Source organism: Plectrocnemia conspersa, unplaced genomic scaffold (genome assembly GCF_051122295.1).
Source record: "Plectrocnemia conspersa isolate PC_06_02 unplaced genomic scaffold, ASM5112229v1 ptg000009l, whole genome shotgun sequence".
Classification (NCBI taxonomy): domain Eukaryota; kingdom Metazoa; phylum Arthropoda; class Insecta; order Trichoptera; family Polycentropodidae; genus Plectrocnemia; species Plectrocnemia conspersa.
This window is the reverse complement of record NW_028277173.1, coordinates 22992354-23136532: the sequence shown is the minus strand read 5'-3', so window position 1 is coordinate 23136532 and position 144179 is coordinate 22992354. Positions and strand designations below refer to the sequence as shown.

General features: G+C 31.9%; 13 protein-coding genes and 5 long non-coding RNA genes across 45 annotated transcripts in view; 9 read left to right on the top strand and 9 right to left on the bottom strand.

Annotated features, from left to right (window-relative positions):
• The window catches only part of Mocs2B (Molybdenum cofactor synthesis 2B), a 2019-nt gene extending 856 nt beyond the window's left edge, over nucleotides 1–1163 (bottom strand). The window contains exons 1-4 of the mRNA XM_088192785.1: nucleotides 1033–1163; nucleotides 841–956; nucleotides 552–658; nucleotides 1–30 (exon numbers count right to left, since the gene is read on the bottom strand). The exon at nucleotides 1–30 is cut by the window's left edge and continues 246 nt beyond it. Of these exons, the coding sequence (XP_088048911.1) occupies nucleotides 1–30; nucleotides 552–658; nucleotides 841–956; nucleotides 1033–1161 (382 nt within the window). The 5' untranslated portion in view covers nucleotides 1162–1163. The remainder of the gene's footprint in view (nucleotides 31–551; nucleotides 659–840; nucleotides 957–1032) is intronic.
• On the bottom strand, nucleotides 1030–1712 carry Mocs2A (Molybdenum cofactor synthesis 2A). Its single transcript, XM_088192786.1, has 2 exons — nucleotides 1600–1712; nucleotides 1030–1466 (listed from the first exon to the last, which is right to left on the bottom strand). Exons 1-2 carry the CDS (start codon nucleotides 1600–1602, stop codon nucleotides 1194–1196), a joined length of 276 nt encoding a protein of 91 aa, XP_088048912.1. The 5' UTR covers nucleotides 1603–1712; the 3' UTR covers nucleotides 1030–1193.
• Nucleotides 1713–3203: 1491 nt separating this feature from the next.
• On the top strand, nucleotides 3204–6232 carry Smug (Single-strand-selective monofunctional uracil-DNA glycosylase). Its single transcript, XM_088192521.1, has 6 exons — nucleotides 3204–3267; nucleotides 3554–3918; nucleotides 3996–4115; nucleotides 4221–4364; nucleotides 5349–5501; nucleotides 5565–6232. Exons 2-6 carry the CDS (start codon nucleotides 3568–3570, stop codon nucleotides 5673–5675), a joined length of 879 nt encoding a protein of 292 aa, XP_088048647.1. The 5' UTR covers nucleotides 3204–3267; nucleotides 3554–3567; the 3' UTR covers nucleotides 5676–6232.
• LOC148232290 (tRNA-specific adenosine-34 deaminase catalytic subunit ADAT2) lies at nucleotides 5680–27567 on the top strand. Its single transcript, XM_088192522.1, has 2 exons — nucleotides 5680–6183; nucleotides 27429–27567. Exon 1 carries the CDS (start codon nucleotides 5680–5682, stop codon nucleotides 6181–6183), a length of 504 nt encoding a protein of 167 aa, XP_088048648.1. The 3' UTR covers nucleotides 27429–27567.
• Hexim (Hexamethylene bisacetamide inducible) lies at nucleotides 12723–14530 on the bottom strand. Its single transcript, XM_088192520.1, has one exon. The coding sequence runs from the start codon at nucleotides 14449–14451 to the stop codon at nucleotides 13609–13611; it is 843 nt and encodes a 280-aa protein (XP_088048646.1). The 5' UTR covers nucleotides 14452–14530; the 3' UTR covers nucleotides 12723–13608.
• On the top strand, nucleotides 27474–33641 carry Yif1 (Yip1d-interacting factor 1). Its single transcript, XM_088192519.1, has 6 exons — nucleotides 27474–27680; nucleotides 27778–27978; nucleotides 32481–32755; nucleotides 32821–32944; nucleotides 33006–33268; nucleotides 33340–33641. The coding sequence occupies exons 1-6, from the start codon at nucleotides 27647–27649 to the stop codon at nucleotides 33523–33525; spliced, it is 1083 nt and encodes a 360-aa protein (XP_088048645.1). The 5' UTR covers nucleotides 27474–27646; the 3' UTR covers nucleotides 33526–33641.
• A 9648-nt stretch (nucleotides 33642–43289) lies between these two features.
• On the top strand, nucleotides 43290–90323 carry ps (RNA-binding protein Nova-1-like protein passilla). Of its 25 annotated transcripts, none has more exons than XR_015810699.1 (9): nucleotides 43290–43440; nucleotides 83646–83792; nucleotides 83868–84173; nucleotides 84286–84443; nucleotides 84514–84693; nucleotides 84801–85008; nucleotides 87252–87368; nucleotides 88166–88396; nucleotides 88462–90323. XR_015810699.1 is itself a non-coding variant. In XM_088192510.1 (9 exons), the coding sequence occupies exons 2-9, from the start codon at nucleotides 83402–83404 to the stop codon at nucleotides 88680–88682; spliced, it is 1485 nt and encodes a 494-aa protein (XP_088048636.1). In that variant the 5' UTR covers nucleotides 75473–75711; nucleotides 83314–83401; the 3' UTR covers nucleotides 88683–90323. The 25 variants fall into 25 exon arrangements, 17 of the variants coding, with proteins under 17 accessions (XP_088048629.1, XP_088048626.1, XP_088048627.1 ...); XR_015810698.1 differs by having other exon boundaries at nucleotides 87247–87368; XR_015810697.1 differs by having other exon boundaries at nucleotides 87247–87368; nucleotides 88148–88396.
• LOC148232288 (uncharacterized) lies at nucleotides 50369–56422 on the bottom strand. The gene is made up of 2 exons (XR_015810705.1): nucleotides 53278–56422; nucleotides 50369–52989 (listed from the first exon to the last, which is right to left on the bottom strand). It is a non-coding gene; the product is annotated as an uncharacterized LOC148232288 (long non-coding RNA).
• LOC148232287 (uncharacterized) lies at nucleotides 53578–59012 on the top strand. The gene is made up of 2 exons (XR_015810704.1): nucleotides 53578–58214; nucleotides 58405–59012. It is a non-coding gene; the product is annotated as an uncharacterized LOC148232287 (long non-coding RNA).
• LOC148232286 (uncharacterized) lies at nucleotides 58900–62238 on the bottom strand. Its single transcript, XR_015810702.1, has 2 exons — nucleotides 60728–62238; nucleotides 58900–60664 (listed from the first exon to the last, which is right to left on the bottom strand). It is a non-coding gene; the product is annotated as an uncharacterized LOC148232286 (long non-coding RNA).
• On the top strand, nucleotides 75141–79485 carry LOC148232285 (uncharacterized). The gene is made up of 2 exons (XR_015810701.1): nucleotides 75141–76691; nucleotides 77017–79485. It is a non-coding gene; the product is annotated as an uncharacterized LOC148232285 (long non-coding RNA).
• A 7396-nt stretch (nucleotides 90324–97719) lies between the features above and the next one.
• On the bottom strand, nucleotides 97720–100252 carry Wsck (tyrosine-protein kinase Wsck). The gene has a single exon (XM_088192498.1). It carries the CDS (start codon nucleotides 100107–100109, stop codon nucleotides 98172–98174), a length of 1938 nt encoding a protein of 645 aa, XP_088048624.1. The 5' UTR covers nucleotides 100110–100252; the 3' UTR covers nucleotides 97720–98171.
• A 674-nt stretch (nucleotides 100253–100926) lies between these two features.
• On the top strand, nucleotides 100927–103279 carry Etfb (Electron transfer flavoprotein beta subunit). The gene is made up of 6 exons (XM_088192031.1): nucleotides 100927–101047; nucleotides 101220–101378; nucleotides 101447–101605; nucleotides 102340–102420; nucleotides 102661–102801; nucleotides 102861–103279. The coding sequence occupies exons 1-6, from the start codon at nucleotides 100997–100999 to the stop codon at nucleotides 103029–103031; spliced, it is 762 nt and encodes a 253-aa protein (XP_088048157.1). The 5' UTR covers nucleotides 100927–100996; the 3' UTR covers nucleotides 103032–103279.
• A 1273-nt stretch (nucleotides 103280–104552) lies between these two features.
• Nucleotides 104553–110170, bottom strand: LOC148232281 (DDB1- and CUL4-associated factor 10 homolog). 2 transcript variants are annotated; one of them, XM_088192046.1, is made up of 9 exons: nucleotides 110005–110170; nucleotides 109517–109725; nucleotides 109345–109458; nucleotides 106649–107174; nucleotides 106526–106585; nucleotides 106212–106433; nucleotides 106030–106115; nucleotides 105579–105701; nucleotides 104553–105519 (listed from the first exon to the last, which is right to left on the bottom strand). In XM_088192046.1, the coding sequence occupies exons 2-9, from the start codon at nucleotides 109723–109725 to the stop codon at nucleotides 105102–105104; spliced, it is 1758 nt and encodes a 585-aa protein (XP_088048172.1). In that variant the 5' UTR covers nucleotides 110005–110170; the 3' UTR covers nucleotides 104553–105101. The 2 variants fall into 2 exon arrangements, with proteins under 2 accessions (XP_088048172.1, XP_088048173.1); XM_088192047.1 differs by lacking the exon at nucleotides 105579–105701.
• A 2154-nt stretch (nucleotides 110171–112324) lies between these two features.
• On the bottom strand, nucleotides 112325–118836 carry LOC148232280 (uncharacterized). Of its 2 annotated transcripts, XM_088191920.1 has the most exons (5): nucleotides 118770–118836; nucleotides 118592–118653; nucleotides 118447–118519; nucleotides 118290–118375; nucleotides 112325–113954 (listed from the first exon to the last, which is right to left on the bottom strand). In XM_088191920.1, exons 1-5 carry the CDS (start codon nucleotides 118795–118797, stop codon nucleotides 113286–113288), a joined length of 918 nt encoding a protein of 305 aa, XP_088048046.1. In that variant the 5' UTR covers nucleotides 118798–118836; the 3' UTR covers nucleotides 112325–113285. The 2 variants fall into 2 exon arrangements, with proteins under 2 accessions (XP_088048046.1, XP_088048045.1); XM_088191919.1 differs by having other exon boundaries at nucleotides 118592–118830.
• A 1389-nt stretch (nucleotides 118837–120225) lies between these two features.
• Nucleotides 120226–131635, top strand: Gcn2 (eukaryotic translation initiation factor 2 alpha kinase Gcn2). The gene is made up of 28 exons (XM_088191847.1): nucleotides 120226–120386; nucleotides 120603–120772; nucleotides 120844–120979; nucleotides 121037–121156; nucleotides 121218–121390; nucleotides 121499–121617; nucleotides 121677–122244; nucleotides 122303–122434; nucleotides 122496–122625; nucleotides 122687–122824; nucleotides 123459–123731; nucleotides 124339–124511; nucleotides 124578–124784; nucleotides 124849–125081; nucleotides 125156–125208; nucleotides 125270–125502; nucleotides 127762–127933; nucleotides 128010–128114; nucleotides 128181–128326; nucleotides 128394–128542; nucleotides 128612–128790; nucleotides 129347–129735; nucleotides 129805–129982; nucleotides 130268–130431; nucleotides 130492–130607; nucleotides 130677–130801; nucleotides 130877–131043; nucleotides 131272–131635. Exons 1-28 carry the CDS (start codon nucleotides 120333–120335, stop codon nucleotides 131396–131398), a joined length of 4929 nt encoding a protein of 1642 aa, XP_088047973.1. The 5' UTR covers nucleotides 120226–120332; the 3' UTR covers nucleotides 131399–131635.
• LOC148232278 (uncharacterized) lies at nucleotides 131156–132521 on the bottom strand. The gene is made up of 2 exons (XR_015810617.1): nucleotides 131964–132521; nucleotides 131156–131897 (listed from the first exon to the last, which is right to left on the bottom strand). It is a non-coding gene; the product is annotated as an uncharacterized LOC148232278 (long non-coding RNA).
• Nucleotides 132522–136038: 3517 nt separating this feature from the next.
• On the top strand, nucleotides 136039–143697 carry LOC148232277 (eIF-2-alpha kinase GCN2-like). Of its 2 annotated transcripts, XM_088193169.1 has the most exons (21): nucleotides 136039–136156; nucleotides 138147–138294; nucleotides 138358–138495; nucleotides 138556–138816; nucleotides 139100–139224; nucleotides 139293–139475; nucleotides 139548–139771; nucleotides 139838–139890; nucleotides 139953–140185; nucleotides 140462–140627; nucleotides 140702–140800; nucleotides 140868–141013; nucleotides 141077–141225; nucleotides 141295–141464; nucleotides 141536–141927; nucleotides 141996–142173; nucleotides 142399–142562; nucleotides 142623–142738; nucleotides 142800–142921; nucleotides 143002–143168; nucleotides 143394–143697. In XM_088193169.1, the coding sequence occupies exons 2-21, from the start codon at nucleotides 138265–138267 to the stop codon at nucleotides 143518–143520; spliced, it is 3243 nt and encodes a 1080-aa protein (XP_088049295.1). In that variant the 5' UTR covers nucleotides 136039–136156; nucleotides 138147–138264; the 3' UTR covers nucleotides 143521–143697. The 2 variants fall into 2 exon arrangements, 1 of the variants encoding a protein (XP_088049295.1); XR_015810796.1 differs by lacking the exons at nucleotides 141295–141464; nucleotides 141536–141927; nucleotides 141996–142173; ... (3 more) ...; nucleotides 143002–143168; nucleotides 143394–143697 and having other exon boundaries at nucleotides 140849–141013; nucleotides 141077–141213.
• Nucleotides 143698–144179: the final 482 nt, after the last annotated feature.

Sequence of the window (144179 nt, the reverse complement as noted above, 5' to 3'; positions counted from 1 at the left end):
TATCGATAATATTTTCAAAGGATTTGAGTGCTGTAAAAATAAAATAAAAAAAGATTTGAATCAATCAAAACCAATTTATTAAAAAATAGAAATTACCAAGTTCTACAAAATAATTGAACTGCAGAACTAAAATAATACACTTACACAAGAAAAATCTTTCTAAAAATATATAATATACATTAATTTATTGCACATACTTGTTTTAAAAATAATTGGCAAGAATATACTATCGAGATTATTAATTGTGATTTTTTAATCGTGACTAATAAAACATAAACATTTGTGATTTTTATAAAATATATTCTGATGATAATATAAAATGATCGATTTAATAAAATTTGATAACTTAAAAGTATATAAATTTGAATTTTATCATCGCCTATATATTAAAATATTTTTAGTAAGCTTCATTTAGGCAATGACATCATCATATATTAAAAATTATTTTGTAGGATTTTTACTAGACCAAGAACATTCCGCATTCTCTTTCCATTGCCCACTCAAAACTCCATCATCACTGTATATCTCTTTTTTCCATATAGGAACATTACCTTTTAAATTTTCGATACAGTATTGAACGGCCAAAATTGAATCCTTTCTATGAGGACTACTAATAGCAATCACCACACTAGCCTCTTTAACCGGAACAGTGCTCAACCTAAAAAAACATATATTCAATTGAAATGCGTGTGTTGTAGGTTGTTAGCCTCAAGGTTATCTAAGGCTCATTGTGTAACTTGTTTCTCTTAATGAACAACAATTTGAGATAATCATCTAACATGTGACCTTCATCAGCACTAATACATGATATTTGAAACGAGATAATAATAGCCTTATTACCTATGATATATAGCAATATGATGTACATCTTCCCATTTACTTCTAATTGTAGAGCATATATTTTTCATAACTTTATATGCCATGGGTTCATATGCTTCATATTCTAGATTTTTTACCTATATAAATAAAATATCCATTAACTAACAAATATATAAAAAATATAATAAAATAATACATATAATAAAATAATACCTCTCGTCCTTCAAAATTGTCTCTCGTAGTTCCGACGAACATCGATACAGCACCACATTTCTCCGAAGATACTAAATTCAATATTTCATCCACAGACAGATGGTCATCAGTAAGTTTTAAAAAATCCATCTTATATGTTTTTTATTATATATTAAAATTATTTATCCTCCACTCAAGGGCGGTATCACAGCTAATTCATCACCGCATTCAAAAGTAATTATATTATCATGATTCTGACAAATTTCCTCGTTTCTTGATAAGATTATATTGTCACGAAGTGATTGCAAATCAAATTGCGAAACAATATATTCGGTCAATTCCGTGTAAGTAATATTTTTAGGAAGATTAACAATGCACTCTTTCTTTCCAACGATATCTTTAGCCTTAGCGAAAAATAAAACTTTAACACTAACGTGTTCGTTTTCTTTTATGTCCTGGAATTTAGAAATATGTCTTTAAAATTACAATAGAAATGAGGTTATGTTCAAAATTTGACAATCGATGACTTTGATAAATTGAAATTACTTTCCAAATGCATAAAAAATAATATAAATAAGATAAACTTACCATTTAAAATATTATATGAGCAATTTCATAGCAATACCAACTCCAATTCGAGCCGTCGGAAAGACAATGTTTACGGCTAGTAAAATCTTGGTGTTGCCATTATAGAGAATCTCATCCAGTGGGGTTATTCTAAATGCGATTAAAATAACGAGACGAATTATAAAACATATTGAAAACAGATTTTTATTATAATTACTATTGTTTTTTAAATGTATTAAATATTATAAAAAATATGTTAAATATTAAAAAATATACAAAAAGAAGTTTTACATTAGTAGTATTTAATATTCTATTTCAGCTTAATATCTTAATTAAAATATATTGAATGTTTCATGCAATAAGCATTACTAACTGGATTTTACCTTTCACTTTTGAAAAATACGAATTACAAATGACAAAATAAGAAATGTAATTACAATATATTAGGAAATTCACATATATTTTAAGTTTTATATAATAATCATAAATAAATTTTATATAATAATTTGATCGTTTCCCCTGCAAATTATATGAATGATCAACACTATATTTTCAAATTATATTTTTTCTTAAGTAAAAGAGATAACAAGATTTAGCAAACGGGTGAAGACGAGAGGCAATTACAATTACATAGATTGGACCGCTACAGTATTGTTTATTGAAAGTAGTATACAATTTAGTTACATGTTTAACCCTTATTTTTAAATGTAGCGGGAAATGCTAACTTTTATAATCATTTTTATTAAAAAAATATTGTAATATATTTTGAAATACTAATTTTCTTATTAATCGTTCATTATATTAAAAAAAATAAAGTTACACGAAGTAAAAACGTAATCTAATAACATCTGGTGTTTGATTGTATACTTTCTTTTTCTCGATTATTTACATATGTATATGTGAAAGAGCGAGTGAGATGTATAGCACGTGCATGTCATAAATTATAATGCGTCTGTATTTTATTATTAGCAGTTATTGAAAGCATTTGGTAATATTATTTTATTTGCATTTAATTACACCAGCTTTATTTATTAGTTATTTTTCAATTATTGAATTTATGTTTTACCATGTAAAATGCGAGAATGATTGTGAAATAGTGTCACCTCGTTGAAGAATCAGCAGCTCTACCAATTCTGACAGTGAATTTATAGATAACGATCCTAAGTAATAATGATAAGTGATGATTCTGGCTCTGATGCTAGTGAACCCGAAATCAAAGAAGCATTTACTGAAATATTTTTGAATCAAGATATTGCCGAAACTTTTTTAGTTTTGCTTACAATAAATAAATAAATAGCCCCCTACATAGGTATTTATAACTCTTATTTAAAATAAAACCTTTTTATTTTTTTACTGTACAGAAATGTATTTTTTCTTTTACTTTTAAAATAAATTTCTGAATACATATGCCGTGTTTCTGCATTTATGATGCAAATAAACAGCATAATTTCTATATTTTAATTTTATATCAAAAAACATTAATCTCTTAAAAATTGCAAAATTGTTTACTAAATTTAATAAAGTGTCAATTTTTTTACTGTTGATTTAACTACGAATTAGTATTTATAATATCAAATATAATATTATGCAAAAAAAACTTCAATTAGGGATTATATTTTGTATCTTTTGGCCAAATATCACAATGGCGGCATTTACTACTGCGTGACAGCCCCATCCGATTTCTTAAACGTAAATGACTGAAAATATTCCGTATAATTTGCAATTTGGTTGTATTAATTAGACCCTTGGATATGACTGCCATAATTAACACTAAACTGCGCCCGATATTGCCGTTTAGCTATTGATATTGACACGTGCCTATATTGTTACGACAAAATGCTTAAAATTGGCTTTAAAACAATATAATAATATAAATAAATATTTTAATAATACATATATATTGCAACCTCAATTTGTACTGTATTAAAATCTCCTATATCCATTTTAGTAGTAATTTGTGTTTTATATATTTTAGACTTCTTTCTAAATATGAGCAACTTAAGAAAACGGAAAGTAATTAAAAAGAACGATGACCAATCTAAAAAGCAAATTGTTGAAGAAGTTGTTTCGAAGTTTTTCACTCCGGAAGATAGTGGCAGCGATTTAGAATCAACAATATTGCACTCAGACGATGTTCCTATTCAGCTTTTGTCGAGCTTCAAAGATTTAAATAATAAAATTAATAGCATATCATTTTCCAAACCTGTAAAATACATATATAACCCTACAGATTATGCTTATGACACTTTTAAAAAATACATATCCACCTATGGTAACGGACGCAAAGATATATTATTCCTTGGGATAAATCCCGGTCCTTGGGGAATGTCTCAGACTGGTGTAAGTTAATTTGGGACGCTAATATTAACAACCAATAGTCGAATTATCATATTAGTTCTAAAATAATATTATTTTAGGTGCCTTTTGGAGAGATAAATGCTGTTCGAGATTGGCTAAAAATTACAGGAAAAGTTGGAAAACCAACTATCGAATCGCCCGATAGACCTATTCAAGGTTTTGCTTGTCCTCGATCTGAGGTAACCTTTTCATTAAATAATACAGTTGGCTTGCCATTTACATGTATAATTACTTTTACATGCAAATGTTAATTTAGTGATAAATCTATGTAAAATATTTTTTAGGTAAGCGGTAAACGATTCTGGGCTTTGGCGAAACATTTGTGTGATACGCCTGAAAATTTCTTCAAGCATAGCTTTGTTTATAACTATTGCCCGTTACAATTCATCGGTGATGGAGGAAAAAATGTGACTCCTGACGATCTCAAGGTATGTTTAAAAACTAATAGAGGTAATACTGGAGGTAGAACTGATGGATGTGTATTTCAAAAAAAAAAAAATTTTTTTTAATACATATGCAGACAGCTGACAATCGATAAGTGATGATAGATATCAATTTTTCCGTTTTCTTTTGTATAAAATGCATTGACACATGATATGCCCCACTCAGATGACACAACTCCTTATTTGCGATTTTGCTTTCCTAGAAATAGTTTCGTATCCTACCTATTATTTAATTTTGAAATTATTTTTTGTCTATAAAATTCTATGTTTTTGTCTTTTTTGAGTATAATTTGAAAATATATAGTCGCAGCTTAATGGTTAAAAAGAAAAGTTGTACGTGGACATATATATTCTTAATAGTTCACCAATGATGAATACCTCTGTGGGGGAAACGACACAGGATTCACAAACGTAATGGTTTTCGTTACGATTTTTGTATGCTATAAAAAAAATCTGGTACTTCTAGAATTTTTTTATTAAATATTTTTGTAGTTTATGTGGTTCTTCACAGATGTCAATAATAAAATTTTAATTGAGACTTAAAAAAGAAAACGGAAAATTCTGTGATTTGTGTTTCTTTATGCGCCGTTTCAATGTTGATAGCTAGTGAATAAATAATGATAGCGATGACCTCAGCCTTGTATTCCATAAAGCTAACAAATTTACATACGTGATAAACTAAAATTAATTAGTGGCGAAGATTTAGGTATGCTGAAAAATACCTATAAGAACTAACTAAATAGCTAAAAGAGAACAATAAGAATTCATAAAAGCCAAAAATGATTTTACTGGTAGTTAAATTATGATAAATCATAACCATTCACTTCAGCTACACAAATTTAGTTAATAAAAATTAAAAGTTAATTATAACGTTCAAAATGAAAATAATATTAGATTTATATCTCTTGGTCTATAATGTTTGTCTATCAAATATTTTTAATATCATGATTGTTTTTAACTTATTTTAAGATAAACGAACGAGAATCTTTAAGTGAAATATGTGATGTAACGCTATTGGAAACTATGAAAATATTAAACACTAAAATAGCAATCGGTATTGGATTATACGCCGAGAAGAGGATTAACATAGTTTTGAAAAAACACAACGTTGAAAATATCCAGGTAATGAATTATAAATAATGAAAATTGTATTATAATTTCTCACACGATTTTAATACATTTTAGGTATATTCCATTCCACATCCAAGCCCTAGGGCTAGTGGAAATACCAATTGGCAAGAAAAAGCGTTGACTCGCTTGAACACATTGAAACTTCTCAAATACTTTACCAAATAATAAAATGAACAAGGAAGAGCTGATGCGTCGCGCTTTGTTTCAAGCTCAAGTAGCTCTCGACCATCAAGAAGTCGCCGTCGGATGCGTATTCGTTCACAATTCTCAAATAATCGCCGAGGGTCGGAACACTGTTAACGAAACCAAAAATCCAACTAGACATGCCGAGCTCAACTGCATAGATCAAGTGCTACAATATTGTGAACGTAGTGGATTAGATTCTAAGAACGTTTTTAAGTCAATAAGTGTCGTTGTTACTGTTGAACCGTGTGTGATGTGTGCTGAAGCTCTTCACAGCGTCAGAGTCTCAGAAGTGATTTATGGCTGTAAAAACGATCGATTCGGAGGATCGACCGTTTTCGACTTAGCGAGTGTGCGTCCGTCGTCTTATTCTCAAGAAGGCGGTTTATTAGCTGACGAGGCAATGTCGTTACTGAAGAAGTTTTACGCTGGATCGAATCCAGCGGCTCCGGCGCACAAGAGAGCTAAACCAAAGAAAGGCGACACTTGAGTAAAACCATTTTTTATATTTATATATAATAAATAACATATGCAAATTATTTAAGTTATTTTATTATTTACATATTTTCATTTTTAACTACAAGATCAATTAATTAATTGTCGACAACATAAATTATTTAGTTTAATTTTAATAATGCCATTAACATAACATGTATAGTATATTTTTAAAAAACAAATCTAATCATTCAATTGACAACTTATCTACTGAATTTGTACCATAAGTTGTAGGTGACTTGATATAGTAAGTTATGTAACACTAGTCATACTATAGAATGGATTACAGAATATTAATCATTTCCAATTTTGTCCTTACTACAGAAATAATGAATATTTGATTGTAGAAATAGATATGTATTTAATGTTTTAAATATTGATATACTAAACAAAATAAAATAAATAAGTCAGAAGTACAGTCGCTCAACGTGAAACAGGAATTTACTTGAGAGTTGAATGCTTGATAAATGCTTCTCTCGTAAAATTGATTTTGCAGTGTTACGAGTTAAGCATCCAAACATGTGCTGAAAATAATTCAATATTCATTGTTGTGTTCCTAAATACCAGTACATGTCAATGACTATTACTTGAAAGACCTGGGTTCGAATCCCATATGTATCCTAGTATTTTTCAATTTCTATTGCGTCTGGAATTAGTGATAAATATATAATTTAAATTCCGACCAAACATTACAGATTAGGTTTTCATAGATTTTCCTAATCTCACGGATTAATAATTAAAATAAAATCGATATAATTTATGCATAGTGAAATATATTAATAGCTTATAATAAAATAGATGTCACTGATTTACAGACTTTGATTTCAATCTAGTGTCTTAATTTACTCAGTAGTTGTAACGCATTAGGCTAATGCCTGTCATAGGTCAATGGAAAATTTACAATTAAATTAAAATAAATATTTTAATTCTTTAGCGTTTCTATTTTCTAATTATTTATTCACGCTAATTCTTTATTTTTAACCAAATCTGTCCGTAATTCAAACAAGAACTAAATGTGTAGAACCTCGCTTCAGATTATATTTTTATTTGCTTTATTAAATATTAAACCATATATTATGTTTTTTTCCAACAATGATTTTAAGTCTGTTTTTTATCTAGTGTACTATAAATTAAAAATACATATTATTTGTATTCACAAACTATACACGTCAACCGAGCGTTTCCTATACAGATAAACCTACAATAGAAGTTTCATTATAGTATACATATTTTTCAAATTATAACACAATCACTCTGTGAAATTCAAGATTATGTCGTGCTTTAAAATGATAATATACTTTTGCTATTTAATTTCCTGCATTTCTATTCAGTCTATAATTTTTAACAAAGCATCTTTAGGAGCACAGCTTTTAACAGTTTCTAAAACCATACCCATCCATTGTCAACATTTCAAGGACATGTTATGTTTAAACAAGCGTAACTAAACCATTAACTTAAATTACTCTGCCTGCAGTGTCATTTGAAGACCAATTTAGCTTATGTATATTTTCTAATCCTAATTTGATTCTGTATTAGCAGATTTACATTTGACTGATCATTAGTTCCATTGATAAACATAGAATGGCTACTTAAAGCCGTAAATATATTTGGTAATGAGTCTAATTATTTGTTTGTTTATAATTCATTATACAAACATGATTTTTGCCTCAATGACAAGGTGAATAATATATACTCTAATTTTTGGTGTATTGTAAGGTTTTTCTATAAGAATAATTTTTAATATCAATAATTATATTTTAACACTTAACACAAAAAATGTGTTCTATTATGTTATATATATTATAGTTCAGTTAATTTAAAGCTGAATTTCAGCTTAAATTTAAACATAACTCTAAGTGCTAAATTATTTTCATAAAAAGTCACATAATTAGTCAATTCTTCAGTAAAACATATATTTAATGATTTAATTACGATTTTTTTTATATGTTTATATTCATTCTACATCTATATTCACCTTCAGGATTAAATCTTTAATATTTTACTGTATAATTGATCATATGACTTTTTATAGAAATTAATTCAGCACTAAAAAAAATCCGCTTCCTGCGAGAATTTATTAGATTTCAGGATGTAAAAGTGTAAAAAATATATTAATTTTTTAATATCTATTATAAAACATTTTTACCATCTTTGCTTTCCTAAAAAACATTTTATTTAAAATTATAATTTAAAATGTTCTTTTACCTCTACTTTTTATTCACTACTACAAAGATTTTTCTCAAATGAGTTTTCAATTTTTTTTGAATAGCCGCTATTTTGAAATAAGATGCGTATCTGTTAAAAAATCGTAGATAAAAAATGAAAAGGCTCAAAAATAATTTATAATAAAAATTAAAATAAAATTTAGTAGTTGTTAATAAGATTTTTATAAAACTTTTAAAAAAATATTCTTACAAATATCTAAAAAAAATCATTAACCTTGAGGCTCTTCTGGTAAATCAGCAATTTCACATTAAAGGGATCTACAATTAAACTGAGATCAGAGAACCTTTCTTTGAGTATGTTAAGATGCCTTATAACTGTCCTTAATGTCGTCAAAAGTAATATTTTTACAATCTTCCAAAAACATAGATAACTTTGCAAAAACAGTTTGTTTTGTTCTGTTTTCTGTCTCCAATATATGTAACAGCTTTGTACCAAACGCTGAAATTATACTGCTGTTTTTTTCTTTGCTATTCTTTATTTAGTGCGTTTACTTACTCAAATATATTAGCTAAATATTCAAGAGGTGCAACTCACATATTGTTCATAAACTTAATGTGCGAGAACATTTTTTGATCAACGAGAAAAAATTCAAGTTCAGTTTTGAAAGCCCACACTCGGTTTCTGAACATTTCCATTTCCACATAAAAGCCACCTCACTTCTGTATGATAAAGTAGTCTGTATAGTCAGCCTCACCATCTGTAGATAACTCACGAATAAGTCGCGTGTTTAATGCATGTCCTTTGACAACTTTGATAACATCATGCATGTCAACTTCCAGTGAAGGTTCCAAATGTTTCACAAGCAATGCCTGGCGATGAATCATACAGTGATTAATTTAAATTTTTGGATTATTCTCTCGCCAAAGCCGAAAATCTACTAACATGACCCAACAGATACAGCAATGCAGTCTTTCCACCTTAAATTAACGTTATTAAAGAATTCATTAACTTTATTATAGACATCAATGCCACGAAATCGCAACTCAAGAGGATGTAAACCTTTGTAGCGAACAAATACCATTCGAGTATAACTACTTTAGTATCCGTTGCATGCGCCACTGTCGTTACCAGTACTTGCCCCCCCCCCCCCGTAGTACTACATATTTTATGAAGTTTCATTAGTATTTCTCCCGAGCGACAAATACCATCAGCTGGGAATTACTACTGACGTCTAGTCTCATCAAGCTGAATAGCAAAATATTTATTTTCTTTTATTGAAGAAATATCTTATTCCCTCACATTTTCTGCTAAAATATAAATTCTTTTTTTCACAACTTTTACAGTTTTATGGCTTCTTTCAGACCACACGTTAACTCTACCATTTTAAATATTGCTGGTTTAACCAAATCGTCACCAATAGTATATGGTTTCTTGTTTCAGACAGCCACTTCAAGCTAGCTTTTAATGCTGAACGTTGATCGATTGTACCTCTCATGTTGTTGTCCAGTTTTTGTCTTTTGACAGAAATTTCCAAATTCACAAAGTATTCCTTAAAGAAAATGTTTAATTACTCCGGAAAATGTTTAATTACCGCTAAAGAAAATGTTTAATTACTCCGGAAATTACATAGTCCTAATAAAGAAATGCTCTTAGCTTTTGCAACGTCGAAAGAAATAAGGAACAATTAATCAATATATCTTACTGTATTGAGAATTTTCTTGCTTTCAACTTTTCCATTAGTTGTGTTTCTACATCCTAAGGCATCTTGACTTTTCTCTTACTAACAGTGGCAATTCTTTCATATCTTTGCTATCTTTTTCTAGAACTTTTTTTGAGTAAAACTGATATTGCTGGCTTTACCAGACAAAAACTTTTTTTTATTGAATCCACTGGGGTCCACTTTATTTAATCACAAAATTTAAACTACTTATATATTTATAAATCATTTATTTAGAGTAAACCCTGTATGCATTGCAGATGTTGGGACAAATACCTGAAAGAACCCACCCAAGAATGCAATGACAAAAGAAAGGATGTTTCACTCTATCCTTGTAAATAGTATTTAGTTAATGGTTCACTATTGTAATTTACACAACACCAATGGTTCATTGTTTTGTGGTTTATTGTTTTTTTAATTATTAATTTGTTATAAATATATTTATGGATGTACATTACAATTACTTACATACTTTATACTTGGTGCATGATTATATTTGTCCATCGTATGATATTTCTCGAAACAATCTTTCATATGAAGATTTTATTGTTTTTGACGTGAATTTTTGACTTCTGAGAAGTGATAATTGTTTTTGCGTCCCCTTATTGACCAAAATTCAGTTTGAATATACGATGACCAACACTTATATAAAAATTCTAGTAATATCAGCAAGGATGACTATCATATTTTTAAAACATTAAAAAGTACAGACTAACTATAGAGCAATATGCGAGATACGACGTCTATCTGTACTTCTTCTTCTGCTTATTTTATTGAGAGATAAGTTGGTTTAAGTTGCCCTAATGAAAGTTCTGAAATGAATTATAATTTTAGAACTTTTATAAGCTTAGATTTGCGTTTAAACAGAAAATGGACGTTTCGCAACTGGCAAATTGAGATTCATATACATTTTAGAGCAGCATATTAGTGTCTATCAGCTAAATTATATTTTCACTATAAAATGTATTTGTATTTCATTAGTGAAAATATAACTTCACTGAAAAATACAGAGGCGGCCATTTAATTTATATTATTAGTCATAATTAATGGAAACTGAAGTTGGATTTCCCTTTATATATGCCATCCTTTAGCATGAACAATGTATCGCAAAAATCTATAATACAATTGAAGGACTACTCTCGATTATAATAAAACATTCAGCCTAATTAATCCTCCCGACTATAGATTTATAATAGGAATTTAATACTCCCAAAATATATTGTCTAAATATTGAGTTGAATTAGAAACAGTAATTTAATTTATTTAATGAAAATGTGTACGTAAATGTAAAAACAAAACTTTTTAAATTGAGAACCATAGATAGCAAATCACGTCTAGATTTTAAGCGGTTGGCACAGACTGGTCAAAAAATTGTTTCTAAAATCAATCGATGGTTAAACAGATTTTACAACGAATTTTCGTAATTTGATAATTCCAGGTAAAATGCTTCGGAATTACTGTAGACCCCTCAATAACACGATAAATTGGGAACGTGATATTTGGGTGCCTGTTATTGTATGTGTAAACGAGCCAAAGGCAAGATATCTCACCACACGCGCCTGATTCGTACGTACATATTAAAGAAATTGTATGAGTATTTTCTAGTCCCCCAACTACACGCACCCAAATAGCACGTCCCCAATTTACCGTGTTATTGGGGGGTCTACTGTACTAAATCTTGTTACCGTAATGTATCTCTGAATAACTAATGAAATAAAATATTGGAAATTTTATCATCAAATCATATAAAATAGTTGCAGAAAATATATTGATCGTGACATATATGCATTTGGACTTCTAAAGGTTAATTAATTCCTCCCCTATAGTATGATTTGTTCCAATTCATAACTAGCATCAAGAGTACGACTTTTATTAGCATTTCGTCCAGAGGATAATGAATTTATATTCTTAAATTAGTTTAAATCATAGTTCAAACAAATGCTATGTTATGCCTTCAAATTTGGTTCAAGACGACCTTTTTACAGGTTTGATGAGTAGCTGGTATAAAACCGAAATTGAAATAATCATCTGAATACTGTCGAACTATAATTGAAATAAGTTTATAGACTAATAGGGACATCCACAAACATAACCATATCCTCAAATGCGCCATGTCGACATTTGCGCTAGTGCTATTATATTTTTCTATGAAAGTCAGGGTTGCAATATCAAAAAATATTCTCGACAAATGTAATAAATATTAATGATTTGCGCATTGCCCCCCCCCCCCCCCCCCCGCGTTGGGGCGTACGCCCTCGCGTTGAGAAACTGGTCTAGATTAGATGGGCGTGCTCTTAATGTTTTATTATTTTTTATCATCAAAAATAATATTTATTTTCTAAAACACTATCCTATACTTTTATTTTTTAAATAATAAATAATATAACACCTATAAAAAACCCTCGGTGTATTTGTCTACATTTATAAACATAGAATGATTTAAAAACGCTACATCAATAAAATTTAGTATATATCCTCACGGTGAAACGGATACGGTAATAAGTCCGGACTAGGTAATTTTATTTATAATTCAAGTTATCTAATTTTGCGGCGGGCAAAAAATTATCAAATTGTACCTACTTGTTATTGTTTGCATTGAGATAAGTAATATATATATGTATATATATATATATAAAGAAAAACATAGTACGTAATGTATTGAAACAGTTTTATTATACAACTTATAAAATAACACTCGCATACAAAAATCATACTCAAGAGTAAATAATACATGTAGGATACGACGACGTCGTCGTAAATCGTTAAAAACAGATGTCAATTATTAAATAATATCATAATGCTTACGTTTTTAATGTTTATATAAAATTAAAAGTACATTCTCATAAATCTACACACTATCTATACATTAATGCAATAATCAACAAAACGTAAAATACAAATAACAATATATAAAACACTTTGTGATATTTGATCTTAAACTATTTTGTGTATTGTTTTATTCGCAACGACATGTAGTTTTAAACGGATATTGCTCGATTTTGTTTCGTACGGTACAAAAACTAAAAATGCGTTAAAACGTTAAAAGCTAGAGTATTGCAGATTTTAAAAATAATTAGAAATGAAAAAAATAAGACTTAAATAAAGGAATGATGCACTCTCTCGTGTGGCAGTATTTTCAATTAACGAAAACTACTCATTACGACAAGTCAGTTTTTTACAATTCCAAATTAATAAATTACATTTCGCGGGTTTCGTATAATTATATATGAATTGATCGTTCTCATCGCCATAATTACAATAATATACAATTTCATTTCATCAAAAATAAAATGTATATATACATATTTATATGAAACACAATGAAACCTGCATCGATTATTCTATGCGACGGGTTCCCAACCGGGTGTTTGTTGTAATTGTAAATATTTTGGAAGAAATGCATGAAATGCATCCACCGTTCAATGTTCATGCAGTTAACGGTTGGGAAACACCGGTCTATAAATAAATATAAATGCGCAACGAGCGTACGATAATAAAATTTACATATCACAATGGAGACGACGGCGGGGCGACGTCTTAGCCGTCGTCGCCGTTGGGACGGTCGTTATAGCGGTGTCCGTTAACGAGGGGTCGTTCGGGGGACGCGTGATAGCCGTTGGTCATGGGAGCGTCCCCGTCCTCGTCGCGGCTCGCGTCGCTACAGCTCGAAGACGAGCTGTCGCTCTCGGAGTCGACGCTGGACGAGGACGAAGAGCGAGGGCGCTGCGTCTGCTCCAGCTGCACTTTCAAGGACTGGTTGGCGCTGCGCAGCTCTCGGATGATCTCCTCTTGCTCCTTGATCTTGCCGAGGGCGTCGCTCGCCGGGGAGGCGTCTTGCCGTATGCGCTTGGTCAGCTCTTCGCAGCGGCTCTTGAGAGACAGGTACTCTTGCATGAGATCGGCTTTGGACATGCTCATGAGGCGCTCGCTCTGGGCGTCTTCGTACACGGACGAGAACTCCTTGGTGAGGAAGTCCTCTTCGTCTTCCGGCAGCGGATAAAAGTAGTTGTCGTCGGAGTCGACGCTGAAGCTGGAGTCGCGGGTGCGCGGAAGCAGAAAATCCTGCTCGGCCGGCACGTGCTCCTCCATCAGGAACTGGTTGTTGTTGTAGGGCGCGTGCGTCTCCGGCTTGTCGTCCTTGCGCCCCTGTCGGCGCCGCCACTGCGGCCTCAGCATGAGCGTGCGCTTCGACTTGCCGCGCCGCGTCTTCCTCTTTTTGAACTTAGCTTCCGGCCCGCGTCCGCCAGGCGGCGCCACTGGGCTCGTTGTTTGTTGTCGGCCGCCATCTTGGACTGCGGCCTCGTCTTCTGGGGACTCCATTTTGAACGAAGACTTCTCTAGTTCTTCGCACGGGGACTCGAGCGTCGCAAGACCTTCCATAGTGGCGCTGATCGATCGCCGTTTTTTTCGCCGGAGCGTCGCGGAGAGACCAGCTCCGTGCCGCGTCTCACACACAACTGCCGCCATTTGCCCCGCGAGCTCGCAGGGACTCTCAACCTGCATGCCCTGTACGAAAAGTGACACGTACGCCGGTCGCATAATCGCTGCATAATAAAACTTACTTGCACAACGTTTATTTTTTTACGCGCCGTACGCCTAAAACGCTGCACGTGCAAGATCAAGCTGGTCAATTTTCAAACTTTTTGAAAAACCAAAAAAGGATTTTATGTATTTAATTAATTATGAAAAATAATATCAATTAAATGGTAACCGATCCTTTCGATGACTTTTTCGTCCTGTCGACGTTTTGGAGCGTAATGTTGTTATTACACATTATTATGATTAATATTGTAATGAGATTCATATGTATGTGCAACAATCATGATATCACCTTAACCTATTATCCACGCTTTAAGTCATAAAATCTACTTTTAGATTCGGGGCGCGATGTATCATGAAAGTGCAACTCGCGATAAAATTTTATACCACACTATCGTGGTTTTTGCATGCAACACTCACGACAGAAAATCGGAATGTATGCTTAATTAAGTGTGCCTTAACTCCATGATCTTGGCGGCCAGTTGACCTCATCAAAACGTAAAATAATGTGACTTGGGAACTTTTCACGCAAAACATCCAACGTTGCACCTGATGCGTGGCAAGTTACACCGTTTTCCACATCAATATTTTCGATTTTGTGCTAAAAATAATCGCCTATAGCATTCACCGTTGACTGTTATAATCCGACCATCATCCTTTTCAAAAAAGTAGGACTCAATGACCCCGCCTGTATACAATTCGGACCAAACAATCACTTTTTGGGCATGTAATGCTCTCTCGTGAATCACATGAGGATTTTCCTCGTTTGCGCAATTGCGACAATTTTGTTTATTAACATACTCAGAGAGGTGAAAATATGCCTCAACAGAGAAGAAGATTTTCTTTGAGAAATCAGCATCAACTTTCTGCTGTTCTGATACTCAATCTGCGTAAAAATTTCACTGCCCATGCTCTCTAGGCTTCATTTATGCAAGTCCAGATGCGAAATGGGCCAAAGCCATAAGAAAGCCTAAAAGTTGAGAACGCCGACGAATCGACAATTCCGGGTTTTCAGCCACACTAGCAATATATCTCAACTGAACTGGCGCCACGATGGTAGACAGGCCATACCGTCTCCAACGCTTCCAGCCTCTTAAAAAAATTACACTACGTTGCGAATTGTCCATTCAGTAAAACGATGAAATTGCTCATAATCTTCCCATATATTTCGATACACACTTCGTACAGAATTATTATTTTTGTAGAATAATTGCACAATTTTAACGTATTGAGTGGTGGTTAAAAGATTCATTTCGTAAATGTGTTGTTGCAAACTTTTAACACTTTCAACGTGCGTGATTATTGACAGTGCTGCCAACATAAGAAAAAAGTGGAGCACCATGTATAAATAAAACGTATATCGTATAAGCGAAAAAATTGGAAAATCCACAGAAAAGAACCGATGAAAATTAAAGAAACAACTAGAATTAAAAATCGAAAAGGTTTAATGGACATTTCTAAATATACTGGTTTAATATGTAGTACATCAGCTGTATCACAACCTTTCTTAACACATTAATTATAAATATAAACTGTTTGCGTTGAATATTTTCAACACCATCTAGCATTTTTAAACGTTCAGTTGAATCTAAAAAATTATATTATTTTATATAAAGTTGCATTTGTTTTCTTAATCCTTATATTATTCTTTTTTCCTGTATACCTACGTTAATAGTGTCGAACGTTTATCATATTTGCAACGAACGGGTAAGTTGCTAATTAATATTATTAAGTCAACTTCGTTCGACTTACTCCACTCCTTCCTTTCCTCAGTGTAGTCGCGGGCTTTTGTAGAAATGTTTACCTATCAAATTTATGTTTTGTGTAACATACATATTTTAAAGTCACATTTGGTTAGGTATGAGATCATTTTAAAATATTTATAATTTATGTTACTATTTCGTTTTAGGCACGATAGACTAATCGATATTTTGTTATCCCCAACCATAAAATATTTTGGATAATCAGAAGTGTGATCTTGATATTTCTTATATTACAAATTTGACTAGGGTTTTTCATTCATTGCGCAATTTTAACATATCCCACTTAGGAAACGAATATCTTATCTTAAACGTAGAATACCTATAAAATAAAAATTATTCCGAGCAACGAACCTTATATTATATTCTGCGACACAATACATTCCATTTTGCATAATGTAAACGCACAGAAATTCCACCTCCATATACATACGCCTCCGATCGCGTCGCGCTAGTTGGATACCCCTGGCGCTTTGTTATCATTACGCACGGTGCATTATATGTGAAATACATTTGTTTATAGACCCAAAGGGAGTACTTTTAGTTACAAAAAATACGGCCATCTTCCGAGGCCGTCGACCGTAGTCTCAAATGCAACTTTTACAGAAGGCGACAGGCGACTCTGTTTGACCCTGTTTTAGCATATGTCGGATGCTAGCTAATCTGGGTGTGTAAAAGTGTTCGTAGTTCGTAACGTCGCTGCTACTGCTGCTGCTCCTCACTTTCGTTTTTTTCCTTCCCGACGACTATTTCCAAGCTTATGAAACGATTATAGAAAAGCGCCGTTGCGTTGGCGAAAAGCGTATAAATCCGGAAATTCTCAATTTGGTGCATCTCTATTTTAAGCGACACCCCTACCATTTTTAATTGTGACACCCCTGTCGCACCGAAACTTTTATTTTTTTTAAATTGTTTTTCATGTGTTCGTCTTAATAATGCAAATGTTGACCTTAACCGAATGCGTATTGAATTAAATTTTCCCTTTTACGCATCGTTGATTTTAAACGACGATGGATGGTTGTTTTTTATTATCTATTCTAATACGCCGTGGTTAGATACGCATATATGAATACTTGAGCAGAAGGCACTATGTCAAAAAAATAAAACGACTCTTTGTACGGTAAATATTTAACGCGATAAAGACGAAAATTAGAAGCCGTCCGATGCAACGCATAGAGAAAATATCGTATTAAAAATGCGAAAGTAGTGCACTCATGCTTTTTAATCTCTCGTAAAAATAATATCAATAGAGATGGCGTCAAATTAAATAATAGTCCTATATTTGATACAAATGAAGATTTTATAAGTAAATTAGAAATTAGCTAAAAAAATGAATAAAGTAGAGTTTGCCAATTATTTATTGATAAGATTTTTTAAATTAAAAAAAGTAAATTATAAATAATTGTATATAATTTTTAGTGCCTAATTAACGCATGTCATATCTTCAACTATAAATAACGTTTTATTAGTAAGTCATCCCAAATTTAAGCTAGGGACGTCATTTCACCTTTTTCATGGCGGAGAGGACAAAAATTGGTCAGACAGTGGTCGTTTATTTAATATTTCAATTTCATAAGATTCGTGGTATTCCATTCATCTGCGACGGCACCGACACGATTTTATTGCCGTTGACGTGAATTTTTGACTTTTGAGAAGTGATAATTGTTTTTGCGCTCTCCTATTGACCAAAATTTGGTTTGAAAACACGGACTAATACTCATAACTCCGTAATAATATCGGTAAGGATAGCTATCATATTTTTAAAACATAGTAAAATATCGAAATACAGACAAACTATGAAGCAATTTGTAAGATGCGAAGTCTGTTTGTACTTCTTCCGTTTATTTTCCCTGAGAGATGAGTTGGCTTAGTTTGTATTTTAGACTTGACCTAATGAAAGGTATAAAACTATAATTCGTTTCAGAACTTTCATTAGGTCAAGTTGGGTTTGGTTAATTCATATAATAAAAGGTTAGGTTTGGGTTTGAAAAGCGAATAGACGTTTCGCAATTGTCAAATTGAGTTTTATTTACATTTTAGATCACCATATAGTTTCACTAGCTATTTAAATTATATTTTCGCTGGTAGTAATGTATATCTACTTGTGAAAATGTATTTGGGCTTCACTGAAAAATATACATTCACTGTAACATTTAAAATAAATAATGATAAGTATATATGATATTACTACGTATGGAAAAATTGAGATTATATGATTTTACTAGCACCTGTAAAATAAATTATATTATCACTAAAAAAATATATATCTACCGGTGACATGTATTCCGATAAGAATTCACAAAATTAACATATTTTAAAGAATATTTTCGGGTAGATTCGGAGACTGTTTTTGTTTAGATTTTCTTTGAGAGATAACCCGAGAATTTCTGGTTTAGAATCAGGGACGTCTTATTCCAAGGGTGGGCAAAGGATGACCTGTTAGATTTTTTTAATTCATTTTTTTGTTCAAATTCAAGGGGGACAAATATCCCTCCTCTCTCCCCCCCCCAAATAACGTCCAGTGACGAGAGACAAAAGCCTCGTCGTTTATTTTAAGAGAAATATCAGTTTATGAGTAGTCTCCTAAATGTTTAACGCTGCAAAGGTAATTGTATCTCGATACTTGTACCTTTATTGAAAATAATATAGAACCTTATATATTCACATAAATTAAAATATGTTTTCAAGCGATTTTAACGATAAAATGTTGGGGGCAGAGGGGAGATTTAATATCAATTAAACCGCAATCCCCAAAGGGTTGACCAACCATGATATATAAATTAATATAATTGTTCCCGCGATTGCTCAAAAACTTTACAACTCTATATTTTGTATGTAACAGATTTAATATGTGTTCGATCAGGACGGGATTAACTATTAAACAAAATACACGTGTCTAAGGCAAGGGTTAGGGGACTTTTTCAACTATTACCCCAAAATATATATTTTCAGACCGATACTACCACTTCGAGTTAAAAAAGTAGATTATTTCATTTATATGGAGTTTATCGTAACAAAACTTTCACTTCTGGAGTCTGGTTCTGTCTCGAATCATCGACGTTTGTCAAAGGACTGGAAGGGGCGCTAGACTTTCCCTCAATTTTCAGGAACTTCATTCAGAACTACTTTTTACTTCAGTCAAACTCGCATCAGGCGATGCCACGCCGAATTAAACGAGATACGACTCATAGAAGCCAATTTTCCCTTTGATCATTCGACCAAGTTCAGATCACAGTCACCTGAATTCCCAAGAGCTCAACCCCATCTTTGATACGACTTGGAGACTACGTGACGCATTACTTACTGCAAGAACAGACACGTATTCACATGTATTATTGCACAAATCGGTCAATATTAAAACTGTAGTGTGTAGTATGACATTATATCTATAAAAAGTAACAGTTTATTGATAATATATTCTATATTTTTTGCTACGCGGCAAAATAAAATCATTTTATTTTTAATTATAATCTAACTACAATTGCCGCCATGAGAAATTACCTATATCTGCTTGTATATGTGTATTAAGGATTATATTTAGATACATATGTTTAATACAGATTGTGTTATGTAAAATAATAAAAATTATATTTTATATATATATATTTTTAATGAGTTTACGGAACTAGCTAGATTAAGTATAAACGTTAATTTTACATATGAGCGAATGTTTCAGAATTTCACATCAATTGCGTCTTAACTAGAGCCAACACGTGTCCTATTTCGAACTCCTTTCTCCTGTGATGGGGAGTGGGTGTCCTCCGTCCTTGTTGATACGCTCTGAAACACCCCACGACAGGACAATGAATTTTACATCAAATTCATATTCACTTTCAAACGATATTTCATATCGCACATCAACTTTAATAAAAATAAATATAACCTTACCTTATCTAATCTCAAGAAAAAATATTACTCAATAGAATTTTTATTGCAAATATTTTTAAATATCAATTAACATTTTCTAAATTATGAGTTAAAATACCACCTGTCATAGGGTGTGGCCAGATAATAAAGGAATTAGGAAAAGTTTTATAAAAAAATGGTTATTATGTTGAGGGGTTCGTGCACACCTTGATACCTGGTTTCTCTATCAAGCCTATACAAATAAGAGCACTAGATGAAAATGATTATATTAAAAAAATATACATGTATGTATGTGTATTTATAAAATATTCCAAAAAATAAACGATATCTCGTATACCGTCATTAAAACAGGGCTCAATTTAATGGCTTTCTGATAGTCTTCTTTATTCGTATATTAGTTTACAGAACCAGCAAATCTGGTACTTAATGCTTTTAAGGTTTATAAATACATGTTTTAAACAAAGAATAAAGGATCAAAGCACTCAACAGAGCTACTTGCATATGCATTTATAATCAAGGGGCCGTGTCGTAAGAAAATTGGATACAATTCAAGACGTTCAGACATATTTCTATTTATAATCATATGTTATTATTATTGAAATGGTATATTTATAACAATAATACAGTTGCTATAGGCACGACAATCACTAAGCTATTTAAAAAATCATAACAAGATTTAGGAATATTGCGAATTGTTTTTGTACGTTTTATCACACAAAGCATTACGAAAAATTACCAGTAAATCAGTAAAATTTAATACAAAATAAGAATTAAAGCGAATCTTTAAAAGTCACATGTTTAATATGTGCAAGTTTGATCTAATTTTAGTGCAAATAACTCATGTTGAAGAGAAAGCTTTCTCTGATACTACACTACAATTGTCACAAAATAATTATTGTAAATATTTCTTATTGTGCCTAATCGTTCGTTATGTTATTAGTAGGTGAATTTTTATTACTTCTTTTTTGTATATAATTTTCTGTAGTTTGTACTTTATTGAAACTAAAGCAACTGACGATGTATCTGGACTAATAACTCGTACGTTTTCATTTAGATTTAAATCAACCATATCTATCTTTATTAGCCTATCGATTTATCAGCTTGCCAATTTATTTTTTTATCAGTTACAGCACCGTAACATTCATACTTCTGTGTCACGTATATCAGTCACAACAGATGGCCTTTCACTCCTTTCTTTCCCGCGAGTGCCATTTCTTTCTACTTTAACTTCACGAAACCATTATGCTGACTTATAAAGTCATTATCATAAAAATAAATAAGTCACTGAATAAGAATTGCTACGGGCATTTTAAACACGAACGCAAGCACAACGTTGCTACCACAACGTCGCCAAATAAATACAATTTGCCATAACCTAGCATATGCAGAAAATAAATTATATAAATATTTTTTTTAATTACTGGCAAAACGTGTAATATTAAAATTTATGTTTTAACGTTTATTGGATTATTTATTTTGTAATTTATCGCGTGTAGTTTATTTTTATTAATCATTAGCTTGATAGAGTTATTTTCGTTATCATTATTATTATGCATAAGTTCATTGTCTCTGTGTTTGTGTCGTTCCAAAAATACCATGCACCACAAACGTATCTTAGCAATGCGGTAATTGGTTTACAGGCCGACAGAATGTCGTTCCTGTTCAATAAATAAATAATTATATATATACATAAATACATATACTTTATAAAAATATCAAATAGCTAAGATTTACATAAGTATTTACATTTATATATCGTAACAAAAATTAAAGGAGCTTCACATTATTTATTCGAGTATTGACAGAACGACAAATAAGCTTGAATTATTTATTCATTATTACAACAATTCGATTCGGCATTAAATTAATTATTTGATAAACATTTTTATAAGTTATCGTTATCAGTGAGAATGAATGCAATAGTGACCTAAATCCATCATGCGATATATTATAAGAACAATGCAAAGACAAATAAATTGCAGAATTGCTTAGCTCGTTATTAAGAAAGTTATTTTCTTAAATGACAAGCAAAATAATTACCTGCGACTAAAAATAAGCTAATGTATTAAATATATATATATATACAATATATATTTATTTAAATGAGATTAGAGTGAAAGATTAATTATGTCTAAATTAGATTTTCCCCATTATTTCATTTGGAAAATGTCAATATATTTATTGTATATAGAAATTTTATAATTAAACATTTTTTTATAATTACTTTCCCCTTTGAAAAGTAATGAATAGGAAATTTTAACGGGAAAATAGGTCACTGTTGTGTTAATTATTTCTTTATATAGTAAGCAAATATGATTTAAATGTGTAAATTGTAAAAGATTTAATTATAATTAATATTAAACCACAAAAGACCAGTAATTGAATTTCATTACAAAGTTATACATAATAAATGCTTATCGATATAGCCGTGTGCGGTTAAAATTTAGTATAACGTATTTGAACCAGATATATGTACGTATAATTCTACTTTTATAGAGAAAGGTAGATTTTTTTATTCTCTTAATACGTATTTCTATTGAACTTTATCTATTTTTTTCAATTTCCCATTTTTCATTTTCGAATTATATGTACTAAATTCCAAGCATATGTTCCGTTTTATTGACAGTAAAATATTATATATATTTATTGTAAATCTTCCGTCGCAATATTAGAGGCGCTAGCCCAATGCGTTACAACTAAATAATCAGTGATTATTATTTATGAACATTATTACTTCTTACAACCAATAGATGTCAAGCTCGACTATTCATCACGATATTTATCCATTAATATAGTAAAAATCGAGAAAAACCTAATCTGTGATGATCGATCGGATTTGTTATTATTTTAATAATCGATAATTCCAATCTCCCGGACGCGAAATAAATTGAAAAACAATAAGGTCCACTATGGGATTCGAACCTTGATCTTTCATGTATGAATCGTCGTCTTATTCCACTGGTCTTATTCCACCCCACCTCTGTCACAAAATTTCATTGAATCAAACTCTTGTTTGTTTCACACTGTCACAATAAAATTCACTCCCTTAAACCTGTAACATAATTTATGAAAGCTACCTTAATCAAAATTTAAGACTGTTTGACTTTACAATGCATTAATTATTATTACAATTATAATATAAAACGCTCAATTCCATTCCAATTTATTTATATAATATTAACCGAATATCTCGCTGTTTGTTGATATTTACCTGGCAGTTATCTTCACTGTTATTAAAACGGAAAAGAAACACCAATTCATCAACATTTTCATTTTCATTTTTTTTAACTTGTCTTTAAATGTCTGATATTCTAATCAAACGCCATCTCTATTGCATCAGCATTTGCCAAAACATACATTTTCTATATTTAAAAAAATATTTGTAGCTATTTTTAAAACTTCTAATGCAGTCGTAAGGTCAATAGTAAAAATGACGCTACGTTTATTTTTGATTAACAAATTTAGTTACAAATTTCATAAAAATATTTTTTCAAAATAATTTTTACCATTTTAAATTTTAAATACATATTATCGTGTTATTTAATTTTTATTTTAGAGTATTTTTGCTACAGCGTTGAATTTTCCACGTAGCGTATATTAAATGAAAAAAATTTTGCTTCATTTAATAGTTTCTGAAGAGGCGGTATCGACAATTCGTCGATATTCGGCTATTTTTAGATACGGATTGTGGTGTTCTAGAAAGTCACGATTGCGTCCCTTATTTTTGGCGGTTACGTCAAGACTTTAGCGCTCGAGCACGCTCTCCTTTAATAAGCCATCCAACATTTCAACGGCCTTGCCAGACACAAGAATGTTTTCGGAGATAGTTCCGAGGAGCTGGAACAATTTATGTAAAAGTGTTTCTTTTACGTGCTCGCCATAATCATTTTTAAAATATTTGTTGTATACATAATTAAACATTTCGTGTATATTATTAATAATAATACGCGTGAAAAAGCGTGTATGTATATATATATATATATATATACGGCTGCATATTTTAGCTGATGTATAGTATATGAAATATTACATAAAACTAATTAATATAAAGGCGAACATGACGCATTGGGGAAACATGTCAAGTCATTATGGGCAGATTTGTAATAAATAAATGAATATTATCTAAAATCGAATTTTGTAAACCAACAGTGGAATATATCGCTATGATACTATTATAGAATCACGAACTAACATTCAATCTATATGTATAATATTTCGACGAGTCAAACTACATAGAATTTATTCAAAAAATAAAAATCTACGTACATATTTCATATTAATATCGAATTTTGTGGCTCTAGTTTGTAATAAATATTGTATAAGCTTTGTATTAAAATTAGTTCTTTGATTTGCCTTAAGGTGTAGTCTAGTGAAACGACAAGAAACACGCACCGAGGAGATTTCAGCATTCAAATCCGAATATACGAAAATTTGTCTTTTTTTACCTTGACTTATTCCAATATAATTCACTTTTAATCGTGCAGTGAGTTCCACGGAGCTTCGAAAACATGAAATTAAAACACTCAGTTTACTTCAGTAGGAGTATTTATCTTGTATTTCTCGCCTTTGAAAAGTACTTCCTATTAGGCACCCACCTAATCCGCATATCACTCAGAAGCGGATCTGTTTCATTAATAATATACGAGTACTATGTGTTGCAACATTGCTCATAGCTGACTCTTCGTACAAAACAATCACCGATTTTAATGCTTTTGCGATGCTCTATTAAATTACCTACCACAAATAGTTAGTTAAATTGATGCACACATAAATGCGCTCGATTGTAAATTGTAACAGATGGCGAGTAATCGATTATAAACAGTAACATATATGTATGTATACCATACTATTCTACTTATACAGAGGATTTACGAATTATAAAAAAACACATTCAAGTGTATAGAAAGAAATGTACGTTGTTCCAATCATGTGGGCGATTCAGAGCCTGTGGGCTCATATTACAATTCTGAATAAGATGATAATATTATTACATAATATGTATTTTCAGATCTCAAAATATAAGTGAAATTTATTTTTAGTTATTTTGTTGTAATATTATTAATTAATAAAAATCTTTTCCTCTTGCGCAGTAATTAAAAATGAAAAAAAGGGAGTTATTGTACAATTTTTCTCGTCAAATATTTTAATATTATTAATTAAATGTGATTTTAAATGAGCACTCTGCATATTTTAATCTACAATATTATCAAGATTTTTATTTGATTAAAAGATTAAAATAAATAAATAAGATATAGAATACATTGATAATAAAAAAATACTAATGTTAGACCCCAGACAACATAATTTGCTGATATATGCTGATGAAATAATAATATTTGTAATGTGGAATTGATTGATACATTTCGATACATTACCTGACGGACAAAGCTTACACGTTGTATTGAATTGACTTGTTTTTATTCGATTTATTTAATTGAAAATGACGATGTGTCAGTTCCTGGCCGTATAGAACGTTGTAGATGTAGTTGACCCAAACTCGGGATGATTTGACGTCTCAAGTAGCCGGGGTGAACTTGAGTTAAACATTGAGCTTGTCTGAATGACGGATTCCAACTAGGAACCTGAATACAAAGTGATTAATCTGCATTGGAAATAAATATTTTATTTAAAAACTCCTCACGCTCGGTGTCCTAAGCTTACACTTAATTAACCTATATGTTAATTTAACTCTGTTCGCATGAGTCAATGGCTAATATACTTCGTCAAGTAGAATTTGTATGCATGAAAGACAAAATATCCCCATACTGTTTGCCTTGCCTTTATAAATTTATTAAATTCCTATCTGTCCCTACCGAATGGTAGATCAATTTTAAAACAAAATAAATTCATGTTCGAAAAATAGTTGACATAAAATAGTGACAAATAACCAAAAAAGCCACTGCATACCATACTGAAAACGTAGCAAAAATGTTTTCTTATGCATGGAAAAAATAGTTCATGGTCGAAGTCATATTTCCGAAAATCCATGCAAATGCACGGCTTTTGTCTTCATTGGATGCAGAAATATTATTAGTTCGTAAAACGCCAGTTGAAACTTGTTGATTATATCTTACTCCGTCATAAATTTAGTATTACATTACTAAATTTATGAGAATAGAAACATGAGCATTCAAAAGATATTTTTTCCTCAATGTTAACTCTAAAAAAAAATATTAACAGCTAGGAGCGTTGATTATAAAATGCTCCAAAAAATTTACGTGAAATAAAAATATTAGCGAAACGTTTTAATAAGAGTCGTAGCCACAATAAAATGATTAGCTAGTTCGGGCTTGGCATTTCGGGGACATGACGAAGATGTGAACTCTCATAGAAAGGGTGATTTATGACACGTATAGAAAGGTTAGCTAAATTTTATGAATGCCTAAAAAATCATTTAAAAAATATAATAATATCGGATCTGGATATGTAAATTATTTATCTCACTCAACTTATGACGAAGTTATTAATTTAATGGGCAATAAAGTTAAAGAAAAAAAGAATTTGAGAGCTTCAGGAAATTTTTTATTATTCATTAATTCAAGATTCATCGCAGGATGTAAGCAATACAGATTAATTAATGTTTATTTTAAGATATGTTAACGTTCAAGGATATATAATGGAACGGTTTTAGGATTTTTTAAATTGAAAGTCACAGTGCTGAATATTTAAAGAAACGTCTTATACGTGAAAAAAATCAACGTGGAGTTCAAAATAATTAGTGGGACAATAGGAATCATGCACACAGTCAGTGCAATTTCCCACCCAGATGATATTAATATCAATGGCCGCTATTGATGGGCATATAATTAGTCAAAAATATTTTGATATGAAATATATAGATGACAATAAAATTAATTGTACAAAAAAATGTATTAGTTAATTTATAGCAAATTGCTGAAAAAATAGTATACATACTAATCGATGATGTTTATCTAAATAATCACGAAACAAATACATATAAGGAGTCTAGAAACTGCCATAAAAACATATCAGCTTCTGTTATAATATGATCACTCACTGTAATTCACCGCAATAATTATGTGTTTATTCTTTCTATTATTATATTTAAAAAATATTATTGTCATATGTAAGAAATGATTATTATATGTTAATATATATTTTTTAAGAATTTATCTAAATTAAGGAGCAATTTATTATATTGATTTGATTTTTTCCCTCCCCACTTTCCAGACACAAGTGTGTATAGCAGTGTATGGTTTTGCTGTTGGCAACACTGTTCATCAATGGACGTCATAAGGTTAATTTTCGACCAAGTCTAGTTGACGTGTTGTGAGTGTTTGTCAAATGTTCATGCGGGAGCTTTCCATCGAAGGCTCGCACGCTCGATTCATTGACATCACAACAAATTTATAATATTCACAACACACGTGTCGACGTAACACGTCAAAATGAACTACAATCCGAACAATCCACCCAGAGCCGGTAACTATGACTTTCAACTCGTATCTTTTGCGATTTTAATTAGTTCATTGCTATGACTCGTACAATGTATTGATACATTTGATATATTAACTCGAAGGTGGTATAGGCCGCAAAGTGAAGAGGGTAAGTGACGTCGCTGCTTTGGGTATGACGCCGTCTCCCGCTCCATACCAACCACCACCGTTTGACCAGTCTCAGATGAACACTTTCAATCAAAATGTGGCTCCAGTATATAACGAGAACGGATTTGATTCGCCCAACTATGGATACAATCCCAGCAATTCTCCGCCACCCGCAGGTATAATCATTTAATGGGTTCATTTTAATTAGCGTAGCAAGTATTAAATACTAATGCTGACAAAATATTACGTTAATGGCATGCATGTTCTGCTAGAGTTACTGAATTATTTGAGGTTTGTTGGCATACAACAGCCGCTTCTAGTAATACCACAAAAATAATTCGAGGGCCATCAAATCTATATTAGATACAAATAAATCTGAACAGGTTTTTACCACATTGTATAACGAAACTTATTATGACAATTAGAACATGAACAGTTTTTTTAAATAATCGTTTTTTGTATTCACAATAAATATTTTTTTGTTTTAAATAAGGTTACAGACCTACTTTAAGTTGAGACTATTTCAGGACCAAAAATTCGGAACACGGTTAGTTAGGGATTGATGAATGATGATGGAACTTAAGTAAAAAAAGGGACTCGAAATGTATTAGTGACATTTATCTATAGGCCTAAATGAATTTGTCACAGTAAATACGCATTTTAACATCTGTTTTTCTTTTGTATGTGGTTGAAATCCACCAATTGTGTACATGGTATTCAACATGTTTATTTTAAAAAAGGTGCTTAAAATTAAATCTTGTTCTAAATTGCTATAACAATTATTTATTTCTATACATACATGGTAAAACATAAGATATTATTACTTATTTAAAAGATTATTGATTTTTTATTCTTTTTATTTACAAGAAAAAATATGTCAGTTTTAATTAATACTAGTAGAAAAGTTGAGTGGCACTTAAATTTATAATGATAAAGTTAATTTTGTTCTGCAAATTTCAACTTTCTGATTTCTATAGTTTAGTTTAACCAATGGGTTATATAAGTATTATAAATTATAAACAAATTATTAGGAAAAAAATACACTTTCTCTACTACAAAATTTTGTTAATAAAATAAAATAGAAAAAAATCATGTTTTTTCAACTCTTGCCTTGATAAAATATTTAAAAATCAATTTTAATTGCATTTTTATTATCTATTATGATGGCACACGGTTCATATTTTATTAATTTGAAGTTAACTTTTGTGCTTACTATTATAATTTTAAAGAAGAAAATTTTATTGTTATAAGTCACTATATAAAAGGAGCTTAGTAATTGTTTTACGGAATTATTATATCATATAGTTAGGGTAGAAACATAGAAAGTCTCTCCCCAGGAATCAGGTAAATTTCTCCGCGTGAAAGGTTATTTTAGGTTTTTTAAATTCATCGTGTAATTTTACAAAATAATTAAATTATATCGTCTACATAGCGAAAACTTATAATTATACTTCAATGTTGTCTTTTATGTAATTCATTCGTAAAAATGTTTGTTCTGCAAATACATTTTCTGGTGAATATTGTTAACATTTCAGCTGATATTTTTTTCAGAGAAGGAAATTAGAAACTAATAATATAATTATGAACATATTTTTAATATTTTATTACCTATCTTTTGAATAATATTTCTAATTGTAATAATGAAATGTGTAAATAATAATAGTTTGATCAACACCTTACAGACTAATGATTTAATTATCACTTGTAATACTATAATTAAAAGCAAATGGCGCAAATGCGTCATTTGTAAAATTATCGGTAAGAGCTACTGATGCACTTATGCATATTTAAATATTGAGAATTTTACATGTATTCTGGTGCCATCAACTTATTTATATAATATATCTATACTCTTGGTAGAAAACTTTAGATGCCTAAAAAACACATGTCTGTATTATTTACCTTAAAAATAATGACGATCCTCACATTTTATTTAAAAAAAACGTTGATTTTCTAAACATTAAAAGTTGAAACATCTCCCTATTTTGTTTTGTTCACAGTGAAAATCTTAAATTTAGATTGATATCTTCAAAAGTTATAGTAGCAATCTTGCAACAGAGTTAAAATATATTTTCATTAAAACAAACAGCGACCAATCATGCAGTAACTCTTGAATTTTCACCGACCTATATAATGTTAATAGTCAGTGCTTTCAACCGTATTTACTGTTCCTTTTATTAAATGTATTCTGATCTTTCTTATATGCTTATTGCAATTTTCATGAACATAAAAAATTACAAATCATTACTTTCTATTATACATACATGATTTATGTTTCCGATGTTCACCAAAATAAGTAGAGTATTAATTTATTTTTCTGTGGGATTTGTTCAGTTTCAGTGAGTTATAATTTTCTCCTTGCTCACGCATGTATGAAAAATATCACAACTAGCTTTTCTATCTAATCTGTGAAGTGTTATTTTAACATTTAATCCACATGCCTATTGTGTACAAGCTCTGTTACATTAAACTAGCGATTTTTTGCGCATATAAAATTTTTAATAATGCCGCTAGAATATCATATTTCCAGCGTCTTCAATTTAAATTAGTTTTAAATTACTATTTTTTTTATTCACCATATACTCCTGATTCTGTAGATGTAGAGATCTACTCTAAAATTTACAACTTATAAAACCAAACTTGAATTTTTATTATAATTTTTTACACACTTCGTTGAGAAAAAAGTCTCCATACTATATAAATATGGTTAACCAATGAATACTACCTCCTAAAACTAGTACCTTTTGGGAGGGGAACGACTGTTTTGTGTGCCACAGTGATCCATTTATAAAAAAATCTATGACATTCATAGATTTTTTTAATAAATAATTTTATAGTATATGTGTTCCTCAACAGATGTCACTAAAAATATTTAAATTTTTTCGCATGGACTGATGTTGATGCATAGATTTAAAAAAAAATTCGGGGCCAATAGATAAAGCAGTAAATACTTTAAATACGTTATTCTTGCGCATTTCAGAGGCACGTTTCTTTAAATTTATACTTTCCTTACATTCCAAATTTCTTTAATTTTTGTATATATAATACTTCGTCTCAAGACAAGAATCACATTGCTCCTTTTTTGTTAGCTTTTACTTAAAATCATGACATGAAATTGCTGGCAACACAGACTGTCATAAACGATATATATCGATTAATATACGAGTTGTAGCTTACAACTCTACAATATAAAAATATTGACCATTTTCTGTTGCTTCGCATACAAATCTCAAAAATGACCATTTAATGAGGTTTCTATCAAACTGACGATACAGTATGATACTGTGAAAACTAATAAAACTTGAAGCTAGGTATAAAAATTAAAATCAGCTATTAAATATTTTTATAAAATAATTCAAATAATTTTGTTTTATTCTTTCTGAGATAAATTTGTGAGTCAATAAATGTTTTTAACCCTTTGTACTCCTATTTCGAAGTAGATTCGTCATCGGTTGTTTTACCAGCAACTCTAATATCGAGGTGGGCTCAAGTTTTTTTTCAAGCTATTTCTTAAATAATTTAAATCTATTTTATTTTATTTTTTATTTCGGAAACGTAAGCTTATTGTTTAAAAAGAGTGAATTTTTTTATTCTACTCCCAAATATCTATTCATTCAACATCTGGAATTAATAAAAAATGGTCTGCCTAAGATCGCTCGGTAGATGCAACGGGTGCTTGATACAATAGTCTGTGTTGCGACGTATCACTGTGAACATCTTGTGCATTTTTGCAGTAATTCATTCCTATTTGAACTGTACTTACATTTTATTGATTTTATCATTTATTAGTTAATTATATATTGAAGGATGTTTTCAACTATCAAAAATGAAAGTACTGAATATGATGACTATTATATAAATATTTTAGATAAAGTTTCAGAACAATTAGATTTAGCATAAAAATTACATTTCCTAGGATAATCATAAATATAGAAATTATTTATGTTCCGAATATGGAAGCCATTTGGTTACGGGCTTTCTGTTACAGATTGTATTTTTTGGTAAAATATTTTATTACTGTGAAGTATTACTTTTTAAATATTCAGGGTATTTTATTTAGAATATATATTTAAAAAATCATAATCAGAATTTGAGAACCAGAACCCCAAAATCGCCAGGGAAGATAAGAAACGACCTAATATTGCACAACTTGTGAAAAAATATCAAGGGATTGCTTTAAAAAAGTATCACACTTCATTTTAAAAATTTGTCAAATAAATGTTCAATATACATATTGAAGAATTATCGTAATTTAAACCCCCTTTTATTTTTTCATCTATGGCGTGCCATCCATAGATGCGGTAGATTCAAAACGCCACCAGCGTGAACGGTTGATGGCGAGCGACTCAGCTGATCACGTGATCGTGTTTATAGTCGATCAACCGTGCATGCTGGTGACGTTTTGAATCGACTGCATGTATGGATGGCACGCCACTAATATACATATATATTAAAATCAGATTTTTTCCCCTTCAAAAATAATTATTGACAAATTCACTGAAAATGACTTGGACTTGCTGAAAAACTTTTGAAAATGTCTTAGGAATGCAAAAGGTTAACATAATCTTGGAGTGGAAACAATTATTTAGCTGTACAGTGCTATTTTTTATTTCAAAACAACGTTGAGATTAATTAAGCCAGGAATTATTCAAAAAAATCATATGCTTTTTTCTTATAGATTTTAGTCAATATCAGATGGGTAGCAATCCTCAATCGACTGCGGTGTCGTCGTTCATCCAAAATAAAAATCAAATCGGAATGATGCTTCAACAGCCAATGGTACAAGACATGGCTGTAGAATTCGGACAGCATTTAGCCAGTCAAGGAAAAGATATTGTAAATAAGAAGATAGAGAAATACGTGTCTGTTTCGGAGTTGAAATATTACTTTGCTGTCGACTCAAAATATGTTATAAAGAAGTTATTTTTGATATTGTTTCCATTCACACAGAAGGTTGAGTTTATATTAAATCAAATAAAATAATAATAAAAAAATGCTTATTATGAAGATTTTTTCAGGAATGGACAGTCAAGTACGATCAAGACCATCCGGTTCAACCAAGATATGACGCAAACGCACCAGATCTATATATACCTATTATGGCATATGTTACATACGTTGTCTTGGCTGGAATAGTTTTTGGTAAATTGAATAGTAATATAAATAATTTGTATCAGGACTTAAAATTTTTATATATTTTTAGGAATGCAACAAAGATTTTCTCCTGAGCAAATTGGTATACAAGCATCCAGTGCTCTCGCATATAACATCTTCGAGCTACTTATTTACTCGATAACTAAATATGTAACTAATATACAGACTAAGTTGGGAGTGTATGATTTACTGGCTTTTTCTGGATATAAATTTGTTATTATTATTTGTTGCATTTTGGCTAGTGTGATATTCCAAACACTAGGTTACTATTGTGTTTTGATTTATTGTAGTATTACAATATCAATCTTTCTGGTGAGTATCAAATTTATCTATATTATTTTCTTATACTGCCTTTTATTTATTTTGATTTTATATTATTTCAGGTGAAGACACTGCGGATGAAAGTTCTGTTAGATCCGATGCAACAAGATTATTCTCATGATAATTACGTTCAACCTAGGCATACAGGATCTAAGAGAAAAATATATTTTATATTTTTCATTGTTGCGATGCAACCTATCTTAACGTGGTGGCTTTCGTATCATCTAATTTCCTCTTCAGCTGTTTAGAAACCTTCGTAAAAATGGAGATTAGTAATCTTACTGAAGTTTCACTTTTATCTAATATTTGTAAATAATAAATTTATATAATTTATATAAAAAATAAACATACATACATTTTTAAAGTGCATGTTTTATTTCACATATTTTTATATGTATCAATATTTCGATATGAAAAATGAGTACTTGTATGTTACTTAGTCGCTTCTTTTTACCTTTTGCTTATATTTTTTTTGTGATATTTATGATAATTAATTTTTCTCATATAAGCGTTTATTTCCTATACTCATATACTTCATGTGTAAGTTGATATTATATTTGTTTTGTGTGCATTTAATTTACTGCGAACTGTATTGCCTTTATGTTTTTTTAATAAATTTTTTATTACAATAATTTGAAATTTCTGAGAATTTTATTATAATATTTTAATACCTTATTGCCAAATATGCAATTAATTAATATTTGTTACCATCATATTAATAACTGCATATTGGTACTTTTATTAAAATTAAAATAATTTATTGCATATATCGGTTTGTTACAGAACATTTTTTGGAGGTATTGCTATTTACTGCTAGTAATTCTTTTTTACTTTGTTTTGAATTATTCACCATCTGATAACTTTTACATATGTGCATCTGCAATTTTTTAATTGGTAAAAATAGATTTTCTTATTGAAAATAAATAACATATTTTTATTTCAATTAATAAAAAAATAAGATCTTCATTGTTAGGAGTGAAAAGATACATGATAAATAAAACAGATCAGAGAGATATTAGATTGAAAGTCATAACAATCTTGTAAGGCTACAAAATTTGCTGCAGCATCTTTCAATATGAGGAAATTTATCAGTTCTGTCATTTTTTAGGATACCTTAGCCCATAATGTAATATATTACTATTATTTATATAAAAGTAGTTAAATAATTATATTATGGAATGAGTATTTTAAAGTTAAAATTGTACATACGTATATGTTCAGAATATTCTATCCATATAAATATGTATGTCATACTTGGAACTAAATATTAAACATATAGTACTATGATGAATAATTAATGAAGTTCACAAAGCTGGACGATTAAATGAAAGGAATGGAATAATAATAAAATAGCTTTATAGGTAGTAAAAACATAGTGGTATGAGAATAATATTGGTATACTAAAACACGAACCCATAGAAATATAAAAAGCTGTAAAGAAATAAATCAAATTTAAAAATAAAGAAGCTTTAATTTTATGGCAAAATTTTAAATGATAAAGAGATAATGGAAAAATTTTAATTTTATTGATAATGTTGTAAGAAAATAATAGAATCCTAATAAATTTAATTATGACGCAAATATTAAAAAATAACATAACTGAATTTCAAAAGAAATAGGTAGCAGATGAGCTGAAGATAAGTACTGATAAAATATAATAATAATACTTGAAGGAAAAATTGCAAGCCTATTTACTAGTAGAAACTCCAATCCGAATATTCGAATACATACTGTATATATTTGCCTGTCCTTGAACTATTCGTTATTCAAATATTTGTTTAACTATTAGTAAAGTGTTCATTCATATTTGTAGGAATATTTTGAAAAAATTAATTTCATAAAACACAGTTGTATTATTTCTCAAGTCTTTGTGTGTTATAACGGCGCAAATAGTAAATTTTTATTCAACGTACCACTGTATTACCTACAAATTGTGCATTTTTGTTTTGCGAAATTAACCTTTTCATCTTTACGTTATGCATAACAACCATAATATAGTATTTTATCTAATTACACAGAATAATTTTTAAAAGGGCACATAAAACAATATATAAAATGAGACTGCTAGAAAATTTGAAAGTATCACAGTAGGTAGTACCGCAGGGATTTAAGTGTGTGTTTTATTTGTGTTGTATAAAAATGCTATTTAAAAGTTAAAAAGTGTAAAATTACCTATTTACAGATTATATATTACTTTATTATGTGGTTGAAAGTACGAAAGAAGTAGTGGAAGTTACTGAATTATGAATTGGATATGATATAAATAGTTGGTTAGAAAATAAATTAAAACTACACTTTATTTTTTCTCAAGAATCAGTGCAAAAAAACAACAACACACAGAATGTGATCTCTGAGAATGGGATTGATTTAGTACAAATAAAACTTATTTTTACAATAAATAACAGTATCCATTTAGACTCGATATAAGGTACTCATAAAACTAATTAATGTATTTGTTTCCCTTGAGTGTTCTAAGAAACAATATTTTTTCCTCATCGGAATAAGCAAGCATTATTGCGTATAAGATAGGACATCCAATTACAGTTTCAAAGCATCTTTTCGAATAAGTGCACTAATTGGTCAGTACATATATTCAATTATCCACCGAATAGGTATCAAAGGCAGCATCCCTGCATTATACATTTTATAGAATGGCGCCAATTTTTCCGATTTAGATTACACTTACAGCTCAAATCTTTGCAAGAATGACCAGGACTACATGAAAAAGCTTAATATCCTCGCCAAACAGGTACTGAACCCTCGGAGTTAATTAATTATCAAATTACATCATTGCCGATTTTACAGATTTTATATTGAGAACCATACGATTAAGAGAAGACGTAGAACTATCGCATTATTCTCACGGGTATATGAGGCTGAACACGGCCGTAATGAAATAACTTACACCAGAAATATACTTCCTTCAGGAACTACGTCCAGAACTATCACTTCGCTTCTGACTTGGAATAAACGAGACTTCCGGCGCGGTTTATCTGAATTTCAAGAATTCAACCTGATCTACGAGATACTTGGAGACTATGTGCCAGTGCTACTACATGAACAAATACGTATACATCTTCATTATTGCGCAAATTTCTGAACTGTTATGATTTAAAAATAATTTATAATTAAAAACTTTATACGTGCGCCTATAGATGTCACACTACTATATAAGTACTACGCAATATTGCGAAGTATTTCAACATATTCTTGGACGCGAAGTTGCGATGGAGCGAGCACGTGATAACCATACGTAAAACTAAATTACCGCTACGGAAAATTGTACTGACTTTTCGGATGTATCCATAAACAAATTTTAGATCGAAGTTTTGCATTGTGGAGTCAAGACGCTGCGACACTAGAACAAATAAACTCCAGCTTAAGCATATAAATACTGAGGCAGCAATATTGATAAATTTTCTGAGTATGACTCAACCATCCGACCTTGTCCAGTGAGATAAGACTCATTAAGTCTGCATGTGATTTAAAGTCATCTATGTATGACATTTTAATAATAATTAGCTAACATTTATGAGAAAAGTTATGATCGTACACATATTTCTATAATAAATATATGTAATTATAATCTATGTATATATTCAATTAATGTAGCGATTTTTATTTGTCTGACTTTAAATAATGTATATCTTTAGTTTATTATTAGTATATTTGATTTATCGAAAGTCAGACAAATTAAAGCTGTGTTTTATATCATATATTAGAAGGCCATTATCTTGTTAATAATAAATTAAATACAGGTGAAAACACTATTGAAAACGACCTGATTAGTTTTTTTATTGGAATATTGGAAAGCAATATAAGTATTTAATTAGTGATAATATTAATAATATCGTGATGTAAATATATCCTTGTTATAATTAAATACACACACGCATTTCCTTCGTAACGATTTTCTAAAAATGTAAAAGATATTTTTATCCCTAAAATTTTTATTACTAAAAAAAGTGATTAAATACAAATCGAATCATTTTAGAAGAGTTACTAATTGTATTTATATTCACCCTAATAGTTATCAAACGAGAAAAATATTAACTGCTATAAATCGTACGATACATAAAAAAAGATAACGATTATCTGTTTACTATTCTATATCATTTGGTTTATCAGCTTACTAGTCGACATTATTTGATTTAAGCCATAGTACACACATAATCGTCTTTATAAAATTATTTTATTTTTTGATGTAGGTATTACTTATTCATTTGTTATTTTATACATATCATATTTGTGTAATTTGACTTGACTCAAATCGAACATTAAAAATACATTATACTTACAGTTAGGATCACAGAATATTTTATAAATTTTAAATTCAGTGGTCAAAGCATATTTTAAGATCGTATGCCTCAATCTAAGCGAAGGCGGATTGAGTCCGGGTAATTCCGTGAAAATTGGTGCATTCGCGCGCAGCTGAAAATAATGATTTATTATGCAGTACAGCACTTCATAATGCATTTTCCTAATTTCTTTTTTAACGAAAATATATATACTAATAATAAACTATAATAATCGTTATAGAAAAGACAGATTTTTTTCTACGAAATATGAAGACATTTTAATTTAAAAAATGCTATTATCTTAGGAATGTTTGTAAAACACTTTTTAATAAAATAATAATAGCTATTTTAATAAAAGAATATCAACATTTGAATTTTTTTTTAATATGATTCAGGTAGTGATTTTTGCGTGACATCCTTATTAATGAAAAATATGTATTTTAGCTATAATAATACAAACAAGTATGATAAGTTTGGTTACTTTGGCCAAATCTATATTTTTCGAAGAGAAATTTTATTTAGAAATCAAAACTCCTGTAGTTGAAAGTTTTTAGAAAATAATATAGCAATAGCTTACATAATAGTGTAAATGGTGAACTAAATTGAGCGTTATTTTAATGACAATGTAAATCGCATATATATAAGATTAATTAAAATTAAAACGAGAATGTTTCTATAATATATTCTCTACATAGTCACCATCAGACTATTAATAAAAAAAAACCCGCAACCGCTTGATTTATATAATGCATTACAGTCTTTATAGGTTTTCCTCGCTTTAAAGTGTATTTAACTTACTTTGTTGAAAATACAATATAATAAATATAAAATAAAATGGCTTGATTTATAATTAAAATTCATTCGATATTGTTTTAAAAAATATAAATATACCATTTGCGTATATACACCTATATACATATATACGAAATAGCTAAAGGTGCGTTTTGTGGAGTAAAGCTTATTGTTCTGGTTTAAAGAATAAGCATTCAGATTTTAAGCCTCTCAGCTACAAAGACTTCTAGAGAGCTTTTGTTAATTTTAATTATTGTTTGATTTTCGTGGCTAAACGTTTACATTTACTGTTGTTTGCAATTTAAATATCGTATGATTGGTACTTATATTAGCTTGCGAACGTTCTTTGCTTTTAATCGAGCCAAATATTAGGCTTCGATTAAAACTATTATTTTAGTGCTGATTTGGATATTAATATTATATACATATCATAGACAGTTATATACCGGCTATAAATGCCTAAATAAGGCATACATGTTTAAAATGACACATAAACATATTTATTTATATATATATACATATATGCCTACCAAAAAATATTTTTCAAACCGAGACAAGATAAAATAAAATATATAATTAGAACAAGCTTGAAAGGATTTTTCGGGATTATCCGTTAAGCGTGAGATTAAAATATGTTATAATCGTTCGTTAAAAGTAGTTGCGTGCGTATTTGCAAAACAAGTTTATTAGTAACGCCGACGTTATACAAGCGCGCGTGATGATTGGAGACTTGGACGGTTTACGACCACCTGAAAATTAATCTAAACAAAGGACAGTCGAAGTCTACAAATACATAGGTGCTAAAGCACGTGCTAATGGTGCCAATCTATTTAAGGTTAATATTACTTTTATCTTAATTTTTACTGCAATTGACTTCTAATAAAAACATTACAAGAATTTTCGTTGTTGCTTTGTTAATTCTTCAAAGTTAAAAATATTCATTTATAAAAGTTTACTATTTATAAATATCTGTAAAAACAAAACAATTTCAATATTTTCGTGACCGGGTTATTCTTTTTTCATCCATGGTTGTACATTTAAAGAAATGATTCTTATTTCCAAAATTCACAATCGTAACTGGGATTGACCGGTTGGGAACCTTGTTATAGAATATGAATAATTTATAATATAAATAACTTTGTATTGTATAAAAATAATCGCGCGACCGCAATGTTCGCAGTCTAATTATTAGTCAAATATTAATCATTTGATTTTGACCGCTGATATTTGTTGCTGTTTACATTTAATTATTATTTGCAATTATGTAAATTAAAATACGTAAACATACAATAAACCAGAAACTTCCAGCTGCGATTCAGATAGTTTGGAGATTAGACTGCATAAATCGACGAATATTTAGTATTGAATGTTTTCATCCTCAAAATTCTTGAAGAGTTGAATCTATTATTCTTTACATTTTTTATGTTCGATGACTAGAATTCCTTCACATACAATAAATAGTTCAACATTTCATAACAACATTTACAAATGCTTGATTATTTTATGATGTAGCTATTTCAATTGCAGGGTACGTAACATATCTACCAGGCGCGTATGGTGAGATATATTCCATTTCGCTAGCTCACGTGTTAAGTGACGAGAGTGAGTGAGAAGAAGTGGGTGTGCGGAACGCATGTAATGCACGCCCTACAGAATCTTCAATTTCCAGACAATACCTGCAATTTCACAGAATTCTTGCAATGAGGTCATTTTAAAAATATTTGTATATTTTGACTTAAATAGCTTATATTTTAATAAACATCAACTTTGATTTTAATGCTTTGTTTTATTATTTAGTCCTATGCATTTTACACCTTTAAAATTAATCTTACAGTTATCGCCACAAAACCCAATATTTTTTAGTTACAACAAAATATTTGTTGTTAAAATTTCTGTGATTTCGCCAAGAACTAATTGAAACTCCAAAATTTCAACTTTAATTCTTTCATTTGGTATTATTAGTAACCAAATTGTTTTTACCATTGTTAATTTGGTGAATAGGTGGTCGCCGGTTGGTAATGAGACGCAGATTATCTCAATTTATATGGAAAATTTACGTAAACTTAAGCTTCAGGATATAATTCCTAAAAAAATGTTAAATTCATTAATGACAATAAAAATATAAACTATTACCATCAATTAATAGTAAATATATCATGTTTACTAACTTCATACATGTATAATGTTATAAATCCCACATGCGGTTACACGATCGAAAGGAGCTTTAGTAAATTAATAAATTACATACAGGGCCGTCTCGAGGTAGGGCAAAACGGAAGACACGTTCCAGGTTCCGCGATAGTAAAATCTGTACACGATTTTTTGCGTCCGGCAGTAAATTTCTCCATGATTTGTTTACTTATTCAGTCGTAAATAAAAGTTAAAGTCTTCTGCAAAGTAACAAACGCAAAATATCATATTAAATTGTTTAATACAAGAATTGGGGAAAATAATTACATATAAGTTATTATATTAGGATTACTTTGTGACAAGGTTATAAATGTAACCATTTGTTTTTGCAAAAATAGCTCTTCTAATACTTACAATTACACGGGATATTGTTTTTTTTACATATCGTTCTTAGCAGATACATAATGATATTCTGGTTATCAACCGTAGCTATATGTATTATGTCTACTTTTGAAATCCTTAGCTTACATTTCTTAACATTTTTTCGCCTTGCCTTTCAAGTGACTGTTTAGCAAGAATTTTCAGGAAGTTTTGAACTATAAATTTTCTTCATCATAGTCACTATAATCATCTTCAATATTTGCATAGTTTTCTTCGTCAACTGTATCTATTTCAGAAAAATCGTGGTAATATTTAATGTTTATCTTTGACCAGGCCAATATTATTTATTATTCTATCGAAACTTACGACTAACCATGTCTCGGTTACCTCTGGGCAATTTTAGGATCTTTCTACTTATATAAAGTATCTTAATATTATTATTTGCAAATTCCCGTTTCACTATATTCCTTTCTCATTTTTTTCAGAATGCTTATATAATATTCTAAAATAATAATTTTAATTCCAACTGAGAGTGATGCACCAGCTAAAAATAAATCAAATAAAATCGTGAGAAAGTGAGATATTATATATATTTTTTTGTATGTGTGAAGTACATATGAATATAAATAATCATTTTACATATTTTGGTATCATGACACTTTCGTGTCGTATTCGTGTTGAATCTGAGATCTGTTTCTAGACGAAATTAAACACTTAGATCTCACATACACCTATACACATAGTGTATGGTTTTTAGAAGTTAAAGATGCGACGTTCTTCTATTACCAATTTGGTTCCCCACTCATTTTAAAAGGTTGCGAAATCAGTCTTGCTGCTCCATATCCATTGATTTGATTCTCAAAATGTCATCATTTTCTTATTTTCGGAAATGCACAAAAGTCTTACTTATAAAAGGGGTAACATATAGTTTTAATCACTATCGACAAGCTTTGTTGGACCAACAGCATTGTTTTCATCACAGTCGTTTCATGGTCACTAACACGGTCTTTTACCAAAATGATGACGAAATCCATTGATGCGGAAACATATAAGTATATGTCGTATATGGTGATTTTGAAAAACCTTTGAAAAAGTTAGTCAAGGGTTATTAGAAAGACAATTGTTTGACCTCAGTTTGTCAGATACATATACTAACTCGATTATTCATGAGTTATTTGAGCGATCGTAGACAGCTCGTAACCTATTGCGGGCGATTGTTGAAATAATATTTCACCCCTTCAGGAGTTCTTCAAGGGTCTAACCTGGACCCTCTTGTTATTTATTAATTACATAAATAGGATAGCTACAAATTCCATTTTTTAATTGTATGCCGATGGCTTAAATTTGTTTAAATGAATTCGATCTATTGTGGACTCGTTTTCTTGTTTTCTACATAGTGATTAAGATTCCATGTGGAGATATACTTCCATCAGCCGTCTGCCTTTTAGTATTTTTTTTCTGATCATGTTCACCATCCGAATATTCCTATGATATCGGTGGGATAGTTTTGACTCAAGATACAGCTCGTATTGCAAGACACCGCTCGTTTATCAAGTGAAAATTTTTTTTAAATGCTCGTATTGCGAAACACTCATAAATCTAACTACTCGCTCTCCGATGTTCCACTGTATCTAGAAAATATGTATATTTAAAAGACATTTCTCTTCGAAATTCAACTTAATTTGAAGATACATACATTTGTAAGAAGCCTTGCCTTGTATTATACTGCAACACTACATTGACCTTAGATACATCCCGTATTAGTAATATTACGTAATTTTTTTACTAGGGCGGAAAAAATAACAATAATATCTGTGGCGCTAAAAAGTCTAGCGCCGGTGCTGAAGATAATTATTTTCATATATCACTCATACATTTTAATGTATGCATATACCATGGGTAGCCAAATGTTTCATGCCAATACGAGCCACATACAAGAATCTCAAAGACTGAAGGGTTAAGGGAGTCAAAAGCAACGATTTTTAAAATTTATTATTATAAATTATATTTACAAAAATAAATTTTATGGAGGTGCTTTAAACATACCGAAGGGCCGCATGTGGCTTGCGAGCCGCCATTTGCCCATGTATGGCTAATATCAGTTTAAATATGAATTTGTTAAAATAGGATTCCAATCAAAATCGGTCGAATCCGGTCCGTTTATTAAAAAGTTTAGGGACCGCAGGTATAATGAATAATTTAGTAATATTTTGATAGTTACATTAACTACACAAGATTCTTATAAGAATCTATTCGAGTCGAATTTCCCGAAACGCACCGTTCACGCTCCGCATCGAGTTTTCCCAGCTGATCGTTAATGCCGTACGTGTGCGACGGGCGCGAGTCCGAGCGGTGGGGGTATCGGGGGTATCGGGGGGGAGGCGAGAGGGCCCGCTCGTTCGGCGCGCGCCAGTAGTGGCGCGGCTGCGGCGGCAGCCAACATGGCGGCCGACTCGGGCGCGGAGACGTGCGCCAGCCCCGAGGTGGCCGACTCGCGCAAGAGGCCGCTGGACCACCGGCCGGACGGACCGGCGGACGTGAAGCGATCGCACTTCAGCTCGGGTGAGTTTGTTCGGATCGGCTTCAAATCGACCGGGACCACCGGGACCGGGACTGGGCCCGGATAAGAGATAGGCGCGACGGAGCTACGGAGCTACGGGTCGACGGGCCGACGGTAGTCGCGATCGGGTCGCGTCGCAGGTCGCAGGTCGTCGCAAGTCGCAACCCTCCCCCCACCCTTCCTGCGTCTGCGCTCGCGCTTATCGCGCACGGTGCCGGTCGGTCGTCACACATCGACCGTCGATCTCCGGCGACGTCGACGCGTCGCCGGCACCTTCGTACGTCCTACATGCTGTACGGCTGCCGAAGGCCCGAGGCGCCGCCTAGGGGTGAGAGATCGATTGTCCGCAGCCGCAGCCGCGGCTCTTCCGCGATTTTTTCCGTACGCCCCCGCGGGGTTGCGCAACCCCGACCGAGCGAGGTCGATCGATCCTCCCGCCCGCCGGCGAAGGTCGTGTCTGCGTCCGGGTTTTCGTCTTCCGGTTCCGCTTTTCCTCCGAGCGTCGCGCGACAGCTGGACCCACCCCTGCGAGAGCGAATCGGAGACGCCGCCAACCTTGAACGACTTTTTCTGCGTGTCGGGCTACCTTTAAATGCGCAACACTCTGCAGCCTTATGGAACGATTGTTACTTTGTAATAAAAGAACCTCCTATTGTCGTTTTTAAATAAAAAGATGGCCGTAAACAACCGTTTTTGCGGCATATAATTTAAGCGACGTTGTTAGTTTTAAATAAAAAGACGCTCCTAATTGGTCAATATGCGGCTTATGATAAATAAAATCGATCACATCGTGAAAAAGCTTAGTATGCGGCATTTGATTTAATTGCTCAGAAACACACATTGTTACTTTTAAATAAAGCGTTGGCCGATGGACTCAAGATGTAAATAATAATAAAATTAATTTTAAAAAGGCGTCTGGATCAACCCCACAAAGGCGAATTTGAAAGATGAGTCGAACGCTCGAACGTGATCCGAGGCAAAACACTGAAGTTCGGCAAGTATAGAAGGTCTTTTGCAATGTTTAATTACATAAACATTTACATAGGAATTCAGTGATCCTATATTAACCAAAGTTAGAATAAAATACAATAAAAGGATTTAAGCATTCAAATACTTGCTAGGAAAATAATTTCTGCTTTTGCTATTAAAATTTTAACGACATATTGTTTGTTTTAAAGAGCCTAACGTCCTTCTACAGTTGATTACTTTAATTAGAACCACACAAAAAATCGAGAGCTTGCACAAAAGTTTACAAAGAAATACATTTAAAGCAGCTTAGAAACAGGTACCGCACGACTGAATGAAAACTAGAAATCATTGTTACGAAGATTGCTTTGCATCAGAAACTACCCATCTCTCGATCGTATTGTAACGAGCGTCGATAAGTAGATCCTTTAAGACAGAAAAAACAAAAGCTGTCTGCACAATGGTTGGACAAAAATGAAGCCCTCAAGCATTTCGCGAAACCAAAATTATTTTAGACTTCATGACGAAAACATTTACGCTGAGAGCTATTATCGAGATTTTTAAAATTTTACTCTTTACCAGTCTATTGAAGAAGTCCAATTCTATTGCGCGACCACAAATCGCACACATCCCCCTAAAAGCTATGAAATATCTCAAAAAATTTCGAAAACTTTTTACAGTTTCAAACAATCAAGCTCTTGCTAAAAGTGCATTTCGAGGTTTTATAAACTCATAAATCAATATGTAAATGATTTTGCAATTAATTGACAAAATGTGTCAATTCTATTATTAATGGAGTAATTATAAACCGCAATTAAGTTTATAAACAGCAATAATTATTCTAGCCACCTAATGATAGTTAGTATTATATAGCTATTAATATTTATTATTAATTTAAAAGCATTCATATCAGAAAATGTACTGGGGCTACGAAATTTATCAAAAACATCAGTTATATCTAAACTCTGCCAAATCAAATCTTTACAAAATACGCAAATGCCATTTTGAATTAAAATGTAAAAGTATTTTATATTTTTAAAAGGTTTAAAAATAAATTTTAGTTACATTTGTAGATTTAAATCTGAAAGGATTTCAGATAAATGAGCTGTTCGGTTTTTATATAGCTAATGTTGTATCAAATGAAAATTAATACAAAATCAGGCATCAAAAATATTAACCCTTATTATTTATATAACGAAATTCTTCAACTGATTCGTAATTTTATCTTTCATTCTAGCTTCATTAAAAACGTTACCACATGACATTTAGTAGTTAAACGATTTACCAAAGCCCATTTTTGGTAATTAATCCAAAGCATCTCGTAGAGATGAAGATTTCAATATTTTCGAATCGCTATCATATGATAAAATGTCAGAGTAGACAATTGCTGTGTTTATGTAATTTTTAAACATGAGGAACGTTAAAATTGAATGGTTCGCATATCAGTTTATACATTTTTTTATCACCTAATTTGTAAATATTAAAAGATTGAACTTATGTAGGTCTAAATCCGTATTGTTGATCATCAAGAAAACGGTTACAGTAATATATGTAGAATAATTCAGAACAATTTAGCTGATGCTGATAATATATAGGTCTGTGGTTATTAGATTCGCATTATCTTCTATTTGTGAATGGGAGACGCTTTTGTGCATTTCTTAAGATATGAAAATATATAATTTCGCATAGAATGATATATGATAAAATTTACATATAAATAAATATGATTTAATAAACCACAGAATCATCACATTGTTCATTTTAAAATAAAAAAATAAGCTTATATTAGGTCAATACGTGGTTTATGCTACGAAGTTTATGTCATAAACAACAGGCTTTAGCAGCCTATGATTTAATAGAATATAACACAAGCAATACATACTGTTAGTTTTAAATAAATGACGCTCATAATCGGTAAATATGTGGTTTATGATTATGTATATTTAAAAACAAAATCATATTGATAAACTTTGAGTATACGGGATATAATTATAATTGACTGGAAAACAAAACCAACATATGCTAGTTATCAATAAAAAGATACCACAAATCCAGGGATCAAATAAATTATCCAAAATGCACTTAAAAAGCAAATGTGGTAATAGATATTGTAAAATGACGGACTTCAGAATAAGGCAGATCTGTATTTTTTTTAGGCTTTTAAAATTATATACAAAGCTTCTTTACTGACGTAGTTTGAAACAACTTACTTTTCGAATAATTATTTTATTACATATTAAAATCAGTTGAAAACAGAAAAAAATCTTTAATATAAAAAATCATTAATTTAAAAAAAATGTAACAACTTTTCTACAAAAATAAAAATGCTTTCGATGAATTTCTTCAGTTACATAATGAGAATTTCAATTAAAATAGCAGTTTATTTTCGGTCAAATATTTATTGATATTTTCCTTGAAGGAAATAGCAGTTTATAAGTAAATATTTCAAAAGTATCAAGCTGCGTATATAATTTATTGTATTCCGATAATTTTTAATTACAAAAAAAAACACTGGATTCTTTTTTTTAATGTATTTATTTAAAGCTACTTATTAATATTTTCAACCCAGAGTTTTGAAATCGACTTTTGATAAATATAATATTAAAAACGGTCGCTATTTATAATTTCCTGTATTATAAAATATGTAGGGAAATGTACGAGTAATGAGTATATTGTATGTGAGTGAAACGTTTTTATTTTATTTGGGTTTGCTAAAAAAATATGGAAATGATGCGTGAATAATTGAAGTTTTCCTGTTTTAAATTACAGGTGTATTTAAAATAAAATCAACTGAATTTTCCGATTTTAATTCAATATTTATGTCAAAGAATTGTTATGAAGAAAGTTGATTGTGTGTGTGATGGTTTAATTATTAATATTTTGGCGGTCTTATTATTCTACGTTTATATTCAGAAAATTAAAAAAATAGATCAGTAACATTTTTGCGATTGACACGAGACAGTGATGAATTGGTGATTAACGGATGGGCGAATCCTGAATATATGAATAGTCATAAAGCTTATATATTATATGTATGTCCATTGGCAGGTGGTATGACAATTTCCGATAAGGAAAATTATTTTAGGTGTATATTATATTATATTGTCGATTTAACTAAAACGCGTTTATGCATGCATTGCACACATTTGAACGTTCAGCAAAATTTCCTTTAAGAAATAGTAGTGGAAGCAGTAATAAAAAATTGCACTACATTGAAGATAGTTGGCTATTGGATTCGTTGAATTTTCACCAGTGACAATTTATAGTAAATTTAGAAAATTATAATATATGTATATATAAGTAAGTCTACATGAACTTTTATTTATGTGAAAGCTATACTAGGCCGCGTAGCGAAATATTAATTTTTCTTCTAGTGTCACACATGATGCATATGTTACACCGAATCGGTAAAATCGCTTATTGCGTGAAATTGGCAAGAAAATCCAGTTCATAAAAAGTGCAAGCTCGTTGCTTCATTCATAAATTAGGCAAATTATCTGCCGAATGCATGCATTAGTCAATGATATAGTAGCGCTCCGGTATTATTTTTTGCAATGTAAATTTGACAGTTGCGAAACGTCGCGTTTATTGAAGGGTCCAAATTTTTCGCTCCTGTAAAGTGTATGAATAGTATTGCCGTTAAAAATAGCGGTCCATGTACTTAATCTGGTCGTGTAACTAATGCCGGGAGATTGGCAAATATATTATAATTTTATAAAATAAAATAATTATTAACTATAACAAGGTTTTAATGCAACTGTTGTACAGGTTCGCGAGTAGCAGCGAGCGAGCGTTAGTCAGAAAAGTGAATGAATCATGGGGTGTTCACTGTTTTGACCAACGCTCGCTCGCTGCCATCAGCGACTATCTAAGCTGTTCAATATCCCTGTTAATAAAATTTGTATGTCGATATATTTAATACCATTCTAAATAATAAACATCACTGTAGTTAATGATTGATTTATTTTTATATAATCAAATGACATTTGGTCCAGTTACGAAAAACACCATTGGAGCGCTACTATCTACTTTGCTCAATGCACGAAAACAATTTCGTTTAATTCACGCATTCGACAGATAATTTGCCTAATTCATGAATGAAGCAACGGTTTTGCACTGTTCATGAATTAGGCATTTTTTGTCCATTTTACGCAACAAGCGATTTCATTTGTAATATATATATATATATATACATTATAAGGAATATTAAACTATTGCAATCTATCATATTTTGCCTAAGGCTATTACACACACGTATAACTGTCAGTTGTCGCCAATCGTACGTGTCATAGTATGCATATAATAAAACCGCTAATCGCAAAAGTTGTTCTCAGGAATGTTTAAATTACGGTTTTTCTACGATTTAAATGCGTAAACTTTCGTTTTTTGTCTTCGAACCTTTGAACTTTATCGCGCGAGTCGTTTTTGTGTCGCTTTTGATGCGCACGCGCAGTCAGAATAAGTATGTACGATGTATGTAACTGAGCAATGTCTAAATCGCTGCATTAATAATATTATAAATAAACTTTGACTTGACCGGATGGAAAATTTTTAAATATACTAATAAAATTCTCTAGTATAATTTAATAGTTTTCCGGTAAGTTTATTAAAATATTTTTAGTTTTTTTTTCTTTCTGAAGATGAGTCGTTATTTTGAAACAAGATCAAAAATAAATAAAATTCACCAAAGCTACTTTCAAAAAATGAAGTATTTTTAATTAAAATCAAACTTATTCATTAAAAAATCAAATGTAAAATTAAACATCCCTGCCGCACAAGTTGGAAAGCTTGAAAGGCTGGTACTATATTTGTACTTCTTTACTCTTGCAATCTATTTTAAGAAAATCCTTAAATTTGATATTTGATTCCTCACCGAAAATCGTGCACATATAAATGGCATTTCCTCATGATAAATTCACTCGGCCCGGCCTTACCCTACATAACTTGTGTGTTAGATATATTTTACGGTTACTTTACTTACGAATCGTCGATCGATCTTATTTCACAAATTTGGCTTTTTAAAGGTAGTTTCCGAAAAATGCAGACCTATGCGGCTTTTGCGGCATCTCGTTGCGGCCTAGTTGCGGCTCTCGATCGAAGAGAAGACACTTCGTATAGCGCGTGCGGGAATAAAAAATGATTCGTGCCGACTTGACGCGTGCAAATCATCGTGGAAGTTGACGGCGACAGCTGCGCTCGCCGTTCATCTTATTCACAAAAATTATTCGCCTATATGTTGTATTTTCGTATCTTTTTTCTAGGCCTAGTCGTCGCAATCCCCCCAACCCCCACACGGCCGCGGACTCCGCTCGTTTACTTATTTATATAAATAATTTCTCTCGAAAGTCTACATTTAGCTTTCGCATAGTTAGTTATAAACGCGCGTATATACCCCCGAGGAGTATTTTAGCGGATTTCCTCTCGTTCCACTAGTATTTTTATAATTTTTCACCACGTAATGGGCAATCGTCGAGTTTTTTGATGTGGCGCCCCAGTGCCAAATAGGCCGAATCGCGGACGACCGAAATGAGGCAGAAAAAATGTCTAGCCTTCGTAGTTAATAAATGTGGACGAATAAATCGCGAGCTGAAACATGTGCGCTGTTTGCGGTCGTAGCAATGCGCGGTAGTAAAATTATAAACATGTCTATGTAGCATTTTATTGCTCTGTATCATCATTGCTTTTAGAAACGAGTCGATAATAATGAGTTTTTTCATTGGACGTTCCATTCATTGGTTCGGTTCAAAAAGTTCCCCAAAAATAAAATAAAAACACACACAATGGTTTTATCATTTAAACAAATTGTCAGTGAAAATTTAATTAAGTCCACTATATAGTAAATCAAAATCCATGTTTATTTTCCTACATTTTCTGAAATTATATTTCGGTGAAGGGCGGTAATGATATGGCTATCACGCCCCGTTCCTTCAGTTTGATATATAATCAATGTATGCAGACTTTAGTGGGCCAGCTACAATGTTTTGTGCCTTTCCTTTGATTCTTAAACCATATCGACTATCAAGAGCATTTGACAAAGTTTGTTATAAAATTTTTCTCCGGAAGTTAAACCTACTCGCCTGTTTCTCGAACGCTTCATTAGCTCTTTTCGAATTACTTTAGTGTCCGCCGTATCTCCGACGAGTTTTTTCCTCTTTCTGGAATATTACAGGTATTCAATTTGAATTGTATGCTCCTTTTCTCTTTATCAATTGAGATGCCTACATATGCGACAATTGAGAACTCAACATTTTTATTATATACTAATGACCTGAAAGTGCTTATATAAATGCACGACTTAACTCGATTTTATTTAAATTATTCACCCGCGAGATTTGAAAAAAATAAGAAATGTTATTCTGTGGATCGATAGAAATTATAATTATATAATAATCACTAATTCCCATCTCATAGAAATTAACTTCTTAACCGGGCATGACGCCTAAGGGCGTCTTAATTATATTTCACACATAATGGGCGTGACGTAAAAAGCCGTCATTGAATTTTGAAGTGTTTTCAACAGGATTAATTTTGTCGTTCCTTATATTAGAGCCGATGCGTGGCTGCTTTGTGACGAATTTTATAGTCATCCGCTCTGCGTACTGTTTATTTTATGACGGGTACATTTAACTTTTAAATTAAATTTGACAAATTTAACTGTCCATTATAAATCAAGTATTTAATTTAATCACGTAATAAGGAACTGTTAAGAGGTTAAAAAAATAACCGGTTCTTTCAGGTAGTCGATCGTAATGGATCTATAGAATATGGCTCATTTGTCTGGAATCCCAGCGAATCGAATAATATATAAATCTACATCTCTACAAAAGTAAGTAGGGATCGTATCCGTATTTGGATCCTAGTTTATTTTTGATAGGAGCGTTGAGATACAATTTGTTGCATTCTCAACGTAGCATGTATTAACTGTTGCTCAGAGGTAGTGTCGCAAATTGTCGATGCTCGGAAATGATTCTATAGAGTCAAGATTTCGTCCCTTATTATTAACCGTTATGGTTAGAACGTCAACGCTCGAGAAAGCTCCCCTCAACCATTTCAACGGTGGTCGATCTTTCACCGTTTTAAGGCAATCCAAATAGTATATTTTACATATAATATCTAATATTTTTTTAAATTTGATTTACTGTAAATAATACAAATAAATAAAAAAGAGTACGAATTTAATGAACATAACAAAAATAATACAAAAATGTAGTAAAATACATACAAGTAATAAAACGTTGAGAATCACCGATTTTTTTTCTATATTTAAAATAAATGCAATATAAAATAACAGAAATAATTATGGAATAATATGTAATATACCTATAGTGTATACTAACAAATATTAACTCACCACTCAAAGGGTTAAACCAGTCATCCAGCTTCTCAACTGTCGTTGTTTTTAAATATGTTTATTCTGCTAAATACATACAATTTAATAACCTGCATCATATTTTTTAAAGTCGATATTGGCAGTAAGCATCCCAAGAATACATTAGTTTTTCATCGGCTGTTTTATCTTTGCCCATCGCTTTAAAGTTTTTAATAAACATTCATTAATATGACAAGTATCAATGGGCATATATGTATGTTGCTCATAAGAGTAATATTTCTTCATAAATATCCTCGTTTTCGAGCGATAAATTCGAGACTCGAACGTAAACATCCAAGAGCGTGTAAATAACTTTCAAAGAGCTATTTTCCATTTTATCTTTATTACCGCACAACACTTTATTTCCACGAAATATTTTGTAATTGGAATGCGCGTTTCATCATAAGTAATCTTGTCAGGTCCAATTTCGGCATTAATTACAATCGCTACTGAATTCGTCTCCCTTGTAAATTTTTGAAATTGGATTCATCGATGCGAATAAGCGATTTAACATTTTCCGGCTTACCTGCGTAGCAATTCTATCCACATTACATAATAATGTATGCAATCTCGAGGGCTACTCGTATGAACAGATGTAATTTTAGATTCGGTTCATATGTCGAGTTCCCCGGAAAACTTGATACAACATGTGTGTGTATTTTTTTTTCTCCATTAACGTAACACTTGACGTTAGTGACAGACAAAAGCAAACAATTTCGGACGCGGATCGGTTTCCAACCAGCTAATCCCGGTTAATTGTTCGACGGCGCTTACCGGTCTCTCGGCGTCGAAAGTGAAAACGTTTAGTTTCGTTGTAACTATACTATGTTATGCGTTACGTAAACGTAACGTCATAGAAGACGAGCTTTGCCAAAAACGCGGATTGCCAATAATCGACGGGGAAATTGCGCGTGGTGTTGTTTGATGCTGTCTCCGTTTATTGTTTGCGGGTGACGCGCCTCCGCGTGCAGTTGTGCATCTACTGCATTTAATATGAATTCCGAGAAATTTTACAAAAGACCTCTCGATGAAATACCTATATAAATAACGAGAAAAAAATCTGAAGTGTATTGTAGTATTTCTTACAGACAGTCGACAGAAAGCAATTTCAGATTTTTATCATTATATATAATATTATTAAATTCTCTTTCTTCTCATTACAATTATTTTATATTTTACAATTGGAAGCTCAAATATCAGTGAAATTCATTAAGCACTTGTATGATACTCAGTGGCGTAGCTAGGATATGTGCCGCCCAGGGCGATCCTTAAAATTGCCGCCGCCCCCCCCCCATACATTTTTTGTAGGATCATAAAATCAGCATTTCTTAAAATAATAAATTGGTTATTATTAAGCTCTTGTTATTCGTAGATTTATATATGTTTTAGTGCATTTAGGGTTGAGAACCACACTAGACGATCCCATCGCGAATATGCCGCCCCCAAGCAAGTGCCGCCCGGAGCGGCCCGTACTCTCTCCCCCCCCCCCCCATAGCTACGCCACTGATTATACTATTAACCATTACTAATAATTATTATTTTATAATAATAATGCACATGTAGTGCTTGATAAGTCAAAATTAAATCATAATCTTTATCTAATCTTGTTAAATCGACATTTATAAATTATCGATAATGTTCATTACGTGACAAATAATCTATATGTTTCATTTTAATAAACACCATTAATGATTTGTTTTGGCAATTCATCGTAATAATACAAATACTACTTTTACCGTTATTTTTATATTTTTTGTATTCCTCTGTATCATCGTAATCGTAATTGTTGTAATTAAAGTGTTAAAACATTCACTGTATTTATGTAATTGATTCAATAGCGTTCATTCACTATAGCGAATGTTGCACTTGTTGCCATTTTGAGTCCTGCAAGGTGAAATCATCATCCATATGCAATAGGGTGAGCAAGCAAAGCAAACGGACGACCTTCACCGACTAAATTCCAATACGATGATTTAAATACGTTTATAAATAAGGAGTGTTTAGGTTTTCCAAAGACTACATATAAAATAGCCAGCTAGAATATATCGCTCTTTTAAAAGTCAGCTGTCATACTTTTAAAAAGATCCAACTTATCATCATTAATCAAATAAATGAGTCGACGTTGATATTTATATTGGGGTTATGATATTTTTATTTACGCCAATCTCTAAATTTATTTCCGTGTAAATAAAACACGAACGCGAAGATTCGTTTAATTTTAACTGATATTTCCAAAACGCGCATCATTAAAATCGCGTCCGTTCAACCTGGATGTATTTGTACACATGTAAATACATATGATTTTTTACCTCTTGGTTTTTTGATATCTCTGCACGCATCGTGTGACATTTCGGCGTGTAGATCATCATCTATCCGGCGAAATTAATTTACACATAAACGAGTTTTTCTAGCGATGCTGGTTCCTCTCTCTCTTTCTCGCTTATACGAAATTAGAAAATGCCTAACGGTTTATAAAAGGCGCAGGTTTTAAAAGTTGTTACGTAACTGGCTATATGCTGTGTGCTACATGTTGTATAATACACGAAATATTTGTGTTTATTGTATGGAATTAGAATCTCTAGTACAAGAGTACAACTATCACAAACCCATTCATTGTCCGTAAAGTGCTAAAAAAATAAATTGACTAGCTTACAATTTATTGATAAAAATACGGTACTGATTTTCCTGGTTTCAGCTTCATGTTGTTGCAATATCTACTTCTAAATGTTGTTAAATAATCCTAAAATTGATAATTAAGTTTAAACCGCTATTAATATAAATTATGTAATAGATGTGTACATACATAAGTATGTATGTACTTATATATACATATTGTTCAGTATATTATATGTACAAATGTACATTATATATTAAAATGTTTATTGCATATTGCTTCATGACCTTAATAAACAAATTCAGCAATAAAATGTTCTTGTATAGTATTAGCTTTAAAGTAATAATAACAGTATAAACTGTTAATATTATATTATTTCATATGATATGGTTTTTGCAATGATTTAGCTATGAATTAATCCATTGCCTATAAAAAAAACATTTTTATTGGTTGTGAAATAGTCGAAGGCTATAATAAAATCACTGTAGATGATTAAATTTAGATTTCAAAGAAAATCTAAATGTTTAAAAGGATTATAAATCTGTAGGGGAATATGAGGGATGAGGTAAAATTCCTAATCCTAATTCGTTTAATTTTGTAACAGTAGTTAATGTACTATTAGGTCTCGGCAGTGGTGTAGTGTGGCTGGAACGTCGTTCCAGTACTGATATTCCTAACAGGAACGATTTCTTAAAAGATCTGGTAAAATTTATTACAAGACAAATCTTTTTTAAACAGCACACTGCAACGCAATAAATAAAATAATCATGATATTTGTCTCCATGTTCACATTGATTACCCCAAAAGGGAGTAGCGTTCCGGTACATATTTTTAAAACTACATCACTGGCGCTCCTGCTTCGGTTTGATTTGAAAAGGCCGTTCGAATTAATACATTTATACCCGAAATAATAGTTTCAAGCTGTGCTTTTTAAGTATAAGCTTCGACACTACTTTTGAGATTCGTATCCAAGTATAATTGCAGGAATTAAGAAAAAATGAACTTTCCCAATAGTTAAAATAATAAACTAATTGTCAACTTCACGTACTGACTAATACGACCTGTTCACTCAGTACGCGCTCCTGATATCGCAACTACTAAACCGGTTCGTACTAATAAATTTGTACACAAAATAGCAGTTTAAAGTTTTTTTAGTATACGCTTCAATGTGACTCTTGTGATTCGTATCCAAGCATAATTTGCAGGAACTAAGTAAAACATAACAGTTCCCATACGCCGCCTTCACATCAGTGTTACATGTGTGGCGCCTAGTTTTTGTCATTATAAATAAATAGGCCCCCACAATATAATATTTTATTCAAAATTTTCAAATTTCGTTATTTTTAAAATCACATATACATGCATAACGGGTGGAGGGGGGGGAGTTGGGCTAAAATTAGCGCTCCGGCTACGCTCCACTGGGTCTCGCATTATCATAGAATAATATTGCTTAAAGTATGTTTATCAAAATCAATTTTATAATTATTTTTTTATGTACATATGATTTATATTTCCTATAATATTATTCTGCTATAATATTAACGTCTGGTTAAAGAAACGATTTATGAATAATTCTTCTAGAACACAGCCATACTGTCACCATATTTTTGTCAGATACAAACTTGGTTTTGGAGCTTTTGCGGTCTTTCCATTGTCCTGATTTATTCTAGTTATCGTCGAGAATCCAATTAACATTCTTAACTAGTAGTTCCCTATTGTTTATATGAACTAATGAAATGTTGTTTTCGCCTCTCGGTTACTTCATGCGGTACCCATTAGTCAATTTTTCGATTTTTCTATGGTATCTTATTATATTTTAGATTAGATTCAACAGTTTATTTATTCATCAAAAGTAGAGAGGTCTTTCATGGGGCACGTTTTCAATGTTGATATCGCCACTAAGTAATTTTTCGATGCAGTTCTCTGACTAATAGTACCCTCGCCAAATTTTAAATTAATATTTCTCGTGGCACTGTGTTTCAGATTAAACTCATACTAAAAAGGTCGACACCATAATGTATATAAGCCCAAAAAATAATCAACGTAATAAATAACATTTTAAGAGAATTTTTAGTTAATATTTGCCGTTATTTCTTACCAGAACTAAATATGTGATTTTGAATTCTCCCACACCTATAAATATTTCAGATGTTTGTTGATCCAACTCCAAGGTTTTCGGGTCAATGTAACACTCACTGAACGTAACTTTGAATATCTTTTGTCGATCTTCTCGGAATATACATAGGTTCGGATACGATCTTTACAACACAAGTCTGTTTTTTGAATTACAACATTCTAGTATTTTTATGTGTGGATGTATCGAGGCGCTCTCTTCTGCGCATATCGAACGAGAGAACTCTGTTTCCGGTATTTATATTGGCATTGCTTACATTTTTGGATTTGTTTGTTATTTGCATATATGATTCATGTGCATGCCGTCGCCGTTGCATATACGCATGCATTATCCAACAACATTGTATGTTCGAAATGTTTGCAAACAGCTTTTCAAATCGTTAATAAATCAGCGTTAACGTGAATTACGCATGTCAATATCGGTAAACATAATGGGAAAATGAATCGTATTCATACTTTGAGCTCCTTTTGTTCTTATCTTCACGCTCGTCGGCAAATCCACAAAACTACCGTCAAGCTTGCTTGTCATTTGAACGCAAATATGGAAATAGTTTACCGTTTGGGTATACAAACACACACATAGCAATTCGCAAATATTTGACATTTGTAGCCGTTTTACCAATGACAAATTACACGCGGAAGATCATTCTCATTTTTAAACAAGTAAAAGATCAAACATCTGGTTTTCGAGACGAGAATCGTCTATAACCGGTCTTTCGTTTTTTACGCCTATTAAAAGTTTACTGGAAAATATTATCAATATACAGTTACATAATATTTTAACATTGCACAACTTTCAAGTCTCATCCATTCATTTGCTACGTAATTAGTCATTTATATAAGTGTGATCGTTTCTATAGCTATTTTTATACACGAATGTGTGAATGTGACTTACCTAAAATACCTATATTTCAGGACATTAGAATCTTGCTAGGCAATCGAAGCTAATTCATTTGAGTCGCGCTTTCAAAGAAAGCTCATATTTTTTATACTCTGTACGTTTAATGAAGGCTCTCTTTTGTTATCAATATTCTTTAGTGAGAAGGAGATGTACTTTTTTATTATATTGTATACATTCAATATCTGTACATATTTGTATATCTTTATCAAAATAAATATTATTGTCATAATTTATATTAGGATGCAGTGAAAGCTTACAATTCTCAATACAATCAATACATTTTTCCATACGCAGAATCTTTAAAGCTAATCAATGTAGTCAAAACGACGTAGTATCGACTCAACTTTCCGGTCAGAGTATTTATAAGTAATTTATTGACTTGATTAATCATTTAAGTATAGTTGCAAAAAATGTGATGTGTGCACTTTTTGCATACATTTACAGGTTCAAAGATTAGTATCCGCGGAATGCAAAACACTCGAAGCGTGTCGTTTTAATCGTTTTCGGATTGTTTGCATAGCTGGGAAGATTAAGTATGGTCACAGTGCAAACAGCATCGCTCTTGTGTGCGTTATTTTGCTTCGATTCGTGATTATCACATTGTAAATAATTGCTTCGTCGCGTCGTTCATAAGTTCTTTGCAATCAATATTTATGTGGTAAATTATTACCGATAATAAATTATGATTATTACATTCACGATTTATATATAATATTTTATGATGAAGGACAATTTTACATACGTATTCGATAACTCAAAAAATCACTTCCATCCATAAGTAAATCATGGCTAAGTGTCAAGTGGCGACGATCCAATCAGTGGCGTAGCTAGGGTACGTGCCGCCTAGGGCGATCCTTAAAATTGCCGCCCCCCATACATTTTTTGCAGGGTCATAAAATCAGCATAAATTGGTTATTATTAAGCTCTTGTTATTCGTGGATTTATATATGTTTTAGTGCATTCAGGGTTAAGAACCACACTAGACGATCCCATCGCGAATATGCCGCCCCCAAGCAAGTGCCGCCTGTGGCGGTCCGCCCCCCCATAGCTACGCCACTGGATCCGATCAAGTGATTTTTGGCGCTCAACTCATACAAGACGTGAAAACTGCTCGCCTATTTATTAACGACGTCGCAATGTAAATCTAAGTTTGCCTGCAATGCGCATTTCCGCCACGGTGAAAATGTTTTTTTGGTCTCGTTTAAACTGATAATGCCTGTGGTGAATGATAAACTAGCGACCCTTAACCTATTGTATTTATTATATTTTATGTATAAATACAATGCTATCCAAATATAAACGTAGTTTAATAGATAACAAGTCGATCGAAGGTCTCGATACCGGTTAATATTTAGTATTTGAAACATAAATTGATTTTAAATGATGCATCTATTAAATGCGTATAGACATTTCTAATTTGAATAAAATTGTAAATAGTGCGTCTCTGAAATAAATTTGATTAACCAATAATGAACAAAGGACGTTATGACATATAGATAACGTCATGACGCATTGGGGTAACAAAAGATCTTGCTTTATTGAAGTTCAAAAAAGCTTATGTCGAAACTCGATCCAGTTGGAAGGATAAAAATATATGTTATGTATATGCTTATCTCAAAACATGAGTAATCGAATATGATCGATCGATACAGGAAAATTATATGGCAGGTAACCATGTTGTGGGAGGCTCCATTAATAAATAATATAAAAAAAGGTACTTAAATAAAGTGATTAAAATGAATAGATCAGCATTTAATATATGATGCTTCATGATTACAATAAATGATTGGTTTTTAAATTAGTGATAGTTGCGAAACGTCCATTTGCTGTTCAAACCCAAACCTAACCTCAACGTTCGGAACATTTTGGCCTTAATAGTTGATACAACTATATTTTAAAGCAAAATTCGCTAGTGGAGCACAGCATTAAATAATAACTGATTTATATTTAGGTACAATTTATTTTATTTTACTGATCAAAAATGTATTATATACTGACGAATTATTTTATTTAACTGTTATCAAATAATTAGTTGCCAATATAAAATTAATATTAAATCTATTTTTTAACTTGTTCTGTTTTGTCACAATTCTGATTCGACATGTTCTGTTATCTTCTGTTTCATCCGGCTACCTATAATAATATAAAATATTGGCATATTTACATTTAAAAGATAGGAGTGAAGCCCTATAAATGTCGCTAATTAAAGTGTAAAACTCTTTTAATTATTATTAGGCGTGTTGAAAGTGATCCAGGTTTATATATTTAAATGGGTTAACCATACGGGGTTTTTAAGCTTTGCGATGGCACCCGATTATAACCGCATTTCCGCGGCGGCAGCAATCGATTCAATTCTGAAAAGTGCTACAGCTGTGTGTTGTACCAGTAGTTAGTACATACATACAGTACGCAGTGCGCTATTTCGGTTAACCCAATTACCGGTGCAGCCGACGATTCGCCAAGTCGCGCGCCGTTCTGCCAGCGGCATCGCGCTGCTCGGGCTCTCGCAACGATAAGTAATTATGTTATCGTAACGAGGCGTCTCCTTGTCGTCCTGAGACACTCGTGTGCCTGTGTGTTTGTCGGGTATTGCGCCGCTATGCTTTGTCTGCCGGTGCTGCTGCAGCATCCTTTCACTAGTCGCGCCTCACTTTGAGCAGCGCCAAGGGCGTCCGCTACTCGGACGAGGATTTTCTAAACAATGTCACCTGGTTAGCCTCTGATGTAATCGAACGACCGGCTCTCGGATCACGAGCGACGCTCCATTGTAGGAGAGTGGCAGAGACGATCGATATCAAACGCTCGTGTGCATTGAAAATCGTGTATCTTCAGTGTTTACTGTAGCATATTTAAAAAAACTAGTTCTTTCGCTTCTTTTGATACGACAGATTAGAGAAGATTATAGGACGACTGTCTTTGCCGTCTTGGTTGATACTAGATGTAGCTCCGCTTGATGCGAGTTCGGTTGAACTCTCGTTTATTCCAAGTCGGAAACGAAGTGATAGTAGTTCTGAATGAAGATCTTGGCGTCCTAGCTTATATACCCTTATAGAATCAGAAAAAAATCTTGATGATCGGACCAATGCGATGATTTAAGGCGGAAACGCGCTATTTGTTATTGTCTTATAAATATCTTATGCGTAACGACGGTTAAAAAATCAGTAGAATTGGCAATTATGTAGTTTCTATGGAATGCATAATCTCAAACTGCGCATTGTATCGTATTATACACTGACCCTTTGGCTTTGTATAGGTACTGAATGTATTTATGTCAACATTTCATGCCAAAAAGTGACTGTTTGGTGCGCATTGTGGTCAGGCGGCGTCATTGAGCCTTACTTTTTTGAAAACGATGAAGGACAGACAATAGTGAGCGCTATAGTCGCATGATATCCGATTATTTTTGGCACGAAATCGAAGATATGTGGTTCCAACAACACGACGCAACTTGCCACAATCATGTGCAACGTTGGATGTTTTGCGTGAAAAGTTTGCATTATTTTACGTTTTGGTGACGTTAACTGGTTGCCAAGATCATGCAATTTAACGCCGTTGGATATTTTTTCTGGGGCTAGTTGTGTCTACGCCGATAAACCCAAAACGTTTGAGCACCTAAAAACCAACACCTGTCCATATACCGCCCGAAATGTACAAAATTACATCGAAAGGATCGGATGCTGCAAAAGGTCATTTAATTGATATTATTTTTCATAATAAATGAAGTACATCAAATGTTCGATTAATAAAAAAAACCGAAGTTATCCTTAAATTTGTGTTTTTTTTAATAAAAAGTTCGGCAACAAGTTAGATTACTTTTGTATATGACGCTAAGAAAAGGTTTTTTCTCTTGAAAAATTTTGTGCAATTAATACATAATACGTATTGAACCAGTTTGTAGTTTAACCAAACAAGCAATCGAAGGGTTAATTCAATTTTAGGCTTGGTTGAATAAATTGTAAAAGTGATAAGGGCCTAAAACTCGATAAGCTAGAATATGGAAATATGTCATGTTACATAGGATTTACAACGCTGTAGTCGTTTTTTTAAATCTTGATAAGCGGACGCAACTATCTGTAGGTTATCTGGCGTTACTATATTTAATTATAAACTTTAAAAAACCGTTTGGTTACCGCACTATTTATATCAAAGCAAACGGATAGAGTTGCATGATTCCCAAATTTATGATATTTTATTTTTGTAGCGAATGTTATATTTACAAATTTTCTATATATAAATTCTAACGACGCGTTGGTTTGATTTATAAATTTTTAATTTGCTTTTCCGAGATTTTCATTGGAGGTGGAAAACTTGTTTTTAATGTGATTTAATTGGATGGTTTAATTATTAAAATTCCCCGATGGAAAACTGGTTTATTCACTTTTTAATAAACATTCCTAGCTGTGTTTGAATAAACACTGCGTGCCTTATCCGGTTTTCTTTAAGGCGATCGAACGCGTTTTATTTTATCAGCGTTGTTATCAGTAGTGCTGCACTATTGTATATGAAACTCGGCGCAAACATGAAGACGTCACCTATTTATTTGACGACCTCGCCATTGTGGCTTTCATAACTTTTTTCATTAGATAATGAAACTTAAATATTGTTACCGATTGGCTACTCTTTTATTGTGAATTGTTGGTTCGTATTATACAAGCCGTGTTTTTTGCGCTTCTTTCTGCAATTCAATCATCGATATTGAGCGCAACACAAAGGCAAATAACTCGCAGTCGTGTCAGAGTCACGTATAAATACTTTGGATCGGTTGAGTTCCATTCGTGTCGACAGGTTTTTAACCCTTACACAATAATGATAAAAAAGAATATGTAATATTTACCACTGCTGACATTCAAATGTAATCGTCGATTTGTGTGTTGAAAATTAAATTATAGTGGATTAATAATCGTATTATTTTAATTCTTACGTTATAAAGATTGAGATAGATTAGCATCGGTATGCGTTGGGCGTTCTGAAATATTTTCCAATAAATAAACCAAGGTACATTCTATAAATATGGAAAAGCCGGTTCTTGATTGTTAACCTTTGTCTGGATCTGGAATACTCTTAATTAATGCAAATTGAAATGGAACCTTTTCTTGTTATACTAATTTTAATCAATTTTACTATTCATGACGTATCTATATAGCAGTATTTTGTATTAAAAAACTATTTGTAGCCTCACCCTTTCCAAAAAACATTTTTTTTCAGATAGATTTATTTATAATTCAATATATATTGAAAAATACATATATTTGATTTCATTTAAATGTATAGAATTAAATAATATTTAAACGTTCTGCAATATTAAAAGACGTGGATTTCCGTTTCCCGTTGTCAGCGCGCAATACGTGCACGACAGATGCTACAATGTCATGCTTTGTCACGATTGGCTCGCTAAAGACTGTAAACACAGCCTCCAATTTAAATTAATTTTCGCCTGCCGTTTTTAGACGTTTCAAACTCTGATTAGATTGTGGTATAATTTTTTGCCATATATGTACATACATATATATTTAGCCTACTTATTGTTTATACTAAGAATATCGTTATCTTGCCGATAAATCGCACTTTTCCAATCTTCATTTGTAATACACATTTAACATTCTTACGAAATGAAACTTACGGCTTCATTTGTAATACTAAACATGAAATAGTATACGTTAGTTCATATTGAATGTGATAACCTCACGCGTTTATTTTGTTTTAATTATCAGATAACACAATACATTGTGAAACGAATTTAACGATAATGGATCTGATGTAGACAACGTCATGATCGTTTGACCTCTGATAATGTCGATGAAAATTTTATGAATCAGTTTATAGACACAATTTATTGTCTCGATAAATCATGAAAGCTTGCTTTCACCTTATACTTCATGTTAAAACTATTATTTTTTGCTATAATGTTTTGTAGGTCACTCTAACGCCGTTTCTAGGATAAGCTAAATCGCACAAAGAAATGACAATTAAGGTTAGCGAAAGTCGTAACGTGTAAAAGCGCTTAAAATAAACTCGCGATCGATACGACTTTTTCCCGGCCATCGGGACTATGTAGTATACAAGAGTATTGTTTCTTTTGTCTTCCGTAATAAAAAAGTGCTGTGTTTGTACAAGTGTCTGTCGTTTACCGTACGTCTATTTTGTGTCCAAAAGACGTTAAATTCTTCGTCAAACAATCGTACGAAGCCGATTTCGCAACCGCGTCACGTTCGATGACGAAATTGATGTAATCTAAGAAAGTTGCAATTGTGATTGACTTTCGCCCGCGGCTGCGACCCGTCCTTGAAAAGTAGCCCACGTACAAGTTTCGCCTTCGTTCGGTTCGAAGCAACGAGATTCTGAACCAGATACATTGGTAATTAGCATACGTTCAATTAGTGCTAATGCCTCTGACGTTCAGCTCACTTGTGACGTATTGTATATGTCTATATATTGTATAATTCACGAGCAAAAATCTAGTGCGCGGAGTGAAAAAAATGAGATCCATATATGTATGTGTGCACTTGCGAATATCATGTCGAGCGTGTGCCACTTCAGCCCATGACGTCATACGGGGTCGCGCCTGCCGTACATATCTCAACGTACATTTTGTCAGTTTGCGTCGTACGGGTGATTCTTCGCCACCGTATCGATCAATACCGACGTACTGACTTTTAATTACAAATGAATTACTTATAAAATACACCTTTCGTTCGATTTATACGTTTATATACATATATTATAACTGAGCTATCGACAACGCTTCCTCCCCTTTGGTCCTTAGGCCTCGTTCATAAACTCACATAGACGGCCTTTCGCTTCAGTACAGTACTAACTAGGCGCGACCTCCTACCTAGGCTGTCGCGAGTGACGAACATGATTGGCTAAAAAGACGTCAAAGTATTGATGGTTTCTAGGTAGCAACACTAATCAATGCATCTTATAAATAAGTCGAATAAAATGTTTATATTTTATGTATTCCTTCGCGATACACTTACATATTAAATCAGATAATTACAATATAAAACTAATTATCGAAAGTATAAAAACATCTATTTAGTCAAAGGGTTTATCGAATTTTCGATTTCACTTCTCAAATTTCTCGAGAAATTTTGATGAATAAAAAAATGTATATAATACAATTAAAGTAGAATCAAACTTCCTCGTTCTTTTTTTTTGTCTACCTCTCGTTTTGTGTAGATGATGTTTTATCGACAGCAAGGCAAATATGCACTGTAAATTATTTGCTGTCTTGCCCGTAGATTCAAATATTTTGAATTCTTTCTCCATTAATCTGTAAGATGTTGGTTGGTAATGCTGAAAGAAATTTCTTTCTCTAATTGTTACGCCAGTGATCAATTTTCAGTTGCGAGGGTCCATGGAATTTGTCGAGCCATTAAATAATCTGCGAATAATTTATTTTCCCATTTTACATATTTGTGCTTTTGAAGAATAACTAAAAAAGTCATTCTTTTTTTGACTGATGAAAGATTCTGGATTTTACAAATATTTAATTAATGAAATCAATGTCTGGTTTCTTCGATTATATCTTTTCCATTTAATTGCCCGTTGAAATTTCGAGCTTAGCTCAAAATTAATATTTTCCGATTGTTTTAACAAAAAATTTAAACCCCTATGCCTGTCAATAATAATCGTGAGACTTTTATCAATACCAGATCTTGCTACTTTACAAAAACAATATAAAAAAACCTTTTTGGATTATCGAAAAAAATTTAGCCGTGAATCGTTTTGCATTTTCCAATTTCCATGCGTAATTTGTTCATATAGGAGCGGGTTCTTAGATCACCAAAGCAAAGATAAAATCGCCGGCCGGTTAGGGTAATAGAAAATCGCAAAAAAATGTTCGTTTTTCAAATAATTTTAATTTTCCGAGAAAGTATGCATATTTTCAAACATCTGGCACGAACACCTTCGGAAAGGGTTCTCATCTGAGTGTTTTTTTTATTACTTTAGCAAAAATAAGACTAGTTTGATTGTTAAAAATTTGTAAACATATTTTTTGTTATTCTCAGACCCTATTAAAACCTTCCAAGAGGTATGTATGTTAGACATGAACCCATTTTTTTCTTATGCAGCGTTATAAAAAGGGCTGTGGTTGAAAACATTTTTAAAATATTCGTACAAATTTAATTTTATATAATAAAAAATGCTTTATAAATTTCTCAAAAAATATATTTTATAATTTATTCGCAAATTTTTCTAGTTGATTTTGGTAAATCATTAAAGGTAATATATTGTGCCAAACTTCACAGAAAATACTTATGCGATGTGTAAATCATTGGCAGATCTAATTTCATAAATTTGTAGCTGTTTTCTAAATTTAAATTGAATATAATCTATTTTCTCTTTAGGATTTTTTTGGTTACCGTTATTAATTCATATTTAGGAAGAATATTATAGGCAAAATTTTAGTTTTTATATATGAAAAGCAAATTTAACAATTTTTCAATAGCACTGTTTTGAATAACCTGCGATTTTAATTTGAATTTACATGTAAATCCCTTTTATATATGTACGTACATACTATATTCCATGTTTATATTTTATAAAAACATAAAATTGTCAATGTAAAATTAATTGAAAAAGACGCGCTAAAACGTTCATGAAATTAATAGATTTGAGTGACAAACAAGCAGTTATGCGTATACGAGTAAGCGTCAAAAAGTTACAAAAAAACATTGGTAGTAGTCAAATATCTCTGCCGAGCAGGTAAAAGTATCCCCAAGTTACACATTCTAGAGAATGACGACATCACTGAATGATAGTGTATTCCAAAAGGAATTGTAGATGGAAATTTTGCGAGTATGAATTATATTGCGGATTTGGGATTTCTGGTATGGGGAGAGGTAGCGGTCGGTCGCGCTCCGTCTACCTATTCAATCTCACGGTGAAAACGAAAAGACGCGCCTGAAAGCAGATACACGATGTTATCTTAGATTCGTATATTACAAATTTGATTTTTATTATCGTCGTCACTGTTGCGATTGTTGCCAATGCTGGGTAAACTAGAACGATTAATTTTATTACAGTCGTAAATTATAAACACCCGCATTTGATTGTATAATTTGTGATGTGATAATTAGGCGCGGAATTCATACAATTGTTACGTATAATGGCGCACTGTACGGTATCCATTATACGTAAATGTCGTTTTTATGTCGTTATATTTCAACGATGGGGAAGATACTCCGAGACGTCAGAACCCCCTCGATTAATGTGGCTTATCTCGTCCAAATAAATGGGAAACGTACACGTTCAAATAATATTGTACGCGTTGTTCAATTTCACGAAATGTATACTATATACATTTTGCGGTTTTCGCAGTTTGCTTTCATGTGATTTGATCGTGCTAATTGCTTATTGGTATATATGCACCTTGACCGCTAAACTAATGACCGTATTTATTTTACATGTAGATATGATAAGACTATAATATTTACAGTTCATTAAAACTGCATTTAGTAACGAATATTTAATTATGTTATTCTGTAATTAATTATCGATTTCACTATCGTAGTTCTTCGAAAATAATCGCACAGCACATCCGCATTACTAAATGAGCTTTTCGGACAAATTTTGTCATTCGACGTGTATTACAACATACCGTTAGTAATTTTGTGGATGGTGTAATTATTATTATCGCATTAATTAAGTCGATGTTATATTTTCACTGCATATGAATTGTGGTAACACATGTCCAAAAATATCTTGGGTGTGTAAATTTGTTCTAAAAGGGTTAACTTGAACGCGTTTCGTATCCATTTATTACAGACGAATTCTTGTTCGCTGTTTGTCGCCAAGTTTGCTGAAGTATATCATAAAAGTAGGGTTTATAAATCTTGTATCTTTTATCAAAACAGAGCCGAACGGAAATCCGATTTAGCACCAATAATCATAATTAATGTGCGATGTCAAAAGTTTTCGAAGGAATCGGAAATATATCTTTACGAAATATGAAAACTGGGTTGAGCAGCACACTTCAAAAGATACATGACACATTGGCCAGCCTAGCGAGTGAAGTTCAGCTACTATTCGTACTGTGGGCCGGGAAAACAATATTTTATGAGGTCAAACGCTGCGGTGCGGGACCCTGCCCGATTTGGCACACAATGCGCGCTCTCTCTCTCTCGTTCCGTTTGCTTTGCTACCGATTGAATGTTGTTATTTTTTCACCACGTTGTCAATTGTGCATAGGTATGTATATGTAGCAAGCAGTAGCGCACCTTGAACGCACAACAGGTAGGCGGCAGATAATGTCACCCGGTCGTTTGGTACACGGATATCTATATAGGCACATGCACAATACATAATTTGGTGTTACAATGACACAGAGTTCCTACAAAACGACGCCGAAGGCACGCGATCGGTGGGAGGGTCTTTTGGTGCTTTGTAGTTCGACCTATTCTGCTGTCGGAAAAATAGAGAGCGACACATCTTTGGTACCGTTCCAATTTCACTGTCTCCTTTTTTTCGAGAGCACTGTGTCATCACAGGCGCGCGACGCGAGACCTTGATTTTCACTAGAAAAAAAATGAAAATTAGTTGCTGTTGTGACCTGATTCCGCAAACCGGACGTCCTCTAGCTATCTGACTATCTAAATGAGACTTTTTATAGTGTCACTGATGTAATTTCGTATTATGTAGTACAATTACATATTTGAAAAAAATATTATCATACAAGAAGATGCTATAAACAACTTCCCGCAATAAAAATTGTATAAATTCATATTAATTGAAAGCTTTGATATAATGACAATATACAATAATATTTTTGCCGTTAAAAATACGTGATTTAGAATCATACGTTCCTTTCAACTTTAATGATTTTATACTATCTTATCTTTGTGGTAAAAAGGAGCAGTTTTGTTGTAGTGTCAATTATTCTTAAGTGCCGCTTTTCGCCTGAGTCGTAATAGTAATAAGAATCGCATTCACTAGAGTGGCGCTGTGTTATAAATATGCGACGGTTTCATTCTTTGGTTCTATTTATGCGCAACTTCTGATACTCGCCTGTTTATTTATTCCGTCGTAGTCTATTTTAAACAAACCGATACGCGTATTTATAAGCTTTTTTTCTAAATAGATCCATTTTTTTAGTGCATCGATTTGAATCGAGAGTATAGTATAGCGATACACGATTCATTTGTTCTAATATGACGGTTATCGACCTTTTTATATTTTATCGCGGTTTTATGTGTATGCATGCATACCCTGCCAAAGTTTAGTTAAAGCCGGCGAAATCCCCGAGGTGTGATGCGATCAATTTATTATCAGCCGAATAGTAGGCTAAGGGCTAAGTTACACGCTTTCGCGTAAATAAACCAACAAACGCCGCAGGGACGTCGCGTGTGCGTAATTGCGTTTGTGTCGATTTAATATTTCATACACTTGATACTTGGAAAGTTTTCCGTCCCCGGCACGAAAGCAGAGGCGGCTCGCGACGAGTGGTTCGCTACCCCTAATTTGGTCGCTTAATATACGCTGAAAATAGCTGGAAAGATTTTCAGCGAATTAGACACGCCGACGACCGGGAAAAGCTAGGAATTTACTCGGAATTTCCTGAGTATAAATTAGCCAATGTCGCTTTACGCGGTTGATTTACTGCATTTAAAACATGCTCACTTTGATTTTCAGATACTAAAAGGCATCTCCACAAAAAATCTAAATCATACCGTAAAGATCGGTTGCATTTAAATAAGTTTAAATCAATGACATACAAAAAAAAATGATTTTTTTACTGTAGTATTTATGTCACTGATAACGAGAAGAACAGAGGACCCATGTTGAAACCTTGGGGAACGCAAAAGATAGCCAATCAGTGGTCGATTTCATTAAGTTTTATAGTATTTCATTAAATGACATGCATTTTCTGGCCAAATTCAAGTTGGACATATAGCCTCACCTCCCCCCTCTCTTCCCCCCTCAACTTGCGTTTATATTAAGACTTTTATAACAGTATACTTGCAATAGTGAGAATCGAATGAAGCATATCTAAACGCAATTTTGAACAATAGAAGAGCGCAAAAAATAATATATAATATTTGTAATAAGATCGTGTCGGCACCACATTTTTTATTCTTTGATGCAAATACTACAATATTTTTATAATGCTTGTGTTCGACCTAATTGTACTAGTTAAATATAATTTTTAGAAAAGTGAATTATCAGCATTATCAATGCAGAGTGATCCAATTCGAGTTTCATATGTTTGCTGCACTGTAAATCAGACAGCTGTCAATAATCACGCGTATTCAAAATGTCAAATGCAGGGACATCGTTTCAACTTTTTCTAGGGGGCAAAGGTTCGCCAGTCAGTGATCGTTTTATTTTTTAATATTTCGATTTCATGAAGATTCATAGTATTTTTCATTAAATGACATGCATTTTTCTCGCCAAGTTCAAGTTACAGTGGGAACGCTCGGTTATCTAGCGTTCATATTTGGACTTTTTATAACAATGTTACGATTTACAATAACTGACAATCGAATGAAGCATATCTAAACCGAATTTTGACCAATAGTAGAGCACAAAAAACAATTATTCCTTCTCAGAAGTCAAAAATCCATGTCAAAAGCAATAAAATCGTGCCGTCGCAGTGGGAACACTCGTTACCGAGCGTTCCCACTGCAACGGCACAGACATGACTTTTGCTTTTGACGTAAATTTTTGACTTCTGAGAAGTGATAATTGTTTATGCACCCTCCTATTGACCAAAATTCGGTTTGTATACACTGACGGTAAATGTACTTTAATGTCGGTAAGGATAGGCTTCATATTTTTAAAACAGTGTAATATCGCAGACAAACTATGGAACTATATGCGAGACGCGACGTCTGTCTGTACTTCTTCTGCTTATTTTCCCCTGAGAGTTGAGTTGGCTTAGTTTGTATTTTGGACTTGACCCTATGAAAGTTCTAAAACTATCATTAGTTTTATAACTTTTATTATGTCAAGTTGGTTATGATTAATTTATGCAGATTAGGTTTGGGTTTGTACTGAAAATGGTCATTTTACAGTAGCATATAATTTCACTTGCACCATCAGTTTAATTATATTTTTTCTGCTAGAAATTTATATCTACTGGTGAAAATATATTTGGACTTCACTAGTGAAAATATAACTTCACTAAAAAATACACATTTATACATAGCGCATGTAAATAAATAAGTATGTGAATGTATATATTATTACGTATGAAAAAGCCAGATATATTATATTTTCACTGATAAAAATATATTTTTACCAGTGAATATGTATTTCGATATGATTTCACTGAAATTGCATATTTTAAAAAATATTTACGGAATAAATACGAAAAAAAACCCATAAATAAACCCAAAAATTTTCTTTGAAAGATAACCCGAAAATGTATGGTTTAGAATCCGATACGTCATTTAAGCTTTTTTCAGGCGGGGGGGGGGGGAGTAAAATTTTCCACTCAGTGGTAGTTTTTTTAATATTTCGATTTCGTTAAAATTTATAGTATTTCAATTAATGACATGAATTGTTTTGGCAAAATTCGAGGGGGGGGCAAATGTCTCCACCTGCCTCCCTCTCCCCCAGATGATAGTCCCTGCGAAGGCGTGAACTATTCTTTTGACAAAAGGCCGCCATATGTTACGCAGTGCTTAAGATTGCTCAAATAACTCTGGAATAATCGAGTTAGATTTCGCATAAATATGGTTTAGGAAGTCAGAAAGGGTGACCTTTACCTTACTTGCCGTAACTTTGGCCTGGACAGTGCGTTTGCACCCGAATAATTATTTCATTGAAATCAGCGTGGAATGGATAACCGTGCATTTAAACTAGCAGCAAATTTCAACGCTTAGTTTTTTGGCAAGATTCCAATAAAAAAAATTACACAATTCATAAGATGACCTAAAAATTTTCGCCGTAAAAATGTAAAACTAAAATTCACGTTTTATAGTGTGTAATAATCAAAGGTTTGGCACGGAATCTATATAATTTACTTGAATATATTTTGTGACTGCTAATTTTAACGTTAGAGCCAAATTTTAAGATATATTTATGTGTTAAATGAATCAAAATACTTGTCCAAATGGATATACATTTACATATGTATACTATTTTGGGTTCTTCGTTGCGACTTTATGATCTAACGTTACGTCGTTTCGGTAAACTGATAAGATATGAAATCGTATAATCATAGTGTAGTATTACATTAATAATATATCTGTTATCGCGCGAGATAAACGTAGCTCCTTGTGACTTTCAACCTTTGATTTTTTATAATAACATAAAAAAATTGTATTGATTTTTAAATAATGTAACCGATAACATCTGGCGTTTTATTTATAAGCATAATACAAATTTTCTTGCATACAAGTGGAAGTTCTTAGCTAGGAGGCAATTACCCCCACACAACACCCTCCGAGTGTCTACCCTTGTCCCAAAATAAATTTAACGATTTTTTAGGATGTCTGCGCGTGTCTGTATCGACAATGACTTTATTATTCATATTTACAGAACACGTTTCATGTCTACAAATTGAATATGATAAAAGTTATATTATTATTTTTAATACCAAACACATTAACACTTATCATACACAGAATCGATTTAAGAATAGCGAGCACTTATAATGCTTTCTGCACGACGGAAGACGTTGACCAATTTTGACCGTGTTACATATTAACCCTTTCCGGTATTATAGAGCCGTGTTTGAGTCGTGAGATTATTGATTTAAATACACAGGCACACACACGTTGGATGTGGTGGTCTGGCGAAACAAACAAGAACGAATAATTTTCTTGCACGAAGATGAAAACTCAATTCTGAACTTTCGGGAACTTGGAGAGAAAAAAAATTTACTAATATATTTATATTGAACTAATGAGAACTTTTCCATCAATTGTTACTTTCACCCATGACAGTTTACTTTCGTTGTAGTTGTAGCGATCGGCTTGTGCTTGCAAATAGTCGTATTATAGTTTTTCGTCCTTGCGAAACTGCGTCTCTAATTTTGCAATTCGCAATGCAGCCGTTGCATCTTCACCATACGGAAATAGTTCCAACATGCCCGCGTTGCATCATCATTATCATCGTCGCTAACAATGCGCTTTGTCATACTGCTAAACTGACATCGTCTTGGATGATGAATCACTAGCCGTGCAAATCGGTCATATTGCACAGAAATATTTACAGCTATCAAATATCTACCGTATTATATTAAATATATTATATATGATACACACGTCAGCGAATATCTATGAATTCTATGGGAACCAGTCACTATCTCCCTATTCCAGCATACCGACCGACGCTCCTCTATTCATCGTGTTCAATAAAGTTGAAACGCGATCTTTATTCGCTCAGCTATGAAGTGTAATGTGTAGTACTGAAACAAGTTATCCGCTCTGACGTCACCGTCAATATTCATAGAGGTGTTCTTAAAGCGGGTTAATTTGCATACATATACAGGAGTGAAATTTTATCTATGCGTGCAGAGCGTCGTCTTTCTTCGACACTCTTTCGTATAATGTTTGAGACTGTGCTCGTGTGCGCAATGGCGCATTATCTACTTCTACTGGGTCAAGTGGGCAATTGCTTACCGACGCTGAATTTTATGATGGCTCAAAATGCGATTATAAGTTAAAGATATTGCATGTATGAAACGAACGGGAGATTTATGCATGCTTTAAAATATGGAAAATAACTTTAATAGAGTAATATTACTATAATTTATAACAAAAAATGATTGGAACAGATGTGTGCTTCGCATATGTTATCATACGAATATAATCGTGGTTTTGTCAATTTATCCAGAAAGGTTTTACAGCTGAAGCTGAATGGAACAGTTACATATTATTTATTGTGACGTTAATTAAAATATAAACATTGTGTTCATATTCATTATGATTTTGCAATTAAATCGCTTGAACATGAAAAGTCAATGCAAAAAATATATACACATTCGAGTAGAAAAAACTAGATAATTTGATTGCGGTCATTAACCAGAGGATAACAACTGCTGCTTACTTTTCACTTTCTGTTTTGTTATCGATCTTAATTTATATATTACATTGGCAATGCGATTGCTATATTTATAAAGCTTACATTATATTCGAATCAGGAGATGATCTAATGATCGTCTCAAGCGGCCGAGGTGGGCTTGAGCTTAACTTTAAAATATATTTTTTGCGTATTTATTCCCAACAAAATATTTATTGATTTGTTTATGTATAAATATATTTATACATATTTTAAGTAGATTCGTTGCTGTTATTCATGTGGTGCTTACGGTCCTAATCAACGCTCGTTTGCAACGTAATCTGTTTAAATTTTAAGACGTATTTTTGTAGCAAAACATATTTTGGTCAGAACAATGATGTATATAAATAAATAAATAAATAAAATAAACTTGACCCCCGATAACCGGAAAGTACCAATAACCGTTATTGTGAGTTTTTAGTAAAACTATGTGCGTAATTGATCTGAGAATAGTGCATCAGCAATAGATTATTTAGTTACAGGCGGCCCTCGACTTTCGCACATAATTGGTTCCTGAAAATGTGTGCGAATGTTGAATGTACGAAAGTCGAGGGAAGTAAAAAAAAATGAAAATGTGGGTATTTTAAAATTTTTATTTATCAAGTAAATATAAGATGTTTAAGAGGCGTTTAGGAGACACGTTTAAGTGGGGTTTGCGAGTGTTTCCTTTGAAAAGTTATCAAGAGTTGACCGTTTTCCACTATTCTTTTTCTTTTCTTCATATAGTATTTTATAACATGCTATGTTTTTATTGATCGCCCTACGCACTTGAGATATGCGTTCTCCATTGGGATCACAATCTTCTATAATATTTAAAAAATTGTCAAGGTGCGTGAAGGCTTTATTCATATTTTTCATTGTTAAATAGTTTTCCAAAATAAACCTGTCTCGTTTACATTAAATATTTGGCTAGAGGAATATTCTCCATCTTCATTTTGGATAATTAGGAAATAAATTCTTTTGCAGCATCTTTATCCGCATCAGCCGATTCTCCAGTAAATTGAATATAAAGAAAAGAAAACCTCATTTTAAAATTGTAAAACCAACCGTTACTAGCTTGAAAAACCGTGTTAAAATCTTTTTTTAATCTATCCTTCCAATCTTTGTGCAAACTAAGAGCTTTTGCTTGAATAATTGAAATACTCAGAGGGACATATTTTTGATGTTGGTCATCTATCCACGATTACAAAGATTTTCTATTTCATCCATGTTTTTTTTGCTGTGTTTTTTTTTGTAAACATCTTTAAAGATTGTGGAAATATATCTTTATTTTCCACAATTTTAGACGTATTCCTTAATTATATTTTTATTTTGCAAAATTGAACATATCGTAGACCTGTTTGTATCATACGAACGTCCGATTGAAGCAAAAGATTCACCGCTATCAGAACGTCTAATAATTTCCATCTGTCTTGAATCGTGTGAAGTTTATGAGTCCTTGATTTCTTTTTGTTCGTATCAACACAAGTTTTTTCGTTTCTCACTCATGTTTATATTTTTAAAAAAAAAAAATTAAATTAATTTTTTTTTTTTAAATGTGCGAAATAGCGAATTGAACGAAAGTCGAGGACCGCCTGTATGTGCGTAACTGCTTGTTTTTTTTCTGAAAATAATATGTATTTAATTATTTTGGTTGAAATCATTTCGTTTTCTTTTAAATTGTTTCGTGCCATTATGCGTTATCTTATTTACGTGGAACTTTGTACAAGATGGTCCTTCGTATAGCATTTTCTTTCGTAGACACTTGAACTTGAAACAATGATTCGTTGGGGTTTTCGCGAAATTCTGCGCATATCAGATGATTTTTTTGAACAATTTTTAATATGTGGTAAAAAAACGAAATGGTAATTTATTTATGTGGACTTTCGTAGTCAAGCGCATTCGTAGTTTGTTTTTTTCTGCATTTTTAATAAACCCGACCGGTTTGACTACATTTTCAAAAAGTTTCGAATTTACCATATCGATTGCGCGATTGTAGTGTTCAAAGTCGAAACAATAACGTAATATTTTTATTTTCTTTAACAGAAAAATTCGCATTTCAGTGTTCGGTATCGCTCCGAGGCGCGTGCTTTGTCTTGTCGCATCGTCGGCTTTTCTATTTGTCCCGCCACCATATCGACACAGAAGTTATCGAACGGCGAAAGATAAAAACTTCACGGGGTCAACGAACTGATACTTGTTTCAAAGTTTCCGTCGTCGAAATGGGCTAGTGGAGAAAATAACGAATTTCGCTTTGTTTTCCCATGTGATCATTGATGAAAAATTAACAAAATCTTTCGGTAATCATAGAAACGCGTTTTTATATATTACATATTTGATACATACTTGATAAGCGTTTATTTAAAAAGTATACTTATTCATATATTATACAATAGATTGACGTCGCATTATCATCGTCCCAATTTAACTATCGATTGCGGTTTCTGCCTTTTTGATTATTATCTTCTACCATAACGTCGCTATATTACAAGCTCATCACTTCCTAATAGTTTAGGTCTATATATTTTTCAGCGTGTAATAAAAGTCGATTCGTTTCTTTTCGCGTACACAATCGATTTTGCTAATCTTTCTACAGCGTTAAAATAATAAACATTTTTTACGAGCTAGTCTCGCGGCGTTTGCGATTTTTAATTTTTATTTATATTTAATAAAAAAAAACACTGGATCGTTATGATACTTATATCGACAGACCTTTTGCTGGATTATGCCTATCGTGCGTATTTAATGCGTGTGATCGTTCGCCATCTGAGCGCGGCAATAATAATCTGTTTATTTTTAGCCCGAAAATATTTGCATAACAAAAGCAAACGTGGTTTTTATCAGAGTGATAACGTTCAAATATTTTGAACGGTATGTGTTTTTGAGATTTATTTTATTGTTATTTTATTTATTTATGTAGTCTAAATATTTAATTGATAACTTTAAACACTTTTAGTAGGCACTCTGCTCGTAGATTTATTGGATTTACGTAGCTGAAAAAGATCATGGTCGTGCAACATTGCTTCTACTGTTTGTAGGTTGATTTTGAAAGTTTAATGATGGATCAATTTTGTATAATTAAGTGATGGCCACGGAGCTAAATTTCTGTCGATGAATATATATAAATGTCATCTGTATTATTTATATATAAAAACCAAGTTATTTGAGTACTAAAGTTTGATGTTTTTTATTTTTAAAGTGAAGGCCGTACCGAGATTTTTTGTTTAACTTCACCCATTTATTTAATAAATAAGCTAAAAACAACTAAAAACTTTAACATGTATTTTAAGCAGGGCTGTGGAGTCGGAGTCGGAGTCGGAGTTGGAGTCGTGGAGTCGTGGTGTTTTGGCCGGAGTTGGAGTCGGAGTCGGAGTCGTGAAAAATGAGCGACTCCAAGCATTTTTTTAAATTATGAAATTTATGAATTTTTAATTGCGTAATAATGAATGTGTATAGCGGATGAATATTAAACGTGTAGAAAAACACCAAAAATACCTGATAAAATTAAACTTTTTTGAGTCGGAGTCGGAGTGGAGTCGTGTTGTTGGTAAATATCGGAATCGGAGTCGGAGTCGGAGTCGTGTTTTTTTTTAACGACTCCACAGCCCTGATTTTAAGAACTAGTTTTATATATAGTTTCAAAAAAAATCATCCCAATAAAGGCAGATTTTATCAAGGACATTTATTTTAGATATTTATTTTTCGAATTGACAACATTTTTCAGCGACAACTGGTTTGTACTTAGTTTGGTTTGCCATTTTACTGTAAATGGAAAAACACTTGCAAATTGTGCAAAGTTATTTTGAAAATCGTGGTTCAGTTCGTGAATCTTACCGTGCATTTTTCGGTCGACATAGAAACCGAGCAAGTAATTCGAATAACTATAGATCGTTTTCGCACCACGCATACTATAATTGATAATACGCATCCGCAGAGACGTCGTACAGTGCGCACCGAATAAGTTGTTTCTGCTGTAGAGCGTATTATTGAGGAGGACCCGTCAATTCGCCATCGTGCACAGCAATTGAAACTGTGTTCATCCACTTAATGGATTATTTTGCGGAAAAATCTTGGTTTACGAGCTTACAAGATCCAGCTTGTGCAAGAATTGAAGCCGCTTGATCCTCATTTTCATCACAAAATTTTGCTCAGCGATGAGGCTCTTTTTTGATTGAATAGCTATGTCAATTGCCGCATTTGGAGTGAAGAAAATCCAAAAGCCATTATTAAGACGCCGTTACATGTACAAACAGTCACTGTTTGGTGTGCTTTATGGGCTAGCTGGTGGATCATTGGTCCATATTTCTTCAAAAATGATGACATTCAATAGAGAGCGCCATAGATCCATGATTACTGTGATTTTTTTGTTCCTCAATCGAATTGCATTAATGTGGAAGAGCTTTGGTTTCAACAAGACAGCGCAACATGCCACACAATCAATTTATTGAAGGAAACATTCAATGAGCGCATAATTTCGCGTAATGGACCTGTGAATTGGCCTCCAAGGTGTGATTTAACACCTTTGGATTATTTTCTGTGGGGATATCTGAAGTCGCTAGTCTACGCCGAATAGACTAGAGACGACGAACGGCTTGAAGCCAATATTCGCCGCGTTATTGCCGATATACGGCCCCAGCTGCTCGAAAATTCGACATGAGGCGCCCATATGACTGGAATCATATTTAAATGCTAATTGCATAAAATTATCTTTCCAATAAAACTAATATCATAGCCATTACTACGATTTTTATGTATTTTACTTTATTTTAAAGTTCTATACCTCTAAAAAAATACCATTTAGTACGATTTTTTAAACAAATACAAATTGTACTGAAAATACTAATTAGATTGGCTAACCGATCGTTCACACTATGACGGCTACGAAACTATTTTATGATTCTTAAAATCAAACGTCGCCCAAATGAGCGCAAAAAATCAAATTTTCAGTAGTAATTCAGTAGAAATTTTCTGATCTTTCCAAGTCTTTGTGCTTGAAAAATATTACTCTAGAGCTAATTTAACTATAATAATTCATGGTATTTTTGTACGTTCTTGATTCTTGTTATTATTTCATGAATTATCAATGTTATAAAACAGGGGTGAGTAAGTTGTTCAATATGAAAAGTCACATTCAGACTTTTGAATGTTCAAGAGCTACTAAAACTAGTATATTTATTTTAGAAATAATACTAAAATACAACTATAATTATTGTTTTTCTACTCCAGAAAGCAGACTGAGTAGTAGTCAGTTCGACGGGAAGTGATTTCAAAGTTGTTGATGTTGCCATGTTTTTGACTTGATCAATTTTATTGCAGAGAAAAAAATCACAGCAGTAAGTAGTCCTAAAAAGTAAGAGCAGTCGGAAGGCAGTTATCCTTTAGAAGATTGGGATATTTTTCTACTGGTATTATTTTTCCAAAAGCCAGAAAGGAGTTTTTATGGATCAACTTAAAGTGATCAGACGTCCTCCTTTGGGGTGAATTGTCCTCCTCGAACAAAAATGTCCGAGGTTTAAAAATGTTTAGAAGCAACTACATATGTTTTGATTTTACTTTAGTATGCTTCATCCGGTGTTAAAAGGTATACTTATCGCCTCGTTATATTGTGTATGTTCATTACACCCGTATCGTGTATTGCCGTTTCTTATTCGTATGGAATTTCTTTTGACTTAAAGAGAGGGGTTGACACTAGCGCTGCAATATTTTACCCAGTTTCCTTCACGAGTCACAACTCGCGCGCCGCCGCTGGGCGTTCTCGTGTCGATTCGCGTAGTCGTGATTTTTTTTTCCATATTTGGGTCATCGTACGTGTGTCGTAACTCGCCGCAATCTTTTATTGTATTGTTTACGCTTTGGCATCTACTTCGGAAAATCTTTGACAGTAGTGAAAAATGTGCATGCACGCGCCGCGCCGTGCGGCAGATGCGTCGCAGGAGCGCGCGTGTGAGCCCGTCGCGAAATAAAGGTCGAGGTCGTGCGCGAGCAGCGCGCTGACGCAACTAACCCAGTGACCGCGTGCCGGCGCGTTTTATTTAGCCGCTCGATACGTCGCGCCCCGCTCGCTCGCCTTCACTGCTGCAACGCGAGCGCCGCCTTGCGGACTCGAGGCTTTTCTTCTTCTTTTTCTCCGGTATTGTCGCTGAACAGCTGATCGCGCGGCAGCGACGCGAACAACCGTTTGTTTTTTTCGCGATTCGTTTGTTTTTGTGCGTCATAATTAAAAACTAGCTTTTGTCTTAATCGTTGTTACTGAGTTAAATCACTAACGTAATTGTATCTTATTTAAAATACTGGTTGCATGAGAGAAGAACTTTTTAAGTTATTCGATCACTCTTTTCAAATCATCCGAGCTATGACATCCGTCGTTCCAGTGAATATTTTGCTTGTTTTATGATACCTTATGGGTCGAATGCTCTTCCTCCTCTTGATTATTGACAACAATGCAGTCATTGGTGTCTCATCCAGTGCTATTAGAATATGTATCGCATGCAAATGACCTGAAATGATTTATCAGTGTATTTGCACAAATGCAAATGCGCTTGGCGGGTTTCCCTCATTTGTGTGTCTTCGATTTCTCCATATGTAAATTTATTTTGGTGAATTACACATAATTTGCAAGACATTTCACCACCTTAAGTCAAAGGTCATTAAATATTTGCACATTTCGGCAAAAGGAAAAAATTGTCATGTATAGCGAAATGGAGGAAGTTAAGTACTCACTAAATAAATTAATGAACGAAATAGAATATAATATTTAACCTCAGGATGTTGAAACAGTGATTAAAATTTGTTTAAAATGTTGACGTGTATCAGATTTATTATTAATGAATAGTAATGAACAAAGATGTCATTTAGACATTTAGAGGGGGGAAGATGGGGTTGAATTTGTCCGTGAAAATGCATGCCATTTAATGAAATACTATGAATTTGAATGAAATCGTAATATTAAAAATAGGACCACCATTATTTTTATATAAATATTTGCATTTTATTATGAATTTTAATTTGTTTTTGATAAAAGATAAATTGGTTTTATAAACTGACCGTTTATGACAAAATTGCTGACCATTTATAATTACATTGTTTTATTAAAAAAAATACTGACTTGAGTTTAATTTTTTTTTTGTAAACAAAATATCCATCTTTTGCTGTGGAAGATTATAATTATTCTTGACACATTGGGAATCATTTTTTTATCATGTTTTAGGTAAATTTATTGAGAAATATACATACAATTTAATTGAAAAATAATCACATTAATATAAAGTAGGAACGATACTGAGATTCTTTTTAAATAATCAAGAATATACATAAATAAATATTTTGCACTGTGCTTTAATGAAATATTGACAATTATTGCAGATCGAAAATTTATCAAACCCTTTTTTCAATCATTGTTTTTCAACGTGGAATCGCAATTACGGTTGTAGTTGATACATAAAGGAAAGGATTTTGAAGAAATTATTTTTATGATTGATATCAAAATATTAGTAACATGAGTAATATTTGTAATATTGTATATTTCGAATGAAAATGTACAATTTCAAATTGCGTTTAACCTTCGTGCTGTGTTGAATAATGGCCGTGAAGAATGTTTTCCTTTCGGCTTCAAAACATTGATTAGAAAAGGTTTCTCTTTCCAATAGATGATTGTTTTAGGCGATTACTAAAAATACCCTCGCCAAGAGAATATAAAATATACATCAGTTTGTGAATTTTGAAATGTATTAATTATATAAATTTTATACAATAATTTGCTTCTAATGGTCACATACTCTTTTCTTTGTCGTTCCTAAACCTGACCTTGCCCATTTATAATTAGCGCGTTCATATAACGACTGTCATTCGCGGACGTTTCCGTCTACGTGTTTTTTTAGTTCTATTCACTCTCCCGTTTTATTTTTGCCCGCAGGTAACTCTATGTGGTGTTCGTTGTCATACCTGCTCGGCACCATTATTCTGTCTCGTATGTGTTGTGCTGTTTGTTATATGTACGTTTATATGCGGACGGACTGTGACCTATATTTCGACTATTCTCTCCCGTCGCTGTACCATTAGCGTTGTGAAATCCGCGTCGTCCTCAATATAATAGGGAACAGAAGATTCCAATAGGATATTATTTTCACGTATAAGCAAACATCTCTCTCCCGGTTAATTTGCACGAATTAGTTGGCGCCGACGATCGAAACCGCCCTTAATTAACACCTCGCCACCTACATACATACTTTCATGCATACCAACCCCGACTCGGATTTTAATTTTCGGTCGAGCGTTTAGGTACGGGAAAATGTTGCGTAATCTCTCGCCGCATTCCGTTGCCCCCGATCGCTTTGACCCGGCGACGGGTCGGCGAGGTGTGGAGCATATTTTTCCATACTGATTTGTTAAAGGTTGATGATTTTATAAATGGCTTATCTAGATTGCTTCACGACAATCAACGCTGTATGAAAACTATTGCGTCTTGTCCGCTTAGATCATCTCCAAATGTTTTCAATTTAATGAAAATCACTGATTAAATGTAGGATTAATCAGTCGTCGCTTTGTGTGCTGATAGTTTTTACGGGTTGCGTTCCAATTTTGACGTCATGTCGAGAGAGGGATGACACCCGTTCGAATTAATGTTTTAAACCGCCCGTTTTCCTCACTCATCCCCCTTAAAATAAGCTGTATTGACCGACGCCGCGGGGTCGCCGGACTCTTCGCATACGCGAAATTGTTTCTTTCCTCTCTTCTCATATATACTTCTTTTGTTTCTCTTCGTTCAAGCGCGTGAAAGGTTCGTTTTTTCTTTGAAGCTCTGGAAAACTAGGTTGAAGCCACCACTCCAGCTTTGACCCGGAGTTTCCGCGTTTTTCATTAGTCTCTGGCTCTCCGCGTGCTGAGAGCAATTTTAAGGCTCAGAACTTTAAACTATACATATTATACATAGTGTGCACTCAATTTTCTACGTTGGACTATCGATTGATTTTCATTTTTTTTATCCTATAAGACAACATCTTATTTTGCGGACTTTTGAACTCGTGCCCATTTTTTTTGAAGTGCGCACGCGATTTCACTGCGCATAATAGCGAAAATGAGCGAAAATCAATTTAGGGGCACTGTGTTTTATCGCCGCTGAAAGAGTGTTCTACACCTTATGAACCATACTTACGTGAAACGTATGTTTTTTTTGCACTGCGGACGATGCGCGCAGACCCTCTTCGCACCGAATGCGCAATGCCCAGGATTTTCTCAACTATTCAAATGCTAATTTTTGTATAGTATTGTTTGCGTACATGTATTGCACAATGCACGAACGCTAGTGTGCGTATCTTTCGACTTTGTCCGCCAATAATTCGTCCGTCAGCGGCATTGAGTTTTTATTGATTGGCGTTTTTCCTGACCGTCGCTGTGTGTAAAGTGCCTAGCACGATGTTGCACGAGTGGGGCTCTTCCCTCGTTTGACACCGTTTGGTGTTAAACACAAGGGCCATGTGCGCTAGTTTCATGTTGCTAGAGAATTTAAATCGATACATTGGAATTATTTGATGATATACAGTTTCCAGATCATTATCGAATCGAATAAATTAGGATACACAGGTGTTTTTATGTATTTTAGAGAATTTAACTTTCTCATCCCTAAGCGGGGTACATTTAAACCCCATTTTTTATGTTATTTCTACCATTTGTTAAATAATAATTATTATTTATTGTAATCTATAAAGATATCCCAGTTAAAATTTTTTATAATATTAACTGAATTGTTTTTATACTAGATTAACATCATATAAAATGAATCACCGTTTTATCAGCATTTATGCGGAACACACAGGAAATAGCACATTTGTTTACTGGAGTATATTCCAATATTAAAAATAAATCGTTTATAATAATGTTCTACCAATTGTTTGTTTTTTTTACAGTGTAATCATTTCAATGGTACACAAATAATTAGTTAAAACGGTGTTCCAAGTGGTTTTTTTTATTATCGAGAACTATAACAGCATCTTCATGGTCCAGCTTATAGGTTTGCATTTCACAATAGTATTATTGAAAAATATGTTATTATCTTAATTGTCTACAACGTGTAAACAGATATGTTTTCTGCTCTAATAAATACGAGGTTAAATGATAAGAATTGATCCCAGATAAAATTCATTATGTTTGTTCTCGTTTATTACTCCCTATTTCGATTGACTTTATTCTTAAGAAACTACACGATTATTTTATTAATAAAAAAAATATTATTTTATAGGTGGAGATGGCGTTTATCATTTCAAAACGTTGGTGCCATCTGTGGCGGCTGGGGCAATTATCGGCAAAGGAGGAGAAGCGATTGCCCAGCTGCAAAAGGATACGGGAGCTCGGGTGAAGATGTCAAAATCGCATGATTTTTATCCAGGTTTGCATTATACGATTTAGTTTTAGATAACTCTCAGCAATGTTAAAACATATTATAAAATGTTGAATTTTTTAGGAACTTCGGAAAGGGTATGCTTGATTACCGGATCAGTGGAAGCTATAATGGCAGTGATGGACTTCATCATGGACAAAATTAGAGAAAAGCCGGATCTGACAAAATCGTTCACCGATTTGGATCCGAAAGTGCCACAAGAGAGAGACAAGCAAGTTAAGATTTTAGTTCCTAACTCAACGGCGGGCATGATCATCGGCAAGGCCGGTAACTACATTAAACAAATAAAAGAGACGAGCGGTAGCTACGTACAAATATCACAGAAGGCTAAAAACGTTTCATTGCAAGAGAGATGCATTACTGTTATCGGTAAGTTTGTTATCGTGTCATAATTGGTGCATGGCATTTTGCTATGCAATTGTTGTTTCCTTTGATTCTTTATCGACTTTGCGACTTTTAATAATATGTATTCGTTCAACAGGCGATAAGGAATCCAACAAGTCGGCTTGCATGATGATATTAGCCAAAGTCGTCGACGATCCACAGTCTAATTCTTGCTTGAACGTTTCGTATGCCGATGTCGTAGGACCCGTCGCTAATTATAATCCGACAGGATCGCCTTATGCACACAGTCAACAGGTATTTTCAATTCCATACTCAGGATGATATACATTCGGTAACGTATTAATTGGTATCCGTTGCGGTTCAGGCGCACGCGTTCAGCTCGAGTACGGCATCGTTAAACAATAGCGGACTCGGAGGGGTCGGCGGCTCGGCGGGCGTTTTAGTAAACGGCGGAACTTTAGGAAGTCTCAATTTAACTCTTAATCTCGCTTCTCCGCAAGCCGCTAACAGTACGATAACATCTCAGATGTTGGATTCCATCAAGGTATATTATATTGTATGATGATTTTATCGATTCTATTATATGAGTTATAATTTATTCTATATTTCTTTCGGCACTACTATGTATAACGTTCCTTGTGAACATTTCAGAACTCGTTGAGAAGCGCAGGATATACTGAAACGGGAGTAGGAGAAATTTGTACAGCTTTGGGCTTATTAGCCAAACACGGTATTTTGGGTGTTGGAATCACTCCGTTACCGACGTCGGCCTCACTGCCGAGTTTGCCATATTTTCCACTCCCGACGGAGCAATCGGCTACGGCGAGCGTTTTCGGATCGATCGGTCCCGTAAGCCTTGGTGAGTAGTTTATTATGAACCTTAGAATACTATTTTTTTATTATATACGTATAATCAATCGTATGCGTTAGCATACATTGGTGAATAGTATTTCATATGCAAAGTGAATTATAGATATTTATTAAAGATAGCAAATTATGTCCAAAGTTTAAAAAAAATGAGCTTTCATAACTTAACAATGTTGAACAAAGGCACTTCATTCATTCCTCATGCTAAAAGCAACATTGAATGCAGCTGTAATGTGTATAAAAGGTTCTCAATTTGACCATCTGCATTTTTTCTATCGTTAACGCTATTTTTAACTATACGATTGTACGAATGTGTGTGCTTTTCTTTTAATTAATTTATTTTTTGTTACAAATCCTCTATTGGTAATTTGGTTCTATTCATTATTCTTTTCAGACGACAGTCAGTAAACTTCGGTGTATGGGATAATTAATGTATTTAAGTTGTGCGGAAAATGTATCATTGTTAGATTCGATAAGACGTCGTGATTTGTGTATGCTGAATGTATCATATAGTATCTTACTATCAAAATTCTTCTATATCTTGAAAACAGATTTGCGAGAGAGTACACCATTGTCCTGATTGTTTCCATATGAAAGTGATTCGATATCTGCAACTCACGTGTCATCCGTCACTCACAACTGCGAAAATTAGTAACCTTTTAGGGTTGTAGAGGTCGCTTGCGAAAAATAATGTGTCACTGGTTTCACTTTCTATAATCACTCTGCATTCAGTGTTGGTGAAGTTCTTCATTTTTTTATGCTGTCATAATTGCTTCGTATTAAAAAATCATGGCAAATTTATTTTATTCGTTTTGATGTGTTTCTTGATAAAAAATATAATTAACATTGTAAACATTTAAAGAATGTTGCATTAATATATATATATTCTTAAAGTATATAAATATATCTTTACCATTAGCTTGTATGAAGTTATAATTAATATATACATATGTGTATGTAGTTCGTTTGGTTTTGAAATTTAACACATCCACAGTGTCAAACGTGGATAAAAGCATATTTAAAGTGATTTTAATTATATTTCCTTTAATTTAAGGGTGAAACTCTTGATAAATGTTACGATTTTGATATTTAAAAATTGAAAAAGTTATGCGGGTTATTAGAGTTATATCAGAGAATGATTATAATTTTGTTTTAATATTTTAAAGAAATATATGTGTTGAGTTTTATTAATTATAACTTGTGTATTTTATAGTTTTGGCATCACATGCATGTAAATGTATATTTCCATTGTTTGATTGCTGTTATGAATTATATAATATGTATGTTCAAATTAAATTTGCATTTCATACCATAATTTACGATCATCTAGCGAAAGCTTTCACTTGAACTTATATTTGAAGTTATCAATTGTCAAATGTTACGATTCTGCTGTAAGTTACCAATTTTAAATTCAAAGAATGCCAGTGGAACACATTTAGCTGTGATTATTTCATAATATTATTAGACGTGTACATAATTTTACGATAATTATAATTCAGAATGATGCCATCTCGTTTTTAATCTTGTATGTACATATATGCATAATTTTATATGTCAAATGAAAGTCTTCGTGTTCACATCATCATTACCATTATTGATTGCTTACTTGCTAGATGTTGTAACGAAATTAATTGTTGGCGTAAGTGGTTCTATTTATTTATCAAAGGTCGCATTTAATGCTCTTTAAAAGAATCGAATTTGACACCGATTCAAACTTTGTTGAGAAATGCAAGTTGCGTATTGTTGAATCGATAACGTAAATATTCTTCTTTATTTATTAATGTTTAATATATATATATATACATATATATACGAAATTGATAATTCTTTAAACGGATGTAATTTGAAATGTACGATTCGTCATGTTTTGAATTAGTGTAGATATTTAGTGTACTAGAGAGTCAATAAATAAGGTGAATTTCAGTTTTTTATGTTTCTTTTCCAATTTTTGGGTCGTTTGAATATGTATAGAGCTTTTTCTCATTACGAGTTTGATCATCACGATTTTTAGGGCTTGAAAATATCTTCCTGCAATCATTCTGACCATCTGTATTTATATGTGCGATTAACAAAAAAAAAAAAAAAAAACAAACAACAAAACTGGACTGTTTGCATTATTGAGTTAGAAAGAAAGCGCTCGTTCAGATCTGTAATTTATTTTTCGAAAATGTTTTATTTTTTTCTAATGATTTCACTCTAATCGAAATTTAATGTCACTTTGCTTTTGAAGTGCAGTGCGAACCGAAGATGGGCTACGTATTTTGAATTGAAACGATGGCGCGCTAATGTCGTTTATATGGAAAACTACAAATACTACATCTCTTTGCACAATGCATTGATGCAGTGATGAGGGTATGAAGTAATACTGTATAATTTCACTAACTGGAATATTTCTATGCATTAGACATAATTTTCATACCTACATTACCATATTGTATAATATACTGTTCACTGTTGTGTTTTAAAAGATAATCTTATTTACAATTCACCTTATTTGATGATTCTGAATAAGAATATAATATGCAATTTTTACGAAAGCACATTTTAGATTTGTTTATTACTCAATAAAGTATCATCGTTATCGTTTCTTGTCATTATAGCGATCGATTCTTAAATTACATTGGTTATATTGTATCCAACTTTAACTTGTTCAGTTTTTTTTATATCATGATAATTCACAAATTCGCTCATGTTTCATTGTAGAATTTGTTCAGCGATTTGCCACTCGTTTCAAACATCTATTATCAATGTTATACGAAATATACAAAAAAATGTTTATAATTTTTGGATTTATTTTTAAAAATCATTGTTTCTTTTTATTATTTGTATGTGATAAATATTTGTTAAAATGGTAAGAGAAAATAAATAATTAACTACAACAGGAGTTATTATTAATATAATATTAAAAAATCACATGTATTTTAATCTTAATTTTTTCCAAACTGTCTAAAATATTTATTTGAATATTATATTTCAAAGTATCGATTGATAAACATTGTTTCATTAAATCCTCATCAACATTAATCATCAAGGCGAACTCCATTTTTTTAAACTTGTCATTTTTCAATCTGCTTTATTCGTTGTTGATATAAAATCTACCAAATTTATTGCATAATGTACATATTATACAGGTAATACTTCTCCAACAGCGCGGAGTTCGCTCGAACGTTTTGCTGCCGATGTAGCATTCGATGCAGCTTTTCGAACACCAGCTGTAGCGCCCATTAGCCTTAACAATAACTCTTTCGGAATGGCCACCGGCGGAGGCGCTCCGGGGCAAGGATTGGTTCCCCTCAGCAAGAGTCCGACTCCGGGAGATTTAGGTGCAAAAGACCAAAAAAACGTGGAAATAGCCGAAGTGATTGTGGGTGCTATATTAGGTAAGTTTTACTGCTCAATACTTGTGTGTAAATTGAACTTTAATGTACGAATTTTGTCATTTAAGGTCCCGGTGGACGAAACTTGATAGAAATTCAACATTTATCGGGTGCTAGTATACAAATAAGTAAAAAGGGTACGTTTGCGCCCGGTACCAGAAATCGGATCGTTACCATTAGCGGATCTCCGAATGCCATTGGCACTGCTCACTATTTGATCGAACAACGTATTAACGAAGAAGAAATGAAACGTGCACGCCACAATACTCTATCTGGCATCATGCAGTAAAGTTGCATTCCTCTCTTGCCCGTTTCGAATGAATGTTTTCGTTTTGATTCGTTAATTTTAGATTTTGTCATAATCTGCAGTTAGTAAAAAAATATATTTTACCAAAAAAATATATATATACATATATATGTATAATCAACATCATGTTATTTATTGAACTTGCAGATAAAAAATTGTTATCTAAATTTATATTAATATCTTTACAAGGGACATAACAAAGAATTATACTACCAGATCATTCATAATTTTCATATCCGGACATTTTGTCGAAGCGAGCTTTTCGTTTATTTGCTTTTGACGATATTTATTTGCGTATCATTATCACTGCTTTCCATCGTGTAGTTTTTGAAACACCGATTTGGTATCGTCAACGCTGGCTGGGGGCAAAAGATTCAAAAACGCACCTTTATTCGGGTGAAAAGTAACTTTCGTTGAAAGCTGAAAGCAAAATTGATTGTTTATATTTGCGTACGTCTAGTTTTAACATATTTAATGTTATTATTTTATAGATTTACGTATGTATATCGTATAATATATATTTATATATACACACAAAATTATGATTTAGTTTTGCATGTCTTAATTTTATCTATGTTTTATTTACAATTATCGATTTTATTCTGTAACATAAAATTCCTTATATTTATTTTCATTAAATTCAATGACGTTATTTATGTTGATATGTATACGTTAATTTTTTTCGTTATATACATAGAATGTAAACGTAGCTAATGGCCTAATTGATTTTACTTATTGCATAATTACTGTTTTCGATCTGTGGCCTATTCATTCGTAGGTTACTATTATATGAACGAGACCTTTAGGTTTTTGGACAATTCGTTCGGTGATTTATTTTCATTACCGTTTTATTTTTCTGTATAGCTTTTATTTTTTTATGAACCGAATTATTTTGTACAAGAACCGAGGCTGTGGCTACTTTCTTGTGTAATTATAATTTTTATTACAGTTGAAGAGTACCTTTTAAATATATAGTCTAGTGACTGTTCATCGCTGCCATAATATTAATTATATACGTATGTGTATTTGTATGTATATATGATAGATACGTACACATATGTATATGCATACATATGTATATAAAGATAAAATTAGAGGTAGTCTCTGCGCCCACAGCTCGGCCGGTACCGTTACCATTTTTTCATTTATTGCGTATGGCATTTTTCATTTCATCTCCAATACATTCCGATTATGCTTCTAAACTTTTCATTGTGTGTGACAAAAAATTAACCAAAAAAACAGTCACTGCATTTGTATATATTTTGAGTCATTTTTTCATTTTTAACCATATCACAATATGTTGCTTCTGATGTTCGATTTTCAGATGCAAACGTTCTTATATTAGAATGAATAGTACAAAAAATGAGTGTGTCTTTTAATTAAATTATTTTAGAATAACATTTAATGTGTTTAGAGATATTAATTTAATTGTGTTGCCATTGCATTGGTTATGCAGGATAATAATAAAAAAATTATCATGTTTCATACCATCGACATAGCCTTGAAATGTTGGCTGTGATATTTAAAATGTTGGTTGTCAATTTGGCTGGCCGAGTGCTGTGAGTGGATTGACACTCGATTTCAATGTAGTTACATTTCTGTATTGAGTGTTATTAATAAAAAGAGAATATGTATAAGTACATGTGTGTACGTGTACTATAATAGAATTTTATGTGAAAAAAAAATAGTAATATATTACAAATTTATAAATATAATAGACTAAAGTCGCAGAAATACGTGCCCTGGGTACATGAATTAAAAATCAGTTATTATTTGAGTCTAAATTAAAGATAGATTTGCAGTTCACGTTTGTTACCGTTGTAATAATTTAATGTTATTTATGTATATATATATATATATATATAAATATATACAATTAAAAGTAATAAAAATTCTTTTTCGTATTGAATTTTTGTGATATTGGAGTTTAACGTGTTGAGTCTTTTATTTGATAAGAAAACTCCATTTTAAAGATACCTGAATAATATGTATGTTACATACGTATATATATATAAAAATCATTCAACGTAATTGTATATTTTTGATTGATGTTAGAGAGTTTATCTTTGTTTTATTTAAATTGATTTGTTTTGTATAATTAAATGATTTGCCATAGGCTTTTTGAGTTGTTGGGTGCTTTTTGCAGCGTTAAATGGTTGATATGTTAGTTTTTAAAAGATTCTCAAGCGCGGGGATAAATTTGCTCATTATTTTTATGAACATTCCGACATAAACCTGGTTACCTATATGAAAACGGGGCAAGTTCATGAAGACGCATTGACGTCCTCGCGTGCATCGCCTGGCTCACATAAGGATGTTATTTGAATAAACATACATAAGTATGTATTCATACGATGACTTGTGTGCATATATAGTTACGTATGTTATAATTATTATCTGTAAAAAATACTTTAGATTATAATAATTTAATGATATTGAAATGTTAATGTTGTTATATTAAAAGTTGTTACTAATATTTGAGAATCTATAACATGAGACATTTTAATTAATTAATATCATCGGGACATTCAGAATTTAAGCAATCATGGCTATTGTATGAAATTATACTTCATATTTATACTAATATATGTAAAAAATTACCATTCTGTGATATTGTAATTTGTGAGGAGCTAGCCTGTGAACCGAATAGTGTTCTTTGCTCCCTCTGTCCTGCCACTTGTCACCACCCATTATTCAGCATAGTTTTCTTCCGTTTGACTCCTGATTTGTCACTTTCTAAATATTTCTATTCAACTATATTTAAATGCATGGTGTAATTGTTTTATCTATTTTCTTTAGTCTATTTTATTTTAAACATACACTAACTACATTGTATGCATACATTATTTTTATAAACATTTTCAGTTAATCACCAATTTAAATATTGGATAAGTAGTTATTCAATAGCACTTCTAACTCTCAGTGCAAATTTGTTATTAAAAAAATATATATATATACATAGTAAAAATTGTAATTGCGTATTTTAAGATTCTCGGTCAATTTGCACTCATTTTATAGCTCACGTGAGGACTAAACCTGATGTTATTATGAAATATACAAATGTTTAAAATTAAACAATACGAGCGAAAAATTTACAAAACAAAGTAATTAGTTAGATTTTTAAAAAATACATTATAAATGCGTAGGTATATGTGTATATATTGAAAAAAAATAGCAATACAAATATTGAAAAATAAACTGCCTAGGTTTGCTAAATGTATACAAATGTATGTAATTTGTTTACATTTAAAAAATGTGTGTATACATGTGTGTATGTTAAAATTTTAAATGATTCATAATTTTTTTTTATTACATGACAGAAGATAAAAATTATCATCCCTCGTTAGAAAAATGATCTCGATGTATTTTATTATTGACGTTATAAAAATACATGTGTTGAGAACTGGCTGTGAGGAATTCACTGAACTTGTTTATTTCGAACATCGTAACTAATCTTTGGAGCGAACGAGGGATGTTTGGTTTTGATCTTATTCATAAACAATAATATATTATTATGTTTGCTTATGGTTTAAAAGTCTCGACGAATTTTAATGAATTGTTATTGGAATGATTTTAAGTTTTATATGATTTGAGCCTAGTGTATTGAATTTAAAATAAATATATAAGTAAAGGCATATGTTTTTAGTTTTTTTTTCTTTTCATATAATAGATTGATAAACAGTTCTTTATAGAAAGTTTGCATCCCCGATGAATTCATAATTAGCTCTTTGAAAGTGAACTTAATACATTACACTATTTCATAATTCTTCAAGTTATATTAATAAATAAAATACGTAGATAAATTTAGAGAAAATATATACAAATTAAAAAAAAATCATTATAAATATTATAAACTATCTAATATTATTCTCTATTAGTAGATTGAATGTCACTAAACTGGTAATTGTTGTGTCTTTTTTTCTGTCTTATCTGTACACTATCGATACTGTTGAGAACTTTGACACGTCCATTCGAATTACCGCCTGATTATTTTGCGATAACAAAAGTGGAAACTGCCGAGAGATGAAAGTAAATTATATTAATATTCAGCTTTCAGATATGCGTGTCGACGATTTTAGCGTTATTATTTAAATGTTATTATATTGATTAAGTTGTTGATTTGAAGAAAAAAATATTTAAGTGGTATGTATCATACATTACACAAACGGTGATTGTTTTTTTCTCGATGGAAAGAGTTGGTTTTGATTGCTTTTGTTGCGAATCGAGTGAAGCGGATATGAAGAAGGTTTGAAACTTAGATAGGACGGTGGCAATCTACAATCGGTGCTATGAGTGAAAATGAGGTTGAAGAAAGAAATACACAAATCTTTTCAAGAACAGTTATTTCTAATTGAGCATAAATGTTTAAAACGTTTATGCCCCTCTGTATAAATGGAATTCGCATCGATATATATAAATAAATTTTAACGATTTGGGATCGACGGGATTATGTAATTAAAAAACGTGTGATGAATCGATTAGTTTAGATTCACCATATTTGATATGTTAGATTATGAACAATAGTTACCTAATAAGTTTACCATAAATTTTAATATATTAAAAATAAATATATGATATATATTTATGTGTCTGAAACACGTTTATGTTTTGTTATTTTATCTTTTATTCTATCCGATTATTTAAATTGTTGAAGACAGTGACAAAACAGTAATTTTTTGTTGTAAAGCATTAATGTCACTTAGCCATTATGATTGTTGTTGTAATTAGATTGTGTAAAAAGTAAAAGACTGTGTGTTGTATGTACACAAAATGGTTATTACTAAAAAAAATCATCTTTGCCATTTATGAAATAAGCATTAGACTGTGGAGATTGTATATAATTTGTTTTTATTGATTATTATTAATTTTATTAAATGTTTTATTAAATATATTAGCGATTGTGTAATTTCAAATGTACTTATTTGTGCCTTTCGTGAAACTTCAATTAATTTATTTCATTTAATGTCATTCTTATCGTTATTTTGCTAACTGTGTATCAATCTCCATTTGGCTTTTGCTACGTTTACGATTGTAAACGTTTTTAATTCATTTTAGAGTACGGAAAAATCCAAAATTGTTTTTAGTTTAGATTTAAACTCGACTTATGGGTTGTTTATTATTATATTATATAATAAAAACAGTAGGAAGAAGAAGTGTATAGATATGTATGATTACAACATGAAATGTTTTTTCCGCAGCACACATAAAATTTAAAGTGTCAGATTCTAATTTCACTTTGTGTGAACTCTGACTTCTTAATCGTTCCTCCGACAATCTGCTTCTTCTGTTATTCGTTAAATGAACACTCAGCAATCTGTGTCAAGTCAATTATAGCTCTATATAATTTTGCGTTCGAATATGTATGGCAATCTTAAAAAAATGGTATATAAATTATATAGCCTTAATGTTAAAATTTTACTTTAAAAAGTACATTCACGTTCCGGTGCAATGTTATTATTATAATGGTATGTGCAAGGATCCTCAAATTTTGTATTCAAATAAAATAAAAAAAAGTTTGCCTTTTACCAAATATGTGTAGATATGCATTATTTGAGGATTTTTACGTTTTTCTCGTGTTTTTGTCTTATTATAAAATAAACATTCTAAAACAGGCATGGTTGATAAATTATAGATTCATTAATTAGCAAAATTCCCATCTAATCTGGTTAGAGCCGATTGTGTGATATAATAAGAAGTCAGTTTCAATCATTCATTTGAATCTTCGAACATTGTTTATATTACATTATTCATGAAATAAATCCTTAAAAATTGAGTAATATTGTCTTTTATTCATATACACATTATCCTTGCTGGGTGGTATTACATATTACAATATATACCGAGTGCGGTAGATATCGTCTGACTGTTGAATAGACATTTCAAAACTCTTGAAATTCTACATATAATAAGCTGTGAAAAATTCATAATGCAGTAGCTCAGTGTTTGCTTCTTAAGCAAACAGTTTATAGTTATAATATTACTGACAGGATCCATAGCTATCGACTCTCATTCAAAGGTAGTCGATTTATTTATTATTTATATTCGCTAAAAATTGATTTTTTTTATGCTGATTTTTCAGTTAATTATTTTTGTGATATGAAATTTGTTTCCATTGATATTGAAAAAGCACATATGCCCAATAAATCATAACTCATATTGTAGTAAAAAATAATATAAAATTACATTTATACAAAAATAAATAAATATTGTTTTGTAACGTCTTTAACGTATAAAATACTTTTAATCAATGAATAATACAAATTTTAAATTGACAAAGCATAAATTATACCAACCAAATTGCATCATCTTGTCGGAACCACATGTCTTCCACAGCAATAGCATTTAAAAAAAATAAGGCTCAATGACGCCGCCTGACCACAATGCGCACTAAACAGTCACACGTTGCATGTGATGGTCTCTCATGAATCACATGAAGATTTTCCTCGCCCCGTATGCAGCAATTTTGCTAACTTACATACCCAGAGAGGGAAATGTGCCTCATCATAGAAGAATATGTAGGAGGCCTATTTAAATATATTTATTTATGTTTATTATGGCCAAAATTTGGCGGCACTCTGGTAGCACTGGCGCAACGGACACTCTTCTCATGGCAACCCTGGCGGGTTCGCAGCCGGTGCGTGCCTCGCACACTGTCCGTTTACACTTTATATATATTATAATACTTCATTAATTTTCAATAAAATACTACTGCAGCGGCTCAATCTGTGTTTAATTACCACCCATCTAACGTTTCTTCGCTCTTCATGGTTTTTGGGCTTCAGTTCTTGTGTTATCTGAATTTTATACGGATGTAGGTGCAAGTCCAGATACAAAATGCGCCAAAGGGAGCCATAAGAAAAGCCGTCAATATTCTCGGCTGAGCGGACGCCACGATGATGCACAGGTTTTATTCTTATAATACTTTCAGTCTCCTCAATTTTTTTTACTACATTGCGAATTGTTCACTCAGTACGATGAAATTGACCATAGTATTCCCGTAAATTTCGATACAGTTCGTACAGAATTGCTATTTCTGTAGAACAATTTTAACGCGTTACGGTGGTAAAGCAATCCATTTCATAAATGTGTTGTTACAAACTAACATTTGATGCTTTTAGCACATTTGATTATTGACAGCTGTTTGATTTACAATGCTTCTAACATAGGAAACTCGAATTGGATTAGCCTGTACTGCCTGATTTTTCATTAAATAAAACGACATTACATCCGGGTACTTCTAATATTATTTGATATTCGAATAGTTGGAATGGATATTTTTGAATGTATTTGACGGGCATATATGGAGTTTAACCATTAAATCTAATTGGTCTTTTCTGTAAGATAACATATATGTATAAAAGTTATGAGAGACTCACGTCGACATGCACTTACCCATTTCGAGAGCTACCAGCATCAGCTCTTTAATAACTTAACGGCCTGCTACAAACTTTTTGGTTAATCTGGACTCTTTAATATTTAACAACGCCACCTGATATTTGTTTTTTAGCATTAGAATTTAAATTGTAAATTAATTGGCTAGAGTGCAAATATACTTAAAATCTAAAGAGCTTACTTTCATTGGAAAAATAAAATGGTTGCATTCAACTATCACCGTTCGTAGACTTTAGATAAAATAGACTATAGATAAAAGTCAATCCTTAACTTCAATTGTATTGAAAACTGTACATTTATTTCTGCGATCGTAATAATAGCAAACACAAACGCAGAGTTCACGTCATCGCCGAGAACAGGACTGAGTCAACTGTATTAATAAATAACATAAAAAAATACACATAGAACAAGTCAAGGATTAAAATAAATAAAAAAAATATTACTTTAATAAGAGTCCATATGCTGGTGCCACTTCTCAAGGCGGCGAATTAATCACAGGACAAAAATGTTTTTGTCCTCTGTTGAAAATAAATAGACTCTATTACTTATAAAATGCCATTACTGAGATTATAAAATAAAATAAATAGACTGACCTTTTCTTAATATATTTTATTATATAAATAAAGGATATATAATTGATTCACAATCAGGCAAGGATAATATGTTTTTAACACCCTAGCATTTAAACATCACAAAATAAAATGGACGGAAATTAATACAAAAAAAAAACAAATAATATCAGATCAAAATAATATAAGTAAGTACATCAATCATTATAAAATAATTAAAAATACTTCATAATATAAAATAGGGATAATTATGTATTCACAGCAATTTGGAATCAACGTCACAAGATCTAATAATGTTTATATTTATCTTAAAATATAATGTACATGTTAAACAAAGCAAGGTTAAAATTTGCATAATAATCATTAAGCACAAATACAATGGAGGATAATTAAAAAGCTAACATATTCACTCATGTCATTTTGTCATATACGTATATGTATATCAGTTACAATTTGAAAATACCGATATATGATAATGCATTTAAAGCGACTAGCATTATAAATTATCATTTTTAAAATACTCCAATAATGAAATTATTACAATATTGGAAGCCCCGAATGTCTTTTGTAATATTGATATTTTTGCACTTATGTTCTTAATGCACTAAGATGCAAAAATTAAGCTAAAATGTAATATTATAGATCCAGAGGATCATATATATATTTATTAAATATTTATGTATTCAACGTGTTCTTATTTACATAACTGGTAATCTCGTAGCTGAATCATAAAATATATACATATATTTATGTCGATGACCATATCTTTTCATTGTGAATATTTACTTTTTAATTAATGCATGTCTTGTTAGATATCAAATTTGTAAAATACACGATTTTCATAAAAATGTAAAGCTTTGAAAAAGCTTGAGATGTATTCAATTATAATTATTTAGAAAAATATTATGAAAAATCATTTTAATAATATTATTAAATTTGGCTACACAATTTGACATGCTTTTGTTATTAATAATATTAATTAAAATTATTTGCTCATACATTTAGTATTATATAAAATCTAATAAAAAATATTATTTAAAATGCAAAGTACAGAAATAAAATCATTTTCGTTTCTAGTTTTAATGTCATAAAATTTATAAAAAAAACTGTTTTAACAAAATTATATTATATTACTTAAAAATTAACAATAGTCATTACAAAAAATTATTTGTTTATAAGTATTTTGGATATAAACTTATAAAATTGTGGCATCGTAAAAGCGAATGCTTACATATGTTACTGTGTAATTTTAGGGTCACAGCACCGTTGTAATGGGCAATGAAACCATTTGGAAAAAGTAGTATAACAATTAATGAAAACTCATCTCATATACTTTTCACGTATATATTTTTTGGGCTACTGTATACTTATTTAATAATATTTGTGGTAACTTAATATATAAATTATTCAATTATTCATTTTGTTGCCTTTTATACATCAGTCGAAAATAATACCTAACTTATTGCTTTGGATTAAAATATCATTATTTGTTATATGCTTGAACATTGTCTCAACTCGCAAGTTCCAATTCGGGAACATGTGGCTCGTAATTGAATCCATTGAAGTAAACGAAACTTAATAAGCCCGATAAATTTTGATTGGCGAACGTTTCTAAGGCCCTCGTCAATTCGGAAAATTTAGGTCTTTCGTCCAATCCGATCTGCCAACAGTCGAGACACATTTGATATAGCTCGTCGCCGATGTAAGATATCTGACCTGGTCTCATGCCTCTCGCGACTCTAGCCGGAACATCCTTGTTGGCGACCTGAGGGTATAGCGTTCCACCCAAAGATAGAAGTTCCCACATCAAACATCCGTAAGACCACACGTCGCTTTTGACGGTGTAATTAGTTTGTTTAAACATCTCTTGAGCAGTCCATCGCGTATAATCTGGTTTTTGGTTGATTTGATGTATGTGACTCAAGCCGAATCCGGATATTTTAGGAGTCATACCGTCCGCCATCATAATATTTCTACAAGACAACTTTTTGTGCAAAATTCGTTTACTGTTCAAGTATTCCATTCCTTTAGAGATCGCGGATGCGATTTGAAATACTTTATTTTCTCCGATGAGGCAAAATCTATTGTTTTGAATATCTCTGTGACGAGACGAAAGCAGCAGTTCTTTCAAAGTGTGACGAGTGTCTTCCAAAGCTACGTATAAAACATCGGGTAGTTCGCATATCCCGATTAAAGCGATTATGTTTTCGTGACCGTTGGTTTTTATGAGCAAATCTAATTCGCCCAACATCGTCTTCTTTTCTTCACGGGATAGATCACCGTCGGCTATTTCTTGTACGAGCGTAGGTTTTGGCATGGTTTGATGCTGCACTCTACCTCGCACAAATCGTCCGAAGCTTCCAACGCCCGCGTCGGATCCGGCTTCAATCTCCAAAAAGTTTCTAGGTATATTCCAAAGCTGCCTTTTCAAATTACCGTAATGATCTATTCTTTCGTCTTCGTCTGGTATGAACCCCGTATTTTCAATCTCGACGCACGGACCGCTCAAAACCATAGATTGGGTCAATCTTTGTCTTCGCGCTAATCCGATTCTTCGCCTCAACATTATAACCACCCCGATTCCGATAACTAAAAGAACTACTCCGATCGCTACAGCGACGCTCAGAGCCATCACTGGTCCAGAACCCATTTCATCATCGTCAATATTAAGAATAATGACTCCGCTCGTATTCGCGTATCTAATTTTCGTTATTCCCTTATGACTACTCACAATCCCGATAGACACTTTTATATTTTTCGACAGCGGCAACGGAGCATTAAAATAATTATCGCGAACCTTTTTATCGCCGATAATGAAATCGTACTGTACCTCATCGGGATCTATTTCGGCAGTTATATAATAATATAAACCTTCTTTGGCAGCTTCTTGATACGATGTAAGAAGCTCAGGAATGAATCCTTTTTGATGATCTTCGTTAATAACGACTATTCTATATCGAGTTATTGGACCGTTGAAGTTCTTAGCTTTGGGTATCTTTATAACCATACGTTCACCTCGCCTTTCGACGATCTCAGCAGCCGGAGGAGAAGGATCCGGTACTCCTATCGCTGTCTCCACTTCCGTGCGAGTCACTTGTCCGCATTTTTCCATGAACAATGCGCAAATAGATACACTATATTTAGTACCGGGATATAGGTACGACAGTTCCGTATGAAACGTGTTATTGGAGAACACCCATTCGATCGGTTTTAAATTACCTTCAGAATATGTGAACATAATTTCAACGTTTATTTTGTAGCCGACGATGAGAAACTTTCCTTCGGGTCTCTCCCATTTCAAACGTATCGTAGTATCCGTAACGTTTGCGATGCGGAAGTTCAAGGGAGGTCCAGGAGTAGGCTGAGAGGTCTCCGTCGAAAAGTCTTGGCCAAAAGCGTTCCATAATGTCAACAATGTTACAATTAATGTTAAATTGCAACGAGACATCGTGATTCGTGAAAATAATAGCACAAAGTAATTTATGTCATATGAAAATCAATCATTCGAGCGAGTTTCATTGACTAAACAATATAAACGGCGTGCCGGCGGTGACACACCCCACTCACCGCGCCTTGACAGTTATGTTTTTTTAAACTAAGCAACTTCAATTTTGAGCATGTGCAATTATATCAAAAATATAATTTTTGTTTAATTACAAATTCTGAATATTTCATTTATAAAAAATATTATTATTATATTATTAGGTTGTCCAATTAGACGGAGTGGTTTTTGCAAGGTTGGTTTAATCCACAATCTTGTTTCGACTATTCCAAAAAATATAACGCTGTTAAAATAGTCAAAAAGAAAATAGTAAAGCAGAGTTGTCCATCACACGGACCGCAAGTCGCTGTTAGATTTTATATTTTATGCGCGAAAAATTGTAAATTTTCCATTGTAATATAAATCGGGGTAAACACAATCAGCACCCTAGTAGTTAGTAGTGAGACCACAAACTGAAATCAAAGTTTGTAAACAAATGACATATATTTTAATTATAATTATAGATACAATCAATATTTACAGTGCCGGCCGGTGAAACATTGTGTCTCAGTCGCACGATCACAAAAACACCATTAAATATGTATATATATATTTTCTTATTTATTAATTATATTACTTAAAATTGTTAAGTAATTACAAGAGTGCCATTTTATTGTTACACACAAGCTCATTGTTTTCGAAATATTTATATAAAATATAAGTTGTTAATCGTGGCTAGCTTCTAATATGCTACATATGTAAATAGAAGAACAGAATAAGTTTTAGTGGGCAACACTTTCTTACAGTGAGTGGCAGCTGGAGTTGGCTGATCGTGCCTTTTAATCCTTATCACAATGGCGAGAGTTTTAGTCGGAGTAAAAAGAGTTATCGACTATGCTGTTAAGGTATTCCTTAAAAATATATACATATTTAAACGTGTAGATAAATTCCTACTAAACAGAGACGGTTCAAAGGTTGCTCTGTTATACTTGATAGTCTTAATGGGAGCAAATAAATCTATTATATAAGAATAAAAAAATATTTCATCACAAGATTGACCTTCACTTTTGAAAACAGGTTCGAGTTAAACCCGATAAGACCGGAGTGGTCACCGATGGAGTTAAACATTCGATGAATCCCTTCGACGAGATCGCAGTCGAAGAAGCATTGCGCATGAGAGAGAAGAAGATCGCTTCGGAAATAATTGCTGTATCGTGTGGACCTGCTCAAGCCCAAGTATGTTTTTTTATATATTTATTATTTGCGTTAATATGAGATAAAGTGAATTTACTGTTTATATTTAGGATACTCTACGTACGGCGCTCGCTATGGGCGTTGATAAGGGAATTCATGTCGAAATTTCGGGCGCCGAGTATGAAACGTTGCAGCCGATTCACGTTTCTAAAATTTTAGCGAAGCTCGCTCTAGACGAAAAGGCGGATATTGTTATCGTTGGAAAACAGGTAATTTTTTAAATCAGATTAAAAATTAAACAGGTGCAGAAATTTTAGTACAACTTTTAATTAATAAAATAATCACCTTTACATTCTATGACTCTTGACTTCATAGAATGCTTCTTCTTTTTTTTTCAAAGTTTCAGAACTGTTTTGTAAAAACAGGAATATTTTTTTTTTAATAAAAATAAAACATAATTTACATGTCAATTAATTAGGTTTCAATTTTCATTCAACACTGTTGATAAAATACTGACCAATTTTTTTTTTGTTATTACTTCTTTTAGTTAAAAAATTATCATTTTTTTTCTTTTAGCTTTATTTTATTAAGAAGAAAATGATCTGACGGTTAAATATTTAGAGACAATTTCAAGTAAAAATAAAAATATCTAAACATATAAAATTTCTTATATATTTAAATAAGTGATGAAAACGAGAGTTGCAATATATGATTTTTAGTCCCCAATGCCTGCTAAACTACCATAAAGTGGTTTGCTCCTTATGCAATTTTTTAAATGCTTGTTGAATCCATGAGTTGCTTTGTGACAGTTCTATTACAAGCAGACTATATATTATATAATACTTCATAATATCGTTTTATAGATGATGATCCCAACGTTATTTGATTTTTGTATTATAAATGTAGTTCAATTCAATATTTAATGAGTTAAAATGACATATTTATCTTTACAAACTGCTTATAATTAGAATAGGTATTTTAAAGTCTTCTATAAATTTTACAGGCTATCGATGATGATTCCAATCAAACAGCTCAAATGACTGCGGCCTTTTTAGATTGGCCTCAAGCGACATTCGCTTCAAAGGTAATGATAAAATTTAAATTTGGTTCGCCTGAGTGTAGATTCATTCAATATAATAACTAATATACTCGGATGAAACAGAATGATACTACAGCTCTGTCTTATGAATCGTTAATAATTTTTTTAAAGTAGAGAAGTTGGATACTATTATGTGAATAATATATAAACTCAGTATTAGTTCATCCAGGAAGATCTTTATAAGCTGGAAAGACTAAACAAATTATTGGTATTGAAATATTCCAGGTCGAAAAAAATGATAACAGCATTACAGTAACCAGAGAAGTCGACGGTGGATTAGAAACAATCAAGTGTAAATTGCCTGCCGTGATTAGTGCGGATTTGAGATTGAACGAACCAAGATATGCTACACTTCCCAACATAATGGTATGTTTTGTATACAATTATCTTATTACGATCAGATCATTTAAGTTATTTAATTACAGAAAGCTAAAAAGAAGCCAATCAAGAAAATGACAGCTAAAGACTTAGGAATCGATACTACGGCACGCATTAAGGTGATATCTGTCGAAGAGCCTCCTGTAAGACAGGCTGGTTCCATTTTACCAGACGTCGATACACTCGTAGCAAAATTGAAGGAAGGAGGTCATATATAAAAGCAAAAAGTCTTTGTTGAAATTTTATTATATAAACTAGTATTTTATAAAGAGAAACGTTTTAAAATAATGATAAATAATGCACCATAGATTGTATATATGTACATTATAAAAGAAACAGCATGAGATTAGCAGAATATTTAGAAAAAAAACATCAAAGTTAAATATGAGAATCATCAGAAATAAAAACTATATTTTTGTTATTATTTATAATCACTCTTTACAAAATAAAGTTTGTTCTAATTGTTTTTATTCTATTATTATAACCAAATCATATGCTATTCTGCCCATAACAATAACTCTCGTATTTAATTGTTATTGGGTGATTTGTAAATATTCCGATGTCTTAAGATATATGCTACAAAGATGACGTATTTAGATGTTTGTAGGATCAGATTGCAAGGCATGTATTTTGTGTTCAGATTGTTAATTGTTTTAAGGATTTTTTTATTAATGGATTGTAACATAAATATGATATTGGTATCACCAAATAAATGTAAACGAATAATCAAATGCTTTAAATTCACATGTCTTAAAATATTGTCTGTATAATTGAATATTTTTCCGCATTTGTCACACTTAGGCCGGTTTCACACGTGCCGGATGGATTCACCCGGCACCGGGCCGGCTCCGTGTAGTGAGGATGGTGTTGTATGGGCTAGTACCTACGATTTCAGACGTGCCGGACGAATCCATCCGGCGCCGGTCCGACGCTGCCCATACAACACCACCCCCACTACACGGTGCCGGGCAAATCCATCCGGCACGTGTGAAACCGGCCTTAATGTCTCAAGAATAATGAACATTCAAAAGCCTTTTAAAATATTCTTGATTGTTTTTCCATGATTTTGATATCCATGTCTGCAGCTCGTAGAATTTCGGACTTCATAGCTGGACTAGGATTAACGCGAACTACTTTATTGATCTTTTAAGTTTCGGTCGATGCTAGGTGTAGCTCTGCTTGATGCGAGTTCAGATAAACTTTTGCGTGTCCTAAGCAGAGAGTATCTAGTGGACGTTCCCGATGAAAGTTCCTAACAGAAGTGTCTGATCTGTGCGTTTATATACGATGGTCGAGATAGGGAAGGTTCTTTTGTTATTCCTACTACGGACGAGAGCAAGTAATTTTCTGTAAAATAAATACTTGGTATTGATTTTAATGAAAGTTAAAAAAAACTGCATTATCGTGTTTAATAATTTTGGAAAACAGTTGCTCGCAGAGGTAAGTATTTCCGAATAAACTTTCCATTTGCCGGCAGTATTAGTAGGGTTCTCAATTATTCGTAGTTTTTGACTATTCAATTATTGAACAAAAAATGGTTGAAGTATTTGGATATTTTTGTTTGAATTTTCACCTAAGAAATTAAAAAAATTTTGGAACTGGATAGCTTCTTTGCAAAGTAAGGTACAACTCGAATAATACGCTTTGTATACTGTGTTATAAAACTGTTATATGCACTGCGTATAAATTAAGACAAAGGCAAATTTAAATTTCAGGAAGGTGGTTAAATATGAACACAATTGAGTCTGTTGAATTTTATTATATAAACTAATATTTTCTAAAGAGGAACCATAATCAAAACAATGATAAAAATGTATACATTATAAATTAGTACATGCATAATAAAAAAGGCGTCAGTTATACAAACATCGTGCTTAAAGCAACATTCGACAACTTAAAAATGGGCATCGTTAAATCAGATAATTATATTTATCTTAATGTTTATAATCACTCTTTACAAAATAAAGTTTACTATTTTTTTATAATATTATTATAACAAAATCATATATTTTAGCTGATTATCCATATCCAAAAAATAAAGTAGTTTTAGTCATTGCATAATTAAAACAATGTAGTAAAATACACAATATTATGTATTCAATCAGATATTATATAAATAATTATAACCATTAAAATCATACATTGCTAATGATTTCGCTGCTCTTAAATTCATTCTTTTATCGTTATCGATAACCTGATATCATTATCGTTAACGTGAAATTGCGAGATTATTTTACAATTTGGATATTGTTATGTACAATGTGAACAATTAAGTAAAGTCTGCCGAATTACGCCCGGGGTTGATACCAGATGATCCGGCCGCTCAAACAGCCGGTAGCTAACATGAAATGGTGTGGACTAAACTTAGCGGTGACTACGTAGTCATCGTGGTAAACGCTTTTCCAAAGTTCGTGTAAAGGCTTTCCCTTTCCAGACTTGGGAATGCAAGTAGGCAGTTCTGAGCAATCTTTCGTGAAGCTCAACAATCTGACTCCGTATCCGTACGGAGAACAAACTAATCGTCCGTCAGCCGAGAAGCAGAGTTCTTTGATGAATCCTTGTCCGACGTTCGGTTCTTGAGCGTAATATAGCAACCTCTTTTTGTTTTGAACGATCGCTTTTCTAGCTCTATTCGGGACCTCCTGTCCGCCCGAATCTCTCGGCGTATTGGAACTTCTACTGCTGCTCGCTCCTTCTTGCATCGCTCTAAAATTAATAGTAAATATGAATGTGTATATGAATCACTATATTCATTTCATTCTTACACATCTTCGAATGATTCTGGAGAAGGCAAGAAATCTGGATTATTTATGTTTTCGAGTGGTACTGTAATGCCAGAACTGATGCCCGTGATGCGTTGCATGTTAAAGCTTCGATGTGTTTCACCTCTATAAAATCATAATAGATATGTATAAAGAAAGCCGATCTTTTATGTGAAACTATATAGCAAAATTTAAAATGATTATAAAATAAAACATTTCTCAAAAGCAAGGCGAATATAATGGCAGAAACAAAAACATCGTTAAGATCTCGCGGAAAGTCAAGTTAGCATCAGGCCCTTCTCTGCAATGAATTTTCGACGCAAATCTAACTTAGATAATGTCTATCACAGTAGGTATAATATATAATATAAATTTTTAGGGTATTTAAATATATATCAAGTTAACAATAATAATCCATTTTTATAATTAACATATAAAATTAATGAATATATACCTGAAAGATAAATCGATTCTAATTCTTTGTTGTCTAACTGAAATAAGGGCTTCCCATACATCGTTTTGACTCATCACAGGTCCAATCTAAAATAATATATTCAATTAGCAAGAGAACATAAATATAGTATACAAAAAAGGGGTATTCGGAAAATATGTATTTAAAAAAATATTTTGATTTACCGATCTCGGGGGAGGAGCTGATCTATTGGCAATTCTTCTCGGTCGAGTTTGAGCTGCTCTCGAAGTCGATTGCCGCGCATTGGGTCGACTTGCATCAAGTTGAAATCTGCCACGAGTCACTGCTCTCGTGACTCTACGAGTCACCGTATTTGTCGCTTCTTTTTCTTCGTCGTCTTCATCTGATAGTCCACCTCCTTCTTGTATATCGTGAATGCACGTCCACTGAAGTAATTCATTACATTAATACATAATTATGCTCTACAACATTTTTTCAATTAAAATCTTGTTATTGATAGTATATAAAGGGACAATACCTCAGATTTATCATTGTGACTTATGTTTCTACTGAGAGCGCACCATCCTTGAGGGTGTATCTATAATTTATATAGTGAATAAATACCACGTCTACATTTGCGAATATGTAATTAATAACTTACTTGTAACGAGCTAACAACCTCGGCGTCGTTATTTTTTGGAAAGTCGCTAACAAACTCGATACGATTTCTTTTTCTATTTACGTCAAATAAGTGATTATATATTGAAGCTATCGGTATGTGTTGATTTGTCATTTGCATTAATCGGTACATATTGGGCTTGAAGCCGTGAAGATCTTGAGCTAGAGTCGCCAGATTGAGTTTGTGAATTATTATGAGCAAACCGCCGGTGGTGCACATTACCAGTTGGCTAGCGTCCGGTGATATCCTACACCTCATCAGTCCGGGGGCGTGGAATACTCTTTGGTATACGAAACTCCATTCGGTAAATGAATTTATATCCCATGTGTAGATGCTTCCGTCTAGGCCTGACGTCACAAGCAATTTGTCTTTCACCGAGTATTCTATGTTCTTAACCCAATTTGAGTGCCCTTGTAATGTTCTTATTGGACTGTGAAGATTTCTCGCATCCCACAAAGCGACCGTTGTATCATCAGAACAGGTGGCAAACATTTTTGAATCTAAAAATCTGTGAAATAATAAATATTACATAACTGTGTACTTTTAAAAATAATTTTTCTTCTTTAATAAATATTTATAACAACTAAATCGTTCATCGTGTAAAAATCTGTCACTTATACAGGATAATACAAATCGAGTTTCTTATGTTGGCATTACTGTAAATTAGACAGCTGTCAATAATCACGCGTGCTCAAAGTGTCAAATGTTATTTTGTAACAACACATTTAATAAATGGATCGCTTAACCACCGCTCAATGCGTTAAAATTGTTTAATTGTTCTACAGAAATAACAATTCTGTATGAACTGTGAATCAGAATTTATGGGAAGATTATCGTCCTAGTGAGCGAACAAACAGTGCCAAATAATCGCAAATTCAAATTGTCATATTACTAAAAATACGCTGCTGATAATTATAAAAATTGGTGTGGGCACTCACCAAATACAATAGCAAAGTGAACTTTTCGGTCGTAAATATCGTTTTTAATTTACGAAATTTTTTTGTCAGCTTTTGCAAAATGCTATAACGCATAAAATGAGACTACAGAATACGAACATCACATGTGTGACTATCCAAACATTTGTCGGCACTGATTCTAAATGAGAATTCGTTATGGTGTGACATTTATATAAACCTATTCAGGATAATATTTATATATTATATCTTATTCGAAAAGATTTTTTGTAACAAAATCTCGAACCACAAATTATTTTTTAATAATTTAATATTGTATATAATAACGATATCTGTTAGAAGAATATGCTATCTAAAATATAATTAATTTCTTTTGGTACCCTAAAATATTGAAAAATGTCAGTAAGTCTGTTAAGTAAAAGCGTGTTAGCATGAGTCCGGCTCGACTCGGATTCCAGCGCTTTAAGTGCTAATGAAATTGAAATACAGTGGTACCTTGGTTTTCGTCGATAATTCGTCTGAAAACAATCGTTGAAATCCGAAACCGACGAAAACTGAGGAAATTATTTGTAGAATTAACACTCGCAATCAATAAAAAAAATACAAAACCGCTAACACTGGCAAGCTAACACCGGCGAAATCATTTTAGCAAAACTTTTGATTGTACTGTGAATTACACATATGACAAAAACCATTTTGATAAACAGAATTCAACCGATTTTGATAAAAACAGCTGCTTATTTTCTTTGTAACAGATCGGACTTCAACATCCAACATAAAAAAAACCAGGTTGAAAATTTTTGTTAAATTTTATTATATAATAAAAGATCCAAAATTGTTAATAAATTTACTAATAGTGCCTAGACTCATAATTGTATTGAAAAATAATGCAAAGACCTTTGATAGGAAATTTAATTACCTTCAATTTGAAATTAAGTACTTTGTAATCGGCTAACTAAAATTGGAGATATTTGCAAATAAGTAAAAAAAAGTTTTTTATTTGGAATGAAAAATATGGAAATTTAGAAATATTTCGAAAACTGTTCTACTTTCTTAATTTTTGACTTCTTTTTCAGATTCAGCTTGCGATTTTACATTGGAAATTTGTATTCGAGTGTTATTTATTCGGCATTTGCAAATAAGCAAAAAACTACCCTTTCATTAAAAAGACATACTTTTAGAAACATTTAAACAGTGACATTTTCTATAATTTTAGGTGTTCTATTTAAAAATAATCTAGTAATAAATTTTATGATAAAGAATTGTATTCGCAATAGATTGTAGTTAATAAACCAGAGTCTCAGATGTAAGATTTTCTCGACAAATAATTAAAAAATATAAATAATGTTCATAAGTAGCAAATTTTGGATCTATGAAATCCCCTTCCATACGTCAGATAATAGATTCGAGTGACTCACGCCCTCGGGCTCGACACCAGGGCTTTGCCCTTGTTCGGCTGGGCCTCCATAGCAGCAGGCTGCTGCATCTCCTTAGACTCTCATATAAGATTTTGAAATAATCATCGATAAATCAAAAAAGAGTTTTTAAAAAGCAAAGAAAACTGGACGAGAACAGATCATAAACACCAGATCAAGTGTATTTGATTCACAAGTTTTTAGAATGTGTTGTTTTAATTTTGACGTATAAATTGGTTTTGGTAACAATATTTTTATAATGTAAACAAAATGAATAACCTTTAACCGTACATAAAATTTTTATTTTATTTTATTTCAACTTAAATAAATACACCCAAAAAATACTTACTTGACAAAATTAACACAATCCGAGTGGGCATCGTGGATGTAATATACTTTTTTATATGTTAATGGATCGATTATTAAAATGGAATTTTTTTCACAAGCAGCTACTAGAAGAGATCTAAAAACATAGACATTTTTAATAATATTTTATTGCAAGCATAAATTATAATATTTACCCATCAGGGGAGAATTCCAAATTGAATATTCCTCCGTGCATCAGTCCATCGGAATCTTTGAGAGCGTCCCACTGTGCACACAAACTCATGGAAGTGTACAAACTTTTGGAGAATATATCGCTGGAACCGATCGGCGGCGTGAAGCCGAGCTCTCGCTGCTGCGCCCACACGCCACTGTAGGCTCCGTAATTGTTCGCTGCTACCCTCATCTTATGTATTAGAACAAAAAATAAGTATTATAGTTTCTCTGTGCATTGGCACAAAAATAAAATTGAATTTTGTGCTATACGATAATATTATCGTAGCTCGTGTTGTAATGAAATATCATATGATTTAACTTGTATTTTTGTATTTGTATCTTTTTATATTTGCAGTATGGAATATTTCAAGGGTATTTAAGTTCATATGGAATATATTTAGGTATTTGACATTTTTTAGTGACAAATAGTGCGAAAGTAAAACAAAGAGATATATGATAAATGGTTTACGATTTATTTAAGCTGGCAGCTCGCGACAATTCAAGGTTAGTTTCGTGTTATTTCACACGGATAATTAACATTGGATTCGATTGAGAAACATTATGTACGTTCCATAAGACGGAGTAAATATTGAATGACACTTTGGTACACTAGTGTTCGCCACCATGATCAGTGTGACCATTGCAAAAATTTTGGCCCTAATAACAAAAAATACAGTCTACCATGTTTACATAAATTATATATATTTTAAATACTGAACAATAAATTAGTAAAATAATAGAAATATTGTACTAAGTTTTTTCTATTAATGGCTTTTGTAAATTAAAGTATTCCATAAAGTAATATATGTTACTCAATTTTAAAAAAGCGTATAAAATAGTCAATAATTTTTAATTTGGGGAGGTTGTTTATTATTACATTGGGTGTAATAAAACACGTATGGCCATGGAATCAAACAAAAGATATAGCGACTAAAACTTTTTTACATTCATTTCAAGAACTTATTTTTAGGCTCATATTTGCTATATTATTTGTTAGTATGTTTAGGGACTTGTCACGATATAGACCGATTCTGACTTTTTTGTACATAAAATGAAGTGTTGATTATCGGTAATAATAGTCATCAGTGATAGTGATAATATTCACCTGATTAGTAATAATAGTTACGTGATAAATATTATAAATTAAACACCTGATTAATGATAATAGTTACACGTGATCGAGTAATTTGAGGCCCCATGAAAAACATTTTTACGAGAATTGATCGTACATATTTTATTTAAGCAACTTTTTTATTGGATTAAATTATTTTTAAATTGCGTAGTATTGAATATATTTTTTTTAATTTACTTTATAAGAAATAGCATGAAGCATTCAAAGAAAGTGATGAGTGGGGCATAAAAAAGAAAACTTTAGATCAAGAAGAAAAAAAATGAAAAATGTACAAAATCTTGATAAATTTATGATCGAAGCAAAAAACACGGAAGTTGGATTTACGCATAAGAGTAATGAAAAGCTGGGGCAAAATACTATTAGTTCTGGCGAAGCAATCGAGGAGAGCATCAAAGAAGAAAGTGCAATCGAATTTGTCGCAACACATGAAAATCAAAATGTTGTTAACAGGTAAAATCGAGGTTGAAACCATCGAAGAAATATCTGATGCTGTTGAATTTATAAAAACTGCGAAAAATTATCTCGTTAATTATCTACATCAACATTATTCAGATAAAACTGAAAATATAATTGTAATAAGTTTCGCGCCTCTTAGATCTAAAAGACCATTTCCTAAAAACCCCAAACAATACAATAGAAGTTTTAGCGAAACTTATTATTATTCTAAATCAAAATATGGACTAACTCTTCGTTTGTGCCTTTGCTATTATGACATTATGAATTCCGCTTATTGTGAACCATGTTTTCTTCTTTCATTGAGACTTTTTTAATTTTTTATTAAGACTTGCAAATTTTAACTACAACCATTAAAGTGCATAGTAAAACCGACCTCAGAATTCGCGCAATTTTGGGAGAATGAAATATCGCTATATGAATTTTAATTTCACATTTTGTGATAAAAATAATATTATCGACTGTTTTTATTAAATTTTTACTTTAAGCGCGGGGCCCTAAGCGAGTGAATCGGTTGTGTGCTCAGAGCCGGCATTGCTGACTATCAGAAATAAATTGGTCGCCTATCTGTCAGCAAAATAGGAGCAGATCACATGTTTTTATCTACCAGTAACTCATTACCATAAATTTGAAGTTGTAATTATGAGTGTGTGTGAACCTCCTTTCGCTTATGCGAATTTAATGAGGGTATATATGTACACTCATCCCTCGATTTATGCGGTAGAAACGTTCCAGGAAATATCGCGTAAATTGAGGCATAGAACGAAATTTGTAATAAAACGATCGAATTGTACTCACATGTACTTTTTAACGTTTCTTTAACTTATAAAGTAAAAAACTAAACTAATAACTCAAAAAACTACATGGGCAGTGCAAGAGGTTCCAAATGTAAGTCAAGTGCAAGAAGTGGGTGTAAGCCATGCGTTTTTACATCACGGTGATATAGATGTGAAACATAATGTTTGATTTAGATTTTTTTAGTTTCCCAACTATGAAACTACGCAAATCGAGAGATAAGTGTACATTACTAGCAATAAAGTGTATTTACGTTCTGAAAAAAGATCCACAATCAGAGCTTCAACTATAATCTTAAACAGCCACCAGGTTCTCGGTTTATCAGCAGATTTTTAAGTCTGTTTAATTTGAGTTGCAACTAAATTTTAACAGACAGATTGTGTGCTTGAAAATAATAAATACACTGAGCTGATGTGGTTGAACATCGTTTATTATGTTATGTTACATTACGATTGCAGACAATTTTTATGTTTGCTACAGGTATTACTGAATCTTATATTTATATTTCATACAATGTGAAAAATTAATTTTTAAAGCATTTTTACACGTGTTTCATTCAAAATAATTTCCTGAAGTATTAAATGTGAATCACTATGTATGTTATTATGCTGTAGGAGTCTAAATCCAACGAGTCAATTAATAAGCAGAGGTGATATAACCCAATATTGTACAAAAATACGGCCATTTGGATGCATATTATTATAAAAAAGAATAATTCCTAGACTACACATATCTCCTTTAAATTTATCTAATAAGCACAGTGATAAAAAATGAATACATAAGACAAGTCGAATAGATTACAGAGTAAAATGCAATGTTTATTTTCCTCCAAAGGGAGTTTGTGAAATTAAATTTAATTTGCTTATGTAACAGCTAAAACACGAATGATTGCAGTCACACGGTCAATATTTTATGGCAGAGCCTGGGGCGCTGAACATTGTCCGGCCAGTCCTGCAGTAGAAGGACCTCCATCAGAACCCCTACAGCGTAATCCACGGAGACTAAGCCTCCTCAAGGGGGAAAATTGCACATTATAAGGCTTGCACTAGTGATAATAAAAAAATCATACATAAAAGGCGAAGAATCGTACTATGTATTTTTACTAAGAAATTAAACTCAATTTTGATAAAAAAAGTCGATTAAAAAATACCACTGTTATCTATACTTGCACATACACAGTATTCAAAATTATGAGGATTACTACATAGGTACTATCCGTTACTCCTTAACACTGATCGAACATTGGCATCTATTACAAATTTCTTCCACATCTTGTTAAAATTACTATGCGTTTCCATATACCGTTGAAGGTGAATTTTAGTTTTGAAGGATTTTTCGCATAAGCTATGATATATTCAAACTTCCGAGTGTCAATGACATTTCATATGTAAAAAAATGGCATTTTCAGTTTCGAATGCTTTCCCGCATTTGCTACATTTAAAATCACTAGAATCACAATAAAATTGTATATGATGTAAAAAGCCACGTTTATACTTGAATGTTTTTTCACAATGGTTACATTTAAAATTTCGAGAATTATTATGAGTAATTATATGTCTTAAAATGTTATATTTAGTTTTGAATGCTTTTCCGCATATATCACAGGCAAATTTACTGATATAACTACTTTGAAATTCAGAAGATTCACTATGGATATTTACATGTTTAATAAGACTTTCTTTAGTTTTAAATGCTTTACCGCATTCACTACAAATAAAACTACGAGTACTACTATGTGTTATTGTATGTCGCGAAAGATGATATTTAGATTTGAATGGTTTTCCACATTTGCTACATTCAAAATCAAAAGAATCGATATGTATTTTTATATGATTTGTGAGGTATCTTTTAAGTTTGAATGCTTTTCCACATCTACAGCATTCAAAATTGTTCTGTAAATCTGAATAAAAATTAAGATGCTGTGTTAAGGTACTTTTTTGGGTGAATGATTTATAACAGAGTGCGCATGTATACTGTTCATCTTTATCACAATGTTGAATAATAGATATAGAATTGTCATATTCTTTCTTTCTTACTTCCTAAAAAATAGTTTTATTTGTTTAAGAATTATACTCGTGATTATTTGATGTTAACCCTTTGCACTCGTATTTTTTTTTTGGTTGGGGTAGCGCCAGCTCGTATTTAATTTCGAGACTTTTTTTATGTTCAATTTATGGAAGTAAAAATGAAATAAAACATGTTTTGATTAATCTTTTTACAAATTAAAATTAATACAGCGAAAGATTGATAGTTTGTCAGTATTTTAGTTAAAAAAAAATTAATTAAATATTTAAAATATATTATAATTTAAATACTTTAATCGGAAAAACTTTTTTTATTGTACTTTTTTAAATAATTTGTAAAACGTTAACCATGAAACTTAGAAAAGAATAATTTATTGAAATGTGTTCACGAAGAATTGTACTTACTATTCACAAAAAAAAAAAATGACATAGTATTAGGTATACATAGTATAGGAAGGTAAATGTAATGATGTTTTTAGATGATTTTTCGTCCATCGCAATCAAATGCGCGGTAAAACAAATAAATGAATTATTTAAAAAAACAGCTGAGTGCTGTAGCGGCAGGGGTTTATAACCATTAAGAAATTTGTAAATAGCTAGATGTCATATGAATTCTGAATAATTAAAATATTGGACTGTTTGTATTTTTTTTGCACCTTTCGTTTATTATCTTGCGCAATGCGCTTATTATCTTGCGCATCGCGCTCGTTCTATAGCGTTTAGCGCTCATAACATCGATCAACAATTTGCGTTCATACAAAAAAATAATGGTTACAATAAAATTTAATCAAGATTAAAATTACAAAGAGCACAAGTTTTTTACTTGTTGTTTTTTTTTCTTAGTAAAACCTTAGTTTTTAGTTTTTTTAATTGTTGTTTTTTCTTGGTAAATAGTTAATATATTCCCATTAACAAGTTTTAGACTTTATAGAAAATCAGATTACAATAAACGTATTATAAAAAATAAAAAAATATACTGTTAGTTAATTAAAACATATATCAACATATAATAACGTTTAAAAACACATTTAATACGAAAAATTGTTATGCACCTTACAATAAATAAAACACAAACAATATGCACATCAGCACATATGTTTTAAGCAAAAGGATACATTTTGACGATATAACCAATGATTTTTAAAAGCAAAATTTAACACTTTTGACGCTAAGTTGCCGATAATGAGATTCCAAATAAATTAAAGCGAAGGTCCATATATAAAGGAGAATCTAGATTAGGAAATATGGTTCTAGGACACTAACCGCCTGGAAATATACCCCTTGGACAATAACCCCCCGTCAAAACCCCCCTGGACATTGACCCCCCGTGCTAATAACCCCCTGACAATTAACCCACCATGCAAATAATCCCCCTGACAATTAACCCCCGCCACGTATAAAGATAATACAGATATTACTTAACACGTCTCGTGACGCTCTATTATACTTAATAAAACATATACTGACGCCATTACCAAAGTTTAGCTGTATTATACATACATATGTATCTAGCCTAATAATATTTTTTATTTTTTTAATACTCTTTATAACAATTTTGCTCGCACCGGTCACCGGTACAAAATATACAATACGTATATTTTCTTCGTAAATGTGTTAGTTTTATTGATATTTTAAAAATTCTGTATTTTGCTGAATGAAATAAATTAGTATTGATACTGATTATTCGTATTAAACATTATTTTATTAAAATAATGACCATTTATTATAAATAATAACAACTTATATAAAATACTTATCTCTATACGTGGCGGGGGTTAATCCTCAGGGGGGTTATTTACACGGGGGGTTAATTTTCAGGGGGCTATTTGTCAGGGGGTTATTTGCACAGGGGATTATTTGTACAGGGGGTTAATGTCCAGGGGAGTTTTGATGGGAGATATATCTATCCAGGGGGTATTTGTCCTGCGTTTACATGCACTTAGGATAGGAATATTTAAAATACGAAAAAGAAGGCCAAATTAAATTAGATATTTTTTAATATATTCACTGTCTATGGCAGAGGTCAGAAAATTACGGCCAAATCCAGCCCTCTGCTTATTTTAATCCGGGCTGCAAGTAATTGTTAGATTTGACATATAAAAAAATAAAAGTATGTGCTATAATAGAACGGCCGACCGTCGAGTTAAGGAGCTAGCTAGGTATCACATTATAAGGTGCTCCTATTGCTTTGTATTTCACCGTGACGTTATGCACTTTAAATTTGAAAGCATCTTCGGTGCCCACGTAACGCCTTTTGCAATACATTTGAATATTTGAGAGAAATGATAAAGCTCATTTTAATTTTGCTTCCTGGCCCGCTGAGCTTAAAATATTTACAATCTGGTCCTTCACAAAAAAGGTTTGCCGACCCCTGGTCTATGGTGTTACACGAGCAAAATAACCTTGTCTATATTCTTCAGTCATATGTTTTACAGAGAGACATTCAAAACGCGTCATGGCGATTTTACAACTTTATATTTAGATTGTCTTGTATAACCGGAATGTCGTAGTCCTTAAGGCGTTGAACTGATATCCTAGAGACTATCGGTTCAGGTCCCGCAGCAAACTAAACATTTTAATATTAAGAATGCGCTATTATTAAAATTAAGCCCTAACTGCTAAGCGACATCTATTGATTGTAAGCTGTAATTATAGTTAACAATATATAATAGATATCACTAATTTACAAACTGTGTTTTAAATCTTATCCAATTAAACGTGTAAGTGTTGATTATGTTGTGCATAAACGACTTTTACCAATAGTTTTTCAATGACGCATATTTGAGTCATCCGCCTTTAGAGTGTTAAATATGGATAAATTTATATAAGTGTAATACAATCCTAAAACTCACTGAAAAAAATATGTTTTACAAGACTTTTAACCCTTTCACCGCGGATGACTTCTATAGGTGTCATCAAGAAAATCGCCAGTACTCATTAGACATTTAAAGGTGGCGTAAGCATTTGAGCCTAATAAAATGGCTTTTTAGTATAATTTAAGGCTGTAAATCAATTATTTGAACCATAATATTTTTAAAAATATGGCATGAATAGGTGCCCCCACATATTAACAAATTTCGAAATGGCGCTCAAAAATATCAGCTGTGGTGATAATATAAATGCAATTGGGACCAGGCCCCACCCAATTTTTTCGTACATAAAAACAAATAGGTGGGGCTGGTAAAGTTTTATTATATTTTGTGAAAATGATCAAATTTTATATTTAGACAAATATTCTACAAGTTTTTCGTATGTATTGTATTTGCCCATTTGAGGCAGAAATGATAAATATTACATTGTTTTTTTTTGTGGGGATCTGTTTTGGATTGGCAGGCGTTTTTACACCTAGAGCGAACCAGCGTAGTTTGGCCTCGTGGCTTTATTTTTGAATTTTTAAGTTTTCAATTTATTAAAACAGTTCTAAAAATATAAATAAATTGATCATAAAAAATTTTTACATTAAAAGATTATCCTAAAACTTGAAACTTTAAATACTTGTACCAGATTTAAAATTGGTAAAAATAATCTTAGCATAAACGCATACTATTACTGTCACAGTAATAATATCACGGTTAATATCGAATTCATCGTCACGTCCTTAAAAATTCAATATTATATCGTCATTCGTAATTATATGGATAATTTTTAAAAGAAAATCAATATATGTATTTATGAATAATTAAAACACAGATTACTAATTCTGTTTTACATAATTTAGCTATTTACTAGCTCGAAAATATATTAAATGTGTCGAGACTAATATTATCGTTTGAGTTGAGTACCCAGGTCGATAGTTGTCAATCGCTCATGTTATTAGTGCGAGCGAGTAAGCGAGCTCTGCTAGCATAACGGCATCTCGCTCTTTTTTCCGTCTTAAAAAAAATATTTTTATTTCATAACAGACACACAATATAAAGTAATAATTATGCACAATTAGAGCATATGATCCCGTTTCATCCCATATCATAAAAATATAGATGCCCTTAGAAGGAAAAAATCAGTTGTAAGGCAATAATTGACAACCTAAACCTGTCAAGTCTAGCGCGATGCCGTCCTAACAGCGCGCGCTTTGACCATGTTCCGATGAAAAATTTTACAATAAATTTACACTTGTAAATTTAAGATTATTGAGTTATTTGCATAAGTTAAAAATTCAATATTACTGAAATGTGTTTAACAGAAGTCTTTTTACTATTAATAAATTTAAATTTTCAAAATTTGCTTGAACACAAAGCCAATAAATGCATTCAAAGTTTTGTCGACATATTGTCGACGTTCGAGTACAACGCTTGAAATACGATGTCGACACATAGTCGACTTACGAGCGCAAAGGGTTAATAATACTAGTACTTCTAAAAAAACATTCGAATATTGATTAGATGAATTGTTTGTATCAATAATGTTAGCGATTAATACATCTTTTACATCATGTGTTTCTGAAATAGATAAACTAGTAATTCAATTCTAATAACATACATAAAAACATATATAAATAAGTATATCGAACCTGTTTCAAACATGTCATTAATGTCTATAGAACATTCTTTAGTTGTGGCATTTTCTATTTTTATAAGTTCATACTAAAAATATATATATATTAAAAATCTTACTTTTATTATGTTTAAATTTAATGCAGCTATTTATATAAATACCTTAAATATATGTTCGATTGTATTGACAGGGTTAAAAGTTTCATTATATTCTAAGTCAGGTTCTAAAAATATAAATGTCAATAGTATGTACATATTAACGGATGTTTTCGATCTCGTATCAACTTAAATAAGTGAATATACAAAATTATTTTTAAAATATTGCTAATTGGCAACATACCGAGCTTAACTAACTGAATGAATGACATTTTTGATTACTTCAAGTTATTACCCTTACCGAGTTTTTGACGGGTTTGGTCTAAGCGTTATATATATTGTGCAAGAACGAAAATAAAATTGCATTACAACAACATAAATAAGACTTGGGAATTAAATAATCAGAATTTAAATCAAATTTTAGTCAGAATAAAAATCAATTTTCGGTCAGAATTTTATTAGCAAAATAGTCAGAATAAATATTAAATGATCAGAATAAAAATATTAAACGGTCAGAATAAAAACAATAAACGGTCAGAATAAAAATAATAAAAGGTCAGAATAAAAATAATAAACGGTCAGAATAAAAATTATTTAATAGTTAATTTAATTTATTAATTAATTAAAGGCCAAGTACGCAAATAATCATTATTTTTGGAAATTGTTCATACATGTATGGGGGCCAATATAGATTTGTTATGTCCAAAACTAGTCGACGCTGGTGACGGTTTTCGCTCTCTCGACCGGCAAGCTTGTAAGGGTTCGGACGCGTGCCGTCGCGCATCCGCCCCATTTTTGTAATGTAATCACTGTAACCTTAAATAAATAGTACTGCAGCGGCTCAATCTGTGTCTCATTGCCACCCGTCACCAACACACCGCTAAACATGCATAACTAATATATAAGAACCAACTTTTTGTTTCAAGGAAGGCTTATTTGTACATCATACATTTACACTACCAATAAAAAGTAACATACTAAACTCGTTTTTGGTCAATTTGTACCTGGGGTAACTATTATAACAAAATAATTTTATGCAATTATTACATAATATTTAAAAAAGTTAAATTAATTTATTAATACATAAAATTATTAAATATCTTATTTTAAATTATTATATAGTTAGTTATATACACCTACAGTAAATACAAATTATTGGCAATTTGCACTTATATGTATTTGGTATAAAAATTGTTCATTATGTTAGTTTTGTTGTGTGTAATACACTAATATATGCAAATTCGCTGATTTATCAGTTGATTGAAGTGTGGAAATTATGAGAAAATAAAATTTTTATGCCATTTATATTTGCACCTGCTGTATATGTAGGTATGTATACGTCGTTCAGAGTGTTCAGAAAAGTGATACAAAATTTTTTGATGGTGGTAAAAGTTTCGATTTTTTGTTATCTGCGATTTCTAAATAATTAAGGTTATACTCACTAAAATAAAATAAATGGTCCGTAAATATAACTAAATTAGCAGTTGCCGTGTGATCAGTTAATAAAAAAAACATATTTTTAATATAATATACCAAGAATTTTTATAGGTACGTAGCAAGTTTATTTATTATAAAATAATAATTTTGATCTTTTAATAAAAAATCTAATTTTTACAACGCTAATTGTAGTTTTAAAAATACTTTTTTTTATTTTCGCGAACAAACGTCAAAATAGATAATGGTTTTAAAATATTCTCTTTAGGCCTAATAGTAACATTTGGTTTCGTTGGAGCAAATTGTCACCGGTGTTTTGCCTTTTTATGAACTCGTTGAACACTTTATCGATTATGAGCTTAACTCATATGAAATGACGGATGATACGCCGCAAGAGAAGCAAGATAATGAAGTAGAAGCATTAAAGGCAAACATATTGTTTATTTTTAAATGTCTAAATATAATAGTATTGTGCAAACATCAGCGAAACATGAGAAGCGACATACTTCTACTTTTGCATATATAAATATGTATCTTTATCGATAATATATATATAATATCTCACTATTTTTGCTTATAACAAAATTTGATTTTCAAATATATTTTTACAGAATGTTGCTTAAAATTTTTAATATAATTTTAGGCAATATTTGGTCAAGATTTAGTAGATCAACGTGGTCCATCAGTACGGAAGACATGGAAACCTTTGGACGTCTTATTAACGCTGTTTCCTCAACAAGGCTCATCTGGAAATCAAGAAATACATTGCATGGTTGTTCTACACGTAATTTGCCCCCCTCGATATCCAGATATGTAAGTAAATCGTAAATTTGTGTGTTATGCATGATCATAAAGTACTTATATATATATAAAATAAATAATAGAGAGCCTGAGCTGAAAATTGAAAGGTCAAAAGGCTTATCAGACATACAACTGCATTCGTTATTAGGTGAAATGAAAACCCTCTCTATGTCACTGATAGGAGAAGTGATGATTTTCGAATTGGCTCAACACGTGCAAGTATGATTATTGTAACTATGTAATTTAAGTATTATGTATATAATTTAATTATTTTAGACATTTTTACATCTCAATAATAAACCGGGTACGAAATCGTTTTACGAAGAAATGTTAATTGCGCAAAAGTTAAAAGAACAGATGAAACTTAGAGATAAACAAGTCAAAGAAGATAAAGAGGTACATTATTTTTAGTTTATAATAAAAAGGTTTCTCATTTTAATATTTTAATAATTTATAGAGACAAGAACTTAACGACCAAATTTTAAAATGTCAAGAAATGTTGAAGTGGGAAGTGAGGCTCAATAAGGAGCCGAGGTTTGGATTATTGCAAGAAATGCCAGATGAACTCTCTAATGTTCATCCCATCATGACAAACATGAACATAGAGAGAAATAGAACGTATTCTCAGAGGTACGTGTTGACTCAGAAAAATTACGTATATTTACACAGTTGGATTATTTAATATTTACATTTATTTAAGACTGTATGTATATATTATATATATTTTTTTAAATTTAGAATTCATCAACTCTCAATATCTGAAAGTTCAGAAGGAAGTTCTTGTGAACATCGAGGTTTAAAGGTTATACCGTTTTCGTTCAAAGGCGATAGACACGTGACTAGAGGTCGATGTTTAGGTAACGTCAAATTTGTTATATGCTATTTCAGAATTTAATCAACGCTGTTAACATTCTAGCTCATTCGGAGCGTGGCTGTGTTGTATACGCTGGCTTAGATACTACTTCTGGAGAGTTACTAATGTTAATAGAATGGTCTATCGCTCTTCAAACATCAAACAGATCGTCGCCCCTGAAACAGCTTGCGAATAAAATGAAAGGATCGCCGAATCATCCGAGTTCGCCTCAGTACGATATGACTACGTTGATGAGACACATTGCCAGTATCGAACAAGAGTTGAGCTTTCTTATAAAGTTGCACCATCAAAATTTAGTTCATTATTTGAATATAAAATATCACAACGAAAACAATTGCTTAGTAGTATATTTATTGCAAGAATTCGTCTTAGGGGGAAGCATATCGTGCTTATATTTGAATGATAATATTTGCATGGAAGTCGATACATTACGTCACTTTGCATCCGGTTTATTAGAAGGAATCAATTATTTGCATAGTAATAATGTGGTACATAAAGACGTGAGGGACACCAATGTTTTCATAGACAGATCTGGTACTGTAAGATTAGCTGATTTTAGTCTCGATAAGAGATTAATGGAACTATATCAAAGTGGCGATTTCAATATGAGGTAAATTATTATAAAATAGTCAAATTATTTGAACTATTTATGTAGATAATCATTACAGGTATTCGAAAAGACAAGACATTTTGCGAATCGGCGTATTGTTTATATCTTTATTACAAGGTGAATTGATTACTAACGATCAAGTTAAGATACCGATTAATCTGCCGCAAGATCTAAAAGATTTTCTTTTAAAGTGAGTTTAATTGATAAAATAGTTTATTTATTCATATATGTGATTTATGTGTATATTTCAGGTGCATTGATAAAAATGAACGTACTAGATGGTCGTCAGAGCAGTTGCTCGATCATCAATTCATTAAAACGCCTATTTCTCGACTGTTACCTCAAAGAGATACAGATGATAAGAGCGAAACTGGATCGATGGTATTCAATCTGAATGTAAATTACTACATACTAAGACTCATTTGTTAAATTTTAATTTAAGAATGGAAACGGCGATGGTTCTGAAGCTGTGGATATAGAATCGTTCATACCTTCAGGAGCAAGTGGGCAATCTCGTATCAAAAATGAGTTTGAAATATTGAAATGGCTGGGAAAAGGAGCTTTCGGGGATGTTTTAAAAGTATGTATTATGTATTATTATCAGTGGTGTAGTGATAAAAAAAAAGAAGTGCCGGAGCGCAAAACTTACAACCCCCCAATTTTTTTCGTGTATTTGTTAAATTAACTAATAATAATACTTCAAAACATTTTCATTTTTTAAATGTTTTTGTGAGAATAAAAAAAACTTAATTCTGTGTTTTTTTAACATTTCAGTATATTATAGAATTTTCCTAATGCAAAGTGTTTTTTACAGGGATGTCATTTGGGGGGGGGAATGGGTGGGGCATTTGCCCCCCTTGAATTTGGCCATAAAAGTGCATGTCCTTAATGAAATACTATAAAATTGAAATATAAAAAAAATTACCACTGACTGGTCAAATTCTGCTCCCCCCCTTGAAAAAGCTGGAATGATGTCCCTGATTCTAAACCAGAAATTCTCGAGTTATTCCTCAAAAAATCTAAAAAAACAGTCTCGAATTTATCCCGAAAATATTTTTTAAAATATGTCATTTCAGTGAAATCATATCAGAATACATTTTCACGGGTAGATATATATTTTTACCAGTGAAAATATAATTTATCTGGCAGGTGCTAGTAAAAATATATGATTTCATGTTGTGATAAATATGATATACAATTATGTATGTTTTTAGGTCAGAAATAAATTAGACGGCGGATCTTATGCTATTAAACGTATTCAATTGAATCCAAAGAATATTCAGTTGAATAAGAAGATTACGCGGGAAGTGAAACTTCTATCGCGTTTAAATCACGAGAATGTCGTTCGATATTATAACAGTTGGATTGAGAGCGCTACAATTGAGCAGAAGGAGGATAGTTCGAATGTATCAACAACTATGGCAACAGAAAATAACGAAGATGATACTATAGATAAAAGCAGTTACTTGTCATTTGGTAATCATAAGGTGAGATATTTTAATAAGTTATTAAATATCAATATTATATAATTTAAAAAATAGTAAGGGCGACTGACAGACGGATCACAGGGCAGAAATTTAAAAGATAATTACGCGTTGAACGATGTTATTGTGCACTGATTATAAGACATTGCAATATAAAATTGATCTTTGGACAAACATTAATATTTTGTCACATTGAGCGACAAGGATAAACAAAAACATCTATGTACAAAAAATAATGTTATTACTTGTACATATACAGTGGTGCCTTGACTTACGATTTCAATTCGTTCCGTGACGGAGTTCGTAACTCAAATTACTCGTATGTAAAATCAATTTTCTCCATTGAAATAAATTGAAATGCAATTAATCTATTTCAATGAGGATAATTTAAATGGATTAATGTCAATAGAAATGGTAAATACAATCTATCTAAATTAATGATAACGTTTTTTTTAAGTTACGCAATACGTATTTTTGCTTGCATGTCAAATCAAATTTAAAAAAATTACTCATATCTTAAAATACTCTCAAGTCTAGGTTCCACTGTATTAAAAAAAAAAAACAGTTTAGTTTATAATCTCAGAAGTTAATGTTCTTTTTTTTTATAAAGGATATAGAAAAATTAGCACCAAAAATTGGGGTGGAATGGTCTGTGTCATATTCTTCGCGTTCAAAACCACCACATACTGTAGCTGAAGATGTATCGTTCAGAGTCGAATCATCGTCAAGTGAAGATGATGATGATGAAGACGACGATGACATTGATGCATGGAAAATTTTTTTGTAAGTCACTTTGTCTATCCATTAAATCAATATTTATCGATTGATTTTATGACAATATATTTACAGATCTGAAATTAATACAGAATCGAACAGTGATTCGATTGAATTCAAATATGAAGATACGATAAATAATTCAGTTAAGAATACATATGATACATCAGAAGATTGCCACGGAAGCGATCAAGTCGATCATAAATCCGAGAATGGAAAAGAAGTTTATCAAATACAGTATTTATATATACAGATGGAATTTTGTGAAAAAAGTACATTGAGGTGAATATCAATTTATTAAGATTTGTTCTTGATATGTTTGATTATAATTGATGGATAATTGAAGGAATGCTATCGATAACGAGTTGTATTTGAATTCGGAACGAATGTGGCGCTTGTTCAGAGAGATTGTTGAAGGTTTGTCGCATATCCACCAGCAGGGCATGATACATCGCGATCTAAAACCAGTTAATATTTTCTTGGACTCGAACGATCATGTGAAAATTGGGGATTTCGGATTGGCTACCAATATATTGCCTAAAACGACTCAAGCCATAATAGAAATTAGAAGTAATAGAGGTAATGTATTAAAAATACATGCAACGTACAATAACAACATTTACGATATATGATTATGATTAATAACGTTTTAGAAGTTGAATCATATTCTCAAGAATTGATCGGAGATGGATCTTTAACTGGACATGTAAGTCGATTGATTTTTCAATATATTTTGTTGATAATTTTACGCAAGAAATTGTTTTTAGGTCGGAACTGCTCTTTATGTGGCACCTGAATTAATGACGACAGGCAATAAAGCGATTTATAACCAGAAAGTCGATATATATTCATTGGGAATCATACTCTTTGAGATGTCCTATATGCCGCTGAAGACTGGAATGGAACGTGTGAAAGTCCTCGGGAATTTGCGTCTGAAAGATATTGTAATTCCCGAGTCGTTTCTCACTTCGGACAATAGTAACCAGACTAGTTTAATAAGGTACTAGGGGAAAAATAGTATATTTTTGATTTCAATATTTAACATTATATTTCCATAATATTTCGGTGTACTATTGTGTCTTTTTTTAAAAACATAATTCCTAACTTTTTTATATTCCATCACCTGTAAGAATCAATTATATAAACTTATTTCATGTAGATTACACTATCAAAAGCGTAACAAAAAATGAATTTATTTTATTTTACAAAAATTGAACATGTTATGTATACAGGCGGCCCTCGACTTTCGCACATAATTGGTTCCTGAAAATGTGTGCGAATGTTGAATGTACGAAAGTCGAGGGAAGTAAAAAAATTGAAATTGTGTGTATTTTAAAATATTTATTTATCAAGTAAATATAAGATGTTTAAGAGGCGTTTAAGAGACACGTTTAAGTGGGGTTTGCGGGTGTTTCCTTTGAAAAGTTATCAAGAGTTAACTGTTTTCCACTATTCTTTTTCTTTTCTTCATATAGTATTTTATAACATCCTATGTTTTTATTGATCGCCCCACGCACTTGAGATATGCGTTCTCCATTGGGATCACAATCTTCTATAATATTTAAAAATTTGTCAAGGTGCATGAAGGCTTCATTCATATTTTTTATTGTTAAAGAGTTTTCCAAAATAAACCTGTCTCTACCACATTAAATATTTGGCTAGAGGAATATTCTACATCTTCAATAATTTTGTATAATTAGGAAATAAATTCTTTTGCAGCATCTTTATCCGCATCAGCCGATTCTCCAGTAAATTTAATATTATGAAAAGAATACCTCATTTTAAAATTGTAAAACCAACTGTTACTTGCTTGAAAAACCGTGTTAAAATATTTTTTTAATCTATCCTTCCAATCTTTGTGCAAAATAAGAGCTTTTGCTTGAATAATTGATATTCTCAGAGGGACATCTTTTTGATGTTGGTCATCGATCTACGATGACAAAGATTTTTCATTTCAACCATTTTTTTGCTGTGTATTTTTGGAAACATATTAAAGATTGTGGAAATATATCTTTATTTTCCATAATTTTGAATGTATTCTTTAATTATATTAATATATAATTAATTGTGCTAAAGTCGAACGTTCGAAAGTCGAGGGCCGCTTGTATGTCATGAAATTGATAATTTATTTGCATATATTGTACTCGAAAATACTGTGCACAGTTTTACTTATAATATCGCCTTTTTACTTGTTTATCTGTTATTCTCAAAAGATTTGGTGCAGTTGATGGACATCCTTTTTTGATTGCTGTGCCAGTAATTGATATTTTTAGATAGTAAATTGCATCCCCTGTTCTTGAAAGGACTTTCTAGATGTTTTCGCCTATTTACATATTTATAATTGGGGCTACCTAGGGATTTATTTTGATATTACTTTTACAGTTCCGCAATGAGTCGATAAAAACAAATATACTGTTAGACAATCACAAATTTAATTCTATTTATTATACTAATAATAGGATGTATTTTGTTTTTTTTCCAACTATAGAAGATATAAACTTTTATCAAGAGATGGTAATAAATATATATTTATAATTATTTTGATAAAAGTCACACTTTATTAAACAGTTCCGCGAAAATATCGGACTGTAATGTGTTAAAAAACCAACCACTGTGCTGTGCTTTCCGAGTGGAGGTGAATCTCGCATCTTTTAAATGTATCATCTGATGGAGGGAAGGTGGTTCTCAGAACCAAAACTTCATAGATTTGGAAGGTTTGACTCAAAATTTCAATTGATGAGTCACCCTTTTCTATTTTTCTTGGAAGCGGTTTTTACCTGGTTCCTGAAAACGGTTTGGAATAGAAAAAATGCTTAAATCATATTTTTTTTAATTCTCATAAATTGCTATTACTTTTGAAGTAATTGCTCTAAATTAATGATTTTTAGTGATAAAAGTAAAACATGTCAATAGATTTTATAATGGAATTTATATTTTTTTAAAACATTTATTTTTTTTATTTTGCAATTAGGTACATTTAAAAAAAATCATTGTAAATTTTAATTTTTAAATTTCAAAAAATATCAACTCTTGATATTAAATTACGCATATGTGAGTCGATGGCTCCTAACGATAGATCTACAAACGTTAGTGGCCTGTAATGTGTTAAAATACCCTCTACTATGGTTATCAGTTGCAGCTTGATTTCGTCGCTCCGTCTCATTTTTCCTCTTCCAATTCATTCTTCGAAATTTCTTTAAGCTTAGTAACTGTGATTTATTCTTTGCTTTTTTATATTTAAAATCTATTAAAATATTAGATGGCTCTTAAATCACGATGGCAGTACTCGTCCGACTTGCTCAGAGTTGTTGGAATGCGATTTATTACCCAGCATATTTGAGGAATATGAGCTTCGTGAAGTTCTGCGTCATGCTCTCTCTAGTAAACAATCTAAAGGTTACTACCATCTAATAAATTCATGCTTCCAACAGGTACTAAGATGAACAATGTGTTGAAATAAATATTCGTTAAACTTAATATATGTTAACTTCATTCGATACTTTTTAGAAAACTACTCCAGCTGAGAACATCACGTACGACATGAATATCATTAAAACGGTCGCATCACACAATAGACAGCCGCTGTTGATGATGAATTTTGTTAAAGATACTGTAAGTCAATGCTTAAAATTATGTAAAATTTAAATTATATTTTTAATTTCTATTTTATGGTCGAAGGTAATCAAAGTTTTTAAAATACACGGTGGAGTAGAACTCACCACGCCTTTAATGCTTCCATTGTGTCATTTGTATGATTCGGTTGAGTCAAGTGTGCGATTGATGACACATGGTGGCAGTGTTGTTCACATTCCGCACGATCTTAGGTATAATTTAATAATGCATAATTTTATATCTTTGATTGACTTATATGTGCTTAATATTTTTTTTTAGAGTACCCTTTGCACGATATGTGGCATGTAATGGAATAACAAGTATGAAACGGTATTGCATCGAACGAGTTTACCGAGAGAAGCAGTTTTATGGTTTTCATCCTAGAGAGTTGTACGAATGTTCTTTCGATATTGTGACACCCGTTCAAGGTTATTTTTAATATTAATATGTTATGGCTTATAAAGTAAATACATAACTATATTTAATTATGTTTTTAGGAAGTCTGTTCGCCGATGCCGAGTTATTATCTATCATGTATGAAATAGTTAACGAGTTCCAAGCGATGAAGTATAGAAATATCGCTATACGCTTGAATCACACTAGTTTGCTAAAAGCGGTTATGATGAGTTGCGGAATCGACGATCACAAATTCAAAGATTTATACTCTATATTATGGGTATGTATTGTGAATAGTCGTCAAGTTATTAAATAACTGCACAAGTTCTGGAAATTGGCATATTTTGAACTTTATCTTTTTCTTACAACATTCATATTAGAAGGTGGCAAGATTAAACACTAGTGTTTGATTCCTGTTTCAAAAAAAGTTGTAGTTAATATAATTTTCTAGAATTCTTAATAATTCTTAATAACATTCATGCAACAAAAAAATTTTAATATGTGCATTAAAATAAATACTTTGTTCCATAAAACGAATTATTTGTGCATTTATAATAGATAAATCTTCGGATTTTTTCTTCGGAAAAGGATTTGTTGCAGAGAGTTATTCATGGGGTGTTCACTATTTGGATCAATGCTCGTTCGCACCTAATTTGACCAATAGTATTACACAAATAATTCGTTTTATAGAACAATTATTTTATATATTGCTCATTTAAATTGTCCTCTTTTTTTAATCTAAGTCATAAACACGCTCTTACGCTTATTTATTATTTTTACTCCACTGAACTATACTTGTTTCTTGTATTAAAATCGTACTACTATATATTTTTTAGGATAAAAAGTTGTCTAAATTTCAAATAAAAACACATCTTATCTCACTATGTTTGTCCGATCAAGAAATGGTAACTTTATTCAATTTGATGGAGACTGAGTGCCCAATTGACAAGCTAATGCACGTATTAAAACCAGTGTTGCGAAAAAAAGGCGAAATAAATACTTTAGCCAAAGAAGGAATCAAAGATCTTGAGACCATAGTTCATAACGCTGAATCTCTGGGTGTCAAGTGTCCTGTTTTGATTTCGCCCTGCATGGTTTATAATATACATCAATATTCCGGTATGATGTGTCAGTTTATGTGCGAATTGAAGAAAAAGCGTAGAAGAGCCGATATGGACGTAATCGCCGCTGGTGGTAGATACGATAAGATGATCAGTAATTTTAGGTATTGATTGTTTTATATTTGTATGTAGTACTAATAAGTAATAATGTTTTGTTGTTATATTTTTTATAGAAATACTTTACACGATAAAAACGATGTTTCAATCCAAGCAGCTGTGGGGATATCTTTATCGTTGGAACGAATAATTCAAGGTGCTATGGGCGGCGATGATAATATGTACTTTTCTGAATGTGATGTGTACGTTTGCACGACGTCATCTTCAAAATTAGCATTGAAGGAGAGAGCTCATGTATGATACGATTGATATGTAGGTTATGCCGAAAGTGTTAGATATTCGGAAACTATTAATGTTTGACGGTTACTATTGGCTGACTTTTGAACTATAATAATGTCATACCAATAACTAATTTAAAAATTAATGCCAGTCATCGAATCATTCAAATCTAAATTTTCCCCTTCGCCTCGGCAATGCACCAGCACACACCACAGCATGCATATCTAATAAAAATTCGGCATGGCTTATGTAATTAAAAATAATTATTGCTTATGGATAAAATAAAAACACTTTATTTAGGTTGCCAGTATGCTATGGAACGCTGGTATTAAAACAAATTTAATGGATACGACGAATGTTAATGAAATACAAGAGTTATGTAGAGAATTTGATAAAGCTCATATGATCATCGTTGCTGATTCCGAACAAGGAACCGTTAGAATCAGGAGTTGGGATAAAGATAGGTAATTATCAATCATCTAAATAAACTTAAACAATGCTCACTAATTATTATGTTTGTGTAGGTTTCATGAACGTAAAGTGTTTGTCAACGAATTGATTGATAACATGCAACGTATCTTAATTGATTCATCCAACTCTTTGAACTGTGCTTTGCATACACAAATTATTAAAAGCGAGAGTGAGTATTTCTTAACTTTATTAATAACATACATACAATTATCTTTCACATTATATTCAATATTTAAAGGTAAAGCTAGTTTCAATGATTCTGACCGTCAGAGCTCATCATTGCCAAGTGTGTCAGTGAATTTTATCGCTTCAGAAAAATCTGAAAAACTCACAGCAAGCACAAGACGAAGATATGAAACCCAAGTACCTATCTATATTATTTTATATATTTAAAAATAATGAGATGTTTTATTTATAATTAATTTATTTTATGAATAGATTAAGTCTCAGATGTCTAGCGTACTTCAACTTCTATCTCCAAAATGCATAGTCAATGTGCTAGCTATAACATTAGATAGCGGAGTTATTAGGAGTCTCATTTCTTATTTGGATATCGAAGCACAACAGAACACTTTTGATAAATCAGTTCGCGCCGTTATAGAAAAGTATATTTTTATAAATATTTTAACTATACATCTAGAATCAATATCAGACATATAAAATCAGTGTAGACATATATAGAATTCAAATTCAAATAAGAATCTTTTTACAATAATATTTTATGATGTTATTTTTAATTTAACACATAACATTTTATGCAAAATTAAGTAATTGATTCTAGAAGTAGCATGTGTATTTTAGATATTTGATTAATGTAAGTGTTTACTTTTTAGACATCCTCGTCATAAAAAATATTTATCCGAAATATGCGATGAAATACGATTTTTAGCATCGGAAAAGAATAAATCAGCTATTGCACTGTATAGTATACAAGATTCAATGTTCAAAATGTTTATATGATTGATGCAAACTAATGAGATTGGTGCCATTTAATTTATTTAATTAAATGCTCCTAATATATATTTTTATACAAGTGCATTTATTTAATTAAGTTAACCGACATAATATTTTTTTAATATAAGTATACCAAAGTATTTATTTTATATGATTACTCTAGTAAACTGAAAATGTGCTTATTAAATATATATGTATACATATTTTTGGATTGTGATTTTAAAAATATACCGTTTTAAATATTTCACTGTATTTTAATCAAACTCTTTGGCATCACAATGACTGATTGTTGTGGGTCATACTATTATTTAGTGTGTTGTTCATGTTTCCACCGACACAGCCGGGAGTGCGAATCATTATCACAATACTCGTCGTCAACATGATTAATATCATAATCCAGAATGTGACGAAGGTTGCTATCCGAATGGCTATCCACAGCGGATCTTTGGAGGTTAATAAAACTTCTTCAACTGTAAGTCCGACGTATGGTTTTTTGTTCTCATTTCTGTATCATACAAAGCTCATAAGTAACAAATGCTTTATGGTAATAAATAAAAATTGAATTACTCACAATGTCGTATGTGGAACTGGTTTGTTTTTGCTAGCGAGATCTTTGTGTAGTAGTGGAGTAGTCTCCTTAGTGCTCATTTTGTCCGAAATCACCGCACAACGATATTTAGTATGGAATCAGAGAATGTACTGTAGCATATGATCGAAAATTACGAGGGAATGAATATTTATAGCTATTGCTAATCAATATCCATGTGTTTACAAATAAATACATTGGATGATTGTATTTATTTAATTTGTAACATATGTGTGCTTATCTCGAATATTTTAGATGAACTGTCTTAAATTTAACATTTGATCGGTTGAAGGTTTTCCTTATAAAAACTGGTTATTTGACAATAATGCTTTCTACATAATTTAATGATGTGACTCGAAACGTATGAGAATATCTTAGTTGATTTTCCTCTAAAGCAGTCGTTCTCAAATTTTTAATAGTTGTCGCATATAAGCTATTGCAATAAACAAGTTTTATTGTATTTTATGCATTTTGTGTTTTAATATAAATGTTTTAAATTTATGAAAATATATGTATGTGAATTTGAATAGCTCTGATTTTAATAAGAATGATGAAATTCCTGCCAGGAATTTCATCATATGTTCTATAAATAGTTTCTTTTGATTTTTAACCTTTGGTATAGTGATACATAAATAATAATATTTGCGTGCAATTGTTCTATTTTTGATGCATTTATTATCCATGTTTTTAATATTTCTTGTGATAGGTTTAATTTTTTTTCATAAACATTTGCTGTAGAATTAAATAAAATGCTAGATATAGTTCATTTGGAGATAAACACTGTCTTAAAAATAACATACGTGATACATATCATTGTAACATTATATATTAATTTGATGCATGTTTGTATATATTAGGATAACATTGACCCTGGGATTGAACTTATTTTGATTACTATACACAACTTTTGTTCTTGGTTTGATGCGAATACATAACTAAATATTTAATGGTTGATATATTTACTATCCTCTTGAGAAATAGTATGGACTTGATTAACACATCAATAGTTCAATCACTTTTTTTTAAACACTGCATATAAAATCATTTTCAATCTCTTATTCAAAGGAATTTCACTTTAAATCTTCTTCAATGTACAAATTACTGTTTGTCACAAATTTATAAAATATTTGATTAACTTTCTTTCTACATGTTTCAAAACCTATTATTAAACAGAAATAATAAAATTAGTAAATTTGGAATAATGTTACCTCTGTCAAAAATTCTATTTGACTCATTATTATATTTATAATATACAGTTGATTGAATTTGAGTTTTCTATGTTGGCAGCACTGTAAATCAGACAGGTGTCAATATCACGCTTGTTCAAATTGTCAAATGTTAGTTTGCTCAACCTGAATAAAATTTCGATCACACTATAACCGAAGACCAGAGACCATGGACAACAAACAATTTATCCAGATTGGGTGAGTAGCAGAAAGTTGATGCTGCCTTTTTAAAGAAAATATTCTTCTCTGACGAGGCACATTTTCACTTCTTTTGGTATGTTAATAAACATAATTTGCGCATACGGGACGACGAAAAATCGCATGTGATTCATGAGAGACCATTACATGCCCAAAGAGTTTGGTGCGCATTGTGATAAGGTGGCGGCATTAGGCCTTACTTTTTTGAAAACGATGAAGGTCAGACTGTAACAGTCAATGGTGACCGCCAACTGATAATAACCGATTATTTTTGGTACGAAATAGAAGATAGTGATGTGGAAGACACGTGGTCCCGATGAATATTTTGCGTGAAAAGTTCCCAGGTCACATCATTTCACGTTTTGGTGATCTCAAATAACTATATTACGAGTACTACTGGGCGAAGACGATTTGAGAATATCTACGGGGGCAAAAGTCTACACGAATAATTTTATCGCTGACTTTTGCGGTTAATGTAAATAAACATTCTCCTGTCGTTCAATTACAATTTTTTTTACTAAATCTACACGCAAGATTGAAACGCCGTCTGAAGCGTGCGTCAGAACGGGCCAGAGCGTAAGGTATTATGGGGGCCAATATAGATTTGTTATGGCCAAAACTGGTCGGCGCAGAAATAGCGGTGTTGTGACGGCTCCCTCTCTTCCGGCAAGCTTGTAAGGGTTCGGACGCGTGCCGTCGCGCGTCCGCCCCATTCTAACCATGTAAACACCGTTAACCGTTAAATAAATATACTACTGCAGCGGCTCAATCTGTGTCTCATTGCCACCCGCCATCATCACAGCACCTAAACTGGTGACCCCGACGTGATCCTGAGCACAGATATGGAGTCAGACGAAAAATGGCAGACACAGACGCCGCTGCAGTACAAAAGCCGAGCCGCTGCTGAGCTGTTTGCTGCCATCCCGCCGGTGCTTCCCTGGACCCGGACTCGAGCTGGCGGACCACCAAGACGATGGGCCTGCGCCCCCGACCATGTGCCGCCATCGTCAGCCACCGTCGCCACTGACAGACGCCGCCACCGACCACGTGACCCAGGAAGCACCCGGCGCCGCCACGCGCCTTCAGCGGGAAGCCACCGAAGTGCTGCCGTAGACCAGGCTCGAGTGGACCACGCGTGACCCGTCACGCACCCGTAGGGCTACGCCCCCGCGACTCCGAGCTCGAACCACATGTTCGGGGCCCGTCACGCGCGCGCCCTGTGTAGCTGCACCGACGCACCACAGGGCCCCGAAAGGTGCTCCCGGACATGCCCGTTCTTCTCGCGCCCCCTGGAGCCCTACGCGCCGCCCGGGTCTACGCGTGTTCCACTCGGCTTGGAGCGAAGCACGCCGCGCGTCACTGGAGGCCGCGCCGCCACACCATACGTCACGACTTTGCTACTTTTGCGCCGCCAGCATTTAATCAACAGCAGCGCCAAGGCCCCCATACCTCCCCCTGGTTATAGTTCGCAATTGTAAATTGCTAGGGCCGGAGCCGTATGGGGGCCAATATAGATTTGTTATGGCCAAAACTGGTCGGCGCAGAAATAGCGGTGTTGTGACGGCTCCCTCTCTTCCGGCAAGCTTGTAAGGGTTCGGACGCGTGCCGTCGCGCGTCCGCCCCATTCTAACCATGTAAACACCGTTAACCGTTAAATAAATATACTACTGCAGCGGCTCAATCTGTGTCTCATTGCCACCCGCCATCATCACAGCACCTAAAGTATCTTGCCCTAGCTCTTTCGCTCTGTCACACGTACAAGCGAATCTGTGCAAGGGAAAAGGGGGTATACTCACCGCCCGATATGCTCGTCCATTTCTCTCTTGTGAAATTCTCTGACAAAGCGGTATAGCATGGGCGCGTGAAAGCTAACTTATTGCATGACATTTATTTATTTAGATTAAATTAAGACCATCGTGACCTGACAGGTTACCCCAATGCGCCACGATAGTAGAAAACAATAGTTGTATTATCTAATACATAATTAGAATAATACTTAAAAATAATAACACAAAAGAAAAAATTATAAAATATCAAAATTAAATGATACGAACTGGACCAGCTCCTCATACTAACATTAAACAGGTCAATGTGTAATGCCAGCGTATTAAGGAGCCGGATGGCTACAGCCATAGGCGTGTCGGAAAGTGCGGACGTTTTAGCTCCAACGGTTAGCAAAAGAGGACGCGATCGTGATTCTCGAAAATGTTCCGGAACCCAAAACTGGAATTCCTCGAGAATAGCTGGATTGTCGACAGCACCTTTCAGTAATTTGAAAAAATGCTTAGCGACACACAACTTTCTGCGAATCGTATCCCAACGCTCCTAAAAGAAAGGCGCTATGATATAAGACATGACAAATCGAGTATAGTGGCAATACTAATCTGCGCAAATTGCTAGTGTTAAACAATGTTCAATGCAGATACTACTGAATCTGCTATATTATAAGATAAAACACTCACTTATTTTATTATGTTAATCTAATTTACACATGATAAAAAGAGCAAATAGAAAATTTTCAAATATTTTTTGCTCTACTAATAAAAAATATGTTTATTTACAACTGAAATTGTGGTTTTAATAATATTTAATCTTATCTTCGCGAACAAACGTCAAAATATATATGGCCTAAAAATATTGCACTTAGACTAAATAGTATCAAGTTCGTTGCCGGTGTTTGTACCTACTTCGATTATGATCTCAAATGTGATTGTGTGATTGAATGACTGGGGAAAAGGAAGTCAATCATGTTGTGTAAAAAGCATTTTGTTTATTTCAAAATATCTATATATAAAACGCATTATGTTATAAGCTTCCGCTTTAGTATTTACACATTATTTATTTAAAAATAGACCCGCATGTAGATTAAATCCATTGCTTCACAATGACTCAATGTTCATACGTGGTTACTACAATGAGTCATAACAGCATAATGTTTATTTTTAATTTTATGTAAACAAGAAGCAAAATCCTGGTAAGCAAATTACGTTTGCAAATATGAATAAATACATATTTATTTATGTCAATGCGAATCATGGGGTGAGACATAAATATTGCTACAAAAATAAATTCAATTCAAAGTCGAAGGGTTGTGGTTGTTGTTTTGTTTGTTTATTGAGTTTGTATTTTTAATGGTTAAAATACTTCAATTGCACACACATATTAAAAATATATATTTATCGTTGTACTAATTATTTCTATAGTAAAATACAAAAACATCAAAATTGACTGTCAATATATGTGAAAAACTTTCAAGTAACATTCTAGTAATGATTCAAATTAGACCCAGTGTTCTATAAAATAGGTTTATGGAAATATTTAGCCAAATATCTTATAAATATGTAGTTGATATTCGCATTTTTATAGTTAAAAAAAGAAAATATGTTTTATTTGTAATTTTTTTTATTAAAATTCAAATAAAAATAATATTTTGGCTTTTAGGTGCCAAGACAGTGCAATACGTTTTTAGCGTTTAATAATTAATAAAATGCAAGTACAGATATAGAGTGAGTACATAGCAGATCCTCGAGCGAAGGTTAAAGAAGTGGTTTCCGTGAAGTAGAGTTAATTCATGTAGTGACGTGGTAGCTTCGTTTTTTCGACCGATTAGGCGAAAGGAAAACTCTAAAAAAAATCTTTTGGCACACCCCTGACGCCAAAACTGACTTTGCAAAGTATTAGTATGTGACAATTTCTTTTGCGATCTGATTTATAATCGAAAATAACATAAGACTCACTCTAAAAATATTTTGTATAATATTTTGCTAAAGATTATATTGATAAGATTGTTCTATTTGTGCATTTATCGCTTGCGATTGCAAACTTAGAGATTATAACTGTCATTTGGAATAATAAAGTCAATTTCGAAACATATGGACGGTCCTTGTTTTTAAAACGAAGTCCACAAGGTAGCAAAAAGTTGATATTTATCACCATTTTATTGTCCATTATTTAAAAAAATTGTATTGTTTCTATGCACTCCTGATTATATTTCTACATATGATTTATTATAAAAGATACAAAATAAACAGGTTTATTGTGCATTTATTGGATTGCTACTAGGAGCCTGGTTAAGTAATAGAATCTATCCAGTTTCATTTGAATACGGTTTTCATCATTACAGTTCCACAAAAAAATCATTTGTTCATAATTTTATCATCAATTTTGTATTTATGAAAAATATGTCAACAGCAACAAACTTATTGTATATTTTGTGTATGTTTTTTTCAATTCTCTGACCTAATAAGGTTTCTTATCAAATTTAGTTACATATCTTAAAGTTGAGTGCTAATTATCAAACTTTGTATCCCCATTTGACGGGTTTTATTGTAAAAAACTGTTTTACTATTGACCACCCTTTAAATATAATAATTGATTCATCCACTGATAAAAAAAAATGCATATATCAATATCATAAAGTTTATATTCATACCATACTTTTGTTTTCGCCGCTGATTTTTTCGAGTTAATATGCTATATTTTAGGTATTAAATGTGCAGATTTATTGAATAATTATAATTCGAAAAACAACCATTATGTAGTTTATTTTTAATTGCGAAAGATAATTGCTGGTGAAGTAGTATTTGATTATTATATTTTAATGTATATCAGCTCATGTTTTATATATAATGGGTTGATAATATAAGGGGGACTTAATCTTTACACGGTGCGCTATATTGGCCGGCCCTGATTGGCACAAATTTCTATCTCCCACCATTTTTTATAATGTTTGTTTAATTTTCAGGGAATATTCAGTAAAGATTTGGTAGAATAATATGATCAATCACTACTGCAGACATCGGAGCAGTTGTTTGATAATCAATTCATTAAAACATTCATTTCTATTATTATCATAAAGAAATATGGATGATAAAAGCGATACTGAATTGATGGTATTAAATTTGGTGGTATATTTACCCTTACAATAATTTTCAATTAATCCTATTTGATTTAAGAATGGAAGAGGCGATGAATCCGAACCGGTGGACATAAAATCGTTCATTCCTTCAGGAGCACATGAACATTCTCGTATCAAAAATTATTTTGAAATTTTGGAATGGTTAGGAAAGGGTGCCTTTGGTGATGTTTTTAAAGTATGTATTACCTATTATTATTTCATGATGAATATGACGTAAAAAATTGTATGTTTTAAGGTTCGAAATAAATTAGATCTTGGATGTTATGCTATTAAACGTATTCTATTGAATCCGAAGAATATTCATTTGAACGAGAATATTACGCGAGAAGTGAAACTTTTATCGTGTTTAAATCATATAAACGTCGTTCGGTATTATAACAGTTGGCTGGAGAGTGCTCCAATTGAGATAAATGAGGATAGTACCAATGTATCGACAACTATCACAACAGAAAACAACAAAGATGATAATAGCAGTTATTTATTAGACATTCTTAAGGTAATATATTTTAATTTATCTGAATACACAGTTCTTTCTGAAATTTTTTGCAACATTTTGCACTGATATATGAAAAATAATTTTTCATTCGATTTTATATTCCTTTACACTTCGAAGTATAAATAATACTATTGTAAAATAAAATAATATAAAAATTAGTTCCCTCTAATATTACTTGTACATATCAGCGTAAAGAAAATATTGCATCAGTATCTATGATATAAATATATATTATAATAGTATTAGATGACATATTTCAGAGATTAATTTATTTTTTATTAAGGACGATGAAGAATTAGCATTGAAATTTGACGATTCCTTGTGCGCAAAAGCAGCACATTTGGAGGATGAAGTTGTGCCATTTAGAGTTCAAGATGATGATGACGATGACGATGATGATAATTTTTTGTGTGTCTCTTTGTTAACATTAAATATAAATCGATATTTAACTGATTGATCTTATGATATGTTTTTAGATCTGAAATTAATCTAGAATCAAACAGTGAATCGATCGAATTCAAAGAAGTAAAAATGGAGAGTATGTCAGAAGATTATAATGAAAACGATCGAGTCAATGACAATACTAAAAATGGAAAAGAAGTATATCAAAAAATGTATCTATACTTACAGATGGAGTTTTGTGAGAAAAGTACATTAAAGTAAATATAGTTTAATTATGCTATGTTTATTATTGTTTTAAATGGTCGATTATAATTTATTATTAATTTAAGGACTGCTATTGATAAAGATTTGTATTTGAATAAGGATAGAATGTGGCGCTTGTTCAGAGAGATTGTTGAAGGTTTGTCGCATATCCACAAGCAGGATATGATACATCGCGATCTAAAACCAGTGAATATTTTCTTGGACTCAAGCGATCATGTAAAAATTGGTGATTTCGGACTGGCTACCAACTTATTGCCTATAATGAATCAAACTGTATGGAGTAATAGCGGTATTGTTTTGAATATACGTATATGCAACTTACTAACATTTATAATTATGATTATTAAAATTTTAGAAGTTGATTTGTATTCACATGAATTGTTAGGAAATAGATCTTTAACTGGATATGTAAGTCTATTGATTTTATAATATAAATTGTTGAAAATTTTATGTGTTGTCTGTTTTTTTAGGTTGGTACCGCTCTTTATATGGCACCTGAATTAATGGCTACAGGAAATAAAGCTATTTATAACCAGAAAGTCGATATTTATTCATTGGGAATCATACTTTTTGAGATGTCTCAAATACCACTGAAGACTGGGATGGAACGCGTGAAAGTCCTTGGGAATTTGCGCACCGAGCGTATTGTAATGCCTGAGTCGTTTTTCACTTTAGACAATAGTAACCAAATTAGATTAATAAGGTATGAGGGTAATAATATGTCTTTTAACATAATATTTTTATACTTTATGTGGCACATATATCTCCTTTATTTTATTACTTTTCACACTTTTTACGCATTTTTTTTCTTTGATAGAAAAATACCCCCATGTCAAAACCTTTACTTTCATTCACTAAACTTGTATGCACTTCACTTTCTAATACAGTGGACTCCCGAATAACACTACCCCTATTAGCTTATTACCGTGTTGTTGGGGGGGTCTACTGTATTTATTATTTCTTTTGATCAAAACATTAGGTGGCTCTTAAACCACGATGCCAGTTTTCGCCCGACTTGTTCAGATTTATTAGAATCTGACCTACTGCCTAACGTATTTGAAGAAGAACTTCGTGTCTTGCGCCGAGCTCTCTCTAAAAAAGAGTCTATTGGTTACAACCAAATAATAAATGAATGCTTCCAACAGGTATTTAGATATACCATTGCTCAAAATAATACTCTTAATGTTTACTAATTATAACTCCATTCGATACTTTTTAGAAAACTACTTCAGATGAAAACTTAATTTACGACATGAACATCATTAAAACAGTGACATCAGCTAGTAGACTGTTTATGATGAATTTTGTTAAAGAGACTGTAAGCTAACTTGTAAAAATTACATATAATTATAATTTTATTGTTTAGGATTATTTTATGGTTGAAGGTAATCGAAGTTTTTAAGATTCACGATGGTGTAGAACTCACTACGCCTTTAATGCTTCCGCTGTCTCATTTGTATGAATCGGATAAGTCAAGTGTTCAATTGATGACGCGCGGTGGTAATATTGTTCATATACCATATGATCTTAGGTATAATTTTATTAAAGCATATTTTTTATGAATGATCGAATTACAAATATCTTATATTTTTAGAGTACCCTTTGCTCGATATGTAGCCTGCAATGAAATAACAAACATGAAACGATATTCTATTGAGAGAGTTTATAGAGAAAAGCAATTTTATGTTTTTCATCCTAAAGAGATGTACGATTGCTCTTTTGATATTGTAACACACATTAAAGGTTATTTACAATATAAATTTATTATGGCTTAAAAAGAAAATGTTTAAATATAATAAATTATGATTTTAGGAAATCTCTTCGCAGACGCTGAATTATTATCTATCATGTATGAAATAGTTGATAAGTTTAAAGCGAAGAAGAATAAAGATATTCTTATATATTTGAATCATACTAGTTTGTTGAAAGCTGTAATGATGGGTTACGGCATTGACTATAATGAATTCATAAATTTGTACTCTGTAAAAACTTCTTTCACAAAACAATTATTTAACTAATTTTTAGAGGTTCAATAATATGACTTATGTTTCAGGAAAAAAAAATCAGCAAATTCCAATTTAAGAAGTATCTCATTTCACTCTGCTCGACTGAGCAAGAAAAGACATCTTTATCCTATATAATGGGATCCGAGTGTGAGATTGGTAAATTAATGCGCTTTCTAAAACCGATTTTGCGGAAAAATAGCCAAATAAGTGCTATAGCTAAAGAAGCCATCAAAGATCTCAATACTATTGTTTATAACGCTAAAACTTTTGGTGTCAACTGTCCTATTTTGATTTCGCCCTGCATGATTTATAATATACACCAATATTCGGGTATGATGTGTCAGTTTATATGGCGATTGAATCCAAAACGTCCCCATCATCCATATGTCCCCATTATTGCCGCCGGGGGTAGATATGATGAAATGATCGGTAGTTTTAGGTAAGTGTTAATTTTTTAGATGTTTGTACGAAGTGGGTTCTAAGGTTTCATTATTTTTTGTTACATAGAAATACTTTGCATGATAGTAATGATGCTTCAACACAGGCTGGTGTGGGGATAACTCTATCGTTAGCACGGTTAATTCAATATGCTATGCACTGTTCTGATGATATTTATCGATCAGAATATCACGTGTATGTTTGCAGTACAGCAATTTCCAAAATAGCATTACAGGAGAGATCTCGTGTATGATAATATAGATACTTTAGTTATGCCGAAAGTATTTGGATATTCAAAATAATCAATCTGCAAGAATATCATATCGTACTACTGACTAAAATAAATTTTATAATGTATGACAAAAATTTTCGATGAAGCATTCAAAATATATCCAAAAATTTTCAGCATGGTTTATGTATGATACGTTAAAAAAAATATAGTATATAGATAATATAAAAAATGATTTTTTAGGTTGCCAGTATATTATGGAAAGCTGGTATTAGAACAAATTTAATGTATTCAGTAAATTTTAATAAAATTCTAGAGGTATGTAGTAAAACTGAAAGAGTTTATATGATCATCGTCACTGAATCCGAATCAAGAACCGTTAGAATCATTAGTTGGGATAAAGAAAGGTGATTATTATTATTCTAATATAAATTTAAACAATTATGCTAATATGTGTATTTATATAGATTTCATGAACAAACAGTGGCTGTTGATGAATTACTTGAAATCATGCAACATATCTTAACTGATTCGTCTAATCCCAGTAACTGCGTTTCACATACAAAAATGATTAAAAGCGAAAGTGAGTACATGTAACAAATTTATTTATAACATAATAACATTTATAACATAAATATTTAAAGGTAAATCGAGTGTCATTGATTTTGATCATCAGAGTTCCTTATTGCCTATGTTATCAGTGCATTTTATTATGGAAAAATCTAAAAAACTCACTGCAAATAAAATACGGAAATATGAAACCCAAGTATCTACATATTTATTATTTTATTTATTTTATAATAATGATATGTGTTTTGCTATAGTAATAATTAATTTGATGAATAGATCAATTCTCAGATGTCCAGCAAACTTCAACTTCTATCTCCACAATGCGTAGTCAATGTGCTAGCTGTAACATTAGAAAGCGGAGTTATTAGGAGTATCATTTCTTATTTGGATATCGAAGCACAACAGGATACTTTTGATGAATCAGTTAGAGCTGTTATAGAAAAGTATGTTTTAAAAATAATTGTTAATGTACATACGTCTAGAATCAAAAACATTTAATGCACACTTCAATCAAATCATTTTAGAATAATATTTCATGATGTTATTTACAATTTAATACAAAACGTAATGTCTATCAAAAAATATGAATATTTTCAACGTAGGTAATTGATTCTAGACGTCACATATGTATTTTAAATATTTTATTAATATTAATTTTTACTTTATAGACATCCTAGCTGCAGACAATATATATCAGTAATATGCGATAAAATACGATCTTTAGCATCGGAAAATAATAAATCAGCTATTGCACTATACAGTATACGAGACTCAATGTATAAGATGCTTATATGAATAGTTAAATTATTCACTGTTTATACTTTTTTATATAAGCTTGAAGCATTTATAAGCTAAATAATGTTTTAATTTTTATATAAATATATCAAATTATATTTATCTATTAATCTAGCATAATAAATATTCTCTTACATTTTTTAATATTGTAATATAAAATATATAACGTTTTAAATATTACACTGTATTTTTAATACAAACCTTTGGCGTCATAAAGATTAATTGTTGTGGTTCATAGTAATATTCAGTATGTTATTTAAGTGTTCAGTAACATAGCCAGGAATGCGAATAATGTTTACAATACTCGTCATAAACATGATTAATACATTATCCAAAACTCAACGAGGATCGCTATCCGGATTTTCGAAAGTTAATAGAACTTCAGCTTCAAGTCGAACTTTTATATTTTTTTGTTCTTATTTCTGAATCATATACATTTATGATAATAAATATAAATTGAATCACTTAAAATGTCATACATGGATCTGGGTTGTTTGGCTGGTCACTGAGGCATCGCGATCGGCCGTCGTTCTCTCACGTCCTTCGATCAAGTACCGTTCAGAATGAAAGAGATATGTGCATTTCAATAAATGCTTTGTTCCATAAAACGAATTTTTTGTGCATTACAACAATAAAAAATGAGCATTAACCCGCTGGGC

Excerpts from the sequence above, each read along its gene's own strand:
- Smug (XM_088192521.1), top strand. The coding sequence starts at position 3,568 with ATGAGCAACTTAAGAAAACGGAAAGTAATTAAAAAGAACGATGACCAA. Across the intron at positions 3,919-3,995 it reads GGGGAATGTCTCAGACTGGT|GTGCCTTTTGGAGAGATAAA; the intron begins GTAAGTTAATTT and ends ATATTATTTTAG. Across the intron at positions 4,116-4,220 it reads TTGCTTGTCCTCGATCTGAG|GTAAGCGGTAAACGATTCTG; the intron begins GTAACCTTTTCA and ends AATATTTTTTAG.
- LOC148232290 (XM_088192522.1), top strand. The coding sequence starts at position 5,680 with ATGAACAAGGAAGAGCTGATGCGTCGCGCTTTGTTTCAAGCTCAAGTA.
- Hexim (XM_088192520.1), bottom strand. The coding sequence starts at position 14,451 with ATGGAAGGTCTTGCGACGCTCGAGTCCCCGTGCGAAGAACTAGAGAAG.
- Yif1 (XM_088192519.1), top strand. The coding sequence starts at position 27,647 with ATGAACTACAATCCGAACAATCCACCCAGAGCCG. Across the intron at positions 27,979-32,480 it reads CAATTCTCCGCCACCCGCAG|ATTTTAGTCAATATCAGATG; the intron begins GTATAATCATTT and ends TTTTTCTTATAG. Across the intron at positions 32,945-33,005 it reads CTTGGCTGGAATAGTTTTTG|GAATGCAACAAAGATTTTCT; the intron begins GTAAATTGAATA and ends ATATATTTTTAG.
- ps (XM_088192499.1), top strand. The coding sequence starts at position 43,320 with ATGGCGGCCGACTCGGGCGCGGAGACGTGCGCCAGCCCCGAGGTGGCC. Across the intron at positions 84,444-84,513 it reads CTTATGCACACAGTCAACAG|GCGCACGCGTTCAGCTCGAG; the intron begins GTATTTTCAATT and ends GTTGCGGTTCAG. Across the intron at positions 84,706-84,800 it reads CCATCAAGGTATATTATATT|AACTCGTTGAGAAGCGCAGG; the intron begins GTATGATGATTT and ends TGAACATTTCAG.
- Wsck (XM_088192498.1), bottom strand. The coding sequence starts at position 100,109 with ATGTCTCGTTGCAATTTAACATTAATTGTAACATTGTTGACATTATGG.
- Etfb (XM_088192031.1), top strand. The coding sequence starts at position 100,997 with ATGGCGAGAGTTTTAGTCGGAGTAAAAAGAGTTATCGACTATGCTGTT. Across the intron at positions 101,606-102,339 it reads TTGTTATCGTTGGAAAACAG|GCTATCGATGATGATTCCAA; the intron begins GTAATTTTTTAA and ends TAAATTTTACAG. Across the intron at positions 102,421-102,660 it reads AAGCGACATTCGCTTCAAAG|GTCGAAAAAAATGATAACAG; the intron begins GTAATGATAAAA and ends GAAATATTCCAG.
- LOC148232281 (XM_088192046.1), bottom strand. The coding sequence starts at position 109,725 with ATGAGGGTAGCAGCGAACAATTACGGAGCCTACAGTGGCGTGTGGGCG. Across the intron at positions 109,459-109,516 it reads TTGGAATTCTCCCCTGATGG|ATCTCTTCTAGTAGCTGCTT; the intron begins GTAAATATTATA and ends CTATGTTTTTAG. Across the intron at positions 106,116-106,211 it reads CAGCTCCTCCCCCGAGATCG|ATTGGACCTGTGATGAGTCA; the intron begins GTAAATCAAAAT and ends ATATTATTTTAG.
- LOC148232280 (XM_088191919.1), bottom strand. The coding sequence starts at position 118,684 with ATGTACATACTATTGACATTTATATTTTTAGAACCTGACTTAGAATAT. Across the intron at positions 118,520-118,591 it reads CAATCGAACATATATTTAAG|TATGAACTTATAAAAATAGA; the intron begins GTATTTATATAA and ends ATATATTTTTAG. Across the intron at positions 118,376-118,446 it reads TAATGACATGTTTGAAACAG|AAACACATGATGTAAAAGAT; the intron begins GTTCGATATACT and ends TATCTATTTCAG.
- Gcn2 (XM_088191847.1), top strand. The coding sequence starts at position 120,333 with ATGACGGATGATACGCCGCAAGAGAAGCAAGATAATGAAGTAGAAGCA. Across the intron at positions 122,245-122,302 it reads AGTGGCGATTTCAATATGAG|GTATTCGAAAAGACAAGACA; the intron begins GTAAATTATTAT and ends TAATCATTACAG. Across the intron at positions 129,736-129,804 it reads AAGATGATCAGTAATTTTAG|AAATACTTTACACGATAAAA; the intron begins GTATTGATTGTT and ends TATTTTTTATAG.
- LOC148232277 (XM_088193169.1), top strand. The coding sequence starts at position 138,265 with ATGGATGATAAAAGCGATACTGAATTGATG. Across the intron at positions 139,476-139,547 it reads TGTGAGAAAAGTACATTAAA|GACTGCTATTGATAAAGATT; the intron begins GTAAATATAGTT and ends TATTAATTTAAG. Across the intron at positions 139,891-139,952 it reads ATAGATCTTTAACTGGATAT|GTTGGTACCGCTCTTTATAT; the intron begins GTAAGTCTATTG and ends CTGTTTTTTTAG.